The sequence below is a fragment of the Sminthopsis crassicaudata genome, chromosome 1, assembly GCF_048593235.1.
Source record: "Sminthopsis crassicaudata isolate SCR6 chromosome 1, ASM4859323v1, whole genome shotgun sequence".
In the NCBI taxonomy this organism is placed as follows: domain Eukaryota; kingdom Metazoa; phylum Chordata; class Mammalia; order Dasyuromorphia; family Dasyuridae; genus Sminthopsis; species Sminthopsis crassicaudata.
In genome coordinates, this window is record NC_133617.1 from 115979596 (window position 1) to 116123774 (window position 144179).

Sequence of the window (144179 nt, forward strand, 5' to 3'; positions counted from 1 at the left end):
CATACTTGTAATAAGTTTTGTTTGTTTGTTTGTTCTGGTGAGGCAATTGGAGTTGTGACTTGCCCAAGGTCACATATTTAGAACTTGTTAAATATCTGAGGCTGGATCTGAACAGGTCCTCCCAACTCCAGAGCTGGTGCTCTATCCACGATTCCATCTAGTTGCCCCATTTCTATTAAGTTTTGACATCATAAAACTATCCACATAGAAGAGGATTGAACTTTTGACATTAAAAAAGTGCTCTTTTTTAAACAAAAGTATTTTTAAAAAAAATACTGAACAACACCTTGTGGCACCAGAACTGGAATATCCTTTAAGGTAATGGTGTCAAACCCATATGGAAATGTATCCCTGTGGACAATATATTGACTTAGAAAATCATAAATTAACATTATTTATGTTGCATTGTATTTTTATATATTTTCTTAAACATTGCCAATTATACTATAACCTGCTTCCTGCCTATACTAAGGAGTTTTGCAAGACATTTGGGTATTGTGGGCCCCAAGTTTAACACCTTTGTTTTAAGGTCACCTTGGTACAAGGAGGTACCAGATGGGAAGATAACTTTTCTCAATATAAAATAATTCCCAGATCTCTGAATGTTCTCAATGAATCATAAAATTTAAGAACTGGAAGGAGATCAAGCCACTTAATACAACTTAGACCTCACTGAAAATCTATAAATACAACATACTTAACATGGTGTCATTTAATCTTTTCTGACTGAATAGTTGTTTGTTTGTTTTTTTTTTTCTGTGCCAAGCGTTGGGCTACATTATTATTGACTTTGAATTTTTAAAAAGTCTACCACACAAAGACAGAAAAAAGGCAGAAAAGATGAGTGTCCAAGCAGTGGATATCGCATTAGAGAGTCTGGATTTGTCACTGCACCCTGGGATGGCCACATACCATGTGAGCAAACAGATCTATCCTGGGTAAGTCACTTAATTGCTCTAGGCTTTAGCTTACTCATCTGTAAAATTAAGGGTTAGACTAAATGACCTCAGAAGTCAGTTCTGCTTCTAAGTCTATGATCTTTTAATCCCAATGAAAGGATAGGAGAGACATGGCTATACAATGTTTCATGTGAATACACTTAGATGTTTTAATGGACTCTAAACTTAATGAGTCATCTCCTGCATGCTATATCTTCATGCAGTAGGATAAAGCACAAGATTTTAAGTCATAGGATACATTTGAATCCTAACTCTGTCACTTGCTATTAATTTCTCTGGATCTTTGTGTTGTCATCTCTAAAATGAAGGGTTTGGACTAAATGATCTCTAAGGTTCTTCCCAGCTGAAACCCCCCAAGCAAAAGATTAGAAATGTAGGCATTGTGGTCTATTGAGAAATGCATCAGCTTTAGCATCAGCAAGACTGAATTCCATTCAGTCTTAGTCACCTGATGCTGGACAAGTCCCTCTACTTCATAGGGCCCCATTTCTCCCTTTTGTAAAATGAATTTGAACTAAATGGTGTCTGTGGATCATTAACACTCTGAAATACTATGAAATTTTTGGCCTGCCTATCTAGGCAATCTCAATCCCCGTACTCCAGGAATTTTAATATAAGCTATTTTTTCCCCTCTCAAAGCTTCCAGGTGATAGCTACTTAAAATATCCTAGGAATGTTAACTTAGCTGTATAATTGTTATTAAAAAGCACCAACTGGGATAAAGATACAGAACCCAGCTTCAAGACAAAATAAATTTGAAACAACCATAATAACTGACAAGATTAATACCCCCAAACAAGGGATTCTTTTTATTCCTCAGAATCATCACAGAGTCATCTCCTCTATTATAGTCTGTTTTCTCTTTTTCAGATTTCCTATATAAAGTTACCAGAAGTAAATATTAAGTACAAAGCTTTTCAGACACTTCATGTGTGCAGCAGGCTTTAAGGATGCTTTTCTTTTCTCTGGTGGCCAGAATCTATTTTATTTAATATAATTGAACTCTTATACTTAGGATCTTTGCTTCCCAAATGCACAGGCTTCCCTTTTTCCTGTTACCTCTGGCAAACAACCTCACCCAGTCAGGTACAGAATGTACACATCTACACTGCTGGGGAAGAACAATGGGAACCAGTCTTTGAGACTTTTACACCCTTGTTTGGGTGCTGTGTCAGCAGCAGAGAGAAAACAAACTATATAACTGAGATGATAAAATTACTCCCATGGACATTTTTGAGACCTGACTATGAGAGGCAACATTGATATAGTGGAAGTTTCAGAACAACCTCAGTTAAAACTTGCTTCACATACTTATCAGCAGTGTGACCCTTGCCAAATCAACCTTAATTTCCTTATCTGTAAAATGGGAGAGATGAATAACTTCAGTCTCAACATTTTACAAATGAGGAAGCTTGACTCCAAAGAGGTCAAAACATCTTGATCAAGACATTGAAATAGCAAACATTATGAGGAGAATATGAAAATGAGTCCCTGGTTCTAGGTCAGATTCTGTGTGACCTAGGACAAACAATTAACTTTTCTCTGGGTCCACGTTCCTCATTTGTAAAATGAGAAGTTCAATTAGATGAGGGATTTTTAACTTGAACCTTTTCTGAAGTCTGGCGAATCCTATTGAGTTCTTTTCAGAATATTGTTGAATGAACAAAATAAAATACACGGGATAACAAAGTTATCAGTTTGTCCACTTTTCATCAGTTTAATTCATTACCCCAAGGTTATAATTACATATACTTTTCACTGTATCCGGCTGACGCCTGGCACCTCGGTTTCCTTATCTGTAAAAGTAGAAATGTTGGACTAGATCATCTCTTAAATCCGTTCTAGCTCTGAGTCTATGAACTGTAGCATGAAGTAAACTGAAAAAGTGATGGGGGGGGGGGTGTAAAAGCGGGGTGGGGAGAGAACTTTCCCGTCCACAGTTCCCATCTAGGACTTTTCGACTGACCAAGTGAGCAAGGAGTTCAGCGTTCTATCAGCGCGCCGCGTCTTCATTGAATTCCCGGGCCTCAGAGGTAGAAATTAAATCTAGAGGGGATTGGAGGAACCCAAAGCAAATCGCGAGGTGGGTGGGATCTCTGTGAAGCGCATGCAATAGGAAAACACTCTGGGCGCGCCCGCCTTTAAGTCCAGCTGCCAGACTTGCTCCGGAAAAGGACTGGGATGGCTCAGCCTGTCCCCAGACAGCTGCCGCCCCATGTGCACAGCCCAGGCAGTGGCTTTATTTCTTTTTCTTTTTCTTTTTTTCCCCCCCTTTCTCCCCCCTGACCCCTGCCCCTGTGCAGGCTTTCTTTCCACCTCCTTCTCCACCCTTCTGGGTCACTCTCTGAGCCTTGGCATTGAAAGAGTTAACCACTTCCCCCTTCCCCCAAACTTTCCTTTCCCCTCCCCCTCCCCCCAGGTTCCTAAAAAAAGAAAGGCTCAAAGTTTGGTCACGGGCAGGGAGAGATCAAAGCCGAGGCAATACTTCCTGTTGTAGGAGGCTCTGTATATAAGTGCCTGGGTAATGTTGGGGGGATGTCAGCCCAGTCTAGGAGACGCTAGCGAGCTAGCGCTCCCTCCCTCCTCTGTCTGCCTTCCCAGCTCCCGGGGTTTCCCTAGAGACCACAATGAACAAGTTCCTCTGCTGCACGCTTGTGGTAAGTCCGTTAAGTGAGGGAGATCCAGGCTTTAGCAGCCTGCTATTCAGGAGACTGCGTGTCCCCTTCCCTGCACTAGCCTTTCCGGACCTTTGGGCAGAGGGGCTTGGGTCAGTCTTGTACATTGAATTTGCAGGTTCACAGAGCCAGAATCATGGGATCGTCGATTTCCTTTCTCATATTCTCCATGACACCGAACTTTGGGAAATATATAAAATGAAAAAGTTGCTTCCCCAGGGATCTTTAATCTGGGAGCTCATAAATTTGTTTTTTAATAGTTTGATAATTTCATTTCAATATATTGGTTTCCCATGTAATCTTACATATTTTATTTTATGCATTTAAAATCTTGATTCTGAGAAATCCACGGGTGTCATCAGATTGTCATGACACAAAACAGGTTAAGAACCCTGGTAAGAGGACAAAAGAAAGACATCAAAGACTTTTAAAGTAATTTTCACATATTAGTTTTTTTTTTTAAACTCCAAATCATCTTTTCCCTTGTCTTTCTTTTTTTTTGGCAGTCAGATTCTTATGGACTTCTTTTGTTACAGTCGTACCTATGCCTTTCCCCTCAAGGATATGATTAATAAGGACTTGAGTATCTTCTATTAATCTTTACCTACACCTGCTATAGCTTTTTTTGTGCCATGGTAAGGTTCAAGAGAGGTAGCAAGAAGTTGAAGGTAAGATTTTGTAATGGAAAACTGGCTGCTCTGAAGCCTTGAAAACTGCCTTTGAATCACATCTTATGTAAGGCACTTCATCTTAATTTTCCTATCTGTGTAATGAGGACATCAAACTTGTGTTATCTAACCTGCTGAGTTTTCTAAGCAATTAAAAAATATACAAATGCACTCCATAAAGGTCTGTATTAGAACAATTATTTTTAGAGCTTATTATTAGACAATAGCTTGAATGTTTGCGTCAATAAATGTAACTTTCCATCCATTTCATTCAAACTGGAATTGGTTTGTTTTGCATATTGCACCACAGGGAAGATTGTGCAAATAGAATGATATACAGTGGGGGAGCTGTTAAGTCTTAACTCTGCCTTACCACTTTTGGATTCTGGGGGCAAATATCTCTGGTCCTCAATTTCCTTAGCTATAAAATAATGGGGTTGGAGTAGGTGATTCATAGTTATCTTTTCAACTTGAAATCTATGAGCTTGTGATGATAAGATACTTAATAACTGAAATTGATCTAATAATGGAAACTTTCATTTAAAAAAAAAGAAAAAAATTTAGCCATAATATATTGAGGAAAGTATTTCATTGCTTTAAGTACACTTTGATCTATTTATTGTTAAGTGCTATATAATATTGTACAGGATTCGATGTTCACTTCTAGCATGAATCCTTCTGTAGCTTTTAATAAATTTTTCCAAATAATGATAACAGCCCTCATTAATAGGGAATTATACAAGCACTGGCTTGGTCTTATGCTTCCCTGAAGTTTAACATCCACCTAGATATGAAGTAGACCTTCCCTACTACTACATAAAGCTGCAAAAACAAATATTTAAACCACAGGAGGGTTTTGGACTTGTTGGGATGGCTACATAAATTACAACCTCTAGCCCACAAAGAGTGAATGGCTGCTTATGTAGGATTCCAGGAAGTTTCTGGGATATGAAAACATAAATAAATAATAAACTTATGAAAGTCAAATTGGTCATCAGACTGTAAATAATTATTTAATACTTATCTAGTGCCAGTTGAGTGTTATTTCTATGTATCTCAAACTAATATAAATACTCTGGTAGTAAAGTCCTGTCTCTTAACTCATATTAAAGTAATAGACTTTTAGGTATATAACACTGAGCTAATAGGCACTATAGTAATGGGGGTTAGGTATAGACACAGTTATAAACATCCATACATGGTATATTATTTTAAATGATAAATTGGATAATCAAGATAAAAGAAATTATATCATGCTGAATGTAGATAGCATTCCAGATTGGAACATTTTTCATTTCCCTTTTATTTTTCTGAAGTTCAATTTATCATTTTGTTGAAAATAAAAACAGCAATATCTACTTTATGCTTACACATCTCTTTTTATCCATTCCTGGGTGTAACAAATAATTGTTACGTGCTCATTATGAGAAAAGCACTAGAAGGTGATGTGAGAAGCGATACAAAGCCATATAAAATAACATTCATTCTATTAAAAACTATATAGACTAACAGAATTGACTGGCATTTGTAGGTAAAGTGATTTGCTTAATTAGGATAGTTATTGGACTTGAAGCTTGGAAGTTCAGGATTCAAATCATGACTCATATTACTTGCCAACTATGACATTGGGTAAGCCACAACTTCTCTTGGCCCTAATTTCCTCATCTATAAAATGGGGATACTAACAGTATATGCCTCATATGCCTTTAGGGTTATAACTACTAAAGAATTAATTTGTAGAGAATTACTGGCCAGTTAAGTTGCACAGTGGATGGAGTGCTGGGAATGAAGTCAGGAAAAGTCATCTTCCTGAGTTCAAATCTGGCCTCAGATACTTACTAGCTGCATAACCCGAGGCAAGTCACTTTACTCTGCCTTAGTTTCCTCATCTGAGCTGGAGAAGTAAATGGTAAATCACTCCTGTATCTTTACCAAGAAAACTCCAAATAGAGTCATGAAGAATTGGACAAAAACTGAACAACAAAAATGAAATTGAGCTTTTATACTATGGATTAATTGAGTCAGAGAGATTAATTTAAAAACAGTAAACATTTATTAAATGTCTACTATGTTCAAGGCACTTTGGGTGCAGAAAGAAATTGAACATAACATTTGAAAAATTTTGTAAGGCAACATTTTTTATTCTAATGCTGAAGATGCCTATCATGATACATATATGGAAACAGCAATCACCTGGTGAATTTCACAGAGGTGTGCAAGGTTGTCATTCAGATGGCACAGAAAAGGCATAAGGTATGCTCAGGGTAGAATTTAGGCAGCAGAGTTGGGGGAAGGGGCTTGGAAGGAATGGCAAGAGTAAAGGTAAGATGTGGAAAAGATACACATTTGAGATAGGGTGAGAAGACCTCAGAAGGCATTGCACACTACCCCTTCCCTCATTTTGCAGACAGGAAACAGAGGCTCCTAGTGATTTATCTGAGATCACATACATAATCGGTGTCAGAGATAGGATTCAAATCTAGTTCCTTTAAATCCCAATATAGATCTTATTCTACTGAACTCTTTTGACTTTAGTTCAAAATGCCCATAAAAAAGTGATGTCAAAGGGCTAATACGGCTTCCCTGCAGGGCTAATCATTAGTAAAGTTTGACTTCCCTGAACATATAACAAACAGTTCCACATGTTCTACCAACATGGTTGAATGTGAAATGGGTAGTTTAATTTGTAATATCCAATGCACGGTAAAAAAAAAAAAAAAAAAAAAAAAAAAAAACTGGACCTTAACTAGACACCAATAGCATCCATTGAATCCTCAGAATTAACCTTTGTGTTTGTCTCATAAATTTATGATCATAGGGTTTTTATTGTGTGCTGTTTTCTCTAGGTTGCCTTTCTAACATAGGTTGTAATGATGGTGCCACCCTTCGGGGATTTTTGGTTTATTTTTTATGGTTGGATTCATTTATTTGCTTATCTTTTTTTGAGAGAGAGAGAACATAGAAGTGTGTGGAGAATTGTACACAAAGTACATGTAAAAATAGATTATGTACCTGCCTAGCAACCTTCTAGGCATTTTTTCATTGTAGTACAGACTTTAAATTCACTAGTTCAGCTAAAACCATAGCAGCCAAATATCATTAGCTGAAGAATTAAACTTTCTTGCCAAGATGTTCAACCCAGTTAGTGCTAGCAAGCAGTTATACCAAAGACATCAGCTAATATTCTGGAAGTTGTACAGCTATTTAGCCTGCTTGGTTTTGCTTTCAGCTACTCTTAACCCCCTGCCTGCTTTCCTCCCTTGCTGAAAGCATTCTAAGGAATACATTAATTTTTTTAGCATCTCATTATCCGATAGCAATTTATCAAATCACAGAATCTCTGTTTTTGGAAGTATAGCAGAGGTCATCAAAGTCTCTTTTTTGCATTCAAAATAACCTTATATAGATAATGAGCATAATGGTATATCAGGAACTTCCCTATCACTGGAAGTGTTCAAATAGAAACTGAACAAAGAGCTAACATGTATACAGTGCTTTTAAGGTTTTCAAGGAAGAAAAAAAAAAAAATATATATATATATATATATACTTTTTCATTTGATGCTCACAACAGTTCTGAGGAACTATGATGCTATTATTGCTATGATGTTATTATAATCATTCTCTTTTTACATATGGGTAAACTGAGGCTAGCTTAGATTTGGCCAGGACACACAAACACACAATCATTGGGAATCAAATTCACATCTCCTTGCTCAAAGACAAGCCCTCTCCACTATCCCAAATTGCCTATCAATACCCAAAGGTAAGGGAAAGATCCATTGAATTAGGAATAGGTATTGATCCCAATATCAGAACTCATCATTATACTGTACTTTTCCTCAGCTAGCTAGTCAATATTTAAATAGAAAGGAAAGTGTATGTATATATGTATACGACACAAACATATGCAAGCATGCATACATATATACATAGATACACATGTACCTACAATATCCATGTATATGTGTGTATATAATTATATATTATGACATTATATGGTTATTAATATGGGTATGTATTATATCATTGAAGCATGTGTTTAAATTTAGGTTAATCTAGGTTTCACTTGGTCTTACTGGACAATACCTTATACCTTTTCCATGCAGCCTAAATGACAAGCCTCCAAACTTGTGTGAAATTTCTTCTGTTTCCATATACACATCAGCATGATAAGCTTCTTCGGCATTGTCAAAGTGAAAATTGTGCTCTAGGCCATATCTTTCAAATGTTAAGCTCAGTCTCTCTCTCTCTCTCTCTTTTTTTTTTTTTTTTTGTATCTGAAGTGTCTTCCACATAATATATACTTAATAATGTTTACTGTTTTTAATTTAACCTCCCTGACCCTCCAGCCTATACTATAATGTTCTATATTATAATTCCCATTGTATAAAAAAGACCTAAAAAAGAACCAGGCAGTGAATCAGGTTCCTACATTCCATTAATGCATTTATCAAACATTGTCAAGGCACATACTTACTTCAGAATCAGTGAAGGGAATATAGGTCTCTAGCTGGACTTGCGGTTTAGCTATGATTAGATGATCCTGAGGAAAAAACTCATTGAATTTTTCTATGAGTTACAAAAAAGTGAGAATTTGCATTAATAGAGGAAATTTTGTTAGTGGAGCTTCCTACATGTATGAAATCAAAAGTCTGATGGGAAAGAAATTTGTGCAGAGCTCTAGAGAAGATAAAGCAAAATAAGGCAAGCTCTTTAAATAGTGTTGAGGAAGTCCTGGAAACAACTGGAGAGCAGTGGCTTAGTTGCCTCATCATAAAAAAAATAAATCATAACTTCCACAATATGATGTGAAGACATTTTCTTTTAAATGAGAAAATAGAGAAGTGACTTATTTCAGGTCTCATAATGAATCTTTGGCATACTTCAAAAGAAATGATTACTAATTAACTGTGCATCTGTGAGCAAGTCACATTCCTTCCTCTCTGGGTCTCAATTTCCTCATTTGCAAAATCAGGGGGTTGGACCTAATGACCTATAAGGCCCCCCCTTTTTTTTTTTAAGCTCTAACATCCTTCAGTTCCCTACCTCAAACACCATCTCTTAGGTCTTTCTTGTCAAAAGATAGCACCAGTGATACTGGTGACTTCTGACTTCACTCCTACTGTCAATCTAGTCCTGTTTTTAATTACCTTCCCTTTGGAAGGTCAGTTGAGAGAGGCTTCCAGGGTCACCATCTGGTCTAAGTAATGCTATTTCTTTCCTCCAGGGAATAGTTCCATATGAGAAATGTCAATCTTATAGAATTAATAAAGTAAGAAATGGATTCAATATATAGTACCTGGAGACTCAATTATGGAATTCTGTGGTGCCCTTAGGTTGTGGCACTGCCAATTACAGAGTCCTTGTGTTGACAGGTCAGTCAGAAAAAAATAGTTTCATTCCTGAAAAGTTGCCTGTTTAGGTACAGACCCAAATACTGAACTCTATTTTCCCACTGACTTTCATTTTTAAAAAATTAGAGACGTCTTCCTAAAAGAGAAGTTATAATTTAACATAAGCATTGTTTTAACTCAAACATCATTGACAATGTTTTACTTCATTGGCAACTTTTCAAGAATCATTCTTGTCACATATAGAGAGATATATAGACTTTTTCACTATAAATTTATAGCTAAAGAGAGGATGGTCCTTAATAAAAATAACAATGATAATGTGTGATGATGGTAAAGTTTATATTATATTACATTATATAGTGCTTTCTTCACACCAACTTTGTAAGGGAACTTTAAAACTCACATTTATGTAATTAGTCATTTAAAATTTACCCAGGGTGCTTATAATAACTCTGTGAGGTAGGATGGTAAAAGTAATGCTTTCCTCATTTAATGAATGAAGAGTTTTAGGTTCTTAAAACTTGTGACTCACTAAGCAGTCCACAAGCATTATTTATACACCTACTATGTGTCAGACTTTATGTTAAGCGCTGAAGATACAGAGAAGGAGATCTCTTCCCTCAAGGAGTTCACATTTTAGTGGGGAAAACCTATGTAAAGTTATATAGTTAATCCTCTATCCAGGAGTCAAATCTTTGATACTATAAGACTAGGGCTCATTCCTCTGTCCCACACTAGCTATTTTAATATCCAGATTAATGGATTATCAATGAGGAAACCAATATCTTATCCCCATTTCCTCTAGTAAGTATATACATTCAAACAAAATCAGCATATATGTATTATAATATATGGGTGTTAATGAATGTGTGTATAAACATCTATACACACTTATACATGCATATACATATACAGATGTATAGAGTTAAACTAGATAATCTGTAATACATCTTCTAGACATAAACCTTTATCCTATGATATAAACCCCATTCTTCAAAGTTGCCCCTCTGGAAAGAAGATAAAGACAATGGAAGCCTATATCTGAACAATACACATGATTACACCAAACCACTCTCCTCTCTAATCCCTTGGTTTTCATCAAGAAAGGAGGGATAGAGCTAATGTATTGCTGTTGCTGTTGCTGCACAATGATGTTGTAAGGATCCATTAAGGCCTTGGAAATGGCTTTCAAGGCAATACAAACTCCAACGTCAGTTAGATTGCGTTAAAACATAATAGCCCACAACTGTAAAAGCTAGTTTCACTGACAGTACCAGCAACATCTGTGAACTATCTATGAAAAAAATTAAGCTAGATATGGTAAACTTGAAATAGATATGACTATGGTATTTTTACATGACCTGCAATTAATTTTTGCAACTGGCTAACAATATTTTGGGGGCAAGAAGCATCAAAAACCTAAAAAAGGAGTTAGACATTTTTATGACAATAATTTCTGTACAAAGCATTAGTAAACCATATGCACTAATGAGCTCCTTTATCTCATGCTTGAACTCTGAGGATTTATGCTTTAGAGTGTTAACGTGAACAAACATGCTCAAGTATTTTATTTTTTTTAATATAACATTTTGCAAGATTACATAACTGGTGGACTGTAGCTTCCTTCTTCCATCCTAACCCAATCAAACTCTTAGAAGCTCCTGAATTACCTGGATTATAAGTGTGTATATATAATACTAAAGGAAATGAGCCCATTATCAGAGTAAGGATATTGTCATTCTTCTAAAAAACCTCATATGCTACAGTGATAAACTTATCAAGTTTCTTTTAAAGAAGTTACTTGAAATTAATTTTTCCAAAAATAATAATTCTCATGACTTTTAATGAGTTTCAAGTATCATTCAAATGATCTTATTTTTAAAATAAAATAAATGTTATTTTAAATTTAAATTTTTATTTTAAAAGTAAAGAAACAATTTCATTTGGATTCACATTGTACAATGGTAACATTTTCTGTAAGATCTTCTCAAATATTGACATGGTGAAATTTGCATAAGATTTCCAAAGTAGGAAAACAGATGACAAGATACATTTAAAAATTAAAAACAGACACTGGTGCAGCCATTTTTCCCCTTTTGCTGTCTTAATAAAGTCAATTTTGTTCTCTGGATTCTGATTCAAAACCTCAAAATCTTTGCCATAAAATATTACTTTCTTGCTCAGAAAATGCTTTCTTTTATTCTCAGAAAGTCCTAGAATAACACATTCTTGAAAGAATTTTAAATTTTTTTATTCAATAAGAAAAGGGTTATGGAAGACTTGGATTTTAGTTCTAGTTTTGCTACCAACTAGCCATGGGAACTTGGATGATAAGTCACTTGTTCAGTTTTCTCTTTTGTAAAAGAAATGGATTAGAATAAATGCTTCTAATGTCAAAACAACATTTAAGATTCAGTAATCTGAATTTTAAAAGGTAAAGGTATATATTATGTTTACTATGAAACTTGGTAAAAGACCAAAGTGATGAATGAGATTTGTTTTTCTTTTAACAATTCTCTACTAAGAGCAAAGAAAATGAAATAGGTTTTGTTTCAGTTGGCATTATTTCTGCCAACTGTGGAAGTCAGAGTAACAAATTCTGATGCAATTCTTGGTGGAAAATGTTTGAAATTTTGGTCATACTTGGTACTACCCAGCATGGTTTATTATTATCAAATTTTATTTGCTAAGAATCTAAAATTTATTATTCTGAATTAAGGCCATTATTTTATGTTTTACAATAATACATTACAGAATAATACATGTCTTAGTGGATAAGAGTACTAGATCTGAAGTCAGGAAGATCCTACTTCAGACTTAAGATTTGTGTGATGCTGGGTAAGTCATTTGAACTCTATCTGCCTCAGTTTCCTCATCACTAAAATAGGGATTATAATAGCATTTACCTCCTAAAGTTGTTGTGAGGATAAAAAGAGATAACATTTGTAATGCTTTACATATTTTAAAGTTCTGCTTCCATAATTGCTGTTATCATGGGCCTAAATTTAAATTTGGAAGAGGTTCTTGATATTAGTTCTTGCTTAAGGTCACATAAGTAGCAAATTTAATCAGGATTTGAATCAGTTTTTTGACTTTAAATCCAACATCCTTTATGGTGGAATGCATTTTTTGTTGTTTTAATCTTTTTGTAGTATTGAGTTGAGATTTTAACCAGTAAGGAACTCAAAATGTCAAAAGACTTCACTAATGAAGTTCTCCAATTCCTAGACAGTGGAGCCTCATAGAGGTTCAACTGAGACAATAAGATAAGAGAGTTGACCATATTCCCACAGATAGTATCTATCAATCAGCCCATTTATTAAGTACCTTCTATGTGCCTGACACTGACCTAAGTGCTGAGATACAAAAGGAAGCAAAAGAATTCTGGCATTTCTGTCTTTAAAGCAAATCCTTTATTTACCCTGGCACACTGGCAATATGATAATATAATTATATATATTTATACACATATATATATGTATATATATTATATATATACACATATATACACACATACAATGTGATATATAATGTTCATATAAACATATACATATGCACATATGTAAATATAACTATTCGAACACAAGCATGTGTATATGTATGTCTATACAGACATGTTTGCACACATCTATAAAACATGTGTTTTCATATCCATATACAGGGTAAATATGTACAATTTTTATATTGTACTCTTAGTGGACAAATTTCAAAGCATTTCTCTAAGTACTTACTTCCTTACAGTATATAATTATGGTCATTAGCAGTCCTTTCTTGAGTGCATATATATTGAAAGTATATATATACTTGAACAACTTCACTTTGCTTTTTAGGAGTTATCATTAAATGTTCAGATAAGCAAGAGTTAGGACAAGTGAGCATATTGATTAGATAGTCTTCAAAGGTATGTGTGATCCTGGATCAGCTCCTTTTTCTTTGTTTTCTATAAGAGAAAAAAAAATTCAACCAACAAAACTAAGAGGAAAATATGGTTACTGATAATTCTTGATAAATGATCTATGATGGGTGTCAGAGTTTACAAATTAAATAAGTAATATAAACCTGCAATTTAGGTACATAAAATTAGCTTTAATATCCTTTCCCATGAAGTATATTACCAGAGCTCATAACAAAAAATTGTGCTTCTACCCTCCTCTATTATTTACTCTCTTAGTGAGCAATGAAAAATTCCAAATCCTGAAATCAATCCAATTTGGCAAGCATCAAGTGAGAATCTATTATTTATTATGCAATGTGCTAGGAACTGAGTTATGTAACCCAAGTCCCAAAGCCTATGGGAATCTCTCCTCATTGGAAGAGATCAATGCCCTGAACCAGCATGAAGGGCAGAATGAAGTTAAGAACTAGAGGCAAGAGAAAGTGTCAGTTTCTTTGAATTTCTTCAATTTTGTGGAATCTTTTGAGACATTTGGAGCTTTGTCAGTCCTTTTTGTGCTTTTGAATTTCACTTTCTAGAGGCAGCATAATAGAGACTATAATTTTTCTAGTGTTGACTTCTTCCCCACTTACTGTTCTTAAAGGGACTGGAGGGTAGGGGACCTATACAAAGATAGGAAAATACAAACTATTTGCAAAATCCATGCAAAATAATTATTACAAAATTCTAATGGGTTGCTACATGGTGCAGTGAATAGAATATCTTCTTGAATTAAAATCTGGTATCAGACACTTACTAGCTGTGTGACCCCAGAGAAATCACTTAGCCCTGTTTGCCTCAGTTTCCTTATCTGTAAAATGAGTTGGAGAAGGAAGTGGCAAACCCTCTTAAAATCTTTGTTAAGAAAAAAACCAAATGGAGTCACAAAGACTTGGACATAGCTGAAATAACTGGAAAATAAGAAACTGCTAATAATAACAGGGTGGGGAAACCTTCTTTTAGGAGATAATCCTTAAAATGAGCCTTGAATGGTTCTACAGATTGTATGAGACAGCAGTGAAGAGGCATCACAGACATGAGAATAGTTAATGCACATAGAATATTAAGCCAATTTTGCTGAAATTATGAGGACATATGACTTGAAATAAGTCTAGAAAATTAATTTGGAGCAATGTTGTAAAAGGTCTTAGGCAGGGCTTCTCAAACTACGGCCCATGGGCCAGATGCGGCCCGCTGAGAACATTTATGCGGCCTGCCTGGTTATGGCAAATGGGCTGAGGGGCAAAAACAGTGTGAGTTTTTGTTTTTATCATAGTCCAGCTCTCCAACAGTCTGAGGGACAGTGAACTGGCCCCCTATTTAAAAAGTTTGAGGATCACTGGACTTTTAAGTGTCAGAGGCAGATAGGTGACATAATAGATTGAATCCTGGACTTTGAGTCAAGAACTTGAATTCAAATCCAGCATCAGAAATGTCCTGTATAAACCTGGATGCATCACTTAAAACTTCAGTTTACTATTAGAGTGAGTAATGACACATATTTCCCAGAGCTGTTATGAGGATAAAGTTATAAGGATAAAAAGTAAATAATATTTGTATTGTACTTTCAAGCTCTTAAAATATACATTGTTATTTTTATTCTAACAGCCATAAGAAGCCATTGAAGCTTCTTCACGTGCTCCACCTTGTGTTTTAATAATTATGAATTTGGGATTGCCTGTGTGATAAAATAGAATAGAGTAGAATGATAGCATGTGAGAAGTTGTGAGGGCCAAACACAAGATGGTAGCTATGGAAGTTGAGATAAGGAGACAGATGCAAGGAATGTTGGGGAAAATCTAATCAACAAGACTTAACAAGTGATTGGCTATGAGTGGTATAGGAGCAGGAAATATCTAGGATACTTCTGTGAACCTAGATTATTGGAAAGGCTTTTGATAGAAAAAGGAGTCAAAAAAGAAAATTGGGGGGGGGAGGGAAAGATAATTAGTACCTTTGGAGGGATAGTTTAAGTTTGAAGTTTCTATGGTATATGTAGGCATTTTGTAGTATGGAACTGAAGTTCCAGAGAAATATTAGGAATGAATAGGTAGATTTGGAAGTATTTCAGATAGAGATAGTAGTTGAATATGTGATATCTGATGAGATCATCAAGAAACCATAAGAGAACCATGGGATATGCCTATGCAAGACATGAGAGAACTGGATGATACTCTATTAACTGAAAGGAAAACAGAGAATTGTAAAAGCTACAAGTTTAACACATTATCTGCTGAATAAATCCGAATGTATAGAATTATAGCTAGTATGCATATAGCATGTAATAGTTTACAAAGACTTTATATATTATCTCATGCCACATTGGGAGGTAGATGCTGTTATTATTTCCATTTAACTGAAAGATTCATCAAACATTCTAAAACTCAATCAATGAATAAAAAAAGCATTCATTAATCACCTAGTATATGCTAGACACTATGCTAAGCACAGAGAATACAAAGATAAAAATAAACAGCCTCTTCCCTCCTATAGTATATAGAGCACGGAAACTGGAGTTAACAAGAACTGGATTCCAATCCATCCTCAGACACTTACTAGCTGTGACCCTGGGCAAATCACTTAACCCTATTTGCCTCAATTTTCCTATCTGGAAAATGAGCTGGAGAAGGGAAATAGCAAACCATTTGGTATCTCTGACAAGAAAACTCTAAAAGGGCTCATGAAGAGTTGGACATAACTAAAATAACAACTCCTTCAAGGAGCTTACCTTCTATCAGGGGAGACTACAAAGACAGGCTCTTTTTCTCTGAGTGACCTTGTGGACTAGATGTTTACACTAAGCCCAGAGGTGGAAGCCACAGGAGAGGCAAAGCAGCAAATGGATGAGAGCTACTATTCATCTTTACTGTCTTGTCTCCCCTCATCAATGTGAGTTTCCAACCACAATGTGAGGATTCCAGATGGAGGTAGTAATTTTCTGGCCACAGGGTCTTTAAAATAGGAACTTCACTGTTTTCCAAAAATCCACTCATGATGAGCATTCTCATGGCTTCTAGTGGCCTTATTGATTAATAAGCAACCTTTGCTTTCTCCTATAATCCCCTTTCCTTATTTATTTTTAACGTGATATAATAGAAAGAGAATTTCATTTGAAGCTAGAAAACCAAATTTCATCTCTTTGCTCTGCTCTTTATGGTCTTTGTGAGAATCACTTGGGTAAGTCATCTCCCTTCTGTAAGCTTCAGTTTCCTCATCTGTAAAATGAATAAAGTGGACATCTCATTTGAAGTGCTGCAGGAATAGCTCTTTGTATTCCCTGGTTGGTTCTCATGCCTAACCTGTTTCGAATTTCTGATTTATTTTAAGATTGCTTAAATGACACTTGCCTTCTACATTAGCCTTTCTTGGTCTCTGCTAACTGCTAGGACCTTCCCTATCAAAGTTTGTATAGTGATTGGAGTAGATGGCAGCTAAAGTTCCTAACAATTCTCTAATTCACTTGTTATTTGATGGAAGTCTGCTCCTATTTTCTCTCTCTCTCTCTCTCTCTCTCTCTCTCTCTCTCTCTCTCTCTCTCTCTCTCTCTCTCTCTCTGTGTGTGTGTGTGTGTGTGTGTGTGTGTGTCCTCTCACTCTATAGCTTTCTCTCTCTTTTTAGATATAGATAGATTGATGTACATATATCTATATCTGTCATCTATCTATGTATCTATATATCTATGTATCTGTGTATCCATCTATGTATCTATCTATCTGAATGTATGTATCTGTTGTCTCAGAATGTTCCTTAAAAAAAAAAAAAAGGACTATTTCACTTTCTGGAATCTTAGGCACTTAGGAAATGTTAGTGGGTTAATAGATCACCCTTGACAGTCCAGAAGTCATTTTGATAATTTCTGTTTGTTCTTACCAACCTGGTTACATGAACAGATATTCTTTTGTCCAATTCCTTCTTCACTGGAGCTAACATGTCCAGTGTTGGGATCCATTGAGTAAAAGAAAGTTCACTGATTTTTTGTCAAATTTCTCCTTTTATTTTCATCAGCTAGAAATGGAAAATGAGAACTATAGCTATTCTTCTGACTCAGTAGATCAATATCAACTGTTATTTGTACTTTCAGTTGTTACTGATGGCATGGTCATCCAAGACTTATAAATCCCACTGTATTTGTATGAAAATATCAAAGGTCTATACCATTTTATCTACATGACTAAGGATCATTTCCCAAATGGTAAAGTGTTAAGGTTAATATGACAAAGCTTCTTTTAGGCTTATTTTAAATACAGTGACCAGTTCTATTTATGAGTCCTTCATAGTATAAATTCTTACTATATATTTCCATCCCTCTTTACTCAGTCCCAAACGCATTCCACTTATCTTCTTTCATCTGGCATACAATGCTTATATCTTTGGGAAGAAACTTAAAAACTTTGATGTTCAAACCTAATTCACCTAGCCTGATAAATGAAGTATTACAGAACAGCTAAAGGTAGGTGAAGCTATATTTCCTCCAAGATGTTCTAAGGCTGAAGCAGGCAGCAGTTAAATGAAGGAAACACTCTTGCAGCATTATATTAGGATATGAGAGATTATCATCCTGGCCTGATATCCTTATCCCTATTCTTGACAATCCTAGAAAAGCTGAACAAGTTGGGCCATTAATAAAATAAAAAAAGAAGAGGAAGAGGAGGAGAAGGAAAAAAGGCGAAGAGGAAAAAGAAGCTATGCTTTACAGCTACAAAGGTTTTTTTTCATAACAATCCCATGAAATGAATAGCTCATATATTTTATAATAATTTTATAAACGAGGAAATTAAGAATTACAGGGTTTAATTGATGCACCACCAATAAATGGCAAAGAGAACACTCAGAATCACAAAATATCTGGGTAGGGAAGAACCATATATGTAATTTAGTATAACATATATTGGAATAGATATTCCCCTTTATAGTATCCCTGAAAAGTAATCATCCAATTTTCTCTTGAAAACTTCCACTGATGAAGACCTAGCTTCATTCTACTTTTGCATAGATCTATCTGGTAGGCTTTTATATGAATCCTAAATTTATTTCACCATGATTTTTACCCATTCCTCCTAGTTAAATGCCCAGGGATCAAGGAAAACATGTCTTATCCTTCTTCTACGCAAAGCCTTTTTAATACTTGTATATAGCCATTATCCTCCATACCTACCTTGAATCCTCTTTTCTTAAAGATTAGACATTCCTTAGGGCCATCATTTAACAGTCATTTATTAAATGCTTAAAATGTCCCCAGCATCATGCAAGAGATTCCCTATCCTCAAGGAGCTTACATACTCACCTCCTTCATGACTCAAATTCCAGTATATTTTCTTCTACCATTTAGAATGCTGCTGGGCCTGTATCTATGATTATTCCTTCCTTTTATTCAGTTCAATGAAATAGGAATTTATTGTGTACCAGGTACTGAAGATACAACTTAGTGCTCAGAATGCTAGACTTAGAGTTAAGAAAACCTGCATTTAAATCTCTCCCAGACACTTACTAGCTGTGTGACTCTGGGCAAGTCACCTGATCTCTTTCTGCCTCAGATTCCTCATCTAAAATGGAAAAAAAATAGGAGATATAAAAATTATAGAAGATAACCTTATTGCCCAGAATAATTTTAAAAGAATTAAAAGAATTTAATTGCCCAGAGATAATATTCAAAAAACATTAAAGTGCCAAATATCATATCATTAACATCATTAATAGAATTAATATTATATTGCAGTCAATGGGTGGAACTAAGGAATGGCAATAATAATAAATTTGAGAGACAACAGAGAGAGGCAGAATTGGTATCAGAATTTATAGCTTCAGTTTCTTGTTATATTTTTAACCAGACCTCTCCCTCCCTTATTCTCTTTATTGTCATCTGCTTTTTTAAGGAAAAATGGTTAATCAAGTAAAGTCTAATCAGTGAAGTTGCTAAAGAAGATAGCAAATGGAGCTATATAATGCTAAAGCCATGGGGACCAAGGCAAAGTTTTCCAATGGATTTGCTCAAAATGAACTATAATTACCAAAACTGTATTGAGGCTAACTCATGAGCTCCATATACATAGCTTTGGAAATCTGCACTATATTCTGTGGACCAGCAAAAATTGATAAGGAGACATATCAGGAAACAAGAGCTAGAATAATAAGTGATGGTTTCAAGTTGGGCCCTTTGATAAGCTGGGGCTTTCTTATTGAATAAGAAACTTGTGTGTGTGTGTGTGTGTGTGTGTGTGTGTGTGTGTGTGTGCACGCATAGAAACAAAAGTATGTATATATATGCAGATACAAAATGTATACACATGTCTATGTATACATATGCACATATATGCATATTTATATTGGTCATTTAGAAATATACTTATTCCCTTAGTCCCTGTTCGGGCGCCAAAATGCAAAGGTCCGGTCTAGCTCCTCTGAAGGGCTCAGAATAAGTCCTTAAATGCAAAGATCTGGGCTAGCTCCTCTGAAGGGCTCAGAAGAAGTCCTTGTCAGGATAAGCAAAAGTCCTTGCCCCACATTGTGGGCACCAATATGTAATGTTCTGTTGTCTCCAGAAACTGCCTATCGCTCTCTGGGAGGAGATCTGCTCTCTCAACTGCCGCCAACTCAGACCTAGAGTAGACTTCTCCCTCCCTTGCTCAATGTCGCTTCTTTTATCCTCCCAGAGAATGGGCATGGAATAACCCAGGGGCTTCTGGGAAAAAATACTTTAACCGATGAACTTGCTCCTCTTAAACATGCAAGCTCCTCCCCAGAAGTTCAAAGAGGTAAAACTCCCCCCAAAGGCCAGAACTAGAGAATTGTTAAGTACCTACTTAGCACCTAGTAAGAACCTAATATCTCATTATCTCATTAGCACTTAGTAAGAACCCAACAGATACATAGATACATAGATACATAGATACACACACACAGACAGATACAAACATATGTAAGGACAGCTAGGTAGCATAGTGAATAAAGTAGGTCCTGGAGTCAGTGAAATTCTTTTTTTTTTTTTTTTGAGTTCTAATCTGTATGACACTGAGCAAGTCATTTAACCCTGTTTGCCTCAGTTTTCCCATAATGTAAAGTGAGCTAGAGAAAGAAATGGCAAACTACTTCATTACCTTTGCCAAGAAAACTCCAAATGAGATCCAAAGAGTTATAAATGGGCAACAACAACAATAGTAGCTAACAGCTCTCTGTATGAATATATATGTAAAAACATACACATAGATGTTTATATATATGCATATGTATCAGTATATATATACATATATATATATAAACACAGACACACATGTGTACATACACACACTTATTTGCAATGTTTCCAAGTGCTATTTCCCATTCTATCATTCCTAATTCATACACACACCCACATATACTATTCCAAAACTTTTAGTGTTTAAATCATAAAATGGTGCTAACGCATTTAGAACACTTTGTATTTTCACAGATAAATATTCACAATATGAATATGCTTATGTGTATTCTTACATATAAAATATTTCTAAGTGATTTTTCTTTAATATTTACAAAATTTATAAAAATTATCTGAAATAATACATCCAGAGATTTGTATATACACTATCAGTTTTGATTACCAAAAACATTAATTGGAAAAGCTATGTATTAATGGAAAAAACTTCTGAAAGGAAGAACACACATTCAGAACATCTTTTATTTTTTTAACTTTGAGGCTATTTCTCAGCCTCACTGCAACTTTATGTGTACAAAATAGGGCAGTAATTCACATAATAAATCATAGTGCTTGCATTTCTTTCCCCCTATTGACCTTGTGAAAACTGTTTCCATGAGAACAGTTCTTTTATAGATGAACAGATTTAATTTATTTGCCCCTCCATTATCACTTAATGCTCTGGGGTTGGTGGAGGGGGAGTGTAGAATAGTGCTGATTTGTTTTGAAAAATGATTAAGAAGGAGGAACTAAAGAGTGATTATAGAATTGACAGAAATTAATAACAATATTATTTAATAATTCCCATTTACATCTGAGTGGCCATGTGGGGCAATGGGCAGCAAGCCAGCTTCAGAAAGAAGAACCTGGGTTCACTCTTAGTTTTAATAAATGCTACCTATATAAAGGAAACCAGGTGAGTCAGCCTCTCTAGGCTAAAATTGATTACAAGTTGCACAAAAAGTACTAATCTACTTTGGTAGAGGGAGTTATTTTAGCTAGGAATTCCCCAAATCAATTAAATCACCAGTCCATTCCCTATCTCCTATTTATATTTAGGGTTTTTGTTTTTCGTAGTAGCTTTATAAGATAGATAACATAAATAGTATTTTACAAAGGAGGAAATTGAGGTGCAATGTTTTGGCCATGATCATATACTTTTAATCATTGAGTTAGGATTGAAAAGGGACTTGGATGCCATATGATCCAACTATGCCTGAATGAGAATCCCCATGTACAGTAGTACCCCCAACAAATAGTATCCAGCCTTTGCTTAAAAATCTCTAGTGAAGGGAAACAGGGAAGCAACAAAGAGGTCTTGACAGTAACAATACTAACCGCATATCAAGGTGTGTTAAGAACTTTAGAATTATGTTCTCATTTAATCCTCACATCCACCCTGGTGGTGGGTATTATTTTATCCCCATTTTACAGATGAGGAAACTGAAGCAAAAAGATGATAAATGACTCACCGCAAATCATACAGCTACGATGTGCATGAGGCCAGATTTAATCCAAGTCCTCTTGACCCCAAGCCCTGTTCTCTGTCCACTGTGCTACCAACCTGCTCCATGGAGTTAGTGATATATAATGCCTAACAGGACAAATTGCTTATATCTAATTCATAAGACAAACAAACTTTTTATACATCTTTAATAGTTCAAAAAATTGAAAGTGATTTGGTTTTAGTGCCTTGGGAAGTTTTCATACATTTTGTAGCCATTACAATTCACCTGTACCTATGGCAGGCATTTTTAAAAATTAAATTATTACAACAATGAAAATGGTTTTCATAGTACACATAATAAAATAAGACCCAAAGCCAGATTAGAGACTCCCTTGCTTGGAGACAATTAAAAAGCCAGTCAATCATGGGTGGAGTTATCTTTTAGATATATTTCTTTTTAAAGGAAAGGGACCTTTAGAGAATTCTTCCAGGGTTATTCATTTGCCTTGGAGCACAAAAATTGGGTTTTTTGTTTGTTTGTTTGTTTGTTTCTGACTCTGTGTCACATACTGTAGGGACTTACTAAATGTTCATCAAACAGAACTGAAGTGAATTGTTCCCCAAGTCTGTCTCCTACCCCTTAAAATAATAACATGTAACAATACATCTATCTCTGGAAAATTTCATGCTTTAACAAGTGCTTTCACATATATAATCTCATTTGATCCTGTAAAGTAGGGAGGATATTGAGTATGATTACCATTTTGGACCATATTGAGAATTGAAGATGGGGAGGAATCATGAACTCATGATTTCATTTGTGTGGGAAACTTCTACTATGGTAACTCTCTACTCCAATGTAGGTCAACTTATCTTATGCCAGAGGTTCTTGAACTGAGGTATAGACTTGTTTTTTAAAAAATATTTTGTTGACTATATTTCAATATAACTAATTTCCTTTGTCATTCTATATATTTTGTTTTATGCATTTAAAGACATTCTGAGAAAGCATCTATAGACTTCACTGGACTGACAAAGAGTTCATGGAAAAAATTTCAGGAATTTACCCGAGTTAACTGGAAGAACTGAGAGGTTTGGTGATTTTTCCAGAACTCAAATAGAATATCAAAGGGAAGAGCTTGAGTCTGGATCTTCTTGATGCCTAAGAGTTTGGAGATGGATGGAAAAAAAAAAAAAAAGCTAACTAGTGTAGTCCTCTTGTTGTAGTGGAGGAAATAGGGGTCCAGTGAGATTAAGTAGCTAATACAAGGGCATAGAGTGAGTGGCAGTGATAAGATTTGAATCTGCATTCTTGGACTCCAGAGCTAGTTTCTTTCCATTGTACCATGTTGATTATAAAGCTGTACCTCTAAATATTCTGCCACCATGCTGCCTCTGAACACCATTTTACAGATGGGAAAACTGGGAGGGGGAGCAACTTAAAATTCTCCAAGGTTCTTTTTTGTTTTTAAATTGTTAGTTCTTTGGCTATCTTTTTAATTTAGTTTTTTCAATTAATAAAATTGTATTTTCTCTTCCTCATACCTCCACCACCACACTCCACTGGAAGAAAAAGAAAGAAAAGCAAAATCCTTGCAACAAATTCACTCAACAAAAACTTTTTAAAAATCTTGCATTAGACAAATCCCAAAATGAGTGCTTCATTCATCCTCCCCAGTGCATCATTTCTCTCTCTGGAGATAAAAGGAATGGTTGGCCTTTTCAAGGGTCAGAGTTGGTAAGTCTTTCAAAGGAGAAACTTTTCCATTGTCACAGGCAAAACACATGCTTGATAAATGGAACTTTAAGCAATACAACACAGTGAATAGCCTTAGTATAGTCTGTTTTGGCTTCAATGAGTTTCAGCTATACATATCCTCACAGACTGACCAGAAACATAGTTAACTCTGGATCATCCTCAAGAATTTCCCTGTGGCAGAGATCATGACGAAGGAACACCAAAGGAACTCCCAAACATAGTAGTTATTTCAGGAGTTTGTGTGGGCTTCTTTTAATGAACTTTCTAAAAGTAGAAACCCACTAGCCCATTCATGACTTCATATCCTGGAGTAAAAGCCCTACAGCAGAGGACTTGTATTTCCTAAGACAAAAACATTCTCAATGGAAGGTGATATTTCTTTTTCTTGTTCTTTAGGACAAAATTCCATTTCTTCAGGAGAAGCCACCCTATGTTTTTTTATCTTCCTATTTGCTAGAAGACTATTATCTTGAGAACATTTAACAGAAATTGTTGTCTGAAAGTAGATAAAAATATTTTGACCACTGTTTCTTACCGTTTAGAGATTTAGAAAAGTTTCTGACGTATTTTGGGGGATCTTGACAATACCCTAAAGGACACTCCTGTCCCTCAGTAGTTACAGTAAACTTGATGTGATTTAAACTCCCTACTACTAAGGGGCAGAGGTTGGTAGCTCCTTGGAAACCAGAGGAGGAGACAAGCACCAAATAGGTAAAAATAATTTGTTATGTGCTTTCAATATCTGCTTATATGGCAAGCATTATCAAAATACTAGAGATGCAAATATAAGCAAAAAGAAAGGCAATTCCAGTCCTTAGGGAATTTATATTCTAATGGAGATTATGACATATAAATGAATGAAAAAAAAGTCCAGAGGAATTAGAGAAACTGCACTCAATGAGGCTTGAATTAAAGGCCAGAGAGTCAGAAGTATAGCTGGAAAGGGAAGGAAGCATGGTTTGAGTCTATCTTGAAAATGGAGGTCAACAAAAGGAAATTGTCAATGGGAAGGGAGAGTGTTTGTCTCAGGTCAAAGGCAGAAAAATGTTCTAATAAACTTTCATGTTCATCAGTATTGGGATAGCTCCATGTATGGCCTTTGCATTTTCATCCTAGGTGAAATAGAATTTATCCAATATTTACAATAAGTAAATGAAGTAAAGGAAAGATGATGATAGATAAATGGAAATTTTAAAAAAGAAGTTGCAATAAAATTTCTAGTGTATGTTTGGTGATAATTCCAATGTAAAGTGCTTTGAAATGTTTCCCGAGGATTTGAGTCCTAATAGCATGTTTACCTAATGCCATGACAATTTTTCTAAGCTGCTTTCACAATCTCATTTTATCTTCAAAGTGTCTTATAAGATAGTTAATGCAGGTCTCAATAAAATCTTTTACAGAGATATTAACTATGTTCATATAATAAATGAATATCCAAACTATAGCTGCAACCCAGACCCTTTAACACTCTTAGTGACTTTTTCATTGTACCATGTAGATTGGTAAAAATATAGCCTAGTATTTAGCCCTACTACTTGAGTATTGTCAGAAGTCAACTAACATCTGAAAGATCCACTATGACTTTACCCAAAAGCCTTTTTTCCTATGAGCTTCGGAATAAGCCTTTGCACTAAAATTTGGAAATGGTACCAAAACTTTGTGCTATAATCTGGGACACCCCTGTTCTCTCACTGGGATAAAGTAGCCTTATTAATATGTCCTGATATTATAGATTTAAAGCTTGATTGCTCACTCATTTCAGTTGTGCTCAATTCTTTATGACCCTATTTGGAGTTTTCTTGGCAAAGACAATGGAATGGTTTGCTATGTCTTTTTTCAGTACATTTTACATGTGAATAAACTGAGGCAAATAGGCTTAAGTGAGTTGCCCACATCTATAGATACAGAATTCTTTCCCCTTTTCTCTGCATAAAATGGATCCCTTTGGCAATCTGGTAAAACCTATGAACTTCTTCTCAGACTAATATTTTAAATGCATAAAATACATAGGATTGCTAAGAAAACTAATTATATTGAAATATAGATATTAAAAAAGTTCATGGACCTCAGGATAAAAGTCCCTAAACTTAAATGGTCACTAAGGTCCTTTCCAGTTCTTACTCTATGATTTTTTGATTGAGTGATCAATCATTGTCCACTCAATCAGCAAATACCTTAAGGATTTAAAATAATTCATCAATAAATAAATGTCAGGGAGACCAAATGGCGGGACATTGCAATAATTCAAGCATTTGAAATGAACACTATCACCAGGATGGTAACTGTGTCAAGGGGAAAGAAAGACATATATTTGAGAGAAGTTATGAAGATAAAATAGACAAAACCTGGCAACACATTATATATATGGGGACGAGGTAAATGAAAATGAGGACTGGAAGAGGAGCGCTAGTTGCAAGCCTGGGTTACTGGGAGCATGGTGATGCCTTTGATAAGAAGACAGGGGATTTGGGAAAACTTAATGACTTCAGTTTTGAACTTTTTGAATTTAAGATGCCTACAGGATATCCAGTTGAGATCTTACCCATCCTTTTAACTAAGAACAAATATAGCCTTCAGTTAAATTCAACAAGCAAGGAACTGTTCTAGGTGTGAGAATAAAGAGAAGGAAATTAATCCCTGTCCTCAAGGAGCTTACATTCTACTATATAAAAAGTCAGAAGATAAGTACAAAACATATACAAGCTATGTGTACTCAAGGCAATTTTAGAGTATAAGAGTATTAACATTTGGGAGGAAGGGTATTAGCAAATGCCATGTATAGCAGATAGCCCCTGAACCAAGTCTTGAAGGGAACAGCTATTTTGAAAGGAAAAGTGAAGAGTTAGACCATTCCAGTCATGGAAGGCCACTAGACCACCTTGACTGAAACATGGGCCTCTGTGAGGGAGAATGATATTAAAAACATCTGGGGGAAAAGAGTAGAAGCCATATTTTGAAGGGTTTTAAATGCCAATTAGAGGGGTTTGGTTTATTTTGGGGGATTTTGTCTTTTGGTTTGCTTTGGTTTGGTTTTGCTGTGGGCTGTAGAGAGTTGCTGAAATTTATTGAATTGAAGAAGGACAATGTCCATTCTGCACTTTTAGATTTAAAAAGAAAAAGAATTAGTAATGACAAAATAAGGTAAAGAGTTAGAAATAATGAAAAAGCAGAAAAGATAGAGGTTGTGAGTGTCCTAGGTATTCAGAGGTTATTCCTTTTAATTTGACAAACAATAATCAAGTATATGCTAAATATAAAATATTCGTGTTACACAGTAGGGCTGGGGTAGGAGGTACCATTTCTGGTACCTACTGTCTGTGTTCCTTGGGGGTATGTCAATAAAATTCCCTCAACCTCAATTTTCTCAACTGCAAATTGAGGTAGATCTGACTACATAGTCTCTTAAGTCCCTTCCATTATTGGTATTATGGTCCTATGATCTCATCTAATTAGGAGGATTTCTGGGAACATATTTGATACTAATATTTTCATTTAAGCCTCAAATCTGGCTTTAAAAGCAATGTATAAATGAAAAGTACACAGATTATCTGTTTCATAGCATCATTTTAATTGCATTTCTAGGGAAGCCATTAAATCATCTTGTGTCAATTTCCAATGTATAATTGTATTAGAACAAAAGTGACTTCAGTGTTTGAGCTTAGTGCTTCTGTGAAGAGAAAGAGAAAAATCCTGGAAAGGACTTGAAAGAGAGCAACAGAAAATTGAGATAAAAGGCTGTATTAATCTTTTTTCCATCATGTTTTAGACTCTCACTGGTTCTATTCATCAGAAATTTTGTGTGGTTATCTCAGCTAACCAGAGATAGAGACTCAAATGTGTAATTCAACCACACAGTGTTCTGTATTTTTACTAAAGTGGAAATTTTTAAAATCAAGAACAGAAACTCAATTTATAATATATCCAACACTAACTGATATTTTTAAAACACGTAGGTGTATCCTGACCAACAACATTAATTGGTGACAAATAAATGTTAGGTAGGTTGAATTGGGCCTGTGAAAACATGCCATTAAATGCAGAAAAGGAATACAGGGGGCAGTTCATTTCATTCAGGTAGTTAAAATATTTTATATTATCTGTGCCCAATTCTTTCTTAATGTTGCACTATGATGGTACATTGAAATGTGGAAGTAGCCATGGATGTTCAAAAGCTAGACTAGCACCATATGAGCAATGTGTGTGTATGTGTATATATGCATATATGTATATATGTATATATGTGTATGTCTCACAGGTGTATCTATATCCATCTACCTATTCATCTATCTATCCATCCTTTTATCCACCTTTTATCCATCTATCATCTGCTTTTTATCACTAGATCTATAATTATAATGACCTCAGCTCCATGCAGATCCACTTACAATTCTGCAGCAATGATAGCAGGGTAGAAGAAAAAAAGGAGATACCTTCCTTTTTTATATCATGTCATTAAAACACAGGGGAGCAATGAACAACAAAAAGCTTGAAGTTTGAAGATTTATCAGCAAGAAAACTAACCAAGCAAAGTCATCCAGAGAACATTTAAAGATTAAACTAGAATGACAATACAGAAATGAAAAAAGATAGAAATGATCTGCAAATATTTTTATAATAAAATTTTTAAAATCTATTCATGATTAAGAACAGTGGAACCATCACATTTGGACTCTAGCAATATAATCCTGTATGTGCTTATTGAAAAGATAGAAATGAAATTGAAATGAACAAAGAAAGGAAAAACAGCTGATACACAGAAGAGGCCTGTGCCAAATGTGATATAATTTCTGGGGCATATTGAGGAATGACTTTTAAAGATAGATAAAGGGAATGAAGATATCAAAGATGATAAGTTTGGGGGCTTATCACTATCTACTTCCCTGCTAAAAGAGCAATTGAAAAAACATCACCAATCAGAAATCTCTGTACTTTTCCAATATGTATAATTTTTAGTAGAATAAGCTACATATGCATCAAAAACATTTCCAACAAGAATATTAGAAGAGAAAACAAGATTCTTCACTTATGTAAGGCAGCCTAAGTCTTTCACATTTCAACATTGTACTCCTAATTAGAAAATATAAAAAATATAAGATGTTATTGTGCTCACTGTTTGTTGACTTTGTAAGCAACCTGAAGCAGTCCAGCCTTGACAAACTATTTTACTATAAATTATAAACTGATTAAATACATGGAAGAGATCCAAGTAGTCTGATAAATAACTTCAATTAGGAACAATTTCATAATGAAAATTCCAATGATCTGGGTATTGAAGATGAATGAAAATGTCAACTGTTGAAGACGGTTTAATAGAAGGGATCAGAACTTAGGGGAGAACCTACCTATGGAGATATAAATTTGGGAGTCATCTGAATGGAACTTGTAATTGAAGTCATGGGAATGGATGAGTGGATGAGCTTCCCAAGGCAAAGAGAGAGAAAAAAAAAAGATAGTATAGAACAAGAGTCCATACTTAGAGAAGAAAGGGAAACTAATAAAAGAGAACAAAAAGAATCAGTCAAGACAAGGAAATGAAGATAGAAGTTTACCAAGGAAGGCAAAAGAAGAAAGCATCAAGAAGGGAGACCTGGTCGTTAGTCTTAAAGAATATTAAATGCAAAAAGACCAAGGAAATTTTGTCTGAAAAGAGGCCAATAGACTTGGTAAATAAATCCTTATTCCCTTAGAGATAGAAGTTATAATTGAGTAGAGCATGAAAACAAAATCAAAAGAGAGTAGGTAAGAAGTGGGTAGTGAGAAATGGAAGAAATGAGTAAAGACTGTTTTTTTTCTAAGAGCTTAACAGTGAATGGTGAAGAGATAAATGTCATTTTATGCTGAGCAAATTAACAAATAGTAAGTGGGATTGTGGTACTTTGGTATATTATAGTACAATTTGGATAGAATATATTAATGGCAAGTTTGTAAAGTGATATCAGCCAGTGGAGTAATTTGCAGATTATCCTTTATAGGTAATTACATGTAACTGTCTTAAAAAACTCTTCTCTGATATGATTACGAACTAACAAAGTTATAATCATTTAATATACTTAGACTATAATCATGGAGTTTTCTCAACTTTTCAGTAGAAGAGGTTGATTGACACCTAACTTCCCCAATATGGTTTCAGGAGTAACCAGTCCTTAACAATGTTGAATTACATAGGATAAATCCTTGTAATAACAAGTTTTATAGAACCTACAGTCAATGACAGATTGTACTTAAATAGTACCATATGGTGAAGACCACGGAGATATCCAGCAGTATCTGGTAATTGTTAGGAAGGGTAAGGACAGCAAAAAAGAATGCCCCATCTGCTTTCAACTCCTCCTTCTTTAAAGGAAACAAACAGGGAGAAAGTATAGCTTCTAACTACTTTCAGCTTCCAGTATACTAGAAAGGCAACAGGATAAAAAGTACTCTGTATTCATTTTGTGTTTTGAGACTTCCTTAGTTCTTTCAATGTAGTCAAAGTAAGTTATTTCAGAGAAGTGGAAGTGAAGTGTTAGGAAGAAGCAGTGAGAATTCTGGTTTGGTCAAAAACTAATAACGAATTCTAAACTTTGGGGAGGCCTTATAATTGTCTCCATTATTACTTTGTTTTTATACTCTGATGGACTGCCTTAAACTCAGAATACCACTTAGAGAGCCAGCTAAGTCGTCCCATGGTACACAGAGCACTGGGCCTGGAGTCAGAAAGACCTGAGCTCAAATTTTGTCTCAAATACTTAACTTTCTGACACTTGGCAAATCATTTAAATTCTCCCTGTCTCAGTTTTCTCAACTGTAAAGGGGGACAGCATCGCCTGCTATCTAGGATTGTGGTGAGAATCAAATGAGATAACTATAAAGTGCTTAGTATGGTGCCCGCACGTGGTAAGCACTTAATTAAGTGCTCCTTCCTTCCCTCTGTATTCAGCTGCAAGTTTTTAAGTTGCAACTAGAATTGACCGATTTTGGCACTCTTGTGTCTAGATTGCCTTTTTAAAAGGCTTAGAATCTATTTAAAAGTCACAAAAGGGCACTAAAATGTCTAATACATATCTAATTGGTCAATTATCAAATTGCTATTTGTATGTCCAGTACTCAATCATTTTGCTAAACAAGGGACCCTTAAACTTTTTTTAAACTGATCTCAATTGTGATCACTGGATCATTTATAAAAGAATCTTTGAGAGTAGCAGAGAAAAAGAGGGCACAGCCCTCTATTCCCATGTGGGTTAGGGCAGTATGGGAGAGAAGGAAAGTAGGCAGCTGGTGAAGAATGGATCCTATTTTACAGAAGATACCTGCTACAGAGTATTTTAGAATTATAAAGTAGCTTCAAGGAACTCTAGATTTAAAATAGAATAATTTAATTTAATAAAATAGAATAATTTAAAATACAATAAAAATAGAATAAATTTTTTGACTTTCCCAACTTCATTGAGCCCAAAAGAACTACTCTGAGTAATAGCGGCCCTTAGAATCAAAGAGGGTAATTGTGAATATCCTCATAAAGTCTTTCCAAAGATTATAATTGGTTCTAAGAGATCCTGACCAAGTTAGAATTTTAGTTGTTTCTTCTCCCCTTCACTTTTAATGCCCTGATATCTTCTCCTGTGTTAATTGAAAAGTCTAAGGCAATCCCAGAACTCTTCTTCCTTCTACCCTTTCTCTCCTCCTTCTTCCTTCCTCCTTTCTTCCCTTGCTCCCTTTTTCTCTTCCTTCTTCCTTTCCTTTTTGTATTCCTTCCTCTCCTTCTCTTTTCCTCCTTTCTTCCTCTTTTCTTCCTTCCTTCCTTCCTTCCTTCCTTCCTTCCTTCCTTCCTTCCTTCCTTTCTTTCTTTCTTTCTTTCTTTCTTTCTTTCTTTCTTTCTTTCTTTCTTTCTTTCTTTCTTTCTTTCTTTCTTTTCTTTCTTTCTTTCTTTCTTTCTTTCTTCCTTTCTTTCTTCCTTTCTTTCTTTCTTTCTTTCTTTCTTTCTTTCTTTCTTTCTTTCTTTCTTTCTTTCTTTCTTTCTTTCTTTCTTTCTTTCTTTCTTTCTTTCTTTCTTTCTTTCTTTCTTTCTTTCTTTCTTTCTTTCTTCTTTCTTTTTCTTTCTTTCTTTCTTTTCTTTCTCTTCCTCCCTTTTCTCCCTCCTTTCCTTCCTTCCTTCCTTCCTTCCTTCCTTCCTTCCTTCCTTCCTTCCTTCCTTCCTTCCTTCCTTCCTTCCTTCCTTCCTTCCTTTCTTCCTTCTTTCCTGTATTGCTTTCTTCTTTTTACTTGCTAGCCTTTAAATTAGATAGAAAATCCATTTTGGAAAAAAAAAATCAAAAACAGAAAAAATGTAAGCCAATCCAATTGTGTTTTACCAACTACATGCCACATTCCCCTAATCATACCTCACTTTCACATTGATACATAGTGTTTAGGGTTGGGTAGGGATTATGTTACAGTGACACTTTGACATGGTGCTTTTTCCCCTTTTCCCTAGTTTAACAACTTAAACAAGGTTCAATTGTGATTTATAAATTGCTCCACAGAAATGAGAATTATTATTTTCTTTTGCTTCTTTGCTAAAATTTTAACTTACCCCAAAATCAATTAGAACTGGGAATGTTGGGGTAGCTAGGTGGCGCAATGGATAGAGCATCAGCCTTGAATTCAGGAGGACCAGAGTTCAAATTTGGTCTCAGACACTTAACACTTCCTAGCTATGTGACCCTGGGGGCAAGTCACTTAACTCCAGCCTCAAGGAAAAAAAAAAAAGAAGGAGAAGAACTGGGAATGTCAGTCTTTCAAACCTAATTTTAGTACTCTGACCCAAGTTAGAGAGTATAGATAATTCTTTATATAATACTATTCCTTAATGAAATGGCAATAGTTTTTCAAACGTGAATTCTCTAATGGCCAAGGTTATCTATGTTGAAGAAAAGAGAATGCAATTAAGATACAAAAGGAAATTATGTTCTATCAGAGGTCATGTCACAAGATTTAAGTAATGCCTGAGGGATAATTAAGTCCTTTTTAGTCCAGTCCCCTGTTTTATCAATTAGTTTATGTTGTCCTTTCCCCAACTTTCAATATTCAAATAATATAGATCATAACTTCCCAGACTTAGTGATTGATAGTCACTATATCAACAAGCATTTGTTAAGGACCTACTATATAACAATGACTATAAAAAAGGCCTAGTCACAAGGAACTTACATAATAAAGATGTTACATAAGAAATGTCAACAGGTAAGCACAATGTCACAAAACTTATGGGAAAGCAGGGAGAAATGGACATCATATGGAACCAAAAGACTTCACAATTCACACTGAAGTTTGCATTTTTATGATAGCAGGCCAAAGGAAGGAAGAGATACCAGGAAGGAGTGTGACATGGGAGGGGACAGGTGCAGTAAAGAAAAGGACAAAAATTCTTCCAGAGGGGAGGAACAAGGAGGACATTCTTTTTTTTCTCTTGGGAAGAGTTAAGTTATGAAGATAGAATGGTCTGCTTATCTGCAAAAGACCCCAGATGCAACACCATTATTCCAGCCTGGCACAGCCTGGCTGGTGCCTGTCCTACCTCCCAAGAAGACACAAGGAATCCAGCTTGGAGTGCAAACTACAAATTATGTCAGCTTGGGAGTAGGGAAGGGCTTTGTCCTTGACAAATTCAAGGCTGCTTATATGCTCTGCATCTGGTATTTCTGGAAAATATAGCAACTCAAAAATGCAAATTCAGGGCGCTCCTTAACAATACAAATGTCTACACATACACACACTCACACACACACACACACACACAAAATATAAAGTACATTTCACCCCTTTTTAGAACTTAGAGTAACCTCAACACCTTAAGGTAGGAGGAACAGAGGAAAAGAAGGAGGGAGGGTGAGACTGTTAAACATTTACAAGTTTACTATATATCAAGCACTTTGCTGTGAGGATACAAATAGAGGCAAGCAAGAAAATGCCTGTCTGAAGAAGCTTACATTCAAATGTGGGAAGGAAACTCATAGAGAAAAACTGGAAATGGATGAGAATAATAATATGTGTGGTAAGGGGGCAGCTAGGTGGTACAGTGGATAGAGCACCAGCCATGAAGTCAGGAGGACCTGAGTTCAAATCTGGTCTCAGAACTTAACACTTCCTAGCTGTGTGACCCAGGGCAAGTCACTTAACCCCAGCCTCAGGAAAAATAAATAAATAAATAAATAATATGTGTGGTAGGATGACATAGAAATAGACTAAAAGTGTGATGAAGGAAAAATCTAGACAAGAAGGGGCAGAGTCCAAGGTTCTGATGTGAAAGTGGTCGTGACGTTCATTGATGATACAGAATTCTATGAAGATGTCAAACTAAAGAAAAATTAGGTAAATTGTCAGGCATCTGATAGCAGACCCTTTCCAAATAATGGCAACCTTTCTTTTTTGGAATTTTGGAATTTGTGGTCTTCTAGTAAGAAAAGAATGAAGTTACTCAGTTGGAAGCATCTGCATGTTTATGAGCATGCTTATAATTTCGTCCCATACTATCTTTTTGGATAGATGTCACATTGTAATGTCAGTGAGATTTTGAGATTCAGCAGACTAGTATATGAGGTTGGAAAAATAATGATATATTTTAGCATTTTGCTTCCCTGAACTTTAAAAACAGTTAATATCTGTATCCTTTAACCAAAATGCACATCTTCTATCATTTAAATAAATAACAATGCCAGTGCTTCCTGGAAGATCTTTTTAAATTTATTAAGGGAAAAAAATGTTGTCTGATTTCAAACCTGGGTCTTTAGTTTATTTTCTTATATACATTGTCATAACCATAAGGCTGACTGATTTGAATTGTAGTTGTTATTCACAGGAAGTTTCACGGAACCTATCATCAACTTCCTCCCACCCCACCCCGTCCAACTTCTGTCACACAGTCTCCATCTCCTAAGCAAACTCATTCTCTCCCAGCTCAACAGTTTCCATTACAGTCGTCATTAAATTATGCACTGCTACTAACTTGCAGTCATTAGACTGTGAGCTCCTTGAGAAAAGTAACTGTGTTTTGTTTTTCTTGGGAGCACCAGCCTTTAGCTCATTCTCTGGAACATAGCAGGTGCTTAATAAATACTTGTTGACTTGAATCAGTTATGAGATATTCCATCTCTCACCTCCATGTCTTTGTAAATGGTCACTCCTCTACCACTGACTCTTAAAATTCCTACCTTCTGTCAAACAATTCAGGACTAACTTTTATAGCAAACCTTTGCCAGTCCACCAGTTGTTAATGCTTTCTCTTCTTGAAATTACTTTATATATGCTTGAAATGTACTTATCTGTACAGACATTATTCTTTCTCTGTCTCTGTCTCCATATCCTTGTCTCTACCTTTCTTTCTTTGTCCCTCTCTGTCTCTCTGTCTCTCTCTGTTTCTCTGTCTCTATCTGTCTGTCTCTCTCTCTATGTTGGTCTGTTTCTTTGTATCTCTCTATTACCTCTCCATCATCTCCTTCTCTCCCAATTCTCTCCACCCTGGTAGAAAGTAGAAAGTAAGCCTCATGAGATCAGAACTCGTTTTTTGTCTTTATATCGCCATTGTCTAGTATGTGTAGTGTACATAGTTGGCTCTTAACAAATATCTTTTGATTGTTGTAGATTCTCATCTCCTCCTCCCCATCATTGGAGATGATGATTTTGTGCATGGTTCTGACTGCAGAAACATACACTTTTTGCCTGACTCTAACTTTCTTCCTCGACTCTAACTTTCTTCCCCATTCCTAAATTCAACTGTCCCATTGTTTGTACAAATTGCAAATGCTAATTTACTTATTTGCAATCATAGAGCTGTTGTCAGTAGGAATTAGAAGGAGCCTTAAACAATCATCTAAGTCAAACCCCTTATTTTGTAGAGGAGAAAATGAAGAACTAAAGGAACAATTAACCTGTCCAAGGCAAGTCCAGACTAGAAGCAAGCTTCCATCATAATGCTCTAAATTTTGCTGTTGTCTCCATGTTCATTATATGTTGGGAAAATCAGTGTTTGGCATGCTACATGATAATCCCTTGAGGCAGGAATTCTTGACCATTTTTGTGTCATAGTCCTCTTTGGAAGCTTGCTGAAACCTTTGCACTCCTCAAAATAATGTTTTTAAATACATAAAACAAAATGCATGGAGATTAACAAGCATCTACATTTAAATACTATACCATATGTGTGTGTTGCATATCAAGCACTTTAAGATTTGTAATATGCTCTGTAATTGTTAAATTGCCTTATCTTCATAATAACTCTATGAGGTAAATGTTGTTACTAAATCCATTTTATGGATGAAAAAATTGATGCCGAGGAAAGTTAAATGACTTTTCCAAGACTGCATAGATAGTGTTCAAAGCAGAATTTAAACAAAAATTTCTGATTTCCTAGTCCAGTATGCTGTTCCTTATGTTACCTAGTTACCTCATCATGCTGTGGAGGTGATCTTTGGTTATCAAAAATGCTAGTTTAGTAAAAGGCCTTGGAAGATCCTCCTCAGCTTCATGAGTTCTAAGTACAAGCCTAGCAATAAAATAAATAATATCTCTTGTTGGAGACCAAACATCCCACTTTGGAAAAGCCCATCAACAAATGATTGGCCACCAAGTAATCAAATTGTAAAGGCACAGAAACTCATAGAGACCATCAAGTAAGGAAATGCAACGTTATAGTCATGAAGATGTAATGTGTGGTATGGGGAAAACCAACTTAGGTTAAATTTATTAATCTTATTTTGTGTGAGTCACTTAATCCCTATGGGCCTTTGATATATAAAAAGTTAAAGAGATATAGTTTCTGAGTAAATAATTATATTATTAATCATGCTAGTATATAATTAACAAAAGGGTCAGTGACATTCTTGAGTATCAAAGACCCCTCATAGAACTCACTCAGAACTTTAATGCCCTTGGAAAAGCTTTCTCCTAAAATTAGCAATCAGCTCTGATTGGTTAGAAAGTTACAAGAGTATGAATATTATAAGAGATGAGCTTATTCTAGAGGGTCTGGGTAATGTGTTTCTGATTACTCACTCTTGGTCAAAGAGATTTATTGATATCCAAATCACTCCATGTAGGGTAGTCTAGACAAAAAGGGGAATATGCTTCTACCCATACCTGTGTGAATAAAACACAATAGGGAAGAATCCATTAATTCACCTAAACTAAAATTTCTTTACCTTTTCAATAGATCTGAGTTCATCTCATTATGAACCCTGTACTTTAAAGACCGCCTTAATAATCTACAGGGACTGGTTTCTATATGAGGAAAGGAAGGGAAAAAAATTTTCATCATAATTCAATAATTGACTTAATATAGGAGAGAAATGATCATTTTTTAAACCTCACTTTCCTTATCTGAAAAATGAAGGGATTGTCTTCTGAACTCCCTATTCATACATCTAGGTCATATTCATACACATGTATAACCTTAAGGAGATTTCAGCCCCTTGAGGTATGGAACTAAGCACTAGGCTGAGGTGGGGAAATTTGATCCAAAGTGGTACTGACACAGAAGAAAAATCAAACTTTGATGCTTAACTACATTCATTTCCTTCCCTCATTCTAGTTCTTGGACATCTCAGTTAAGTGGACCACCCAGGAAACCTTTCCTCCAAAATACCTTCATTATGACCCTGAAACATCTCGTCAGCTGTTGTGTGACCAATGTCCCCCAGGCACTTACCTGAAACAGCATTGTACAACAAGGAGAAAGACCCAGTGTGAACCCTGCCCCCATCACTACTATACCAATAGCTGGCATTTTAACGAGGAGTGTCTATACTGCAGTGGAATGTGCAAAGAGCTGCAATATGTGAAACAGGAGTGCAACAGCACTCACAACCGTGTATGTGAATGTGTGGAAGGACGGTATCTGGAACTGGAGTTTTGTCTACGACATACCAGCTGTCCCCCAGGATTTGGTGTAGTACAAGCAGGTAGGTGGCTGATTTCCATCCTCAGCAAAATTAATTAATGTTGTACATAGTATGGGAGTATCACCAGAGTGAAAGATAAAGAAACAAACTTGTTCTGATGACATTACAGGATAGCAAACTGCAAAGACAATGGATGGCAGAAGCTTTTTGGGCTATACCTCTGCCATGGACTGTTGCCAAAAGAGCAGTTCTCTAAGGAATCCTGTGGTACTAAAATGCAATTTAGTGACAAGTCTCAAATGTAGCAAATTGCCCTCTAATGAGAAACATGATGAATTGCCCTTTTTTCAAAGGATCCCACTCTGGGTTACACTGTTTATACCTGATAAATACTTCGTTTTTTATTTGAAAGCTGGCTGCTTCAAGCTACAGTGCTTTTTGACAAACATCAGAAATGTTAATTGATACCAAGAGAGTAATTATACCAATATTAATGAGGCACTAGAGCTGTAACAATGCACAGTTATAATAAATTATGTCAAAAAATGAGAGCCGTTTGGGAGTGCATATTTTTATTATTAAAAAGAAAGCCGGTTCTTCCTTTGGCAGGGAATTCAAACATGTAGTGTGTGTCTGAAAAGGATAAAGGCTAGAGCAATGTATCTTCAATAGTTTTATTCTTCTTTTTAGATGAAACAATTTGTTAAACTCAAGCATAAATGCTTATCTATAAACAAAGTGTTTCTTTGAAAAATCAAATCAATCTGAATAACAGTGTGGTATAATGGTTAGAGAAGTGCCCTTGCAGACAGAGCTAGATTCATCTGACACACATTGGCTAGGTTCCCCAGGCAAGTTATGGAACTTTTCAGTGCTCTAGGCCAGTAGCATCAACCTCAAGTAGAAATGGAGACCACTAAATTGTATGTAAGGATCCTTGCAGGCCACATAATTGACTTAGAAAGCCACATATTAACATTATCCCTGTTTTATCATATCTTAATTTATTTTGTTATTTTATCTACCCCTTCACACATCCCTCCCACCTCTGTTCTCCACTTACACATACTTAGGAGTGTTGCTGATGGCATGGCCTACTGAACAATGTTTGATACCTCTGCAAGACTGAAAATTACAAAAATATCCACTTGTATTGGTAGAGGGAATTTCCTCACCTTGGAATTTCCTACATTAATTAAACCACAGGTTCTAACCCTATTTCTTTTATCCTATATTTCGAGAACATCTGTTTGAATCAAATATTATGGAATCCTTCAACAAGTTAATTTTTTGCTTACTACATTTATGAAATTCCAACATAGCTCATACATATTAGAAAATTTGGAATATTTCAGAAAATCATAGTATTTTAGAATTATGTTTAACCTTCAGAAATTATCTAGTCCAACTAAGATCAATAAAATTTAATGGAGATATGTCTAAGATCACATCACTATTAAGTAAAAATGAGAGATAGATGATATTCAGCCAATGCTGGACCTGGAGTCAGTAAGCTTTTAGTTGTTTTTTTTTAGTCATACCTGACTCTCTGTGACCCCTTTTGGGGTTTCCTTGGCAGAGACTGAAGTGGTTTGTCATTTCCTTCTCCAGTTTATTATACTCATGAGAAAACTGAGGCAAACAGGATTAAGTAACTTGCCTAGGGTCAGACAGCTAGTAAATAAATATCTGAAGCTAAATCTGAACTCATGATGAGTCTTCCTAACTGTAGGCTTGGTACTCTATCCATAAGGAAGACCTGAGTTCAAATTCAGCCTAGAGGTAGGTGTTATTATTATTCCTATTTTGTAGATGATTAAACTGAGTTCTCCTTGATTCTAGCACCCTATCCACTACACTATTTATTGGTCTATGCTACTTCTGTCCCTGTAGAATCAGTATACCACAATCACATAATTTTTTTTGGACAGTGTTATTCTTTTTCTCAATAGTTATTTTATTTTTGCAAATTAATGTAAAGATATTTTTCAACATTCATTCTTGTGAAATTTTGAGTTCCAGATTTTTTCTTCCTCCCTTCCTTTCCTTTCCTATACTTCTGTATATAGCTTATACATGTACAATCATTTTTAAGTATTTCTATATTTGTCATGTTGTGAAAGAAAACTGAGAAAAAAGGAAAAAAAAACATGAAAAAGAAAAAGCAAATTTTTAAAAAGTGAAAATAGTATACTTCAATCCTCATTATGTCTCCATAATTCTCTCTCTGGATATGGATTGCATTTTCCATCCTAAGTCTATTGAAATTGTCTTGGATCATTGTATTGCTGAGAAGAGCCAATTTTATCATAGTTGACCATCATGTAATCTTGCTGTTGCTGTGTAAATGTTTTCCAGGTCCTGCTCACTTCACTCAACATCAGTTCCTGCAAGTCTTTCCAGGCTTTTGTGAAATCAGCTTACTCATAATTTCTGATAGCACAATAACATTTCATTATATTCATACACCCTAATTATTCAGCCATTCCCCAATTGATGGGGAATTCCTTGCTATCACAAAAATAGCTGCTAAAAACATTTTATTTTATCTTAGTTTTTACAGCATTTTATTTTCAAAATGTATGCACGAATAATTTTTCAACATTAATCCTTGCAAAACCTTGTGCTCCAATTCCCCCACCCCTCCCCTAGATGGAAAGTATTATGTTAAACATGGAGAAATATATGTTAAATTCAATATGTGCATACTTTTTATACAGTTATCTTGCTACACAAAAAAATCAAATCAAATAGGAAAAAATGAGAAAGAGAATAAAATCCAAGCAAATAATAACAAAAAGTGAAAATGCTGTGATATGAACCACACTCAGATCCCACAGTCTTCTCTCTGGGTGTAAATGCTACAAACATTTTTGCATATGTGAGTCCTTTCCCCTCTTTTATGATCTTTTTTTGGGATAGGGATCCTATGACACTATTAGATTAAAAGATATCACAGTTTTATAAATTGCTTTCCAGAATGACTGGATCAGGTCATAACTCCACCAACAATGCATCAGTGTCCCAGTTTTTTCACATCCCCTTCAACATTTAGCATTATATTTTCCTGCCATCTTGATTGTTGTGAGATGGTACTTCAGAGTTATTTTAATTTGGATTTCTGTGATCAATAGTGATTTAGAAATTTTTTTCATATGATTATAAATGGCTTTAATTACCTTATCTGAAAATTGTCAGTTCATATATTTTGATCATTTGTCAATTGGGGAATGACTTGCATAGAATCACAGAATTTCAAAGGTGGAAGGTACCACCTCATTCATTACATAGTTCAACTCATCCCTGAAAAAGAATCTTCTTTTTTTCAACATTCATGTTATTACTTCATCACCATCGTCATTATCATCATCTCTCCCTTTCCCTTCATCCCTCTCAGTCTCTCTATCTGTCTCTCTGTTATTCCCCCCCCCTCTCTCTCTCTCTCTTTCTCTCTCTCTCTCTCTCTCTCTCTCTCTCTCTCTCTCTTTCTCGCTCTCTCTCTCTCTCTCGCTCTCTCTCTTGCGCTCTCTTTCTCTTTCTATCTCTCTGTCACTTTCTCTGATTATATCTTTTGTTTTCTGTCTCTATTTCTGTGTTTCTGCTTCTCTCTCTCTCTAATGAGAGCTCTAAAATGAGTTTTTTTTGGGACCACTTGATGGAGGAATTGTACTGACCCAATTTTCTCCATCTTGTTTTGAACATAGAATTATTACAAATAACTTCATCTAGATTGCAGCAGAAATGAACATTTTAAATTTCAATGAAGAAATATACAGAATAATGAAGTTTGTGCACTTGAAAGAAGCATGAAACCATGTTTGCAAAGAGAAATGTCAGGTCAGAATTCTCAGAACAAAGGTAGCCATTCTACTCGGTCCCGCTACAGAAGGCCTCATTTACTTCTGTCTCCCTCTCCATCCCTCCCCTTTTTCCTGAACACACAGGCTATCCTCTCAACTGGAAAATGTTTTCCAAGATAAGCAGAAGGAAGGATATGGGATGCCAGTTTCCAAAACATCAATTCCCCCCAACTCCTACCCCCCTTTTAATGAAATGCTTTTGCACCTTGTTTTCTTCTCCTGACCCTACTACACTTCAAGCCACATGGAATTTCTTATACCAGAATTGTGGTCTCCTCCAAATGTATTGCAGGCCTATTTCTGCACATTCTGGTGATGTTAGGATTACTAAGTGAGAACTGAGGTTGTCTGGATAGTGACAAGGTGAATAGCCACAGGTAGCCCTAGGGAACTTCTAAATTTAGTTCTCTATACCATTAATTTTCTAATTTTTGACAAAGATGCACTGGCTCCAGCAGACAGGTTTTATAACCCACCAGAAGGGCAGTGTCCAGTGAGAGCATCTCCACTGTCCTTAGATAATCGCCAGGTGATGTGGAGAGATCCAGAAAGTGGTGAATGGAAGGGACCAGATAGGTTAGCTGCCTGGGGGAGAGGGTTTGCTTGTATTTCTTCAGCAGGAGAAGGAATCAGATGGGTGCCAACGAGTCGTATTCACCTTGTCACTATCCAGACAACCTCAGTTCTCACTTAGTAATCCTAACATGGTGATGCTAAGAATTATGCTTTTTATTTCTTACAGGAGGTAGGAAAGAGTGTCAATTACTTAGATTTATTCACAGATAGTATAAAAATGATGTAATTCCTCTGTGGAAGCTCTTTCTACCACACTAATCCCACCAATGACTCTGAACTAACAATCTATAACCCAGTAGTTTATTCCTAGAGAGTTATCTGAGGAACACAGATAACTTAAGTCACTTTCCCAAAAATCACAAAGCTGATAGGTATCACTGCCAATATTGGAACCCAGCTCTTCCAGACACTTCTGTCATCTCTCTATACAGTGTCATCTAGCTGTCTCTAACTGGGAAGACAATCACACAATTCTCCCCATTCACATATTTCTAGAAGTTATTATTGTATCGCATGTTGCTATTGATGTATTTCAATGATCTCTTATTGCAAAATATAGTTTATATACTGCTAATCCACACTAGATGGAGATATTTTCATATTCAAATATATTGTGCAATGTGTAACATATCCATGCATAAAAGAGAGTATTGACATTATTTATTTTAATAGCATCTTTATTTGTTGGTTGTTTCAAGTTCTTCCTATTAATATTTTCTCCAAACATATCAAATCTTCCTACAGTGCAGTGAAATGCTCATATAATCATACTTCCTCTAAGTTATAATGACTGTTGTCATGAACACAACAGCTAAAGCAAAATAGGATATCATTGAACATCTATTATATTGTTCAATGGCAGGTTTGCATTTTGGAGGAAACTCCATTTCCCTTCCTTTGCTCATCACTTTAATGTAGTGTAAATTTTTACTTCCTGAGGTTAGCACATTTATTAGCCAGTGTATATGCTGATGTTCCAGGCAAAAGAAAACATAACTAGGGTCTGGGAAGAATTTAAAGACATGACATTTAGATTACACTAATTCTTAGGAATGGTGAAACATGTCCATGATTTTTCAAGAACAATTGTTTAAAGGATTCAGTTGACATCTATTCTTTCCTGACCAGTTTGTGGTATAAGTGAACATAGAAAGTCAATCTAAAGGATAATGTGGTATATAGCAGTGGGAAGGATTTACCAGAGGACTTTTTAGGGGTTTTTCAAAACTGTACTAATGCCATGCCTGCTGTGAGAGTCTTTGATTTTGAAGTGCTAAAATGGCTGTTATCTTTCCTGAAGGAACCCCAGAGCGAAATACCATTTGCAAAAGGTGCCCAGATGGATTTTTCTCAAATGAGACTTCCTCTAAAGCAGCATGCAGGAAACACACAAATTGCAGTGCCCTTGGTCTCCAAATGGCATCAAAAGGAAATGCAACTCATGACAATCTCTGTATTGGAAACACAGAAGCGACTCCAAAATGTGGAATAGGTAATTATGTTCCAAAAACCTTTTCTGGTAGAATGACAGTATCTTGCATGATAAGGTTTGCCCTAAAATCTCTTCCTATTGAGTCATTTGTCTTCATCTACTATGATTTTCCATGACTCATTCAATATCATTTAGAACCTCCCTAACTCAGGTTATTCAATAGCCATTCCTCAATATTGTTTCTATGGTTCTGATCTTTTATGTCCACATCTCCAATTTAAGAAGAAAATTTTAAAAATTACTATTATCTCATGCATTCCTATGGCCTAATTGACACATTCGTTTCCACCTTCATTTGCTCCTATGCGATCTTCTTTTCCATTTGTGCCTTATAATCAGGTATCATTCATTTGATGGTAGGGAGGGAAGGAAATATGTTGGGAAGCAAGGAAGTAAGAAAGATATAGAATGGGCAGTTCAAAAAAGGAAAAAAAATTAAACAATGGAATATTTTTAAAGATAGATGATATCACATTCAATTAATATGCATATTATTGATAAATTAGATGATAACAGATGAAATGAGGTCAGCTAATGAAAAAATTATAATTCATAATAGTTTGTCATAGCCTAAAGAGGCTCATATATCCTTAATACTTAAATCCCAAAATCTTCAATTTTTTCCAAATATTTTACTCAATCGAAATCAGATAGACTTCAATTTTTGATGGTTATGTTATCTCATTCATGATGGGAGGGGCAGACCATGATGCATCCACACTTTCTCATTCTGTTCAAATCATGTTCATGTAGCCCCCAAAATTCTGCATGACAGTCTATTCTGTATGCTGGGAGACTTGTTCTTCATCCCTTAACATTGAATATCAATAGAATAAATGGGTAATTGGTTATTCCTTGATCTTACTCCATATATGAATTAATTTTGAATCTGTGAGTTTTATGTTCCTACTTGACTTTTAACGTGTTCTCACATAATTTTTTTCCCCAAGGATTACCTCAGACTTTTGGCACCACATTTAGTAAGACCATAACCACAATCTGTCAGATGTTGTCACATGTTCCCTCTAAAACTCAGCTCTTTCAAAAAACTGAAAATGAGTAGTTTACAGAGAAATAGAATGTAGGATCCTATTCAGTCCTTCTACTTGTCCTCTAAATGACATGTATTTCTGCATATAGATCATGTAGTATATTGATATGCTTGTTCTAAGTCACATTGTAACTGTGTATGTATTTTTTGCCCTGTGGATACTAGATAAGCATTAATTGAATTTAGTTATTTAAATCAAATTAGAGAAATAGTTTGAGGCAAAGATTTAGTCATGTTGATATTATCATTATTCTTTGAAATTCTTCGAAATTAACTAAGAAAAATATGAAGTGCCTTAGAAAACTTGGAAATTTAATTTACCTTACCAAACAATTAAGTGCCCACTCAGTTTAAGGACACAAGTGAAACAGAATGTTCTGTCAAGGAGCTTTTATGTTCTACTACTTCTACTGGTTCTTCTAACCAATGTAACATTAAATAAGGAATTTCAGCTAAAATAATGGTTGTGTACAATTGAATTTTGATACAATCTGTCATAGGAAACTAAAGTTTCTAGAATTCAGTTGTTTCTCAAGAACCAAAGAGTCTAAAATAATTGTTACACTAATTTTCTTCTTTTATTCACTTAGATGTCACCCTATGTGAAGAGGCATTCTTCAGGTTTGCTGTTCCTACAAAGTTTACCCCTAATTGGCTCAGTGTCCTGGTGGACAGTTTGCCTGGTACCAAGGTAAATGCAGAAACCATAGAAAGGATAAAACGACGACACAGCTCTCAAGAGCAAACCTTCCAGCTGCTCAAATTATGGAAACATCAAAATAAAGATCAAGATATGGTCAAGAAAATTATTCAAGGTATGATAATTCCAAATCAATACCCAGGCATGTATCCAAGATAATTTTCATTGAGAAATGAGAAATAATCATCTTCCCTGTTGAGTAGTAAAGAAATAATATTCCTTCATCTAAAATCCTTTCTCAATTCCAAATAATGTGGTTAATATGTAATATTGTAATAATGTAATATAAGATACTATTTCTCCCAAAAGTAAGCAGATCAACTCTTTTTCCTTTTGTTTCTTTTAGAAGCCAAATACAATATACAAAAAAGCCATATCCAACTCTCAAAGTCTGGTAAGGTCCAAATAGATTGCAGGGCCTACCTCTCAAACTCTGGAATGTGACTTATTACTAGCTTTTTAATTTGAATAGCAAAGAAAAGTCATGTAATCACTATGAGCCTCCATTTCCACTTTACTCAAGGACAAATGTTAAATGTATTTGTTAAAATACTTCACATTTATCAAGCAAAGTTTACAAGAATAGTCTCAGTAATCCTCATAATGAAATCTGTTTTTCAAGACATAATTTTAAGAATTTATGTTGTAAGAATTAATGGGACAACATCTGAAATTATGATTCTATTATCTGGCACTCATAGCCTAGTACCATGGTTGGAATTTGTTGGAATTGAAAGCAAGAACTGTTGGAGACAATATGATATAGTGGATATATGGTAGAGATATTACATAAAGACTGCTTAGGTTGAAGTCCCTTGTCATATACAAAGTATCTGTATGATCCTAGGCAAGTCACTTAGTATCTCTGGGCTTCAATTTTTTTTATCTGTAAAATGAATGGATATAATTGATGATTCTTTTTGTTGTTATTGTTGCTGAAGAGTTTGCTTTATTTATTTATTTTCTGGTCATACATGTACATTCATTTAAAAATATATATATTTCTTATGAATCATGTTGTTAAAGAAAAAGCAGAACAAAAGGGGAAAACCACAAGGGAAAAAAGAAAAAGAAAAAAGTGAACATTGCATGTGCTGATTTATATTCAGTCTCCGTAGTTTTCTCTCTGAATGCAGATGGCATTTTCCATCCAAGGTTTATTGGGATTGCCTTGCATAACTGAACAGCTGAGAAGAACAAAGTCTTTGATATTTGATCATGGCACAATTTTGCTATTATTATGTACAACATATTCCTGGTTCTGCTTGTTTTACTTAGCATCAGTTCATGTAAATCTTTCTAGGCCTTTCTAAAATCAAATTTTCATCATTTTTTATAGAACAATAATATTCCATTACTTTCATATATCATGACTTATTCAATCATTCTTCAACTGATAGGCATCTATTCATTTTCCAGTTCTTTGCTACCTCAAAAAAAACTGCTACAAATATTTTTGCACATGTAGATCCTTTTCCCTCTTTTATGATTTCCTTGAGATATAGACCCAATAGAATCATTCCTAAATCAAAGGATTTGTACAGTTTGATAGCTCTTTGGTTTTATTATAAATTGCACTCTAAAATGGATGGGTCATTTCACAACTCTACCAACTTTGCATCATTGTCTCAGTTTTCCCACATCCCCTCCAACATTTATCATTATCTTTTCCTATCATCTTAGCCAATCAGAGTGGTGTGAGGTGGTACTTCAAAGTTGTTATTTGCATTTTTCAAATCAATATTTAGATTTAGATTTAGATTTTGATTTAGATAATTTTTTCATGTGATTATAGATGGCTTCAATTTTTTCATTTGAAAATTGTTCATATTCTTTGACTATCAATTGACAATTCTATGATGTTCTTTTGAAATTAGATATTCATGAACAGCATAAGGGATTTAAAAATAGTTATAGAGAAATTTTTTCCCTTTGCTCATGCTAGGAAAACCCCAAAACAATCCCCCAATCTTTTTTTAAAATAGAGAAGTCAAATTGCATCCAAAGTGAATTCTAGGACTTGGTAAATATAGATAAAAAAGGAGCTCAGAGGTTCTGGGCCAGCAGATATTGGGCATCCATTCTGAAATTACCTTTTATTTTTGCTGAGGCTATTGGGGTTAAGTGACTTGCCTAGGTTTAGAAAATGTTAAGTATCTGAGTCCAGATTTTAATTCAGTTCCTCCTGATTTCAGGGCTGGTGCTGGAACTCTTGTCTTCCCAGAAATCAGCCGGAGTCAGGATCACTAAACGTCTTTATTCTTGATCTTTTACAGTAAATCTAGCAATCTCTCCACACACCTTCCTCCCTCAAATGCCAGGAGAAACTGCCCCCAATGTCTGCGTCTCAATTCCTCTTCCTCCTCCTACTCCTCCCACACACACGTCACTTCCTCCTCTTTGTCCCACCAATCAAACCAGCACAGAACAGCTGGGGAGGGTCAGCCTTCAAACAAGTTAATAGGGAACTGTCCAATTGGCAATTAGTCTCATGTGCTTCATTATCCAAGTGCATTGCTCAGTTCTAGCCCTTTACATCTCCCACTTTCTTTTGTTTTAGACCACAAGTGGTCGCTCCATCCTTGACTTTTCAGGGAGGTGAGAACCCCAAAAAGGAGGTGATCACACCCCTCCTGACTTCTCAGGAGGGGAGATGAAAAGCACCAAATAGAAGTGGGGATTGCTAGCGGGTTTCTGGGTTGAAGGGCCTTATTAGAGACAAGTATGGACAAACCCATCAGCATGGGAGTTATTACACAAGCATATAACAATAACTCAGAGGCTATTAGTGATGACTCTCCCCACCGTCAGTGCAGACTCATTGTGGTGTCACAAACAGGAATTGTACATGCAAGTAGTGATATAACAAACAATATAAATCAACACGGTTTTGTAAAAGATTTCCATAAGTCCATAAGGATATGCAAATATCAGTCGCGCATACGCCTTCTTCAGCAACCAAGAGGTAGTCCAAAACCAATCTATTGTCCATTGCTTCACATGCTATGGAATCCAATGATCCCCACAAGTTTTTGAAGTCCCACATCAGTCTTTTTATATGTTAGGGAATCCAATGATCCCTATAGGTTTTGAAGTCCCACAATAGTCTTATGATGCCTCAGAGAATCCAATGATTCCTGAGGACTTTAAAGTCCTCCAATAAGTTATCAAGAAGACTAGAAAAGTGTTACTTGACTACTCTTGAGCATTACACTACTCACTGATCAATATTGTCATTGTTTTTTGCCTTGGCTAAATCCATCAAATTTATACCCGGTGATGATGTCACTCCTGCCTTTGGGTCCTATTGGTTTTCAGAACTGTTTTGTTTTTCATAATTGTGTTCTATAGATTGTGATATTATTAAATCATTGATGATGTTATAGAAATAATATAACTCTCTCCTTCCCACCTCCTACCCTAAACACCAAACATTCAAATAATCTTAAATAATATAAGTAACTATTGTTTTGACTATCAGACAATTCCACTGTTCTTTTCAGACTAAAGTACTGACTTCTCTCAATTACTATTATTTTTGTATTAATATTTATATTTCATATTTGAATCATTTCATTATTTAATTTTTTATCTGTTATTTATTAATTACAACTATTATACATTATTTGTATATTATTTTAAATTTTTATACTTTATATTACATTAGTGTAATATAAATGATAATTAATATAGCATAATATATTATTATTTTTATAATATTGTATTTTATCCACTTATGACAAGAAGAGAAGGGTTATCCTTAGAACAAAACCATCACATATTGGCTTAAGAAATGAATAAGAGAATGTAAATCATAATAGCATCTCTTTTTTATTTCTAATTTCTAATTCACAGACATTGACCTCTGTGAAAACAGTGTGGTGAAACATATTGGGCACTGGAACCTCACCTTGGAGCATCTCCGTAGTCTGGTGGAAAGCTTACCAGGGAAGAAAGTGGCAATGGAAGATGTTGAAAAAACTATGAAGTTATGCAAATCGACTGATCAGATTCTAAAGTTGCTTAGTTTATGGAGAATAAAAAATGGTGATCAAGATACTCTGAAGGGTTTGGCACATGGACTGAAACACTTAAAAACGTACCATTTCCCCAAAGCAATCCTTCAGAGTCTAAGGAAGACAGTCAAGTTTCTGCATAGTTTTACAATGTACAGATTATACCAAAAGTTATTTCTAGAAATGATAGGGAACCAAGTCCAGTCAGGTAAAATAAGCTGCTTATAACCAGCCATGACCTTTGGGGTAGAGTTCATGTATACAATGAGATGATGGAATGTGTGAGTAAAACTTTTCCTCTTTCTCTTCAGTGAGGCACCTCTGGATGGGTGGTTGGGGATGCATTCTCTTGTGTTGAGCCAAGATGTGACCAACTGGTGAATAAATGACTAACCTGATAATGTGCAAGAGACAGAATACCCCCTAAGTTCAATGCACCCCAACTTACCAACTCTGTTTTCCCCTTTACTACTAGAAGTAACTCAACTGGAAACAATAAGACAGAAAGAAAATGTTTTTACTTCATCATGCCTTACTATGTGTGAGAATGTCTAACTGGGAGAACTTGGAGTTTTCAGCAGTCTTGGATGCTTTTATCCAAAGGCCATTATATATAAAAGATCCAAATGTGCTGATAACACTAATACAGTATTCGCTATTTATATTCATTCAGATAGGAGGTTTGTACATATTTATCATCTTAAATCGGAATTGTATAAGACTTAATTTTAGAAAGAGAAATTTATATTCTGTTTATTATTATGACAAATGAAAGTGATAAAGTATATATTTTTTTCAATGAAGACTATGTAGCATTTCCTAATAGGTCCTGCCATTCTCTCTCAATGGAGTGTTGTTTATAATGTAATTTTCACTGTATAAGCTATAATATCTATGTGTAGGAAAAATGTATAATTTAGCTGAGTTTTTAATGTGGGAAAAATGTGTGATATGTAAATTATCTGCTCTGAGAAAGTGAATGTATCTTATTTAAAAGATTTTATGATTTTTCTTTATAAATCTTGCATTAAATTTTTTTCAGTGGACTTTTCAATGTTTCACTTTTTTGTTTCTGCCTAAAAAGGACAATTTGGGATTTGTGCTCCCTCTACTTTCCCCATGCACCATATTTCATCTTCCACTGTTTAAGAGCCCAGGATCCAGATTGATCAAAGTACTTATAATAATCTGTAATTTCAGCAAATTATAGAAGATACAGCTATTTCAAGGGATCCACAAATATTGGGAAATAGCAAACAATTTTACTCACAAAAACAAGCAAAGATGAGATCGAAATTCTCAGAGCTTGGAAGGGCAGGAGTAGCAGATACATTAGTACTTGATATAGAAGCCAGGATAGAAATTAAATTTTGAGGTTCATGAGCCGATGGAGAAGATCTCAACTAGCAGTGTATTCTTTCCTTGCTTATTTTTCTGTTTCTTCTTTGAACTTTTATTACATCAAAGTAAATGACAAAATGATCAACCAGAAAGAACCTTAGAGAACATCAGATCAAAATTCCCTTTTTTCCCCATGCAAACCACACACACACACACACACACACACACACACACACACACAATGAAACTAAGTTTCCAAAAAGAAGTCCCTAAAGGTTGAATAACTAACAAATGATAAACTTACAAATCAAACCTATGTCCAATTACACAATGACTTTCTGACTGTATCATATTGCATTAGATTTACCATGCTCAATTAAATTGGAAAGGATTGTGTCAGTTCTCAATTTCTGGAGCTGATTAGCTAGTCTCTTTAATATTCCTTCTTGAGCAGCTCTATCAAAGGAAATAAGAGGACTGGAAAAATCAATCCAATAAACTTTTTTAAAAAATTATTCATTCAACAGCTCTAGCAAAAGATTTAGTTTCACCTGAGCAAATGTCCAAGTTCTACTCTTCCATCTCACTTATTTTATATTCCATTTGGTCAATAAGTGATTTTCCTAATATGAATGTACAATCATCTTGCTCTCTTATTCAATAAACTTCAGTGACTTCCTATTGCTTCCAAGAGCAAATACAAAATGCTCTATTTGGCATTTAAAGTCTTTTATAAACTAGGATCCTTTTACCTCTCTAGTTTTCTTACACCTTACTCTCTAATATATTCTAGTATTTCTGATCAATATCAGCTGAAAGAACCAAGAAAGGTTTTATGCAGAAGATAGAACTTAACTGAATCTTCAAGGAAACCACAGATTTCAAGAGATGGAAGTGAAGAAAGTTTGTAAAATTTTTAATAAAATATTTGACATTCATTATTTCTCCCTAATGAAAAAAACATAGTGATATCTCTATTTATATTAATTATACTTTGTCTTTCACTGAGACATTTAATTTCCATTTTCCAAGTTCTTAAAATGAACACTATTTTTCTTTCAGAAATTTCTGGTAAATATTTCCAATGTTTGTTGAAAAAAACAACCCTAAGAAGCAAACTAGAAGTGCCAGTAAAATGAAGTACTTTTCTTCTTCTTCAGTGATGCCTCAGTTCTCTATAGCCAAAAACATTGCTGACAGGTGAACTGCAAAGATTGAGTACCCCACTTGAAATCTCATAATTGCAGGAAGTAGAAATAAGGCTTCCACTTCATTTGGGAGGGTAGATCTTCTGTGGTCAATTTTGGAAAAAAACATGGAAGGGCAAACACGTATTAATTTCAGCGTGCATTACTGCATTACTCCCAAATTCAGGAGATCACAGATTCAATTAAATATTAGAGGAAAAAAAACTACTATAACACTGAGATTAGAGCTATAATTAGTTGTTGCCTCACTCTCCATTATCCTATTGGTTTCTCAGAATACATACATTTACAATGACTTGTATTCAGTATTTAAAGTCTGCATGTTTTTTTCCTATAATATTAGAGTAAAAAATTACTTTGGTCACATTCTCTAAATTTTACTTAGAACATGAATCTTCTCTATAATATTCCAGACAACTAGTCATCCCACCTCTGCTCCAAAGACACACAGAGAGCACAACCTTTCCTGCCAGCCAATTACATTTTGGACATCTTTAATTGTTACAAAGATTACTTCTCATATCAAGGTAATTTATTTTCCTCCTGTAACACTTACCTTTTGGCTTTAGTTTGGGCTGCTGGAACAAATGATAACCAGACTATTCTTCCTTCATCTGATGATTTCTCCAATATATAGACATGACTATTGTATTCCTCCTAAACCAAATCTGTTAATTTTAGTTTTTACATTTTAACAAACATTTTAATAATTTTATTCCATCATATTTGGGGGTTTTTTTACTCCAATGCACTTTATTTTTTTCATTTAAAAGCATTGTTCTGAGGAGAACTCCATAGATTCACCAGAGTAAATCAAAGGAATCCATGATTCAGAAATGGTTAAGAATTCTTGTTCTAAACAGATACTCTCTTCCATAAGATAAGGAACTTTGGTACCTTCAAATAAACTCTCATCATCTTCTTTGTCATCTTGTAGAGGTGCTGCAGCTTCTCAATGTCCTTCCTTCAAATGTGATGCTCAGACTCAAAACTCTTTCTAGTTATCTAAATTGAACATTCAAAGAGTACTGTAGAGCTATCATTATCTCTCTAAAGTTAGGATAAAAAGACCAAACAATCCTTAATTTCGAGGTGCTTAGAATTTAAAGGAGGAGAAAACAATCTGGCCTCAGACACTTAGTAACTAGAAAGTGGAGCAAGTCACTTAATCCTGCTTGTCTCAGTTTCCTCATCTGTAAAATGAGCTAGAGAAAGAAATGGAAAATTACTACACTATCTTTGAAAAGAAAATCCTAAATAGGGCCATGAAGAATGAGACATAACTGAAATAACTAAACAAAAACATACAAACAAGATTCTTGCAGGATAAACTGGGTATAATCTCAGAAGAAAGGAACTAATGTTATGGAGGACCAGGAAAGCTTATTGCAGAATATTCACTTTTAGGTGACATTTAAAGAAAGCCAAGGAAATTTATGAGGAAAAAAAACATTTTAGTGTAACTTTGGTGTTTTTGTTTTGTTGTTTTAATTTTATTTTTATTGATATATCTTATTTTTATATAACAATCATTTTTAAATATAACAATAACTCTCATCTCCTGAAACTTTGTAAAAATATTTTGAAAGGGAAAAACAACTTTAAAAGTCACAGTACATAGTCTTGTTGATAAAAAAAAAAAAAAACATTAAAAGTCCCCTACAAAGTCAATTTTGACTGTCTTCTTAGCATGCTTCCAGAGTTATGGACTAACCACATGGAGATGATCTGAATAAACTATGGGCATACTCATTGATTCAGTGACACTCCTATCAGGTCTATTCCTAAAAGAAACAATAAATAAATAAACAAACAAACAAAAATAACTATATAAATAAAAAGTTCTCTTTGTACATCTCTTTGTACATTGGCAATTAACTGAAAAGAAAGAAGATGCCCATCTATTAGGGAATGGCTGTGTAAACTATGATATATGACTGAAAAGGAACATTTTTGTGTTATAAGAAAGTATCAAAGAGAGACAAATCTGGTAAGATTTATACAAACTGATGCAGGATGAAAATTTTATACGTTAAAAAACTACAGCTAGATGGCACAATGCTGGACCAGGAGTTAGGAAGAGCTGAGTTTTAATATTGCCTCAAATACTCAGATAGCTGTGTGACCATGAGCAAGTCACTTAACCTTTGTCTCAGTTTTCCCACATAGGGATAATAATAGCATCTGTCTTCCAGGGTTGCTGTGAGGAAAAAGTACCTGGAAAGTATTTTATACATGTTATTTTTAAAAATTACTTTAAAACTCTGCTCAATACAATGACTAATTATATTTGCAGAAGACCAGTGATTAAGAATTTCACCTCATTTTAGTTCCAAAAAGTGCTGATGGACTAAATACATCAAATGAGACCTACATTTAGCAAATGAGACATACATTTACTTGATGTGCTCATTTGTAAAATTCATCTGGAGCAGCAAAAGGTCAAGAATATCAAGAGAATAGGTTTTTTTGTAAAATAGAAAGAACATTTTGGTACATTTGCTACATAAACATTGCTACAATGCTCTTTTGTCTTTCTTTTTTTCATGGAGGGAGGAAAAAAAGGTTTGGTAATTGCAAAAATATTTTTTAAAAGTTAAAAATCATCAAAATTAAGAATAAGTGATACCAAAGATTGACAATCTAATTTATGAATTTATTTTTATTATTTCTACTCATTGAATTTAGAAAATAGTTTGTTTAGTGATTATGATGTTCAAGGCCATGTAATTCTCCAAACTCAACAAAGGATAAAACTGTGAACAGCAGCCACATTCAACTCAGGACCTAACAATTTGTGCTAAAGTTTCACAGTCAATTGTTGTCAGAAGGTGCTAACACTTTATCTTGGGTCATTTTTCTCGTGGGTTGACTTCATAGTTTAGCTCTTATTGGCAGTTTATCCATCTGGAATGTGATACAAAAGATCACAGGAAGAAACATTTTAGGATCCAATAATTAAAGAAAATTGAATCACTTACATTCGTATTTCTGATGAGATCACAAAAGAAAAATGTTAAGCCTGGGAAAATTAATGTCCCTGCATTATATGCAGTCATAATACATTCAGTGCCCCACCTAGGGACTGTACACATGGGCATTTATCAAGAAATAAGAAGGCTGGAAATATTAGTCATTATACAGAACAGGGGAAACTGTTGAGTAATTTTAATTGTGAGATGTTTTTCCTGTGGCTGAGTGACTATTATCTGTGTTATAAGTAGAGACTGATTTTTGTCCAACAAAAAGTTGAAGGAATCAAATAATTGCTCTTCATAATCCACGTTGTTAGGAAGGATAAAGACTTCCTAAAGGAAAAAGGAGAAAAAAAAGCAGAAATCTGAGATAAAGAAGAAGAAATGATCTCTGTGTGGATAGTGAGCAAGAAAAAAAATTTACATGGAGAAGAAAAGCAAGAAAAAGCAGATATATACAATTAGAGTTTTAAGGAAATTTAAAACTTTTTTGTAAATAAAGTGACAATCTTTTTTATTATATATTTTTATATACAAGATATATACATGGGTAATTTTTCAGCATTGACTATTGCAAAACCTTTTTTTCCAACTTTTCCCCTTCTTCCCCCCAGCCCTTCAGCCAAATGGCAGGTTGACCAATACATGTTAAAAATGTATATAATGTATATAAAATGTAATATAATATAAATATAATAATGTAATATAATAAATATAAAATATAATATAAATATAAATATAAAATAATATAAATATAATATAAAATATATAAAATATAAATATAAATATAAAAATGTAATATAATATAAAATGTATATAATGTATATAAGTTAAATATAATATATGTATACATGTCCAAACAGTTATTTTGCTATACAAAAATAATCAGATTTTGAAATAAAAAATGCAGGCAGATAAAAATAGAAGGATTGGGAATTCTATGTAGTGATTCATAGTCATCTCCCAGAGTTTTTCACTGGGTGTAGCTGGTTCAATTCATTACTGCTCTATTGGAACTGATTTTGTTCATCTCATTGTTGAAGAAGGCCACGTCCATCAGAATTGATCATTATATAGTATTGTTGTTGAAGTATATAATTATCTCTTAGTCCTGCTCATTTCATTCAGCATCAGTTCATGTAAGTATCTCCAGGCTTTTCTGAAATCATTCTGTTGGTCATTTCTTACAGAACAATAATGTTCTCATATACCACAATTTATTCAGCCATTCTCCAACTAATGGGCATCCACTAAGTTTCCAGTTTCTGGTTACCACAAAGAGGACTGCCACAAACATTTTTGCACATACAGGTCCCTTTCCCTTCCTTAAAATCTCTTTGGGATATAAGCCCAATAGTAACACTGCTGGATCAAAGGGTATGCACAGTTTGATAACTCTTTGAGCATAATTCCAAATTGCTCTCCAGAATGGCTGGATGTATTCACAATTTCACCAACAATGTATCAGTGTCCCAATTTTCCCACATCCCCTCTAACATTCTGCATTATCTTTCCCTGTCATTCTAGCCAATCTGATGGGTATGTAGTAGTATCTCAGAGTTGTCTTAATTTGCATTTCTTTGATTAATAATGACTTGGAGCATCTTTTCATATAGCTAGAAATAGTTTCAATTTCTTCATCTGAGAATTGTCTGTTCATGTCCTTTGACCATTTATCAATTGGAGAATGGCTTAATTTCTTAGAGTCAATTCATTATGTATTTTGGAAATGAGGCCTTTATCAGAACTTCAACTGTAAAAATGTTTTCCCAGTTTATTACTTCCCTTCTAATCTTGTCTGCATTAGTTTTGTTTGTACAAAAACTTTTCAATTTGATATAATCAAAATTTTATATTTTGTGATCAATAATGATCTCTAGTTCTTCTTTGGTCATAAATTCCTTCCTCTTCCACAGGTCTGAGAGGTAAACTATCCTATGTTCTTCTAATTTATTTATAATCTCATTATTTATTCCTAGGTCATGAACCCATTTTGACTTTATCTTGGTGTATGGTGTTAAGTGTGGGTCAATGTCTAGTTTCTGCCGTACTAATTTCCAATTTTCCCAGCAATTTTTGTCAAACAGTGAGTTCTTATTCCAAAAGCTGAGGTCTTTGGGTTTCCACTAGATTATTAAAGTTATTGACTGTTTTCTTCTTTGAACCTAACCTATCCCACTGATCAACTAATCTATTTCTTAGCCAATACCAAATGGTTTTGGTAACTGCTGCTTTATAATATAATTTTAGATCTGGTACATCTAGTCCACCTTCATTTGATTTTTTTATTAATTCCCTTGAAATTCTTGACCTTTTGTTTTTCCATATAACTTTGTTGTTTTTTTTCTATGTCATTAAAATAGTTTTTTGGGAGTCTGATTGGTATAACACTAAATAAATAGATTAATTCAAGTAATATTGTCATCTTTATTATATTTGCTCACCCTATCCAAGAGCATTTAACATTTTTCCAATTGGTTAGATCTGATTTTATTTGTGTGGAAAATATTTCATTGTTCTGCTCATATAGTTTCTCATTTTCCCTTGGCAGATAGATTCCTAAATATTTTATACTATCAGAAGTTACTTCAAATAGAATTTCTCTTGTAACTCTAACTGTTGGATTTTGTTAATGATATATAAGAATGCTGATGACTTATGTGGGCTACTGTTGAAGGTCTGCCTGCACTCTCACCTGTTCCCATTCAATGAAAAACTGATTCACCAGTGTGGGTAGATAAAGCCCTTTTCAAGTAAAAAAAATTCAGGCCTTATTAAATATAGTACAGGAACAACTTGACCAAGGGAACTTACAACCTTCTCTAAGTCCTTGGAATTCACCTGTATTTGTTGTGAAAAAGAAATCTGGAAAATGGAGGATATTGACTGATTTGAGAAAAGTAAATGAAAAGATAGAAACTATGGGAACTCTTCAGCCTGGACTTCCATCTCCTACTCAATTGCCTAGAGAATGACCTCTTTGGGTTATAGACATTAAGGATTGTTCCTATTCTATCCCTCTAGATAAGGAGGATATGAAAAGATTTGCCTTTTCAGTACAGCATTAATTTAGCTGAGCCTTATAAAAGACATGAATGGACAGTTTTTGCCTCAGGGAATGAAAAACAGCCCCACTATGTGTGCAATGTATGTTACTGCTGCTCTTACTCCAGTAAGAAAAGCATTTCCAAAAGTTTTATGTTATTACATTACATGGATGATATCTTGGGGTGTAACACCTGAAATTCAGAGAAGTCAAAACCAAAGCAATATTAGTAAAACCCAGGACCTCAAGTGTCAGTATATAACTATTCAAAATTTAGCCAAGAAAAAAGAGGAACAAAAGATTTTGTCACATAGGGATGGGATGTGAGAAGAAATTTTACTTCATAGATATTACTGAAAATTGGTAGGGTAGAACAGATGATTAGACCATGGCTTTTGATGGATATATCTTGTTCAAAATAAACAGGACAGGTAAATGATGGTGGTGATGAGGTGGAAGAATATTCATGGAATATTAACAAGGTATAATTATATGAGGTAATCTAGGAAACAAGAGTGGAGAAAGCATGATGAAGAATATTTGTGTGAAGGTCAAAAAGAAGCTTTGAACTCCTGAAGCAAACCTTTTATAATTTATAGGTTTTCTATATCTAGATGGCCTAGTCAGTTAAAAAAAAAAAAAGCATTTATTAGTCATCTATTATGTTCTAAGTGGTGGAGATACAAAGAAAGGCAAAAATATAGTTCTTGTCCTGAAGAAGTCCATATTCTATTGTGGAGAGACAACATGCAAATAACTATGAATATGCAAAATATAGTTCGTGTAAATGGGAGGTAACCTCAGAAGAAAGGCATTGGAAAAACAGGGACCAAGAAACAAAGCTAAAAAGTAGAATTATTATATGTAGGAGGAACAACTAATCATATAGATGGAGGTTTCAAGTAGCATTGGGAAGTCCAGCTTAACTGGATAATGGAGAGGATAAAGTGTAAAAAGGCTGGATAGCTAGGAAAGAACTCATTTGGGAAGGGATTTAAATGGCAAAGGGTTTTTATTTGATCCTGGAGGCAATAGGGAGCCAGTAGAATTTAAAGAGTGTGTTGTTGATATGGTCAGATCTGAAATTTCCAAAGCCACTTTGGAAGCTAAGTGGATGGATTAGAATGAAAAGAGACAATTGCAATGATAACAATCCTTCAATACAACTACTTAGTCTTAGTATTCCTTTTTAAATAAAATGCTAGTTACTTAGCCAAGGAAAGTACATATTTTCCCTTTACCAGGAGCTATTAAATGAAAGCATATTTTCCACTTAAATGCCTATTTCTGGCCTTCTCTGACCTGGCATAATCCTGGCTATTGTGGAAGATGGAATTTTTCCTATTTTTCAAGAGCCTCTGTGAAACACAATTGAGTTTGTTTCCCTCTTTCCAGGAGTAGGGGTACAAGAAAGGGCCCAGATTTTTCCAGCAGTCATAAGAGAGACTCTTCATTCAAAAGAAGACCCCTTCAAATAGGTAAATCTATGACTATATCATGTATAAAATGCTTCAGGAAGCCAATGGTTTTCCCTCTAATGCCATCTTTTTCCCCCCAATTTTCCTTCAATTCTGATTACACCAAAGACAGAAATGACTCTCAGTGGAAAACTTTACCTGCTACTTGTGGGGCCTGTATAAGGCCTTCCTCTAATCAAGAGGAAATCAGTTCTGTCATGCCCAATAAAGCTTGATATTGCTTTGCCATTAGGCATGCCCAACCCAGAGAGAGGCCAGTAACTTGTAGGACTTAATGTAGACCACAAATGAAGCAAATTTAGCTAAAGCTAGCAGCATGTATTTCTTCCTAAAACCCCCGTTTTGCATCTGAGGCCAGGGATAGGAAAGTGAAGTCATTTGAAACTGAGAAGAAGAGGGTGTGACAGACCACTATATTCTTTCTCAATATGTGGAAAATATTCTGTGATGACCAAGCCCACATTTTTGGAGGTGGAAATGTCATTCTGCAGAAAATGAAAGCTGACATATCCAGGAAAGAACGAGGAGAGAAAGAAAGAAGAATCACTCTGGAAACACATTCTGGGGTATTATACATATTCCAATGTTTGCAAGTCTTTTTTTGGAAGATCCCACAGGCTAACATGGAAGAGAGTCAAAGAAAGATCAGACAAAAATACAAATATGCAATGAAATTGCATTGGTGAAGATGTGAAGATAATGGCCTATATTTCTCACTTCAGATTTAATTAAGTATAGTACAACTGTATTTCATGTGCAACATGTGAGTATTCTCAGAGAGCAGATGGCATACACTTTCTCAGGTATATTTTCATCATCTAAGGTAAATATTTGATTCAATGCCATAGCTTCTGCTTTCTCAAAAGATGACCTGTTGTGAAAGCAGAGACTATGTTAGCTCCCTGGAGAAGCCAAGAGAAAATTGGTGGAGCTAGCAGAGTGAATTTTGTTCCTGGCTCAGCTTTTAATTTTCTGTCACCTTTGGCAAGTCTAAGTCACTCAACCTTACTATAAGCTGGAGATCCCATTCAAGGAAAATAGTAAATGCATATGTGTGTGTAACAGCTCACTTGAAAGCTCATCACTGAGCAAGGGAGAAGATTTAAACAGGTTGTCATTTCAAAAGTTGATAGAAATAGCTGCAAAAGTTTTATTAGTAAGAAAATAATGATACTTCTCTCTCCAATGAGTCAACTCCAAGTAAGCCTTTGAACATGTATAAGTAGAGGAGGAAAAACTGAATGTAATACTGGAAAATTATTATTTTTTCATCTCTTGAGAATATAGATTTTATCATGTCATCCCCCTGCTCAAAAGGCTTTGATGGCTCCCTAATGTCTCCAACATCAAGTTTCTTGCCTGGCTTATAAAGCATTCAATAAACTGTTATCACCCCTACCTATCCTCCACTATCCTCTATATATCCTTTGAAATAATCAGTGCAGTCTCTGTCCTTTCTTGTGCCTCTCCCCACAAACTTTCCCACCCTCATTCTACTTGTATTTATGTTCTACCCTAGACATCAACATATCTTTTCTATAATAATTTTTATGAATCCCCATCAACAATAGCCTCTTCCTTTTCTTACTTCTTTCACAATTATTTTCTTATACTTTATGATTACATATTTATTATATGATCTTATTTTCTCGTAAGGAATACCAATTAATGACACTCTACTTCAATCCTTGGGATAGCAAAATAATTCTAGGAAAACCCATAGCACATTGGGTTAATGATTTGTTATTAATTTATAGGGGGGGGGTAATACCAAAAAAGTCAAATAGAATGGACAGTTATAGTTCAGTATCGATATACATCCTTGAAGGAAATATCACCATAGATTGATATTAGTCCACTGCATGTTATAATATTGCTAGTTTAATATACATTTCCTACTTATTAAAAGTGGGTGTTTCTCAAGGTTCTATCCTGGACTCCTTTCCTTCCTTAATCTCTCCCTTCTTCTTTGGTGATGTTATCCACTTCTATTTTCATCTCTATGTAGACAAACTAAAAAGTTTATATGTATATGAAGCTCTAATCTCTTCTCTGAATTCCAGTTCTGTCTTTCTAATTTCTGGTTGGATATCTCTACTTAACTATTTTATTAACATATCAAAAATAAAATCATTCTTTCGCTGAACACCTTCTCCTCCAAACAAGGATATATTCCAGTCATTAGATTTGTAATCTGAGTCAATTTGTACATCCTCCTCTTTCATGTATGGCCTTTAGTCTAGTAAAAATGCATGCTCCTATAAATGGGGATTGAGTATTCTATTTCACTTTTAACTCTTCTATTGTGTATCTACCATAGTCAGGGATATACAAAAAGGCTTTGTTCTCTCATAAAAGACTTCTGTGTTGGCCGACTGATTAATCCAAGGAGGAGTAGATGAAAGAGGAATGGGGAAAAAGGAAGTAGCACAAATATGAGTTCAATAAGATTATTTAGGGGGAAAAAAAGTGTATTTCTGTGTTTTTAAGACCTACATTTCAGTCCTAGCCCTTTCTGCTAGAGAGGCTTCATCTAACTTGTAGAATCACAGAATGTCAGAGGTACAAAACATTTCAGAGACCATCTAGTCCAAATCCTGCATGATCAAGCATTTCCTTTAAAATACAACTGACAAGTGATTACTAAGACTTTGATTACAGATTTTTGTAAAAAAAGATCCCACTCTGTTGTGAGGAAAAGTTTATTTCTCCCCAGGCTGCATCTCCATAGGACTTTCTCTACTCTGCCATAGAAAATTCTTGATTTTGTAAGAAAGAAGTTAAACGGGAGGTAAATAGAACACTAAAAAAGTTAGATATGATAGATCTTTGGAGAAAATTGAATGGAAACAGAAAGGAGTACACTTTCTTTTCGACAATTCATGGAATCTAAAACAAAAATTGACCATATTTTAGGACATAAAGACCTCAAAATCAAATGCAGAAAGGCAGAAATAGTAAATGCATTTTTTTTTCAGATCACAATGCAATAATAATTACATTCAATAAAAGGCCAGGGGAAAATAGACCAAAAAGTAATTGAAACAGCAAATCATAGACATAATTAATAATTTCATCCAAGAGAATGACAATGAGACAACATATCAAAATTTGTAAGATGTAGCCAAAGAAGTAATCAGGAAATTTTATTTCTCTAGACGCTTACTTGGATAAAATAGAGAGAAGGTCAATGAATTGGGCTTGAAACTAAAAATGCTAGAAAAAGAACAAATTAAAAACCTCCAATCAAATACCAAACTTGAAATTCTAAAAATAAAAGGAGAGATTAATAACATTGAAAGTAAAAACATATTGAATTAATAAATAAAACTAAGAATTGGTTTTAAGAAAAAACCAACAAAATAGATAAATCTTAGTTAATTTTACTAGAAAAAGGGAAAAGAAAAATCAACTTGTTAGTCTCAAAAATGAAAAGGGATATCTTTCCACCAAAGAAGAGGAAACTAGAGCAATAATTAGGAGTTATTTTGCCCAACTATATGCCAATAAATTTGATAACTTAAGTAAAATGAAGGAATACCTCCAAAAATATAGATTGCCCAGATTAACAGAAGAGGAAATAAATTACTTAAATAGTCCCATTTTAGAAAAAGAACTAAAACAAACTATTAATCAACTCCCTAAGAAAAAAATCCCCAGGGCCAGATGGATTTATATATGAATGCTACCAAATATTTAAAGAACAATTAACTTCAATACTATATAAACTATTTGAAAAAATAGAAAAAGAAGAACTCCTATCAAATTCCTTTTATGACACAGACATGGAACTGATACCTAAACCAGATAGGATGAAAACAGAAAGAGAAAATTACAAACACACACACACACACACACACACAGAAAAAACATTTGATAAAACCCAGCGTCCATTCCTATTAAAAACACTTGGGAGTATAGGAATAAATGGACTTTTCCTTAAAATAATCACTACCATCTATTTAAAACCATCAGCAAGCATCATATATAATGAGGACAAACTGGAACCATTCCCAATAAAATCAAGAGTAAAACAAGATTGCCCACTATCATCATTACTATTCAATGTTGTATTAGAAATGCTAGCTTTGGCAATAAGAGAAGAAAAGGAGATTAGAAGAATTAGAATAGATAATGAGGAAATCAAATTATCACTCTTTGCAGAAGATATGATGATATACTTAACAAAATAAATCCACATAAATCATCAGCAATATTATACATCACTAACAAAACCCAACAGCAAGAGATATAGAAAGAGAAATTCCATTTAAAATAACTGTTGATAGGATAAAATATTTTGGAATCTATCTGCCAAGGGAAAGTCAAGAGTAATATGAGAAAAACTACAAAACATTTTACATACAAATAAAGTCAGATCTAAACAATTGGAAAAATATCAAGTGCTCTTGGATAGGTCTAGCAAATATAATAAAGATGGCAATACTATCTAAACTAATCTATTTATTTAATGCTATACTAATCAAATGCTATACTAATGCTATACTAAGAAACTATTTTATTGACCTGGAAAAAAATGACAAAATTAATCTGGAAGAACAAAAGGTCAAGAATTTCAGGGGATTAATGAAAAATAAAGCAAATGAAGGTGGCCTAGCTGTACCTAATCTAAAACTATATCATAAAGCAGTGCTCATCAAACTCATTTGGTACTGGCTAAGAAATAGACTAGTTGATCAGTGGAATAGTTGAGGTTCACAGGACAAAATAGTCAATGACTATAGTAATCTAGTGCTTGATAAACCCCAAGACCCCAGCTTTTGGGATAAGAATTCACTCTGACAGAAACTGCTGGGAAAATTAGAAATTAGTATGGCAGAAATTAGGCATTGACCCATACCTAACACCATATACTAAGATAAAGTTGAAATGGTTCATGATCTAGAGATAAAGAATGATAGAATAAGATAGTTTACCTCTTAGGCATGTGGAAGAAAAAGGAATTTGTGACCAAAGAAAAACTAGAGATCATTATTGATCACAAAATAGATAATTCTGATTATATTAAGTTAAAAAGTTTTTGTACAAACAAAACTAATGCACACAAAATTAGAAGGGAAGCAATAAACTGGGAAAACATTTTTACATTCAAAGGTTCTGATAAAGTCCTCATTTATAAAATATATAAACAATTAGCTCTAATTTATAAGAACTCAAGCCATTCTCCAATTGATAAATGGTCACAGGATATAAAGAGACAATTTTCAGATGAAGAAATTAGAACTATTTCTAGTCATGAAAAGGTGTTCCAAATCATTATTGATCAGAGAAATGCAAATTAATGAGATACCACTACACTCTCAGATTGGTTAAGACAATAGGAAAAGATAATGATAGATGTTGGAGGGGATGCGAGAAAACTGGGACACTGATACATTTTTGATGGAACTATGAATGGATCCAACCATTCTGGAGAGCAATTTGGAACTATGCTCAAAATGTTATATGCATACCCTTTGATCCAGCAGTGTTTGTACTGGGCTCATATCCCAAAGAGATCTTAAAGGAGAAAAAAACATGTGCAAAAATGTTTGTGGCAGCCTTTTTTGTAGTGGCTAGAAACCGAAACTGAGTAGTTGCCCATCAATTGGAGAATGGTTGACTAAGTTATGGTATATGAAAGTTATGGATACTATTGTTCTGTAAGAAAGACCAGCAGGTTGATTTCAAAGAGGCCTGGAGAAACTTACATGAACTGATGCTGAGTGAAATGAGCAGAACCAGGAAATCTTTATATATGGCAATATACAATGCTCAATTGTGATAAATGTGGCTCTCATCAACAATGAGGTGATTCAAATCAGTTCCAATTGTTCAGTGATGAAGAGAGTCATTTACACCCAGAGAGAAAACCATGGGAATTGAATGTAATTCACAACATAGCATTTTCACTCGTTTTGTTGTTGCTTGCTTGCATTTTCTTCTTGTCGTTATTGTTCTTTTTGTTCTTCTTCTGTTACTGATTTGATTTTTCTTGTGCAGCAAAATAATTGTATAAATATGTATGCATATAGTGGATTTAACATATATTTCTACCATACTTAACATATATTGAACTACTTACCACATGGGAAGGGCATGGGAGAAGAAAGAAATAATTGAAACACAAGGTTTTGCAAGGGCTAATGTTAAAGAATTGTCCATGCATATATTTTGAAAAATAAAAAGCTTTAATAAAAAAAAAGAAAATTCTTCATTTTGGAAGTTCATTCTACATATGGACTATTCCTATGGAAACTATATTACCTTTTTCATTTCTGCCTCTGTTTGGCTCATTCTTTCTAGAATCTCCAATTGAAGTAAACTGAGACCAAACGTCTTCATTCTTCTGGAGAATGCATTATTTGCTACCTCAACAGGACTTTCTTTACCATGATCCCATACAAGGTATCTTCCCCCAACCTACTTTTGCCCTCCTTCTATATACTGTTTCTCTCTTCCCACATCTTACATTAGAATATATGTTCCTTTAGATCAGGGAAAATATTTATTTCTGTTTCTATTTGGATTTTTAGCTACTCAGCTTTGGGACGGCTTTAATTATTAAATTTTTCCTTATTTCAATTTGAAATCTTGTTTGAAGTTTCTACTGCATATTTCTACTTCTGTTTTCTCTGAATAAGTAACACAAATCTTACAGTTTTCTACCTCACAGCCTTTCAACTATTGAGTCAATTGTAAGTATTCTCATCTCCATGTTTCCACTAAAAGGTTTAGATGCATAAATTAACAAGGAACTATATTTGATAATAAATATTCTCTTTCTCCTATCTTACAAATGCACGTTAAATACAAATAATTATAAACATGTATTATAGTTTCATATTAAAGCAATCATCTCACTATCTTTATGCCTTCTTTGCTTTATGGATATAAACATTTTTATGGCACCAATTGTCACAGTTGTTTCAAGGTTTTCTTAAATTTTGATTTGTTTAAAAAAATTTCGTTCAATCTAACCTTATACAAAGTCATCTTGATCACCTTTACCACATTGTTTGCCTTCCTCTATATGTTCTTTAATTTATCAGTGTCTTTCTCAAAACAGAGTACCTGGAACAACATGAGCTATTCCAGGTCAAATAATGGCCAATATCTATGTAGTACTTTGAGATTTGCAAAGCTTTAAATATAATTTTTTTCTTGGTTCTGACAACTCTGCAAGCTAAGTGCTATTAATGTTCCCATTTTATAGAGGGAAAAACTGAGGCTAAAAGACTTATCCAAAGTTATGTAGCTAGTAACACCTGAATCAAGATTTGAACTTAGATCTGCCTTCATTCTATCTACTGAACCAATGAATTGCCTCAGGTATGGTCTAACACTTATTCCATAATATATTTCACAGATAACCATTATAATAGAATATTTTAAAACAAACAACAAAAAACACCTAGGCCCTGAAGCTGAAACCTATTATTTATATATATATATATATATATATATATATATATATATATATATATATATATATATATATGTGTGTGTGTGTGTGTGTGTGTGTATATATGTATATATGTATATATATATACATATATACATATATATATACACACACATATATATACATATATATACACACATATATATATACATATATATATACACACACATATATATATATACACACATATATATATATATTTTAAACTCCCCAGAAAGGAAATCTCACCATCTTCTTCATAGTCTTTTCAGAACTTTATAGAGAGAAGAGTTAGAAAACAATTTAAAGGCATAGAGTCATGAGAAGCAATGACTATGGAAAATTGCACAATCTCTTCCCCTAACTGACCCAGAGAGGAACTAGTAAACCTCAATACTAAAATCAGACTTATTATTTTACCGAAAAAATTTTACAGTCAGTGGAGTAGAGGGGGAAGAAAACTGAATTTTCAGTCAGAAGATCTGAACTAAAACCCTAGCTCTGTGGTACATTAACTATGTGATCATGGGCAAGCCAGTTTATTCCTCAGTGCTAAATTCTCTTCATCTTTAAAATAGGCTTCTGTAATATTCTTCTCTAAAATGTAATCTTCTCTTGTTGAGGTTTCCTTGAGGTCCCTGGAGGCAGCCTTAGTTTCAGTTCAATAATCACCCCACATGCAGCTAGGTATTAAAGTCCAAATCCTTTATTGTCTCTTTCCAAGTCTTGTCTCCTTTCCTGGTTTTCTTAGAGGCCTATCTCTCTACTTAGTTCCAAGAGCTTGTCAGCCAGTCCTTTGCCTTCTCTGCTTCTGCCAATTTTTTGAGGTCTGCCTGAATGTGTCTTGGTTTCTGTTGGGGAGGCAGGATGATTTCTCTGGTCTTCCCTAGTTCTCATTCTGGTTGAGCTTGTCTGAGCGTATATCCTCTCTCATCATAGGTGTGAATCTTGTAGAACTATAATAAGTACTAAGTACATGTACTGAACTAGAGAACTGTTAAGCACCATGCTAAACAACCATTGTCTGACTTAGCACCTTGTTTCAAGTTCTGGCCCATAACAGGCTACCAACCTCATAGAGGCTACAATGAGGACTGTATTTTATGAAACAGAAAATACTATACAAAGACAAATAATTTGGCCAAATCCCCACTTGATTTTAGAGAGGGGAAAAGATCAATAGAAGCCATGTTGTCTAAAACTTCACTGTGCTTTGATGACTATTCCAAAGTGAAACAGCTAATAAATAATGGAAGTAAGACTCAAATCCTAGTCTTCTTATGTAAAGGTCGGGGCTAGCTCCTCTAAAGGGCTCAGAATAAGTCCTTCCCCCATGTTGGGCACCAAAATGTAAAGTCCTGTTATCTCTAGATTGTAGATTGTTCTCTGGGAGAAGGTTTTTTTTCTCTGTGAATCTTTTCCTCAGGGGCTTGTGGGAAATACTTCAACCAATGAACTTGCTCCTTTTAAAGGTGTAAACTCCTTTAAATATGTAAACTCCTTTTCAGAAGTCTAAAGGTGTAAACTCCTTTTAAAGGTTGAACTAAAGGTGTGAATTCTGAGCCAGAGAATTGTTTAGACAGCCTGAATTATCACCTTGTAATCCTAACATCCTTGCTCCAGAATCACATGGCTTATGGAGATGTGAGGCAGATCTCTAATCTGAAATTCCATCGGGCAGCATTAGATAGTGAATGGAACATTGGCTTTGTAGTCAGGAAGCTCTAGGGTCAAATCCTATCTCAGACACTTAGTACTTGTGCAAAGTTTGGGGAAATTGCTTAAATTCTCTGTGTTTCTGTTTCTTGATTTGTTAAATGAAGTTAGACTTAATGATTCAATGTTCTTAATCACTAAATTTCTGAAAAGCCTAGGGAAATGATGGCTTGTGTTCTGTATATGTCACTGGGGATATCAGTTAACGTGGGTATGAGTTTATGCCTTGAACTGAGATTATTTGTAACTTTTATTCTTTTGAAAGTTGTCTGGGGGAAGGGGTGAAGTTCAGAGGAAAAGAGATGTTACAAAGACAAAATTAACAGATTTTAGCAAGAGGTTGAAGAACATGGAGGGTTAAGAGATAGAGGAGTTCAGGATAATTACTGGGTTAGGAGGCAGAAGGATTGGGAGGATGGTATTGCTCTCTACAGTAATAGGAAAGATAGACATTACAGAGGATTTAGGGGAAAAGATCAATCCTGAGAAGTAGGTCTTGTTATTATTTCAATTTTACTGGTAAAGAAACAGGCAAATAGAAGATAAGGGACTTATCAGAGTCATAACATCAGAGTCTGATTTTGAACTCAAATCTTCCTGATTCCATATTCAGCATTCTATCCACTGTACTACCAAGTTGCCATTGAAAATTTCAGAAATGTACCTATTGTCACACAGCTCATATAGGCTGGGCTAGAACCCAGGTCTCCCTGACTTCCACTATATTGTGATTTCTAGGAGCATAGCATTAAAGAAAAAAAAAATCACAAGAAATGGAAATAAATTTTAATGTATATGATTTTATATATTCCTTTTGATGTATTATGCTTTCAAATCAAACTAGTAATAGAGACCAGCTTTCAATTGCCCTTGCCATATTGACTTTTATTTTTATTTATATAGGAATATATATAGTTACATTTTAACATGCATATGCATATATGTATATGTGTGTATGTGTGTAAGTATATGAATGTATATGTGTGTACACATATAGGAGAGGGAATATGAAGTAATTAAAATATGTGGAAAGAGAGCCAGGGTAGAATATTGGATAGGGAGCTTTTCTCAGAGTAGAAAGACCTAGATTTGTACTGTCTATGTGACTCTGAACAAGCCCCATCTTTAACTGTCCCAAGTCATGTTCTATGACTTCACATTGCAGAACAGATCATTTGTATTAATAGAGGGAATTAAGGTGTGCTTAATATGAATGAAATCACAGGTCTGGGCAGGGGAAAATAACCCATGGAAAGCTCATTTTTGCCAAGTAGATCATCTTTTATCTGATAACAAAATCCTATGGTATAAGAGATAGAGAGGAGCTGGAATTCTAGACATGTCCAGTGACAGAATTACAGCCACTGTGGAAAATGGCATCCAAAACACAAATAGATCTGAGATCTCCAGAGATCTCTGCTAGGCCTGGTGTTCTCATCCATGCAGCCAGCCCCACTATCTGTGAAGGTCAGTTTGACCACATGGCTAGCAAGTGAATGAGCCAGTGAAGGTCAGTGAGAAAAAGCTCACCCTATCCTCTTCAGTAAATGCCCAGGGTGGGGTACATTTCAACTTCCATCATTTTTCTGTCATCCTATTCCCAGTTGGGTAGCATGAGATTTGAAGTCTGTCATGTTTGTGTGTATCTTCAGAAAGATCTGAGAGAATAAGGATATTTGATTTCTCAAGTTCCCTTGTCCTAAGGAATTCAGATTGTTGTTTAAAAGGAACCACATGCTGAAAATCTTAAAGGAAGTTGCATTTTAGGCACAAAATAGTTGGTGAAAGCACATTACAGAGAGCATTATTATTCCTTCATTTAATTTCTTGATTAGAAAAGTTTGTCAGAGGTCTTAATAGCCAATTCACATTTCTTATAGCCTCCAAACCATGGTTTCTTGGCTCAGTAACTCATTGGATTGGAGAGAAAAAGGGGGACAGTGAGTCAATAAAAATTGATTAAGCAGCTATGAGGTACCAGACTATACTAAGGGAAACAGAAAGAAAGAAAGAAAGAAAGAAAGAAAGAAAGAAAGAAAGAAAGAAAGAAAGAAAGAAAGAAAGAAAGAAAGAAAGAAAGAAAGAAAGAAAGGAAGGAAGGAAGGAAGGAAGGAAGGAAGGAAGGAAGGAAGGAAGGAAGGAAGGAAGGAAGGAAGGAAGGAAGGAAGGAAGGAAGGAAGGAAGGAAGGAAGGAAGGAAGGAAGGAAGGAAGAAAGAAAGAAAGAAAGAAAGAAAGAAAGAAAGAAAGAAAGAAAGAAAGAAAGAAAGAAAGAAAGAAAGAAAGAAAGAAAGAAAGAAAGAAAGAAAGAAAGAAAGAAAGAAAGAAAGAAAGAAAGAAAGAAAGAAAGAAAGAAAGAAAAAGAAAGAAAGAAAGAAAGAAAGAAAGAAAGAAAGAAAGAAAGAAAGAAAGAAAGAAAGAAAGAAAGAAAGAAAGAAAGAAAGAAAGAAAGAAAGAAAGAAAGAAAGAAAGAAAGAAAGAAAGAAAGAAAGAAAGAAAGAAAGAAAAAGAAAGAAAGAAAGAAAATACAGGACGCTCTTAAGGAGCTCACAGTTTAATCAGGAAAAAACATGCAAACAACTATGTACAAACAAGCTGTATGTAAGGTAAACTTGAGATAATCAGTGAATATACTAAAATTAAGTAGAACTGATCTTGTAGAAAGTGAGTGTTTAGCTGGGACTTGAGGAAAGTCAGTGAAATCAGGAGGCAGAGATGAACAAGACATTCTGGAAACATAGGAGACAACCAATTAAAATGATGGAAGATGGAATATTTTGTTTGAGGAACAGTAAAGAGTCAGTTTAGGGTCACTGAATCACAAAGTACATGATGGTATTTAAGGAGTAAAAAGCCTGAAAAAGCATAGGAGTGGTGCAGACTGATTGAAAAAGACTTTGATCACCAAAGAAAGGATTTTCTATTTGATTCTGGAGGCAACAGGGAGCCACTGATGTTTGAGTAGTGAGAGACATAGTCAGACCTGTGCTTTAGAAAGATCATTTCAATAATGAACTGGAATGGAAAGAGGTTTGTGACCAGGAGAACACCCAGCAGGTTACTGCATTAATCTAGATATGAGGTGGTAAGGGACTGTGCCTGAGTCATAGCATGAACACAGGAGAGAAGAGGATCATATTCAAAGGCATATAAAAGGCAAAATCAACATATCTTATCCACAGATCAGATGAGAGAGAGTGAGGCATATGACATCTAAATTGAGAACCTGGGGTTGGTGATAACCTCAACAAAAACGGGAAAGTTGGAAGTATGGAGAATTTGTGGAGAAAGATACTGAAATATAGCTTGGGATATTATTGAGCTTAAGCTGTCCACAATCCATCTTCTTAAAATGTGAGTTATGATCTTCTATGAGGTCTTGTAACTGAATGTGAGGTTACAAAGTTAGGATTTATTATTAGTAAATATTTGATTTGTATACCTATTTCTATATGCCTATATAAAAAAAATTTGGATGAAAAGCGGTGGGTGGAAAAAAGTCAAGGTCTATGAGACATCCAATTTCAGAGATATGCAGTTAGAATTATGAAACTAGAGGTTTCTGGAAACTAGAATAGATCTGAAAATCATATATATTCATATTGTATAGAAATGGTAATTAAATCCAGGAAAGCTGCTAAGATCACTAAGTAAAATCATATAGAGGTAAAGTAAAAGAGGTCCTGGGACAGAACCTTGAACTAATGCCATGATTAGTGGATGTGATTTGGATGAAGATCCATCAAAAGAGACTAAGAAGAAGGAATCAGTTAGTTAAGAGGAGGACCAGGAGATTTAATGTCATGAAAACCTAGACAGAAAAGAGTATCAAGATGTTAATTGATAGTGTTAAAGGCTGCAGAGAGATAAAAGTTGATGATTGAGAAAAAGCCATTAGACCTGGCAATTGAGAGAGCTCTGATAACTCTGATAACTTTAGTTCACTGATGAAGTTGGAAACCAGATTGTAAAGCGTTGAAACAGAATGAGACTTAAAAGTAAGAAGAAGCATCTATTGTAAATGGTCTTCTCAAAGGAGTTTAAACTAGGGAAGGGTGATATAGAATATAGTTAGAGTGGATAGGTAGATCAGGTGATGGGTTTTATTTGTATATTTTTAAGGATGCGAATACATGGACAAGGCAATAAGGAAGCAGCTGATATAGACAAGGAGAGATTAAAGATGAATGACATGTTGGCAATATAGAAAAAGCAATCTGCTTTAGAAGGAAGGAAGGAATAAAAGAAGGGAGGGGAGTGAAGGAATAGAAGGGAGCAAGGGAAGGAGGGAGGGAGAGAAGGAAGGAAGGAAGGAAGGAAGGAAGGAAGGAAGGAAGGAAGGAAGGAAGGAAGGAAGGAAAGAAGGAAGGAAGGAAGGAAGGAAGGAAAGAAGGAAGGAAGGAAGGAAGGAAGGAAGGAAGGAAGGAAGGAAGGAAGGAAGGAAGGAAGGAAGGAGAGAGGGAGGGAGGGAAAGAAGGGGGGAGGGAGGAAGTAAAAAAGGTCCAACAATGACATTTTAAATATCTACATTTGTACAGGCATAAACCTATATGCAAATAGTAAATTATAATTATGGAACCATTGAAAGTTCTCTGAAAACGAAGATGAAAGTCATTAAGGTATAGTTTTGACTTTGCTATGAATTTGTTTTGTGACCTTGATCAAGTTACTTCCCCTCTATGAAAGGAAATGTGAAATGAGGTGATTGAATTAAATAATCTATAAGTCCCTTGACTAACTCTAAAATTTTATAATTTGTTGTTCCTCCCTTTATTATGAGATGACATAATTCTTAGGATGTAGAAAGTCTTGTCTGCAATTACTTTAGACTCTCCTATAATATCCACTAAGGATTGCTTGACAGTAAGCATTCAGTATATGATTGTGAAATGAAATATTTAAATATGATGGACTAGTCTCCTATAGAGAAGTGAAATTAATGTAATGATTCACTTCCCCCATTAACTTTGACAAGATGATACTTTGGTTCCAGGATCCTCTCTGTCCATCACAAAGCTCCCCTTCTTTTTCTTACCTCTATGATTTCTTCCCCACCATTTATCCTGTCTGTAACCTCTCTATATTCTTCATATGCTTTTGCATGTTCAACACCACATTGGACTTTGTGCTTCTTGAGAGCAGAGACTGGCTTCAAGTTTGGGGATTGTTCCTATTTTTCTTTCTTTGTCCCAGTACATATTACAGTGGCTATCAATCAGTGAGCACTTTATGAATACTTGTTGACCCTTCATTAAAGTTCAGCTCAAACATCTCTTTTATGCAACATTCACTGATCATCACAAGTCACTATTCAATTCATCTCAATTCAACAAATGCTAAGTTCTAGAGATTTAAAAAAATTATATGATATAGGCCTTGCCCTTGAGGAAACTTATATTTTATTGGGGGCTGGATGAGGGAAGGAGGAAATTCAGCTCATTCAAATTAAACTTCAACACAGAGAATTAAAATATATACAAAGTAAATACCCAGTTATTTGGTATTTGGAATTAACGAGAATAGTAACTACAAAGAAGGGAAGGTTTAGGAATGGCTTTCTCTAAGATATAGTACTTTTGGTGAGCCTTGCAGAGAGTTAGAGCCTCTAGGAGATAGATATGAGCAAAGAAAATCTTCCAGACCTAGAATAATATGCAAATATCTTTCTCCTCTAAATTCCCGATAACATGTATTATCTGTTCCTATTATTTAATGTCATATTGTTATTATATGCGTTATAAGAGTAAATCCCTATACTATTAGATATTATATTTCCAATTTCTATATTGGTTAAGAATTACAAAATTTTCTTCAGATACCTTCAGGATAGGATTATGGCAAGAGCAGTGACTGAACTGAATTCCTTCTCTGCCTCTGATACTTATATAACTAACAGCTGTTTCTGAGAAGGAAAAATTTGACTTAGGAAAGCTTTTCTTCCTTTCTTCTAGAAAGAGGAGGAGCTGAGTCTTCCCAGACTATCACGTCCCTATTCTGTCTCTCCTCTCCATGCATTGGAGGACATTAATCAGAATTCCCATGTTCTATATGACCTGACTTTTTCTGGGAACAATGACAGGTCTAAGGAAGAAGGAAAATTTGAGATTCAATTTTAAACTATGTTCCTGAAACTTTAAAAATTATATGTTATTAACAAAATTTTTCTGTTGCTTCTGGGTCTCCTGTTTGGTGAGATTCTTCACAATCTGCCTAAGGATGAGAACTCCAATCTATTTGATTTTGTATATTTTAAATTTACCACTGGGTTCCATCACCTTTACCCCCAACCTTCATACAAACATTGTGCAGATAATGCAATTCACAGTATTCATCACTGACCATGGTTTTTATGTGAAGCCAGATCAGGATAGAGAAACATTTTAAAGGAATAGCAAGGACAGATGGAGAGAGAGAGAGAGAGAGACAGAGAGAGAGAGAGAGACAGAGAGAGAGAGAGAGAGAGAGAGAGAGAGAGAGAGAGAGAGAGAGAGAGAGAGAGAGAGAGAGAGATAATAGAGAGATAAATCACATTATATACAATTCATAAAAATAAAGAGAAAAAAGTAGACAGGAAGTTAAAATATTTTAGTATTGTTTCACAGCATGTGCCTGTGTGTACATGTGTACACATTTGGATGAACAGACACACACTGCTTGAATTGTATTAGAAGCATAAAGAAACAGAAAATATGTTCCTTAAAGTTTAATTATTGGGGAGTATACTCTACTAGGAATATAAGCAAAGTATAAGCCCTTTGGTCATCTAACACCTAAGATATAGTCTTCAGATGCTATAATGAATAAAGCATTTGAGAAGAAGATCCTACTTCAAATATTTACTGTTTGACCCTGGCAAATCATTTAAGTTCACTCAGTTTCCTAATCTACAAAATGGAGATAATAATGACATCTTCACAGGGTTGTAAAAATCAAGTGAAATAATATAAGTAAAGTGTTATAAAATGCTCCAATTACTTAAAATGCCTTTGGGGAAGTTTCTTTTCAGTATGTAAGGTGGGAAAATGGGAGGGGAATGCTTGATTAAAAAAATAATAATAATAATAAAAGTTAAAGTTCTAATATGCTTAGGCTAGGCTTCCTAGACTACAAAGGGAACTTTTAAAGAAAGAAAGAATGAATGATCTAAGTTTATCCTGCTACTTTCTCCAAAACCTCTGTGCTTCAAAAGACACCAATCACTGGTGGGTCTTGTTAAAGAAATAGCTGACTATGGGTTTTGAAATTGAAATCTTGTCTCCCATTTTGTATTCTCCCTGGAATTCCCACACCCAATCACTTTCTCACTGTCACATTGAATTAAATTTCTACCTTTCTTTCATGTAGCCATTTCTGTCAGAAAGTTGTGCCTCTGCCCAGGAGGGAGATAGAAGATCCACAAAGAGAACCAACACTTGTTTATTTCAGTTCTGCCTGAGGGAACCCTGACAAGGTTCAGTTCACTGACCATTAAATCAGAGCCATCTGCCTTATGTATAACTTTTTCTTCCATTTACTACATGGTTGATCATTCCTAGGAAGCACCAAATGGAATTATTTTTGCAGACTCAAAACAATATCAAGCCAATTTCCACTCCTCATGAATATGATGATCTAGGACAGGGAGGCTTAGGTTGAGATGACAGAGAAAGCTAACTTCACATGAAAATGTTCTTGTAGAGCTGTCCCAACTATGACATAAATGAGCTGTAAAGGTCTCTGGAGAATGATCGCAATCCATAGCCATATAATCCCCAATTCAGCAACCAAAAATTATCTTTGTGGCACTAGAAACAGTTAAACACCAGAGATTTATTCATGTGGAGCAGAAAGAATCTCAAGATATCACATGGCTCAGTCCTCTTGCTTTTAAACAGATAAATATTTAAAATAAAGATTTCTTCCAGTTTGCATGTGTCATGGAGAATGTCTATTGCTGGACCATATTTAGAAGACCAACAACTATAAATATATAATGCATTTATGCATTAATGTGTGTGTATGTGTGAGTGTACACTCAGTTTTATTTGTGTGTAGAAACACTTTTGTACTAGTAAAGCATAGGTCAGAAAGCGGTGTCCATAAATTGAGCAAAACATGAATATATAGTGTCATATAAATATGATTAAATTTCTCTTTAATATAATATTATCAGATCAAAGAAACTCTGGAACACTTACAGGCTAAGTAGGTGCCATACTATATATGTAGCTGGAATTAAAGTTAAGATGTACATTCATATTCTGCCTCAGACATTTATTAATTATATAAGCTTGAGCAAGTCACTTAATTGCCATTTGCCTCTGTTTCCTAATCCATAAAATGGAGATAATAATAGTACCTACTTACCTCATAAAGTTGTTATGAAAATAAAATGAGGAAACATATGTAAAGTTCTTTGAAAACTTTAAAACACAACATAAATGTTGCTATTGTTATTGTTATCTGATGAAGAAAAATCTAATAGAATTCAGAAAATAAGTTACTTAGTGTTCATAATAAGATAAAGTCAAATCATATTAAAAGTCCTAAAATATATTTTAACCAAAGTGCAAAGTCAATAACAAAAACTTTAAAAAAAAAAACCTTTGATTATATAAAACTGGAAAAAACATAGATATGTATATATGTAAGTATATATAATTATATTAATTTACTTAAGATAAAATGGGAAGGAAATAGGAAAAAAATCTTTGTATTGATTATTTTCCTGATAAAAATTTGTTATTCAAAGTATATAATATACAAAAGCAATTCTATGAAATATAAATGGTCAAAGAATATGAAGAAACATGTCTCACAAAAATGATAAATTATAACTGATAACATGACAGAATGGTCCAAATTACTAATAATAAGATAAATTCAAATTTAATAAAACATTATTGTTTTTCCTCACACTCTACAAATTAGGAACTATGAAAAAGTATATTATGGTCAGTTTGGACGGACTATGGGAAAATAGTTTTTGTTAGTAGGACTGTGAATTAGTACTACTATATTGGCAAGCAAGTTGGAATTATCAAAATAAAGTTACTAAAATGTTGATAGTTTTTAACCCACAAATTTCACAGATTTATTCTCCAAGGTAATTGATCAGAAAAGTTCCCAAGTACATTAAAATATTTATAGTAGCACTTGTGATAGCAAAGAATTAGAAACAAAATAGATGACCATTTATTAAGTAATGCTTAAATAGTTACATGATAAAATATTACATTTTTACAATAAATGATGAATATGATAATGACTAAGAAGCATGGACAGAATTTTATATGATCTATATGAAACAAAACATTACAACAATGAAACAATGAAAATGGGGGCACAAGAGGAGTAAATGTTTCAAAATTGCAAAAAAAAAAAAAAAGAAAAGAAAAGAAAAAAAAAAGAAAAGAAAAGAAAAGAAAAGAAAAGAAGCTCCAAAGAAGAGCTACAAAAAGACATAGTTCTTTGGAAAAGTTGAAAGAACACAGGAGTGGCATATTGCATATTTCAGACCTTTTAGATATACTGATAAGTTTTGTAGATTTTTTTCCTCTTCATTTTTTAAAAATTTGCTATGTAGAGTGAATTTGTGAGGGAAAGAGAAAATAATGATGAGAATTTTGCTGATGTAAAAAATAAATTAATAAAAATTTATTTATTTTTCCATTTGCACTCATATTCTTTTTTTTTTTTTTAGTTTTTTATTAAAGCTTTTTGTTTTCAAATATTTTGCATGGACAATTTTCTACACTCATCCTTGCAAAATTTATAATTTGTCCTTCCTTTTTCCCCTTCCCTCCCATGGATGGCAAGTAATCCAATATAGGTTAAACATGTACAATTTTTCTATACATATTTCCACAATTATCATGCTACACAAGAAAAATCAGATCAAAAAGGGGAAAAATGAGAAAGAAAGCACAATGCAAGCAAACAACAATAAAAAGAATGAAAATACTGTGTTGTGATCACAGTTCCCGCTATGTCCTCAGTTCCCACATTTCTCACTCTGGGTGTACATGGTACTCTTCATCACAAGACTACTGGAACTGGCCTAAATCATCTCATTGTTGAAAAGATCCAAGTCTATCAAAATTGATCATGATATAATCTTGCTGCTGCAGTGTACAGTGTATTTCCTGGTTTTGTTCACTTCACTTTGCATCAATTCATGCAAGTCTCTTCAGGTCTCTCTGAAATCATCTTGCTGATTATTTCTTGTAGAAAAATAATATTCCATAATATTCATACACTATAACTTATTCAGCCATTTTTCAACTGATGGATATCCCTCAGTTTCCAGTTTCTTACCACTACAAAAAGCTGCTACAAACATTTTTGCACATGGTGGGGGGTCCCTTTCCTTCCTTTATGATGTTTTTGGAACACAAGCCCTGTAGAAGCACTGCTGGATCAAAGGGTATTCAGAGTGTAATAGCCCTTTGGGCATAGTTCCAAGTTTCTCTCCAGAATGGTTGAATAAACTCACAACTGTAACATGCCCTCCTGGCAGTTACTATTACCAGTCTGTCCTAGGCCCAACAGAGTACCTTTGACCATTGACCTTTGCAGTGTCAACTCTACCCGGCTCGCCTCCTCTGAGGCCTTCAAAGGTCTCTGGCCCATGATTTCTTGAATCTATAGCTTAATAACCGGTAGCACACTCAAGAACAGCCACGTGTAATCTTAAAAGCCTTTATTATACCTACTCACATAAGGCCCTGACTTAATGTCCTGACTTGTTTACTCCCTAGTGAACACCTGGTCTGAAGACCCACGTGTTCACTACCAAACTCCTTATCTCTCTTGGCTATCCATCAGCTTGGCTAGGCTACCCCAGGCTAGGGAGCCAGGTTAAAGAGAGCGACTTGCTGTCTGCAGTGGGCTTATAAAGGGCCTGTGAGGTCACACACACAGCCAATCAGCGAGAGAGTCACCCATTACGAAGCTATCTCAATATGGCCAAGATCCCACCCACAGGGCAGTCCTATATCCACAGAAATTACTTCTGGGCCACTCAATCTCCTGTTGCGCTGTGGCCGCCCATTTAAAGGACCCTTACACACAATTCCAACCACAATGTATTAGTGTCCCAGTTTTCTCACATCCTTTCCAACATTTGTCATTATCTTTTCCTGTCATTTTAGCCAGTCTGAGAAATGTGTAGTGGTACCTCAGAGATGTTTTAATTTGCATTTCTCTGAGCAGTAGTTATTTAGAGCACCTTTTCATATGACTAGAAATGGTTTCAATTTCTTCATCTAAAATTTTTCTGTTCATATCCTTTGACCATTTATTAATTGGAGAATGGTTTGAATTCTTATAAATTTGAGTTAATTCTCTGTATTTTCAGAAATGAGGAATTTATCAAAACCCTTAAATGTATAAATCTTCTTCCAATGTATTGCTTCCCTCCAATCTTGTCTGCATTGATTTATTTCTACAAAACCTTTTTAATTTAATGTAATCAAAATTATTTATTTTATAATCAATAATGTACTCCAGTTCTTGATTAGCTAGAAATTCCTTCCTTCTCCACAAATCTGAGAGGTAAACTATCCTTTGTTCTTCTAATTTGCTTATAATATTACTGTTTATGTTCAAATTATGAACCCATTTCAACCTTGTCTTGGCATATGGTATTATCTATGGACCAATGCCTAATTTCTGCCATACAAATTTCCAGTTTTTGTCAAATAGTGAGTTCTTATCCCAAAAGCTGTGGTTTGGGGTTAGTCAAACACTAGATTACTATAGTCATTGATTATTTTTCTCTGTGAACCTACCCTATTTCACTGATTGACTACTCTCTTTCTTAGCCAGTATCAAATGGTTTTGATGACCACTATTTTATAACATAGTTTTAAATTTGGTACAGCTAGGCCACCTTAATTTGTATTTTTAAAATTAATTCCCTTGAAATCCTTGATTTTTTGTTCTTCCAAATGAACTTTGTTATTATTTTTTCTAACTCTGTAAAATAATTTCTTGGGAGTTTGATTGCTTTGACAGGGAATAAGTAGTTTGATTTAGGTAATATTGCCATTTTTTTTATTGTATTCTATTGGTCTACCTATGAGCACATGATATCTTTCCAATTGACTAGATCTGACTTTATTTGTGGAAAGTGTTTTGTAATTGGGTTCATATAGGTCCTTGTTTTGCCTTGGCAAGTAGACTCCCAAATATTTTATATAATCTATTTATAGATATTAATTTGTTATTTTAAATGGAATTTCTATATCTGAGTTATAAAAGGAATTTGGTAGGATGCGTTCTTTCCCTATTTTTTCCAAATAATTTGCATGTATTGGAGTTAATTGTTAAATGTTTGGTGAAATTCACATGTAAATCCATCTGGCCCTAGAGATTTTTTCTTAGGAAGTTTATTAGTAGCTTGTTCAATTTTTTTTTTCTCAAATGGTACTATTTAAATAGTTCATTTCCTCTTCTGTTAATCTGGGGAATCTGTATTTTTGTAAGTATTAATCCATTTAATTTAGTTTATCATATTTACTGTAATATGTTGGGTAAAATACCTTGTAATTATTGCTCTAATTTTTCTTTATTGATGGAAAGTTCACCTTTTTCATTTTTGATACTAACAATTTTATTTTCTTTTTTCTTCTTTCTAATCAAATAAACTAAAGATTTATCCAGTTTGTTGGTTGTTTCATAAAATCAGCTCTTAGTTTTATTTATTGGTTCAACAGGCTTTTTTACTTTCAATTTTCTTAATCTCCCTTTTTATTTTTAGAATTTCAAATTTGGTGTTTAATTGGGAGGGTAATTTGTTCTTTTTCTGTCTTTTTTAGTTGCATTTCCAATTCATTGAACTTCTCTTTCTCTATTGTATGCAAGTAAGCATCTAGAGATATAAAATTTCCCCTAAGAACTACTTTAGCTACATTCCATAAATTTTGGTATTGTCATTCTCTTGATAAGATTATCAATTGTGTCTGTGTTTTGTTGTTTCACCCACTCCTTCTTTAGGATCAGATAAGTTGTTTCCAATTAGTTTTGGTCTATTTTTCCCTGGCCATATATATATGTGTGTGTATGTGTGTGTGTGTGTGTGTGTATACACATATGTATATATACATGTGTATATATACATATGTATATATGTATATGTGTATATATATATATGTATACATGTATGTGTATATATATGCAATAAAATTGCATATATATATTTATATGTAATTCTTATTGCATTGTGATCTGAAAAAGATGCTGTTACTATTTCAGCTTTTCTACATTTGATTTTGAGGTTTTTATGACCTAATACATGGTCAATGTTGTGTAGATTCCATGAACCACAGAGAAAAAATTATACTCCTTTCTGTCAACATTCAATTTTCTCCAAAAATCTATCATACCTAACTTTTCTAAAATTCTATTTACCTCCTTAACTTCTTTATTATTTATTTTGTAGTTTGATTTATCTAGTTCTGAAAGAGGAATGTTGAGATTCCCCACTAGAATAGTTTTGCTCTCAATTTCTTTTTACAGTCCTCTCAACTTCTCCTCTAGGAATTTAGATGCTATATCACTTGGTGCATAGATGGTTAGTATTGATATTACTTCATTATGGTCCCCTTTAGAAAGATAGTTTCCTTCCTTTTCTCTTTTAATTAGATCTATTTTTGCTTTTGCTTGATCTGAGATTGCCACCCCTGCTTTTTTTTTTTTTTTAATTCAGCTGAAGTATAAAAGATTTTGCTCCAGCCTTTTCCTTTTACTCTGTATGTATCACTCTGCTTTAAATGTGTTCCTTGTAAACAACATATTATAGGATTCTGGCTTTTAATCCAGTCTATTATCCATTTCCATTTTATTGGAGAATTCACCCCATTCATATTCACAGTTAAAAGGACTAATTCTGTATTTTCCACTATTTTATTTTCTCCAAGTTATACTTTTTATTTACTTTTCCACTTTCCCTTCTCCCCATTATTTTTCTTTTGACCAGCACCTCCCTCAAACAGCACTATGGTCAGAGTTCTTTTTGCTTGTTTGCTCATTTTTTAAAGGTTGAGCTCTACTCTTAAGGCAAAGAAGATATTGTCTCAAGTTTCCTCTACAGGCAACAGTGGCTGACCTAGGCTGATGCTTCTGACTTCCTTCCAGTGCTGGGTAGATGTGGCCAAGTCTAGAGTTATTCTGGGGTTCAGAGGCTCACTACCTACCCTTTATATTTGTGTTGGATGTCTCACAGCAAATCTGCTGATGCAGTGGCTTCCAAACCAGCGAAGTAGCTAACGCTGCTATATTTTGGCTAAAAGCCTCCAGGTAAATTCCCCCACTCTGTGGACACCACACTGCTCTGTATCCCTGTACCGCTGGGCCTGTGCTCCAGTGCCTCCCAGTGCCCAATTAAAACAGACCTTTTTTGAAGTTCTTCCAAAATATCTTCTTCTAGAAATTTGTTATTCTCCAAATATTTGTGGGCTCTATCAGTCCAAAATCAGTTCAGAAGCTTGATTTCATATTGATCTGATGTACACCAGGAGGAACTCAAATAAAGACAAGTCTACTCAATACCATTTTGGCTCCACCCCCCATAAAATTTTATTAAAAAAAAAAAAAAAAAAACAGAAAAAGCAGAAATATGTTCAATACAGTGACAATTACGATACTTTTTTGGTACAGTTAGATAATTTCTTACCTGTGAAATAAGAAATTGGATTTAATGGCCTTTTTAATTTCTTCCAGCTGTAGAGCTATAATTATATGGCTTTAGCCATGTGAGGTCAAGTTAGTACAGAACTTCCTCACTACAAATTTGGGGAATTCTTACTAAAAATTACTTACTGAAAATTGCCACTTATAGAGGCTCCATAGCTTTTTTAAATGGCTTATTTCTTCAATTAATTTCCTTGTATTAAGGAAGCATGAACATTTGTACATAGTTTTTGACCATTTTTGATCATATAGGAAGTGTCTAATGCAGGATGCTTAATAAGATTTGAGAATTCTTAAAGTGTAACTTAAGGTAAGAAGGCAAGGTCCAGGAGTTGAGAATTATAATAGTAGGGCAGATGATAAGTCCCAGTAGGCCTCGCGGTAGAAATGGCAAAGGAGATGGTAAGGAACAGTGTTTCATTGTCTTATCTGGATTGCAGATGATGACTGCCTATTCATCCAAATGATGTGAGCAGCCATGTATCCATCCTAAAATTATTGAAAAGATAGGAGAATGCTTGAGAACTAGAATGAAATGGAAACTATAGCTATTCTGAGGGGATCAGTGCTGAGAGAAGATTGGGCATCCAGTATCTAGTGGGAAATGAGCAATGAATAGGTAGAAGAGGATGAAAAAGGGGGGAAATTCCAGTTTCCTATGGTTCTTGGCCATGTTGGACTCCCCAATCATCATTTGGCATTTAAGCAGATTTGGCATTTAAGACAGGTGAGGAAGGGGAAAAGAAAATTCTAATTTCTTTTTCAAAAGGAAAAAAACACTGATTTAAATAGGAATTTTGTTGGTATAATCTTACCATAAGACCTCTGGCCAGGTAGTATCTGTTAAAAAAAATTTCTCCAGATTGATTACTTATTCATGAAGTACAGTAATTTTTCCATCCAGCTGTCAAAAATGCATTAGGCCCACAAAATTTCAGTCTAGCCAGCAAAATCTTCCTGTCACCCACATCATCCCTGGAAACATCACAGGGTGTTCCAATGACTGTCTATGACTCATTTTCCAGAGCCACTCCAATTTCAACAAACCATTTAGCTTCCATCACTCCAAACCATACCTCCCATGTGAGCCTGGATTGGCTCACAAAAAGAAGAAAGAGTGGAAATTCACAATAGATAAAAGGAGGTAGACAGAAGAAAATATTGAGAGGGAATGGAAAAAATGAGAAAAGAGGAATGATGATTTAAACTCTCCCTTTTTTGACTTTGTATGAACTTGGTGACAAATAGCTTCTATTTAGATAAATTTGATAGCTCAGGACCTGAACTGAATGACACAGAAAATGTTAATTGCTAAGTAAGCTTAAATGTGTATTCTCCTTATATTTTTAAAAGCTATTTTTTGAGACTACACTCTAGAAAGGCAGTGATGACCTACAATGTAAAAGGCAGTGAAATCATCTAGTCTTAATTCTTATTCCTTATATCCTGGCATCTAGCACAGTGCCTTGTACATAGTAGGGAATTAATTAAATGCATATTGAATGAATTGATTTGAGAATAAGGTCCTTGGGAGAAATATGGGGGAAGAGATATTGAGGAAGAAACTGAGAGGCCCCAATTGGGCAGCCAACTGGCAGAGAAGGGAATAGAGGAGGACTAACTAGGGTGAAGCTGATCTAGAATGCAGGACAGCCTTGAGATCCAATTCATAGTGTTCATGGACTTCACTTGTGTTTTATATTCAGACAAAGCACTTGTCAGACACAGTCACATTGTGGAAGGTATAGCCACCATTCAGAGAGTCTTACCTATATCTCTACAATGGAATCATTGATCCATGATATCCTCCTGACTCCAAAGAGAGGGGGATGAGATTGTAGTCAGGGAGTATGATGGGAAGGAAAGTGGCATTTGTCTGTCTTAACCAGAGCATATGGATAAGAACAATGCAAAGAATGATTCAATAGAGATGTCAGGACAGAGAACTACTGGACTGTCAAATGAAAAAATCAGTCCCCCTTTAAATTTAAGTACCCTGGGACAAAGACTCAATATCCCCTACCTAGTTATGGCTCTTTCTCACTTAATATTTACAAAGACTCTGTAAAATTATGTAGTTCAAGCAACATTATGCTTTATAAATAAAGAAATTGAGTCTTAGAAGGGTTAAGGTAGTTTTGTGGGTTAAAGTAGTTATAGAGATATTTGGTCCAGTATCTCCATATATCATTCTCTAGAGATCAAAACAAAGTCAAACAGTACAAGTGAGATAGGCCATGCTAGATTACATCTAACTTCAATTTTCATATCAGTTGCCTTGTTGTGTCTCCTAGTCCTCTTCATATTTATCTGACAACTCTTTCTCCTTTGGTGAATCCTCTTTCAGATTATGCTCTCCAATCATATTCATAGTTCCTGATCTCTATTATTTTCTCCCTCCATACTGCTTGGTTTGGTTATCTCATCAGCTCCCATGGATTTAATGACCATCTCTATGCTGATGATTCTCAAATTTATCTATTCTGCCTTAAATTATCTGCTGTTTTCTAATCTTGTATCTTCAATTACCTTTCAGACATCTCAAACTGGATACACAATGAATTTTTTGAACTCAATATGCCTAAAATAGAACTTATTCTCTTCCCCTCCTCTCCAATCTTTCCTTTTATTTTAAAGGGCAAACACCATCCTACCTAGTCCCTCAAGGCATCAAGCTAGGAGTTATCTTTCACAGTCTCTCACCATCACTACCCTCCATAACCCTATATCCAATCTGTTGCCAAAGCCTGTTGGTTTCATCCTTGCAACATCTCTTGAATACATCCTCTTCTCTACTCTGACACTGCTCCACTATAATGCAAGCCCTCAGCCCTCATTCCCAGCATTGTTATGAAGAACAAATGATATGTTTATAAATCAGTTAGTAAACTTTAAACCTGCATATTAAACCATATTACATAATTATCATTAGGTTTAAAACAAGCAAGTCTCCACCCCACTACAGCCCTTCAGTTAAGAAAACAACTCAAAATAATGGAGCAGCCTTTCTTGAGGGAGTGGATGTAATAACATGCCAGGTGACTTGGTTTATCATGTGTCTAAGGATCAAGTCTACATATCAAAATTCTAAAACTACTATTCAGACAATTAATGCAAAACTCAAAGTACAGGGTTATAGAAATAAGTCCTTTGGTCACAAAAGGTTAATAACTTAACAGAAAAGCATTTTAAGAGAAACTACTTTCAACCCTGTCATGCATAATGCAAAATCACAGAATCTCCAAGTCTGAAGGGACCTGAATATCCATTTATTCAAAATGGATATTCACACTTAATTCACATTTAAAAAACCCATCCCTTGAATAGCAAACTGACAAGTAGTCATCTAGCCTTTACTTTGTTAGTCTCCTTCAATGAGGGACACAATGTCTCCCAAGGTAGCCCATTCTATTCATTATGTTTTTGGATAATTCTTCATTTTCCTCAGCTCATCCTAAATTCCTCTTTTTGAACTTTCACCCATTGCTCCTATTTCTTCCTTCTGGAGCCAAATAAAATTCCAACAATAGAACATATGCTCCTTGAGGACAGGGATCAATTTTTTTGTCTTCTTATCACTTCTCTTCTTCTTATCTAATTTTACTAAAAGTAAAAATTTACTTACCTAGGTAAGTAAACACATAAATATCTTTTGAATTGATTAGATGGTAGTAGACAAACCTACAGATACTTGGAGAGAGCTACTACATTCCTTCTAAGTTCTCTATTCACCAGGAAAAATATATAATTACTTCTTTCCCCCTGCAATTCATACTCATAGCAGGATCATTATACCTTTTATCATCCTAGTCTTCTTCTCCTGGACACGTTCAAGTTCACATATATCTTTTTTTTTTTTTTTTTTTTTTGAAGTTGTTTCTCCTTATCTTGTCCCCTTTGGAAGTACACTGACCTGCACTCACAACTACGAGTCTAATTCCATTGCTGCTCAGCATGGGAAATTCGACCTCCTAGTATTTCTGATCCAGGGTGGTCCACCTTGTCTTAGACATCCTGGTGACATCCTAAGAGTTCATATTGGGGCCAAGCTTGGTACAAACATTTATTTGCTTACCACATAATAGCTCCAAACTCCTGAGTTCAAGTGATCCACCAGCTTGAGCCTCCCTAGAAGAAGGGATTACAAGAGTGTGCCACATGTGGCTTTGTATATCCTTCCCAAGAAGAAATTACAATATTCCAGAATTCTTTAAGTAACCTAGTCTGACTAGAGTTGAGTCAGAAGAATTATTACTTTTTTTGGCACAATGTCTTCCTTAATGCAGTCTAGTATTACTCTACTGTTGTTCAGTCATTCTTACTTCTTTGTGACCCCAGAAGGGGTTTTCTTGGCAAGGATATTGGGGTGATTTGCCATTTCCTTCTCCACTGGATTATAGCTAACAGTTTCACTTGGCCCAGGTCACATAGGTAGTGATTGTGTGACATCAAATTTGAACTCAAGTTGTCCTAACTTCAGCTACAACTCTCTAACCACTGAGCAACCTAGCTGACTCCTAACCATTTGCTAAAATCTGAAGATCTTTCCCAATCAAATTGTCATCTAGCCAACCTCCCCCCCAACTTGCAATTATAGAGACTTTTTTTTTATTTAAGTGTAAGATGCTTCATTTGTTTTTGTTGTTGTGGTTGTGGTTGTGGTTGTTATTTTTAAACTAAAAGACTTACAGATCTAGCACTGGAAGGGACCTCCAAAGTAGTTCTATCCAACTCTTATTTTACAGATCAGGAAACTAAGACCTTTTAAGGGTAGTGATTTGTCAAAGAATAGACAACTAGTCATTTCAACAAATCAGTTAAAAAGGAAAAGTCTTAAAATTCCCCCAATTAAGTAACTATGGGAATTTTAAGTCCAGATTCTGGTAAGCAATGAAAAAGATCCTCAAATCACAAAGAAACACTACAAAGAGGGAACTACAGTAAAATTTTTCTTCTCACCAGGGGCTAAAAACTACTGCCATGATTTATAATCTAGCCAATCTAAGAGTAGAGAAGTATAGCTATTCTTTTCACATCTTAGGGGTTAGGAGAACAGCATCCCCATGATCTAGAAATTCCACATAAAAAATTTTGGCCCTACCTTTGCATCTTATTTTTTTTCTTTTATACAACATTTACAGTACCTTATCATAGCATTAGTTAAAATATTTGGTCATAGGCTCTATATAGGTCAATGTTAAGTAAAAATATTTTTTCTGTGTTATCTGCTGGCCTTCGTGCATTATTGTCAACTTCCTCAAAACTCCCCCTAATTTCCCATTTAATTTCTTATCTGGGCCCACAATATTTTGAAACTCTGATGGGGAAAGATGTAATGTGGAAGGCATAACTGTACAGAGGGACTATAAGAAGAAACAGGAACATAGATAAGCCCTCAATTTCCTTATTACTGCAACCAGAGTATTGTCTCAAATTCTTACTAGCTGTGTAACCATGGGTAAATCACTTAATGTTTCTAAGTTATAAGATTCTCATCTGTAAAATGAGGGGAGAGGTAAATTTAATGACCTCTCAGGTCTTCTTGCTTTAAATTTGTGATTCTATAATTGAATTTATTTTAGATGCTCGCTTATTTATAATGTTCTTGTTATTCTTCATCTATTTGGGGGGAAATAGGGAATAGAAGTTTCAACTTCCAGTGAATAAAGTTTCAATTTACAAAATTTATGGTTCATATGTATATATCATATATGTACATACATACATGCATACATAAGCACACACACATACACACATAAAGACATACCTCAGATATAGAAAGGATTTGGTTCTAGACCACCACAATAAAGTAAATAAAGATCACATTAAAGTGAGTCACACTGTTTTTGATTTCCCATTATATATAAAAGTTATGTTTACGCTACATTGTAGTCTACTAATGTGCAATAGTAACATATCTTTTAAAAATGCATATACCTTGATTAAAAAGGCTTTATTGCTATTAAAAAAGTCCTCATCTGAGTCTTCATTCAAATAATGTTTTATTTTCTTTTTTAAAGTTGTTTTTTTTTTAATTTCAAAACATATGCACAAATAGTTTTCAACATTCACCCTTATAAAAACCTTGTGTTCCAAATGTTTTTTTCTCCCTCCTTTCCCACTACCCCTTCTCCTTAGATGGCAAGTAATCCAATATATCTTAAACATGTGCAATTCTTCTATACATATTTGCATAATTATCATGCTGCACAAGAAAAATCACATCAAAAAATAAAAAATTAGAAAAAAAAAACAGAATGCAAGCAAACAACAATAAAAAATTGAAAATACTCTGTTGTGATTCACACTAAATCCCCACAGTTCTTTCCCTGGGTGCAGATGGCTCTCTCCATCAGAAGATCATTGGAATTTACCTGAATCATCTGGCTGTTGAAAAGAGCCATATCCAGCAGAATTGATCACTGTATATTGTTGCTGTATATGATGTTCTCTTGGTTCTATTCACTTTACTTAGCATAAGTTCATGTAAGTTTTCTCCATGTTTTTCTGAAATCATCTTGCTTATGTTTCTTATACAACAATAATATTTCAAAACATTCATATACCTTAACTTATTCAGTCATTCTACAATTGATGCCACTAAAAAAAAAAGGTCTGCTACAAACATTTTTGCACAAGTAGGTCTTTTCCCTTGTTTATTATCTCTTTGAGATATAGGTCCAGTAGAGACACTGGTGGATCAAAAGGTATGAACAGTTTCATAGCCCTTAGAGCATAGTTCCATATTGCTCTCCAGAATGGTTGAATCAGTTCACAACTCCACCAATGATGTATTAGCATTACAGTTTTCCTACATCCTCTCCAATATTCATCATTATCTTTTCCTGTCATCTTAGCCAATCTGAGAGGTGTGTAGTGACATCACAGAGTTGTATTAATTTGCATTTCTCTGATCAATAGTGACAGATCATTTTTATATGACTAGAAATGATTTTAATTTCTTCATCTGAAAATTATCTATTCATATCCTTTGACCATTTATCAAGTGGAGCCTGGCCTGTATTCTTATAAAGTTGAGTTAATTCTCTATGTATTTTAGAAATGAAGCCATCATCAGAACCTTTGGATGTAATGTTTTTTTCCAGTTTACTGCTTCCTTTCTAATCTTGTCTGCATTGGTTTTGTTTGTACAAAAACTTTTTAACTTGGGGACAGCTAGATTGCACTGTGGATAGAGCACCAGCCCTGAAGTCAGAAGAACCTGAATTCAAATCTGGCCTCAGATACTTAATACTTCCTAGCTGTGTGACCCTGGGCAAGTCACTTAACCCCAATTGCTTCAGCAAAAAGAACAAAAAACAAACAAAAAAAAAACTTTTTAACTTAATATAATCAAAATTATCTATTTTGCATTCCATAATATATTCTAGTTCTTCTTTGGCCACAAATTCCTTCCTTCTACACAGATCTGAGAGGTAGACTATCCTTTTTTTTTCTTGGTATAGATGTGGGTCAATGCTTAATTTCTGTCATACTATTTTTTTAATTTTCCCAATAAATTTTTTTTTCAAATAGCAAGTTCTTATCCCCAAAGATGGGGTTTTGTCAAATAGTGAATTCTTATCCCAGAAGCTGGGGTCATTGGCTGTTGTGTCTTGTGAACCTAACCTATTCCACTGATTGACTATTTCTTAGCTATTATTAAATGGTTTTATAATATTTTTTAGGTCTGGTACAGCTAGGTCACCTCCATTTGCATTTTTTCATTAATTCCCTTGAAATTCTTGACCTTTTGTCCTTCTGTATGAACTTTGTTATTATTTTTTTCTAGCTCTGTAAAATACTTTCTTGGGAGTTTGATTGATATGGCACTGAATAACTAGATTAATTTGTGTAGAATTGTCATTTTTGACCTATCCATGAGCACTTAATATCAAATAATGTTTTTGCTCAAGGAAGAGCTTGTCTCAATATTAATGGCTACTAACTGAGCCAGTGGGGGTTGCTGAAGACTGGAGTACCTGTGGCATTTTCTTAAAATAAACAACAATGAAATTTGCTGCATTGATTGATTTTTCCTTTCACAAAAGATTCATTTGTAGCATGTGATGCTGTTTGATAACATTTTACCCACAGTAGAACTTCTTCCAAAATTAGTCAATCCTCTCAAACCATACAAGTACTTTACCAGCTAAGTTTATGTGACATTTGTCGATACTGTTGTGTCTTAAGGAATAGGGAGGAAAGGCAGAGAGCCAGGGGAACAGCTAGTCAGTAGAGCTGTCAGAATACACACAACATTTATGAATTGTTTACTGTCTTATATGGGTATAGTTCATGGAGACCCAAAATAACTACAATAATAATATCACTGATTACAAATCACCATGTCATTTAAAATAATAAAGAAAAAGTTTAAAATAGTGTGAGAATTACCAAAATGAGATATAGAGACATGATGTGAATACATGCTGATGGAAAAAAGGCATCACTAGACTTGTTTGACAAAGGGTTGCCATAATCCTTCAATTTGTAAAAGCAAAATAAAACAAAGCAAAAATCCTGCTATGTCTGCGAAGTATAATAAAGTAAAGCATCATAAAATGAGGTATACCTCTATCTATCTATCAGTTAATAATAAAATAGCTAGCATTTATATAGATCTTTAAGGTTTTTATCCTCATAACAACCCCAGGAGATAGGTGTTATTATCTGCATTTTCCATATGAGAAAATTGAGGCAGACAGAGATTAAATGACTTGCCCAAGATCATACAACTAACAAATATCTGAGATCATGTTTTAACTCATCTTACTACTCCAGTTCCAGGGTTCTGTCTATTGTGATACCTAGCTGGAAAAGAGTAGGGAGAGTTTCTTTAGTGTTGTCCCACTGTACCTAAATCAGTACCCACAGTGTACAGAATGTCTCCATTTGAAAGAGGTTCATTGCAACAAGACAATAAGCTAGTTCATTAATGATGACGCCATAGTAAACATCTTGTTAGCAATCAGCCCCTGCCAGCAAATGAAATGATTATGAAACTGAAAGAAGTTTCCAAAGATTAGTTAAAAAAGAGATGTGTTTGACTGTAAGCATGTCATAACTGTTCATTTCTAGGGACATTGTAGAGGTGATTCCTTCACTGGATCATAAGTTGTACTAGGCAACATCTAAGACCCCATTCTAGTTCTGAGGTTCTAAGATGTGTTATTTTATAATAACCTAGTTTCATAATTTGGTTCTCATTTTCTCTCACCCTGACAAACTGAAAATGTATGTTGGAATTTATAAGATTACTCAACTTTAGAAAGTGTGGCAACATGGGAAGATCAGGAAGCCTAAATTCATATCTGATCTATAGCTATGGGACCTTTGATGGATCAATGATAATTTCTGGGTTTCAGTTTCTTCATCTGTGAAATGAAGGGTTTGGATTCAATTGGATTCAATGACCTGAGGCAAAAAAATATACTGAAAATAACTCAAACAAGTTTCCATGAGTCAAGTTTAAATGAATCAGTTTTTAAAATTTGAAATCATATGCTACAAATCAAGCCTTGATTTGGTATTTTGACAATTTCTAGACTTATCAAAGTGATGGATAAAATATTGATGATGCAAATTAAACTTTAAAATATGTCATATTTTTATTTTCTTTTGAAGAGTTAGCTGTTAAACATTTTCTAGCATAATCCTGCTTTGAAGTCTCTTCCAGGTCAAAATCTATGATCTTTCAAAATTTTACTATGTAATTTTAGTAGTAGAATTTATATATACATAATAGAATGAGAGATAATCTCTTCACCTCTACTTATTGAGTTGCAAATCTAAATCCCTTTACTCACAAATAATTAAATGCTGATTCCTAGTTGCTAGCAATTGAAAGCTATCATATGTCGTGGAAAGATGAAGCTGCTTCTGAAGCAAAACCAATTCCTCATCTTCCCATCCTTTCTTCTTTTTACTCCATCTCTGAAAATCCACTGATACCTCCCACCCTTTTGTTTGCCTGATGAATGAACTATGTTGGCTAATACCATTTTTCAAAAGATGTAAGAAATCAATGTCCCAGTTACCAGGAAATACAACTTTTGAAGAAGAAAAAAATCTCAACTTTCTTTCTTGCTTTAAAAAAAAAAAAAATGAGCTTAAAAGTGGGATGGGGTGAAGAGGAATATCACTGTACAGTCCTTCAATTCTTGATGTTCTATATCCTTATATTGTCCTGTCTGCTGTCTAATATAAGCACCAGCAGTATAAAACTGAAGCAGAGATTAATCTCATACCTGGGATTATTCCCAATTTATTTGCTAATGGATACATATCATGATTTTTCCTTGAAATTTGTTTTTCTCAAGCTCATAATAAAATAAATGTATGTTCTCTCATTAATGTATTATATCTTTTCAATTATACAGGGGAGGGATGTTATCTATCACAAATTGTAACCTTTTGTGGTTGAATAAGTGATCTGGAGCTTCTTGGCTAGCTTTAATACCTCCAGCCCCAATCTCTACTCTTGTACATATGCAAACCTTTGATGAATCCTGCCTCAAAAGAAGAGCTCTATCAGCCTGGTTTAGACTTATATGAGGTCCTGAGGTAATCCTGGTGCACAAAAAAGGAGTGATTGATTTTGAGTGACTGCTGACTTAGCAGATACCATCTTTAAGATGTCTTCACAGATACCCCTATTCTCTCACCTAACTCTTAATGAATGGATGAATTAATGAATGAAAAACACAGATTAAACATTTAATTTTGCCAGGTGCTAAATTCAAAAGATAAAGCAAAAATAATCTACAGTATGGAAACAATCAGTAAATATAACAGGCTTTCAGGACAGATAAGGGAAAAGGTCATGTATTGGAGCCCATGTCCAGGAGCAGAGTCTACGTTCTGATGAGAAGGGTTGAGAGAGTGGCTGGAATATGTAGGTGGTAAAGTTTGGAAATGGCTGAGAAAAATACAGCTATTAGTTGTAAGGCATTGCTTTAAATCCATATACACTCCAGAAAATCCCCACTCACCATACAAATACAATAATAGAAGTGATGACTTGAAATGTACTCATGACTCCTATAGCTTGGGAAGTACAGTTATCTCTGCTACATCATGACTTTATCACAATTTTACTTTATCATGGGTTGGTCTAAGAAATTAAACTGGAATCTTGGGGGAATTTTTTAGAAGCCACAGGCATTACATGAAGTCTAGCAGATGACACCGAAAACATTTACAACTCAGAAATGAATAAAATATGTGTAGGGCATTATATAATATGTGTATACATAATATATAACTATTTGTTTTTAATAGTATAATAATTCGGACTTCTCTAGTGCAGAGGAAGGGCCAAAAAATTTTATATGGATTTTCCAGATTGTGAGAGTGCCTTCACCCTGAATCCTAGTGATAGGGAAGGGATAATTACTCTTTAGAAGCAACATTTGGGAATCCCCACTATGGGGAATTCATTCCCCCAAAGTTTTGACAACCTGTCCATGACTTAGTAGATAAACTTCTTCATACTCATTTTTAAAAATATCTTCCCTAAATCTGTGATCTTATCAGTTGCCTAAGGCACATGGAGACTAAGTGATTTTCCTATGCTTTTAAGAGACAGTCTATTTTGAGAAAAAGTACTGAACTAGAGTCAATAGGACCTGACTTTCACATTTACCTGGGATGTGATCTTGGAACAGCTACTAAAATCACTCTGTGCTTTGACTTCCTCATCTATATAAGGGGATAATAAAAGTACCCACATCAGGATTGCTGGGAGGATCAAATGAGATAATATATGTAAAATGCTTTATAAACTTTTCAGTGCTATATAAATGATAGTTATTAATATCATAATTGTCAAAAGGCAGAAAATGACCGAGACCTTCCTGACTCTAGGCTACTATGCTTGAATAATAGATAAGTTTCTATGGTATCTCCTCACCTATGTGAGTACTTATGTGAGTACTTATGCTACAAATCATAAATGTTTACTGACTTCTCAAAAAAATTAAATAAAAGATAACATAAACCAATAACAGTATGCCAGTGCATGTGTAAAAAGAAGAGTAGAATTCCCTTAACATGTAGGGTTAGAACTCCAAAGAATCTTAGAGATCACATAGAACAACCCCCTAATCTGACAGAAGAAGAAATAATCCCCTAGAGAACAGTGATATGGCCCAAGTCACAGAATCAAAGAAGTAAGATTTGGCAAGACCCACTCTATGTACTCTGTCCATCAGAATAGTTTTGTTCATCAGGTTAGTTTGTGATTGTGGTTTGATTTGTTTGTCTATAATACTTGGGAACTCTGAAAATATTGTTCATCAGAATAGTTTGGAATTGTAGGTTGATTTGTTTGTCTATAATTCTTAGGAACCTTGAACAGTTAAAATATTACAAAATATTAGACATTTAAACAAAAGTCTTCATGACACAAAGATATTCTAGCTAACAACAAACATTCCCAAATTCTGATTGAGGGAGCTTTGGCAGGAAATAAACAGATCCATGTGTACTTCACAAAGCCCATTCAGAACGTGAATATGTAATCATAAAAACAGTGACTTGGGATAAACTTTTTTCATCTATAGAAGCCATTTATCCTATCCTTTAAGAACAGGGTATCAGAAGCATTTCTGTATAAGTCATCTGTAAAACAGGGACAATAATATAATTGTAGTACTTAGCTCCCAGGGCTATTGTAAGCAACAAATGAGATAACATATAAATTAGCAAATCTTAAAGGGCTGCATAAATTCAATTGTTGTTGTTGTTCATCCTTTGTTTTTGAAGAGGATCAATGACATCCTGGATAATATCTTGATTTGCATATGAATTGGATTTGAGATCTGCATAGAGTTATCACCCTCACTCTCTCTTTTTTTGGAGTCATTAAAGTCCAGTGAGATCTCTAGTAACTCAGACTAGCTGTGTGACTATATTGCTCAACTTCTTATTACTTAAATTAATTCTTCAAGACTAATAATGGTTATTAATTTGCACTACATGGAAGGAGTCTCAACCCAGAGAACTCATTTCAACAATAAAGTCACAGGTAGAAAATCCCTCCTGTTTGGTGTGTGGGGTCCCCCTCTTAAAAGAGCCTGTTGTATAAATTTACTCCCTTTTTTCTGGGCTAACCCACCTGTATTTGGACCATGCGCAAATATATTCTTTGTACTAATAGGAGAAAGTGTATTTCTGCGTAGAGGCCCTCTTACTCTGTGCCTGTGTGGGGGATAGAAGTAGGACATAGAAACAAAATTGGCTTTATTATTAGGAAGATTTAATTGATTGTCTGATTAGAACTGGTCCCTAATCAAATTCCCCAAGTTCCTGTACTCTTGACTCTTGAGCTCCCCCTATCTCTAACCATTAAGAATAACACCCAGAGAAGAAATAATACTTAACCTCTCAAAGAGAATTGTCTTGAGCTTTCACATTGAGTGGAAATAGTCCATAGAGCAAATAATCTAACCATAATATTCTAATATATAATTAACCTGGAGGACCTTAACATGGATATATTTTTGGTAATACTCATTAAGTTAATCCCTCTGAAATTCCATCTTTCATTTGTCTTTTGTTTTAAACCAAAAATAAGAGAAAAGGAAAGTGGCTAAATTAAAACAATCATCACTAGTTTGCACTAAAATTTCATTAAGCAAAAAAGAAATCAAGTCAGAGAAACATAGCTTTGTCCCTAAAATCACAGAAGTAGCATCTTCACAGCCAAAGCAAAGGAAGCATAAATAACTATCCAAGTCATTGAATCAATGTATAAGACAGGGGAAAAGCAAAAAGCTATGACACCTTTAAGTTTTCTTTTGTGTTACTAATTACTCAGATAAAGAATTACTTTAAATTGTTGACTTTTCCTGTACAGTCTTTTTTACTTTAAATGAGCAATGGCAAAAAGAAAGAAAAGAAAAGGAAATGTAATAATAGCTAATAGTAATAGCTAACATTTATATAGATGGTGCTTTGAAGTATGCAAAGTATTTGATAACTATCTCATTTGATCCTTACAACAATTCTGATAAGAAGATATTTTTGTTTTCTCCCATTTTACATATGAGCAAGCTGAGGCAGAGAATGGGTAAGTGACTTCACCAGTGTGACTTAGCTAACATCTGAGATGGAATTAAACTGAATTATTCCTATTTCTAGGACCAGTATTATGTCCACTGTGCCACCAACAATTGGAGCTATTCAAAAGTGGAATGAGCTTCTGTTGCCTTAAAAGAGAACTGGGCTTCTTATCCCCAAAAGTCCTCCAGCATAAACTAGAGATACACTTGTCAGGGTTGTCAGAGAGGGCATTCTTATTTGGAAATTGGTTATTCTTGATGACTTCAGATTTTCCTTCCAATGCTGAGTTTTAATAGAAGTCAGTCCCCAGTGAAGATGATCTGCTAATACTCTTGGGAACTTACAAAAATAAAAGAGTAGATATTTCTATAACTGTCTGCCCTTATTATATATAAACAATGTTTTCTGTTTTCTTTTGCCTGGAGGAAAGTATGTTCAAAAATGAAGTAAAGTAATAGCAAAAGATTAAGCTCCATTATTCTTGAAGGCACAGTTTGATACAGCATTGTACTGGCCCAAAATAAGCCAGCCTTGGGCTGTTCAGAAGGTCTGCTCTCACTACTGTTCTAGATATTATGTAACTCAGTCTATGGCAGCCATGGAATTATTTATATCCTTATGTATTTTTTCCCTGTACCTTTCCTTTATCAGTCCAAAGTCCATATTGTGCAGGAATCCTTTCCCATCCAGCTACTATCTCTTTCACATTGCCCTTCATCTACTATATATACTATATGTGTTATTCACATGTAGTCTCCTTTATTAGAATGTGAATTCTCTGTAGTCAAAAGCTATATTTTTACCTTTGTATCCCCAATACTTTGTAGCATAGGACTTAACACACAGGAACAATTTAATAGATGCTTATTGACTGGTTGAAAAGAGATTTTTTTTTCTCTCCTATAGCCATATACCCAGACATCAAATTCACATTCCATGGATACAGACAATATGATTTTGTTTCTCGAATGGAATGCCAACAATAACAGATGAATAAATGAAAGTTCAAAACCTTTTTTATATGCAAAGAAAAAATAAGCAACTTCAGAAATCACACACAGGAATATTTTTCTGTTTAGAAAGTATGTTTTCATATTTGAAGGTAAAATGAAACAAAATCCTGGAAAAATACAGATTGTTTTGGTGGGAAACACTCAAGCAATAAATAATGAATACTGTTAAATAGAATCTCAGTCAGTTTCTCAACATCAAAGACAAGAGAACCATCCTATTATTAAAAATGAATAGCAAAGACCTTAAAATCTGCCTCACAGCTTGACATACTAAGAAATGAGGTTTCTTTCTATTGTATTAGTATAGCATGGAAGCTTAAGAGTCTGAAACAGATCTGATAGGGCCCTAAAAAATAACTTTCACATATTATCATTGGAATTGAGTTAGTTTGAGAAGAGTCCATGACAAGAAATGAGATCCTGGATTTAATTAGAGAATTTCCCAGTAACCAGGTTCTGAGCTAGGAGGGGCATCCCAGGAGGTTTTGTAAACATGTAGCAAACATCATTTCAAATCTAGACCAAGACAAATACAACAGTGAGCTCTGAGAATATCATTAGATGGGGAAACTTATTAAATAAAAATATTTTAAGAAAACACACCCTGATTGATGGATCTTGACTGGCCAAACCCATCATTAAAGACAAATGGATCTCTGCTTCTTCCTGAAAAATCTTGGATCATCCTGACATTTTTTCCTCATGCTTCCAAGATTAAACTGTCATCCAGGGATTTGTCCTGGCCAACCTTTCATCATTGGGTTATGAGTGACCTGTTCCCCCTAAAGTCTAATTTCATTTGAGATTAATAGAATGAGCCAAGATATTGAGATGGATTGCTAAAGGCAAAAAGATGGGGTCAAACAGGGGGATAGACTAGAAAGTCCTTGCAAAAAATTCCCATAGGGACTAAGCTTTGTGCCAGGGATCAAATTCTTTATATTTCTACCTCTCCTGTCATAATTTCCAGGGATTTAGAAATGTAATTATATTTATCTCTTTCTTAAAGCTTAAACTGAACAGAGAAGTTCTAGGAAGAGCAGAGGTCTATCATTATTTTCTGACCTTTTCTAGGTCTACATATACCTAAATTGTGAGTAGCAATTAAGTAAATTAGTGGTATAATAAAAGGAGAGAAATTCACTGTTTGTCTATTCCCCCAAAAATTCACTTAATTAAACAATGGCACCTCATCAATTTAATGGAATCATTAACAATGGTTAATGGCTATACACCAAAAGAGAAAATTCAAACTAATTACCTATTTCATTTACCTCCAGCAAATTTCCCAACTTTCCATTACAACTTACTCCAATATCAAATTAGTTTTAATTTAACAAACATCAAACCAATAGAAGAAAACAAAGATGGTCTTTTTCTTCAGTCACAAAACAGTATGTTATCAGTGATTAAAATAGATGTCTAGCAATGACTTCTATTGTATATCTTGCAAACAATGCTATTTCTCCCAAGAAAGCAAGATAGATCAAATTCACTGAATGAATTAACAAGTTCATCTAGAAGGACAAGACCCTCACAGCAATCAAAAATATGTGGATATGCCTAAATTAAATGGAAGATATGCAATACTTAGCATCACACATTCTTCTTTGGCCTCTGTATCTCAAACTACTGTTTTGCAATGAATTGAAAATTGAACGAAGCTATTACTTTTCTAGGGCCTTACAATTATTGCCAACTAATCATCTCAGAATTTGGTCAAAAAAGTATAAAAATAATTGAATTCTCATAAAAACACTTTTCTTTGGGAAAGAGCCTTCTTAGGAAAAAAGATTCATTAGCCTCATGTTATTCCAATTTGTGTAGAAGAGCCAAAATTTACCTAATGACAAAATCCAAGTCAGAACGCCAAAATCTTTGTTATATATATATATGTATATGTGTGTGTGCATGTATAATATTTTCTGCAATTACAGTTAAAAACAATTTTTAGTATTTTAAAAAATGTTTCAAGTTCAAAATTCTATCCTTCCTTTTCTTACTCCCCTACCTCCTCCCTGAGATAGCAAGTATTCAGAAATAGGTTATATGTGCAAAATCATGTAAAACATTTCCATATTAGTTGTTTTGTACAAAAATACCAGAATTTAAAAAAGGATGAAAGAAAGTAAAAAATAGCATGCTTCAATTTATAGTCAGACAATATCAGATCTTTCTCTGGAGGTATGCTTCATCATTATTCTTTTGGGATTGTCTCAGATTTTTGTAAAGCTGAAAATAGCTAAGTCATTCACAGTTCTTCATTGTAAAATATTGTTTTTACTGTGTACAACATTCTCATGGTTCTAATCATTTCACTTTGTATTAGTTCATGTAAGTATTTCTAGGTTTTTCTGAAATTTTCCTGCTTGTCATATCTTTTAGCACAATAATTCCATTTTACAATCATATACCACAACTTGGTTAGCCATTCCCCAATTGATGCAGATTCCTTTGATTTCCAATTCTTAGACACTGCAAAAAAGTTGCTATAAATATTTTTATATCAATAGGTTTTTTCAACAGATTTAAATATTTACTAGAATGTAAGTTTTCTGAGACAGAGACAATAGTCATTTTTACACCTGTATCTCCAGGACCTACGCCAGTTTCTAGCATATAGTAATTACTTAAGAAATGATCACTGCAATGATGGACAGAAATAACTATACCCAGAGAAGGAACACTGGGAAGCGAATGTAAATTGTTAGCACTAATATCTGTCTGCCCAGGTTGCATGTACCTTCGGATTCTAATGTTTATTGTGCAACAAGAAAATGATATTCACACACATGTATTGTACTTAGACTATATTGTAACACATGTAAAATGTATGGTATTGCCTGTCGTCGGGGGGAGGGAATAGAGGGAGGGGGGGCAATTTGGAAAAATGAATACAAGGGATAATATTATAAAATATATATATAATAAAAAAAAAAAAAAAAAAAAAGAAATGATCACTGAATTGTATTAAATAGCATTTCTTTTTGGTCAATTCATCTAGAAAGCATCTACTCTCAGGAATTAATAATTACATAACTTTCTAATGAAGTAAATCAAATTGGCAAGGATTTGTAAATTGACAAATTTATGGCTAGCATCCTGAATAGAGTTTGTGTAACCCAAAAAATGGAAATAAAAAAAGGAAGCATATGTTTCTTCCTGAAAAGAAAAGGTTCAACTTTTCTTAGTCTTTTGTCCTTGCCTCATCTATCACCATATTCAATTTTATCATTCAGATGAAAATAAGTAGATTATAAGCTTTTTAAGACTAGAGGCTTTTTCTGTATTTATGTATATCCCTGGGGATTAGCACAATCTCTTATGTTTAGTAAGTATCTGATAAATATTTGAAATACTGAATTGAATTTGAAATATAGTCCTAGTTATTATCTAACATTGGGTAAGAGATATGAACTGAGGAGCAGGCAGATGGCTAAACCATTTTGGGGGTAACCAATAGACCTCAAATCCATTAGTGAATTAGGAAGCTATCTATCCCAAATATTTGAAGACTTTCCCCAGAAGAACACAAGGATGAGAAGGCAGCTGAAGCCAATGCTATGGAACCCTTAGAGCTTCGTCAGACACTGAAGATGCCAAGGTCATCTACTGTATCCTAAGTCATTACCTTCCTTACTTTTGTCTTGCTGTTATATTTCAATGACTCTGGAAGAGAGAATGAGATTGATAATTTTGTGCAACTCTGCCTCACTGGAATGCAATTTAAGAGCAAGTCAAGACATCACATTAGGATGTATGTCATTGGTCCTCTTTGGAAAAACAAAAACAAAAATAACCAAACAAAGAATAAACAACAATTTCTTTGAGAAAAGAGATTGGATCTGCTTTTTCCTTTGTGTTTTCCAATGTCTAATACATAATATTAATAACTGATTGACTAATTGAAACTATAGCAGACTCCAAATGACCATAACTAATCAATTATGCTCAATGTGAGTAGATGGCTACTCAGCTTATATGGGCAAAAAAAGTAAGTTATTTCCATATAAAAAGGACCACAAAGACTTTGGAATGGACCACATAGACATAAAGAAGAGACAGATGGAGATCCTTCTATGAAAACCAATAACCTGTGACAAGACTACAAGGGAATAAGTGCAAGGTGGAAATAGTAAATGAAGTCTCCATTGTAAGGTTGCTGTGTCTACATTGCCCCCTGGAGGAAAGGATCCATGAAGAGAAAATGCACCAAAGGAAGGAATATATAACCGTGGTACTAACACATGGAAAAGAGACTACAACTATGAAGTAATAATAGCTTGAATACCTAGTTCTTTAGAGAGTCTCAATTTTTAAGAGTTTAAGGAGATCCTAAAAACAAAAAGTTTGACTACCACTGGGCTAGAAGAAATATATGGAAAGTTCAATAGCCCCAATCTCCTCAGATTTGCCTTGTGGTGAGGAAACAAGGGGATAGAAGACTTAAGGAATGATTATCTGTGTTTTAGGTCTTTTTAGTACCAGGTGGTCATTCTATATCTCAACCTTTGCCTTCCTGAATCAATATCCAGCTGCCTTCGGTGAGAGTCTAAGACTTGCCAGAGACACAAGAGAGATCTCGCTATTTTCCATCATACTACCATTTCCAGAGATGCCTGCTTCTTCTACATCTCTCTACTCCCACCAGATCTCCATGGGCGGCCATTGTATCTGCTAGCTCCTGTCATCACCATAATGAGAACTATAAATGACAATTTTTGCAAACTCTCTTGATATTGCTGGCAATCCTAAATCTTACATCTAGAAAATGACAGTGTCTCTAGCTGTAGTAATCAATGGACCAATGATTATAGGGTTGTATAAATCATAGATTTAGAGTGGGAGGAACATAAGGGATCATCAGGCCTAATTCTTTTATTTTCTACATAAGAAAATTGAGGTCCAGAGAATTCATAAGATCATATATCTAGAACTATTGTATAAGCTATTTAGGAAGGACTAGCATCTCTGGTATAAGGTTTATTGAGCATTTTTCAGGGTTGCTTATCCACCTTTGGTGTCCATTTAACCTTCAACTCTCACCTGTGTTTCCAAGAAGCTGTAACATGCAAAGCAGCCACACTTCCATAAAACTATCTCTGTAGACAGGATAAACAAGATTGAAGATAACCATAAGCTTCAAACCCATAGGTGAGTCACAGAGATGTCTACCTCAAGGATGTGAACAGATGAGAACAATTTGTTCCAGTGCCAACAAAGGCAACAAAACCAGATTTTGTGGGGCTCTTAGAGATTGCTCAGACATCACAAACATCAGCTTAGTCTGCTGCATCCCATACCATTGCCTGTTGTCTTGCGTTTTTTTTGGACATTGGAAGAGAGAATGAGGTTGAGTATTATACAATTCTACCTCACTTAAATCCAACTCAAGAGCAAGTTAAGACATCACCCTCACAATGTCATTGATCTTCCTTGAAAATGAATTATGACATTTTTTAGAACTAAAATCCATCTAATTTAACCCCATTTATTCTACATAGGAGGAATCTGAGAAGGTCCAAAGTCTTGTCCAAAGTCACCTATGTAGTTAGTGTCAGGACTAGGATATGACTGTGAATCCTATGGCTTCAAAGTCTCATTGAATCATATTCAATATCTTAAATTTCCATTATGGGTTGAGAATTCATGATTTCATTCTTTCCTCCAACTAGGTCATAACTTGTTGTTATGCTTTGATCCCATGACATAACTTTTGCTCATCATCTTTATGTGACTTAAGCAAATCCCTTCTCCTCTAGGCCTCAGTCTTCTTCCTTAACAGATGGGAATTTTGAAGCACACAATCTTAAAGTTCCCTTCCAGCCATCCTATAATTCTATATTTCCTGACCCTTCCTTCTAGCAAGTAGGTGGGAAATAAGCCAGTGGTTTGCAAGGCTGACAAAGTACTTTGTGGTTTTCATATGAAAGTCATTGTTTAAAAGAAAGACTTATTACATTTATATTAAAAACACACAGATGGGGAAATTATAGCTAATGGCATGACTTTCCACATTCCCCATGAAAGTTAAACCAAGGCTAATTGCTTTCCCTGTAGATGGTAAATTCACTTACAAATATCCAGCATACCTTGTTAATCCATTACAGGTTTCCAGTGTAATACAAAGCTGTCTACAATTTGCAAAACAAAAGGGTTGGCTGCAAAGAAAATGAAGGAAAAACAAGGGACTACATTTCATTATTACATGGAAAAAACCCATTAAGCCCAAGCTCAATTTAAACAAGCTACTGCTGGACAGTGTGGTTTGTGTGTGATTATAAGTTCTGGGAATCCATAATGAGATAAATAAAAGGAAAATTAAACATTATACTGGAAAATGGAGTCAGGGAATTAAATTCATTTGTCAACTGAAAGGGAAATGTATTCCAAAGACATTTAAAGATATGTGGTTTGTGTGCATGTGGGTTATAGAGTAGCTGTTTTCTAGGTAAAGAAGTCAGTAGTTTGCAACTATAGCTTCAGGGTGATGATTATAAATAGATATATGTTAAATAACACTATAGCTCAGGATAGCTGTTAGTATGTATTTCTTTGTTATGTTGAGACAGAATTCAATGGAGTATAAATAGGAGTACATTTCTAGGGGAAATATAGCAGTAATCCTGAGGGCCCCTGACTTTAGGAGTGCTATTGTTCTAATATGTCTATCAATAATCCTAAAGTCTCAGGCCCTTAGAAATACTAGGGTATAGTCCTACAAATATTTCTGGCTGCCAGATAACAATCTGTTGGTCAGTGATGAGTTTGTGAAACAAATGGTGAAGTGCATACCAGATTACTCCTCAATTCTACCTCTAAACCATAAAATTAGCATATCAGTGACATAAAGAACCAGATCTCTCTGTGTTTTCCTATAAATTTATCTTCTTGTTCCTGGTTTTTTGCTAGAACTGTAGAACTTAACCTGCTTTAATTGGCATTGCAATTATAACTTTGTACCCTGACTTGGAGATGGGTTCAAGCCAATTTTTTGAGACATCGTGCAACACTAGATTGTAATCCTAATCTTTTGGGGTCTCCTTTGAATCTTAACACTATCATTCTGGAAATGTTTTATCAATAGACTGACAATGTACAACGAAACTTCCAAGACCAAAACACTTTTCCCAAGATAGTTGTTCCTTAGGTGTTTTCTCCCTTTGTAAGAATATAAATTTCCTGATGGGGAGATTATCTCTATTTTGTATTTGTAGCTCCAGAATGTAGCATGGTATTTGGTTTAAAGACCCCTGAATACCACCCTTGAATGATATGGAAAGATAGATAGATCATAGAGATAGAAATAAACACATAATATGCACATATACATGTATATGTGGTATCCAGATTTTCCATCCTCTGAGTTTCCTAATCAATATCTTTCCTAGTTTACAATTTGCTTCCCCCTCTTCTTGTTTTTTTTTTTTTTCTTTTTCTACTACTCTTCTAGGTTCCAGTCTTGATACAACAGACTTCTCATTTTTTTCATTGCCATTCTCAGCCTGGAAGATCTCTCTGCCCTTGATCCCCTTGTTCTGATTAGTCACTTCCTCCTAGAATCTCCATTTTAAAGGAGAGACACATGCAAGAAATGTTTTCTCTTTCATTCCTCTCTGAGCTCTGAGTTCTCTCACCTAGAAAATCTCTACCCCTACAGTTCCTTCTTCTAATTGATCAGCTCTCCTAGGAACCTCTATTTTAAATTAAATGCCCAAATCAGTCTTTTCAGCTTTGTTTTATGTGTTGTCTTCCCTCCTTGGAATGGTAGCTTCTTGAGAGCAGAATCTTTCTTTGTGCTTATATTTGGATCTCCAGTATTTAGTAGAGTTCTTACAATACAGTCAATAATTAACAAGTACTCCTTTACCAGAATCTGAACATAAAGTTCCCATTTGTATAATAAGAAATTTGGCTTTAGGTAGTAACTTTTTCATCATGAAAGTGGGCGGGCAAGAGGCTCAGGAACTTTCTTCATTCATCTTTTTTGTCCTGAATAGTTGTAGCAGTAAACTGACAATGTGATCTGAATTGGTCACAATCACTATGGAAACTGTCTGCAATGACTTGGGACCTCAAGCTTGATTTATTTATTAATTAAAAGAGCCTTCTGTCTCATTTCCTTCCTTTATAGGCTTTGATGAAGAAAAAGACAACATATATATATATATATATATATATATATATATATATATATATGTGTGTGTATGTGTGTGTGTGTGTGTGTGCATGTGTGTGTGTGCATGTGTGTGCGTGTGTGTGTATAAATATATACATATATATACATATATATATATATTAGACAAGGGAACAATTTTTAAAAGACAAGTAAAAGAGACAAATTAGACTAAGTTTTAGTTGCTCAGACGAAAAGTATTGTCTTTATAAGGACTGACTTCTATCATTATAAAAGTCTCACTAACTTTCAGGGAAGCAACTGTTTCTTTTGTTGATAAAGTTAAATTTAATTTTAGAAATAAAACCACAGAGTTAGAGCTGGAAGGATATTTAGAGGTCCTTTTGTCCAAACCCTTCATTTTATGGGCAAGACATTGAGATGCAAAGGAGATGTGACTTGCCCAAGATCTCACAAGTATTAATGACAAAGCCTGGATTGGAATCCCAGGAATTTTGACTTCAATGAATAATAATGGCTGCTGTTTACATAATGTTTTAAGACTTACAAAGAGTTGTACATATTGAAAACATGAATTTTTTGATCCCCATAATTATTTGGTTTTGATTATAAGGGATAAAATTTGAAGCATAGCAAAGGAAGTTGTATGTCAGCTGAAGGTGCTCATCATTGTTATGGAGAATTCCATGTACAAAATCCAAATGGAGAGTTTTAGTGAAGTAATTTTTTCTGTCATGTCTGACTCTTCATTACCCTATTTGGGATTTTCCTGGCAAAGATTTTGGAATGGTGTGTCATTCCCTTCTCCAACTCATTTTAAAGATGAGGAAACTAAGGCAAACAGGGTTATATGACTTGTCCAGAATTATATAGCTAGCATATATTTACCATACTGTAGTATATAGCTACTAAATGTATACTGTACTGTATTTATCAAAGGATAGATTTGAACTCAGGTACTACTGTGTTCACAGGACCAATGTGTGAACCAATTGGTTCTGGGCCAGGAGTCAGGAAGATCCAAATTTAAGTCTGACATCAAATACTAGTTATGTAACCCTGGTCATTTAACTTTTATTTATCTCAGTTTCCTCAACTATAAAATGGAGAGCATAAAAGCATATAATTCACAGAATTGTGAGGAACAAATTAAACAATATTTGCAAAGCACTTGGTGCTGTGCCTAGCCCTTTGTGATTGCTTAATAAATCCTTGTTCCTTTTTCTTGATCCATTTTTTTTATTTCTTCCTAACTCTAAAATATAAAAACAATGAATATTTATATTGGTTGTTGTTGTCATTTTTTTATTCATGTCCAATTTTTAATGATCTTATTTGAAGTTTTCTTGACAGATATTGAAATGGTTTGCCGTTTCCTCCTCCACCTCGTTTTACTTATGAGGAATGAGGGAAACAGGTTTGATTGATTTGCCCAATATCACAAAACTAGTATCCGAGGCCAGATTTGAACTCAGGAAGACAAAATTTTCCTGATTTCAGGGCCAGCATTCTATCCACTAACTGCCCCATATTTATCTAGTAGTGCTTATAATTATAATTATAATTACAATGTGGTTTGCTGTTGTGGCTGTTGGTTTGCTTTTTGCAACAAGTCAGGGACAGATGTAGAATAAATGTTTTTGTTTCTATTTTACAGATGAGACCTAGGGGAGAAGTAACTTAGCTCTATTGAATGAGATTGAGGAGCTCAGTAGGTTGGAATAAAAAGCAGTCGATCCATGTTCATAAGAACAACATGATAAGGAAGCTGCATCAAATGAAAGAATAACATAAAGTAGCATGAAAGTAACTTTGAACTGGGAATAAACTGTTATTGATAGCAAACAATAAATAATATATTGGGGGCATTTAAAAAGTGTTCACATTTTCTGCAGGGGGGAAAAACTTCAAAAGGAGATAGAGAACAAAGGCAATATTCTGGATCTCAAAACTTCCATACACCATTTAATTCTTCCCTAGAAAGAAAGTCCGTTATTTAGGTGTGGGAAAGGAAGGGAATCCCCAACAAATACCCAGAAATATCATATCAACAATTTCCTCTTTAATATATTGACTTGGTCATTTCCAGAAAAGCAAGATAGTGAGAGGTAGATTTTTACCTGAAATCCCCTTAATTATCCAGTACTTTTGGTCACCTCTTCCTCAAAGTTCTTCCTGCTGCTTATCAGCAATTATCAACAATACCCACATAGCCTACACTAAACATGGAAATACTAAGCTTGTGACAAGAGAATTATTTCCCTTAGTTATAGAGATTAAAAGGGTTAGAGTACATTAAAATTTGTTCAAAAAGTAATGAGATTATATGCTAGCAATGCTACTTTAGATGAGAATAAAATTTTAGAGTGGACAGCTAGATGGCACATGGAATACCATATATGGCTTTGAGTTATGAAGATATAAGTTCAAATTCTGCTTTTGATACTTTATAGTTATGGCCACTTTGACCTCTTAGCTTTAGTTTTCTCAAGAATAAAATGGTGATAATATCTTTACATGTAATAAGGATTAAGTGAGATAACAAATAATTGTATATACCTTCAAATGCTATATAATTACAGTTATTCTATCTATACATATATGTATGTATATATGTATTTATAGACATGACATGATGGATAGAGTTGACATTATAATTAGAAAGATTTATTCAAGATCTGTCTCTGGCATATTCTGATTCTATGGCTTCGAGCAAATTATTTAATCCCTGAGTATCCTGGGAAACTGTATAAGATAAATAATCAGAAAATACTGATCTGATTTGTTAGAGGGGATTTTGTTACCTAGAGTAACCTATACAAATGAAATTATGGTAAAAAATAAACATATACAATCATACTGTATACATGCGCAAAAATGAAAATAGTCCCCTATCTAAAAGAACATAATTTTTTTGGAGAGATACATAACCTTATAAATACCCACAAATAAGCATTTATATTTGTACAGACATCGCAGAGGTGTGTACAGATACAATGTATATGTATTGTATATGCTTTGGATGTACATACATTCACATTCATGTACATATGCACAATGTAATTTATTTCTGCTACTGTCTGGTTACTGTGCCCCACATATCTATACTTGGCCTTTTTTAAAAAAATTTAAAAATGATTAAAGGCATATATAGAATGCTCATCAAATTTGAGGGTGATATGAAACGGGGAGAAATAGCTAATATTTTGGAAAGCAATTGGAATTCAAAAACATCTTGACAAACTAGCATCTTGTGCTAAATCTAGTAAAATGAAATTCAAATAAATTTAAATGTAAAGTCTTACATTTGAAGTGAAAAAAAATGTGCTTCAAAGGACAAGAAGCCATTTTGCTAGTAAACTTTTTTCTACAGAAACAGTATGAGGACATAGTGTAATATAGCAATAAAAAGGCTGATCCAGTTCTAAGCTGCATTAAGTAATAGGTGCATAATGTATAGACCTAGGGACTTGGTATTATGACTGTGTCCACCGTGACCAGACCACATCTGGAGCATAATATTTTCAGAAAGATATAATGTAAGCTGGAGAATAACCAGAACAGCACAAATAGGATTAATAGAGGATTTTAAGATCATACCATATGCATATCAATTGAAGGAAAGAGATCTATAAATAGTCAATCTCTCTCTCTCTCTCCATACACACACACACACACACACACACACACACACACACACACACACACACACACCACACACGTATAACTATATCCTTGCTTAACTATAGCCTGCTTGGGGAAAGTGGGGAGGGGGATACAAAAGGGGGGGAAATAAAGGAAAAAGAGTACAGCAGAGAACAAAAGAACAACCTACAAAGAAGTAATGAAAAGATAGACACACATGGATATAATTTCTTCTACTATTATATATCCTTTCTTGAACTGATAATTTATTGTTATATATTGTGAACCTTCCTTGATGTTATGCTAGGTACATGACAATGTTCTATTCTGTTTTGTTTTCCTTTTCTGTTTTCCTTTTTTATTTTTTTTTAAATAAAATAAATGTTTTAAGTGAAAATAGTTCCTTATCTAAAGGAGCATAGATTCTATTTGGAGAGATATATACACATTTAAATATCTACCAAATAAATATATGACACATCAAAATAAATGGAATCAGTCAGTACTTTATAATGTGGCTACTATATTTATGATACTGTGCTAGATAATAGAGACTTAAAGACAAAAATAGAATTGAAACCTCAACTTTTGGGTCCCGTAATTGAAAAATAGAGAACTACACATTTTCTCTAGTCTTCACACATGGACAATCCCTAAGCCATTCGCTCACCACCTTACTGGCTCATCTTTTGTCAGGGTTAACAATTCTATCCAACAGCTTGTTCTTTGGGATGCATTTCTTGCTGAAATTGGAATTTTCTTGCAGCTACAATCTCTATTGAAAAACCTTTATCTTTCCATTTACCCCACCATTATGTGATAACAACTCAGCCCACCCACTTCTAGAAAAGGAAGAGATATAGGAAAGTATATAGCATTTTACCTGGGACAATAGTGTGCTGCATTGATGTGCAGATAGAGTATAAAAGAAAAAAAGAGAATTAGGCAGGGTACCAGTCTATATGGGAAGGCAGACTGTGCTAGATCTGAAAAAAAGGGGACTAATATATAGCTAGTGTGTCCCCCACTCCAGAAGAGGATAGAGACTGAAACTGATTTTAAAGGTTTTTCAATAGAGATAAAAAGTATTCCTCAAAGTAGGAAGAGGCTGAGACAGATTTGAAATCAAACTCCAGAGTAAAGGAGCAGGAAAATGAGTAACCTAAGAAAAAGGACTGAAAACTATCAAAAGTAAACTAAAAATTGAGAACATAAGCAATTAAACCAACAAAGAAGATTGTAAAATAGAAAGGAAGATGGTCACCAAGACATCTCAAAGATTTCCAACATTTCTGATTGTCACAAGAGTAAAGAACCATAATAGAATGTTTCCAGATAATTCCAGAAAAAAGTAAGGGTCTTTCTGAAAGAGAACAAGAGACAAATTTATGATAGGCATACAATAAATAAATAGTAAAATAAAAAAAAAACTTGAATCCACACTGGCAAATATTTTCATAGAAGTGAAAGAGAGAGTTGATTAAAAATTCAAATATACTGCAAAGAATAACAAGAGGAAGAAGAGAAGCAAAATGCAATGGCATTAAAACACATATAATCCCTATACAATGAAAATACATTAATCTTGAAGACAGGATGCATGGATACAAGTTAAAGTTTATAGACCCCTAGAAGAACACTTCTTAATAAAAAAATCTGATGCAGGAAATAATATAAGAAATATATAATAACATTATGTTAACATAATTAACATTATATTAACATAATCTTTATTTTAAATTATTATAATATAATATAAATATATCTTAATCTATATTATAATAATATAACAAATAATATAAGAAAACTGTGCAAAACTTCTGGACAGAGAAAACAAAAGTCCTAATTAAAATAATCTACAGATTTCTTCTAGAAAAACAAAAACAAAATAGACAACCTTATATTTCAAATACCAAAACATGTAGTGAAGGGAATCATAAATAATGACTCAAGATAAATATTAATTTTATCCTCCAAGTGAATTAACATAAAAATCCATGATGGAAAAAATATTAGCTGAATTGTTATAAGACATACAGTGATACAATAATAGTCAAAGACTTTTGTCACTCAGTTTTGGACAATTTCAACATAAAGACAAAAAGGAACAATATAGAATTGGATAACATGCTGATGAAACTAAAGCTAAAAAAAAAATTTCATCTTCTAAATGAAACTACTGAAGAATATATTCATTTCTCAGCATCATATGGAATTTTCACAAAAACTGACCATATGTTAGGGGAACAAATATTGCAAACAAATGTACAAGGGCTGAAAGGATAAATATGGCCTTTACAGATTGTAATACAATAAAAATTTATGTTTCATCAGTTTAGAGGACACAAATAAAAAATACAATCAAATGGAGGCTTAATAATATCCTAAAGAGGAAATAAGTTAAAAAACAAATCACAAACCAATGATTATCTGAAAGACAATAATAATGATAAACCAATATATTAAAATTTTCTGGATGTAACTAAAGCAATACTCAGAGGAATATCATTTTCCTAAAAACATACATTAATAAAATAAAAAAGGATTAACAAAATTGAATATGTATTTTTTGTAATTTTAAAAGCCAATAGAAACGGTCTCTACCCTGAAAGAGTTGGTGGTGGTGGTGGTGAAAACATGAATGCATATAAATAGATATGCAGCCAAGTGAATTTGGAAAATGAATTTAAGTCTTGCCTCTAACATTGGGCAAGCTTAATCTATATGACAGCTTCTTGGTGTCCAAGATAATTCTGTAAGACACTGAGTTTAAAAGTAATTGTTTTTTCTGTTTTGCTAGTGGAAGACAATCACTAATAAAGTAATAAATCACAGATCTGGGCAAAAATGCATGCAATATATATATATTGCATGCATATAGGATACATACATGCACATGGAAAAGAGAGAGAAGGAAGGACAGAGGAAGGAGGAGACAGACAGACTGACAAAGATAATGTTCTTTGTCCTTTATTTTGCAATGGCATTGTAAGTTGATATCTTGACTCATGCATGAATTGGATTTAAGTGAAGAAAAGTTGCACAAAGTCATCAGCTTTGGTCTCTCTTCCAGAGTCATTGACAAAAAATGGCAAGGCAAAAGTCCAAATAATTGATGAGAGTCTGCGATAAAGAGGATGACATTGGTGTCTTCAATATCTGAACAAGTTTTAAACACTATAAAGAGCCTACTTCACCCACCTTCATGGCTATTGGAACAAATTGTTCTTATTCAGCCATTTCTACAGGGGAAGTCTTAGAGTGAAATCCCCCTACCTTAGCAATGGGTTTGGAGCGCATCTGTTACTCTCAGTTTTGTTTAGTCTATCCATTGACATGGTTGTACAAGGTGTGGCCACATTATATGCTCCCACTTCATGGAGCCACTGGTGAAAATGAGGGAACAAGTGGACACCAAAGATAAATAAACAGTCCTCAAAAAGACTCAGTAAGAACTTATACTAGAGGTGCTAGTCTCCCCAAACAGCTTAGATACCCCAGATATGTATAGATAGACATAGAAATAAAGGTATCTCTCTCTGTCAATCTTTCATCTATTTATTAATCTATAGATCTAGCTATATCTACTATGTGACTACTATATTTCATAGATTTGTGTTTGGTCCTGTGCTAATTGACCTTTTGATCAGTGACTTTGGAATCATTATAAAAGGCACAAAGAAGAGAGGTGTTGAAAAAAATCTCATATTAGATATCATGTTGAGTTGAGCTTTGAGAGAGACTAGAGATTCTAAGAGATGGAGGTCAGAATAAGCTTTCTATGCAAAGACTCAGAGATGAGAAATGAAATGTCATGTGCATGTAATGGACAGCAAGTTGTCCCTTTGACTGGACTATATAGTCCCCAGAGGAGAGCGCTTTGTAATATATTTGAAAAGGGAGAAAGGAGGTGGAAACCAGATTGTGAAGAGACTAAGTATTATTAAGTACAGAAAGAATTGTAGCATGTATTCCCCTTGATAAATTTAAAATCTATCATGAATATAAGACATGAGCATATGGTATCATATATAACTATACCAAAAAATGCCAAATGAATGGAAGAAGTAACAAGAATTTCACCACTAGATACCTATGTTCATAAAATAAATCGTATTTATCAAAATCCACTGCTCTCATTAAAACATTCAGAACTACTGATAGGATATGATAACCCTTCTTTGCCCTCCCTACTAACATTTTGGAATTGATACAAAATCATTTCATTTGTCTCAATTCCCATATGGCTAAAAATGTATCTAGCTCAAAACACAATTCCTGACCCCCTTTCTCTTTGATAGTTGAATAATATGATGTTCCACACTATACTCCTACATTGGCAGAGTCTCATAATTTTTCTCAGTTGTGGGCAGTTTAAGAGGGGATTCTGGTAATAAGAACCACATGTTCCAATCCCATAGACTCAGTGACACTTACCCAAAGTTCATAAAGTGCTTTCAGATCTTTGAATGAATAGGTCTGGGTATTGCATTAGCCTCTCAATTCCTCTCCACCACAACCCATAGTTCCCTTTAATTGGGCTGAAGAGAAATAATGATGGAATCCTATGATTACTGGACTTGACTGACCCTTTGAAATCGAGGAACTGGGCTAATTATAGAGCTGTAAAATTATAGGATCATAGAGAAGACTTGAAGGGAGCTTAAAGGTCATCTGGTCTAACTTCTTCATTTTATAGATAAGGAAACTGAGACCCAGAGAGGTCATAGGACCAGAATAGAATAGAAAAGACCTTAGAAAGACAAGCAGGAAGATTTCAGAAAGGCCTGGAGAGACTTACATGAACTAATGCTGGACCAGGACCAGGATATCATTATATACTTTAACCACAACCTTATATGAGGCTCAACTCTGATGGACGTGGCTCTCTTCAACAATGAGATGAACCAAATCAGTTCCATTTGTTCAATAATGAATAGAACCAGCTACACTCAGTGAAAGAACTCTAGGAAATGAGTGTGAATCACTATATAGCATTTCCAACCCCTCTATTTTTCTCTGCCTGCATTTTTTATTTCCTTCTTAGGTTAATTTTACATTATTTCAAACTCCGATTCTTCTTGTGCAGCAAAATAATTGTATGGATATGTATACATATATAGTATTTAACATATACTTTAACATATTTAACATGTATTGGTCTATCTGCCATCTGGGGGAGGCGATGGGGGGAAGGTGGGGAAAAGTTGGAACAGAAGATTTTGCAAGGGTCAATGCTGAAAAATTACCCATGAATATATCTTATAAATAAAAAGCTATAATAAAATTAAGAAAAAAAAAAGAAAAGAACTTAGAAAGCATCCAATACAATTCCTTCATTTTACAAATGAGAAAACTGAAGCACTAAGATAACGTGTCAAAGGTGACAAAGACACTGTAGGAGGTTATAAGGGGTAGAAATTAAACCCAAGTCTGGTGATTCCAAACCTAGTGCTTTCTCCATTATAACATGGCAAAGACCATATTGAAACTCATGTTCTATGATTTCAAAATGAACACTCATCCCACTACACCTTGCAACTCCTGGGCCAATTCTGTGGCCTTGGGATTCTTCTTCTGTCCACAGTATACCCCAGAAGCAAGAATAAAAAGAGTGATGAGTCCTAAATTTAGAGGCATTTAGTAAATAAACACTTATCAAGAATCTACTATGTATCAGGTACTATATCAGTCCTATCTCCTACTCCATCTACAATTTCTGCATTCTACAAATAGGGCTCAGTAGAGAAAGGAATAGATTCAGACTCAGGATGACCTGGGTCCATCAAGAGATCCTGAGCAAGTCATTTAACCTCTTGTTATCGCAAGCAACTTTCTACAAATTTAAGCCCCAGAAATATCGCAGATAATTAATAGAGGACACCATTGAAATCTTGGGAAATTAAGACCCCAATCCTGTATTCTTCACAAAAAAAAAGTTGTTTGTCCTTTGTTCTTGAAGTCGTGACATCAGGAAGGTGATGCCATGGCATGCAAATGAGTCGGATATAGGTGAGGGAGAGCTCTGCAAAGTTACCAGCCTCACTCTCTCCGACAGAGTCAACCGTGTCCAATGGCTAAATATAGATCAGGACAACTGGAGATAGCCCTGGATGCAATAGGCTTTAACAGGTCTCACTTTGATTGAGGCAATAGTCCATTCAGTGATTAAGGCTAGGTAAGAAATGAGCCTACTTACATTCTAAATGAAATAGCTTAAGGTCATTTCTTTTTGACAAATAATATATTGCTGTATATCATAGATCAAAAATGTCTCTCTATAAAGAAATCATTATTGAATCCCATTTTCTACAGAAAAATTCACTATTGATTCATTTTTTTTTCTTTGCCCTAAACAAAGTATTACAATGATTAAAAAAGTTATAATGAGGAATTGAAAAGGTAGGGAATTTTGGCATGGGCTCTCATAATATATAAAAAATCCCCAGGCATGTTCTTTTCCTTTTAGTCAATGGAGACAGAATTATTTTTGTAATCACTAATTTCTGTACTCCTAGAATAATTATCCACATAGAACATAGGACTTTGAAAGGTCCTTTGTTATATACATTAAAAGAATAATATGTCATTTTGCACTGTTTGACTCCATGGCTATCTAAGGACTTAGGAAAGAAAAAGAAAAATTGACAAAAACACAGAATTTCCTAGTCCAATCCATACCTAACAATTCCTCCTAAAACACCCTGAACAAATGGCCATGAGTTTTATTTTTTATTCCCCTGAAGATTTCCATTAAAGAGTTTCCTTATTATCTCTGTGAATTTAGCCCCCCCCCCCCAAATTAAGCTCCCTCAGTCTCAGTTTTCTCTACTTTAAAAAAGAAGCAATGAGATTAAGTGACTTTTGAGGTTCACGACTTTTGAGGTTTCCCTAGATCTGGGATCCACAATCCCATATGTTTCTAAGTAAAAGTTTAGTTATTGTTCTTATATGTCAAAGAGCAATATGGAGGTGTCCCTCAACATTATATGTCAGAGAGGTTAAATGAGAAAACTGAGGTCCAGCAAGGTTAATAGGTTTGGCTGAAGTTGCATGGATTGTTGGATAATGCTTCAGTAGTGATATTCAGGAAAATGAAACAAAACTTAATGATTGCCTGTGTTCCAAGGGAAAATTATGTAGGGCTGAACAACTAGTAAGTGTCAGAGGTGGAATCTGAATGGAGATCTTCCTGAAGCCATATATATTTTCCCCTGAGCTATGGTACCTCTATAGTTATTTTCCTAATTTAAATGAATTTATACTTTAGGACTTTGTGCAATTCTCACTTCAATCTCTCACCCTTCCTGTTTTCAGAAAAGGGAAAAGAAGTAGTAAATTTTTGTCTTTCTCTTTTTTTTTTTTTTTTTTTTTTTTTTAATTTTTTATTTTATTTTATAATTATAACATTTTTTGACAGTACATATGCATGGGTAATTTTTTTTACAACATTATCCCTTGCACTTACTTCTATTCAGATTTTTTCCCTTCCTCCCCCAACCCCCTCCCCCTGATGGCAAGCAGTCTTATATATGTTAAATATATTACAGTATAATTTAGATACAATATATGTGTGTAGAACCGAATTTTTTTGTTGCACAGGAAGAATTGGATTCAGAAGGTAAAAATAACAGTTTACATTCATTTCCCAGTCCTTTTCTGGATGTAGCTGGTTCTGTCCATCATTAATCAATTGGAATTGGATTAGCTCTTCTCTATGTTGAAGAAATCCACTTCCATCAGCATACATCCTCGTACAGTATCATTGTTGAAGTGTATAATGATCTTCTGGTTCTGCTTGTTTCACTCAGCATCAGTTGATGTAAGTCTCTCCAAGCCTCTCTGTATTTCTCCTGTTGGTCATTTCTTATAGAACAGTAATATTCCATAACATTCATATACCATAGTTTACCCAACCATTCTCCAATTGATGGACATCCATTCATCTTCCAGCTTCTAGCCACTATGAAAAGGGCTGCCACAAACATTTTGGCACATACAGGACCCTTTCCCTTCTCTAGTAGTTCCTTGGGGTATAAGCCCAGTAGTAGTATGGCTGGGTCAAAGGGTATGCACATTTTGATAACTTTTTGGGCATAATTCCAGATTGCTCTCCAGAATGGTTGGATTCTTTCACAACTCCACCAACAATGCATCAGTGTCCCAGTTTTCCCACAGCCCCTCCAACATTCATCGTTATTTGTTCCTGTCATTTTAGCCAATCTGACAGGTGTGTAATGATACCTCAGAGTTGTCTTAATTTGCATTTCTCTGATCAATAGTGATTTGGAACACTCTTTCATATGAGTGGAAATAGTTTTAATTTCATCATCTGAAAATTGTCTGTTCATATCCTTTGACCATTTATCAATTGGAGAATGGCTTGATTTCTTATAAATTAAAGTCAATTCTCTGTATATTTTGGAGATGAGGCCTTTATCAGAACCTTTAACTGTAAAAATTTTTTCCCAATTTGTTACTTCCCTTCTAATATTGTTTGCATTAGTTTTGTTTGTGCAGAAACTTTTTAATTTGGTGTAATCAAAATGTTCTATTTTGTGATCAATAATGGTCTCTAGTTCTCCCTTGGACACAAACTCCTTCCTCCTCCACAAGTCTGAGAGGTAAACCATCCCATGTTCCTCCAATTTATTTATGATTTCGTTCTTTATGCCTAAATCTTGGACCCATTTTGATCTAATCTTAGTATGTGGTGTTAAATGTGGGTCCATGCCTAGTTTCTGCCATACTAATTTCCAGTTTTCCCAGCAGTTTTTGTCAAATAATGAATTCTTATCCCAAAATTGGGGATCTTTGGGTTTGTCAAAGATTAGATTGCTATTTTTATTCACTATCTTGTCCTGTGAACCTAACCTATGCCACTGATCAACTAGTCTATTTCTTAGCCAATACCAAATGGTTTTGATGACTGTTGCTTTATAATATAGCTTTAAATCAGGTACACTTAGACCACCTTCCTCTGACTTTTTTTTCATTAGTTCCCTTGCAATTCTCGACCTTTTATTCTTCCATATGAATTTTGTTGTTATTTTTTCTAGGTCATTAAAATAGTTTCTTGGGAGTCTGATTGGTATAGCACTAAATAAATAGATTAGTTTGGGGAGTATTGTCATCTTTATTATATTCGCTCGGCCTATCCAAGAACATTGAATGTCTTTCCAATTATTTAAATCTGACTTTATTTTTGTGGCAAGTGTTTTGTAATTTTGCTCATATAATTCCTGACTCTCCTTTGGTAGATACATTCCCAAATATTTGATACTATCGACTGTTATTTTGAATGGAATTTCTCTTTGTATCTCTTGCTGTTGGATTGTGTTGGTAATGTATAAAAATCCTGAGGATTTATGTGGATTTATTTTGTATCCTGCGACTTTGCTAAAATTCTGTATTATTTCTGATAGCTTTTTAGCAGAGTCTTTGGGGTTCTCTAAGTATACCATCATGTCATCTGCGAAAAGTGACAATTTGATTTCTTCATTTCCTACTCTAATTCCTTGGATCTCTTTCTCGGCTCTTATTGCCAAGGCTAGAGTTTCTAGTACTATATTGAATAGTAATGGTGATAGTGGGCAACCTTGTTTCACTCCTGATCTTACAGGGAAAGGTTCTAGTTTATCACCATTACATATGATGTTTACTGAAGGTTTTAAATATATGCTCCTTATTATTTTAAGGAATAGTCCATTTATTCCTATACTCTCAAGCGTTTTTAGTAGGAATGGATGTTGGATTTTATCAAATGCCTTTTCTGCATCTATTGAGATGATCATATGGTTTTTATTAATTTGATTATTAATATGGTCAATTATACTAATAGTTTTCCTAATATTAAACCAGCCCTGCATTCCTGGTATAAATCCCACTTGGTCATAGTGTATTATCCTGGGGATGATTTTCTGAAGTCTATTTGCTAATATCTTATTTAAGATTTTAGCATCAATATTCATTAAGGAAATTGGTCTATAGTTTTCTTTCTCAGTTTTCGATCTACCTGGTTTAGGTATTAGTACCATGTCTGTGTCATAGAAGGAATTTGGTAGGACTCCTTCAATCCCTATTTTTTCAAATAGTTTACATAGCATTGGAGTTAGTTGTTCTTTAAATGTTTGGTAGAATTCACCTGTAAATCCATCTGGTCCTGGGGACTTTTTCTTAGGAAGTTGGTTAATAGCTTGGTCTATTTCTTTTTCTGAGATGGGACTATTTAAACTACTTACTTCTTCCTCTGTTAATCTGGGCAAGCTATATTTTTGAAGGTATTCTTCCATTTCATTTAAGTTATCGAATTTATCGGCATAAAGTTGAGCAAAGTAGCTCCTAACTATTGTTCTAATTTCCTCTTCATTAGTGGTGAGTTCACCCTTTTCATTTTCAAGACTATCAATTTGCTTTTTCTCTTTCCTTTTTTTAATCAGGTTTACTAAGGGTTTGTCTATTTTGTTGGTTTTTTCATAAAACCAACTCTTAGTTTTATTAATTAATTCAATAGTTTTTTTACTTTCAATTTTATTAATCTCACCTTTTATTTTTTGAATTTCAAGTTTTGTGTTTGTCTGGGGGTTTTTAATTTGTTCCTTTTCTAGCAATTTTAGTTGTAAACCCAATTCGTTGGCCCTCTCTTTCTCTATTTTATGCAGGTAGGCCTGTAGAGATATAAAACTTCCCCTAATTACTGCCTTGGCTGTATCCCACACATTTTGGTATGATGTCTCATTATTGTCATTTTCTTGGGTGAAGTTATTAATTATGTCTATGATTTGCTGTTTTACCCAATCATTTTTTAGTATAAGATTATTTAGTTTCCAATTATTTTTTGGTCTATTTTCCCCTGGCTTTTTATTAAATGTTATTTTGATTGCATTATGGTCTGAAAAGGATGCATTTACTATTTCTGCCTTACTGCATTTGATTTTGAGGTTTTTATGCCCTAGTATATGATCAATTTTTGTATAGGTTCCATGAACTGCTGAGAAGAAAGTATATTCCTTTCTGTCTCCATTTAGCTTTCGCCAAAGATCTATCATATCAAACTTTTCTAGTATTCTATTTACCTCTTTGACTTCTTTCTTATTTATTTTGTGGTTTGATTTATCTAATTCTGAGAGTGCAAGGTTGAGATCTCCCGCTATTATAGTTTTGCTATCTATTTCCTCTTGCAGCTCTCTTAATTTCTCTTTTAAGAATTTAGATGCTGCACCACTTGGTGCATACATGTTTAATATTGATACTGCTTCACTATTGATGCTTCCCTTTAGCAGGATATAATGCCCTTCCTTATCTCTTTTAATTAGATCAATTTTTGTTTTTGCTTGATCTGAGATGAGGATGGCTACTCCTGCTTTTTTGGTTTTGCCTGAAGCATAATAGATTCTGCTCCACCCTTTTACTTTTAGTTTGAATGTCTCATCCTGTTTCAGGTGTGTTTCCTGTAAACAACATATAGTAGGATTCTGACTTTTAATCCAGTCTGCTAACTGCTTCCTCTTTATGAGGCAGTTTGCCCCATTCACATTTATGGTTAGAAGGACTAATTCTATATTGCTTGCCATCCTATTAACCCCTGCTTATGCTTTTCCCCTTTCCTTCCCTTTTTCCCTCCTATCCAGTATTAAACTGGTAAACACCACTTGCTTTTTACAGCCCTCCCTTTTTAGGATCCCTCCCCCACCTTAAAGATCCTCCCCTTATTTTACCCCTTTTCCTCGAAATTACTGTATTCCCTTCCCCTTAGCTTACTCCTTCCCTTTCACTTTTCAATGAAGTGGAAGAAGTTTCACCATAAATCGAATATGTCTATTGATACACGCTATGTTCATCTCCCTCCTTTCTTTCTCTCAGATATAATAGGTTACCTTTGCCTCTTCATGAAATGTAGTACCACCACTTTGTACTTTTTTATGATATAATCTCCTTTCCACCTCTATTTTCTAAGACAAATTGTACATATGTTCTTTACATATTTTTTTGACAGAAGTATAGTTCTCAAGATTTCTTTTTACCTTTTTTAGAAGTCTCTTGAGTTCTGTATTTGAAGATCAAACCTCTTATGTAGGTCTGGTTTTTTCATCAAAAATAGATGGAATTCATTTATTTCGTTAAATGTCCATCTTCTTCCCTGGAAAACGATGCTCATTCTTGCTGGGTAAGTTATTCTTGGCTGCATACCAAGTTCCTTAGCCTTTCGGAATATCATGTTCCAGGCCCTGCGTTCTTTTAATGTGGACGCTGCTAGATCCTGTGTTATCCTTATTGTGGATCCTCCATATCTGAATTGTTTTTTTCTAGCAGCTTCCAATATCTTTTCCTTTGTCTGATGGTTCTTGAACTTGGCCACTATATTTCTTGGCGTTTTGATTTTAGGGTCCCTTTCAGTAGGTGATCGATGAATTTTCTCAATGTCTATTTTACCCTCTGTTTCCAAAACGTCTGGGCAGTTCTCTTTGATAATTTCCTCGAAAATGGTGTCCAAGCTCTTTTTTTCCTCCCATTTTTCAGGGAGTCCGATTATTCTCAAATTGTCTCTCCTGGATCTGTTTTCCAGGTCTGTTGTCTTTCTGGTAAGGTACTTGACAGTCTTTTCAATTGTTTCATTTCTCTGGTTTTGCTTGACTCCCTCTTGGTTTCTCCTTGAGTCATTCATTTCTACTTGTTCCAGTCTAATTTTCAATGATGTATTTTCTTCATTCACTTTTTTTATATCTCTTTGTAATTGTCCAATTGAGTTTTTATCTTCTATGGAATTTTTTTCCATTTTATCCATTTTATTTTTTAGAGAGCTGATTTCTTTTTCCAGCTCACTAATCCTGTTTTCCTTGGAGTTGTTTACCTTTTCCAGTTCACTAATCTTGTTTCTCAATGATTTGATTTCTTTATCCATTCTGTCTTTGAATGCATGGGATGACTTCTCCAGGCTCTCTTGCCAAGCTTCCCTTTCCTTTTCCCATTTCTCTTCCAGCTCTCTTGTGAGAGCCTTTTTTATTTCCTCTATGAGGTTCTTTTGTATTGAGGAGCAGCTTATATCCCTCCCAGGGGATACATCTGGGGACATTCTGTTCCTAGTCTCCTCAGCATTTGAAGTCTGCTCCCTCTCCACACAAAAGCTGTCAATGGTTAGAGCCCTTTTGAATTTTTTATTCATTTTGTCAGAATCAAAGAAAACAAATTGACAAGAGAAGCAATTGGTCTGTTTTGCGGGGGATAGGGCTGGATGTTATTAATGGGCTTCCTCTACAGACTGGGGATAGGGCAGCAGAGAGCCACTAACAGAACAGCAATGACTGTACTGAGTCTGCGCTCTGAGGCTCCGAGAACGCACCGAGTCAGTCCAGGTGGGGGTTGGGGGTGGCCGGGCTCTGAGAGACGCTGGCTTTCTGGGGTTTTAATCTTCACCTCCGGTGTTTACACCCTCTCCGTGGCTCCTGGCTTGCTGCCAAGACGGAGCATCCACACTGGGGCAAAAGCCCTTTCACAGAAACTGCAGAGATCACACCCCTCCCCCTCCGGTCTGAGCTGTGTGAGCTGCCTGTCTTGCTCTGGCTGTCTGCCCTCAGTCTGCGCCCAGTCTGATTGACCCTCCCCCGAACAAACACAGACCTTTTCTGGCGACTTTCAAGGATGTCTTCTCTTGGTGATAATTTGTGGATTTCTTTCTGGGTCAAGCATTAAGTCAGAGGCTTGTCATGAAGTAAGTTCTGAGAGAAAGCGAGGAGCTCAAGCAGCTGTCTGCCTCCACGCCGCCATCTTAGCCGGAAGTCCCTGTCTTTCTCAATATTTAATAAATATTTACTGACCATTACAAAAAGGAATTTTAACACCAGTAGGTAAGAGGATCTGTATTTCATAAGCTTTTAAAACAGAAATTCTTAACTTGGAGTTCATATACTAAAAAAATTAATTTAATGTATTTATTTTTTGTTTGTTTGTTTTTGAGGCTAGGGTTAAGTGACTTGCCCAGGGTCACACAGCTAGGAAGTGTTAAGTGTGTGAGACCAGATTTGAACTCTGGTCCTCCTGAATTCAAGCCTGGTGCTCTATCCACTGCGCCACCTAGCTGCCCCCTAATTTAATTTAAAAAGTCACCAACTTGGAGTTGTGAAATGATCCAACCATTCTGGAGAGCAATGTTTTAGAATAAAAAATAAATAAAATAGATGGAGTTTTTTCTCCTATTGTACTTATGGTCTTCTTTAATATGCATACAACTTAAAACATTTCCAAAGGCTATATTTTAATAATTTAGTATGATTTTGCATGGCTCTTTGTTCTGTCAGCCCTGTTTGGAATCAAATAATGGAAAAATCACAAGGAAGACATAAAGGGATTTAGCTATAGACAAACTATTCCAAGCTTCATTCACCATTCTTTCTTTTCATGCCAGGAATTATGATCATTTATAATGGGTGATTGTGATGAATTTGTTTAAACATGTTATCCACACTCATATAGTGCATATCAAAATACTTATAGAATTAAGGTTTGATAAAATTTTCTTTCATGCTCATCTCTAATTTGATTCAATTCAATAATCATTTATTAACTACTCACTATGTTTAAAATCTAATAATGTAGTAGAGCTCTAAAGAGAAATAATGATATAGACCTTACCTTTAAACAACTTATATCCTAATACTTTAGAATAAAATATTAAAAGGATTATATCTCCTTGAATGACTTATTATGAATATCCATCAAACATTATAAGGTTCAATGAATATATATGAAATCTCTTTTGGTTTGGCCTATAGCTTAGAGCACAGAGCTATGTAAAACAGATGATGGAAAAATAGGGATTAAATAGAGGCCTAAAGTTTCCTTATATATTTCCTTATATAAATAGTCTATTTAGGAATGTAACAGGAATTTACTATATTATCAGCCTATATAAGTTAATCACACAAGTCTTTCTGAATCCATTCTGTGCCTTGGGAACAGGATAGCATATGCAGAAGAATCAACCTGATGATACCTTTAGAAAATTAATTTGAAATTATAATAATAAATCACATTTGTTAGCATTTTATAGCTTACTAAATATTTCCTTTTCCTTTTTATTTTTTAATTAAAAATGTTTATTAAAAACAATATTGGCAACTATTACAATATTCTGATTTAGTATCTAGTACAAGATGGTATAAAATGTACAATATGACAGAGTCAAAAACATGAATTTGAGTCTTGGTTCTGCCACTTACCAGGCAGGTAAGTCCTTTAACCTTACTGGGTCTTTTATTTCTCCTAACAGAGGGGAAGAAAAAAGGGAAAGAGATCAGCTTAGATTACCTGAAGTGGCTTTCAACTCTAAATCTATAACCCTAATTGCTCAGCCTAGCTACAACTCCGTTGGACTAGTTAGTCTTAAATTCTATTAAAACCATAATAGCTTATGATTCTAAGTAGTTGAACTATTATTAGTGCAATATATTTTTGACCGATACTTTGCCCAGGATTTGCCAAACCAAAGTGGTTCTGGAAGACCTATTTCTGTTTATGTCATAATGTTACTGTTCTTATACCTTGAGATGGAGGAATTTAGCTCAGCTTGGAACAACAAATCAAACATAATTTACCAATACAACCCTCAAGCATAGTATTATATTCAAGGTTAATGATACTCAGTGTCATCATATGTTGTCTTCAAATATTTGAAGGACTGGTATGTGTCAGAAAAATTAGATTTGTTCCATTTGACCCCAAAGGGGGAAATTAAGAATAATGGGCAAAAGTTGCAAATGGGCAAATTTAGGCTTGATGTAAGAAAAAAAATAGAGCTAACTAAAATTTTAATTATTTTTACTGTTAATGGAGAGTATTCTTGAAATAGAGTGGATTGCTATAGGTATCTATTCAACACCCACTACATGCCATATCTCATTTGATCTGCACAACAACTCTGGAAGATGAGAACTGTTTTATTTCCATTTTTACAATTGAGGAAACTGAGACAGGTAACATTTCAGTGGCTTGCCAAGTATCATATACACCTAAGGAAATGTCCAGACTTAATTTGAACTCAGGTCTTCTTGACTTCAGGTCCTGAGCTCTATCTACTAAACCACTTAATTGCTTCATTAATGGTGCTCAAACAAACATGACAACTATTCATCAGGATGCCGTAGAGGAGATTTTCAATCTCCTTCACAAATTGGACAAGATGTTCAATAAAATCTCTTGTGACTTGAAAATTCTATGATTATATATAGTGACTGCAACTTGTATATAGAGAGATATAAGTAGAAATATTTAGGAGTAGAACAGTGCTAATCGTGCCTGGGGATAGTGGTACCAAATGCATTCTCTCTTTCTTTTCTTTTGAGGCCATTGGGTTAAGTGATTTGCATAGGGAAACATAGCAAAGAAGTGCTAACTGCCTGAAGTCTGATTTGAACTCAGGTTTTCCTAACTCCAGGACCATTGATCCATCTAGCTGGCCCTCCAAATGCAAGCTCAATCAAAATGAGAGCACAACCTCACCCATTAATTCATAGACACTTTGTAGTTTCATATCCTAACCAATTCTTCTAGCTCACTGAGTGCTAAGATCTCATTTAGTCCTTAAGGGCTACAAATTCATTCTACCACCTTCTGCATTAGAAACCATGGGATAAAGTTCCATTTGCCACTTGTACTTCCACCCAGTTATAGTTCTGCTGGCATATTATTCTGTCTTTCTATGACTTGTGGTAAGTCATTTAAGCCTCTATCACTTTATGTACGATAGGGGAAGTAATGCCTTCAGAGCTGATAAAAGTGGTTTTTATTAGCAACAAATGAGATTTCAAATGGAAACATGTTTTGTACTCTGGAAGAAAGATACTCTATCAACAAGTCAAGACGAATATTGTAATCATCTTCTATATGCTCATCCAACTGCTAGGAGACAGTGGGAACATAAAAGAGGTATATGGAATAGTTCCTGACCTTGAGGAACTTAATCAGATTTCTTTCTGCCCAGAGAATAATTTAAGGCTTTCCAAATCAAGTGATGTTATATGACATAAACAAATACTTCTATAAAGCAGAGTGGTAGAAAACTCTTATCAAGAATTGATCCTTTCCCCTTTAAATATTTAATTTTGGAGTCATATGGTAGAATGAACACAAGATTTCAAAATCAAAAGACTTGGGTTCAAATGATCATTTGGGCACTTTCTAAAAGTGTTTTCTTTGACATATTACTTTGTCACTTCCAGCCTCTGCTTCTTTGTAAAATGAAGATAATCATACCTTCTTCCCAAATCTGTGATATGAGGATCAAAAAAGATAAAGTGTAAACATACTTTGTATAAGGTATAAAGCCCCATATAATAACTCATATAAACTAGGATTTGGGATTTTTCTATCACTGAATCTTAAAGTAGGGTAGAGGGGACCATATTTTCTCTTTATCTTTTGAGGCAATCCATGTTTCTGTCTGTTTCCTCATCTGTAAAATGCAGATAATAATAGCATCTACCTCCTAGGATTGTCGTGAGAATAAAATATTTTTTTTAATTTTTTATTTTATTTTATAATTATAACATTTTTTGACTGTACATATGCATGGGTAATTTTTTACAACGTTATCCCTTGCACTTACTTCTATTCAGATTTTTTCCCTTCCTCCCCCAACCCCCTCCCCCAGATGGCAAGCAGTCTTATATATGTTAAATATATTACAGTATAATTTAGATACAATATATGTGTGTAGAACCGAATTTTTTGTTGCACAGGAAGAACTGGATTCAGAAGGTAAAAATAACAGTTTACATTCATTTCCCAGTGTTCCTTTTCTGGATGTAGCTGGTTCTGTCCATCATTAATCAATTGGAATTGGATTAGCTCTTCTCTATGTTGAAGAAATCCACTTCCATCAGCATACATCCTCGTACAGTATCATTGTTGAAGTGTATAATGATCTTCTGGTTCTGCTCATTTCACTCAGCATCAGTTGATGTAAGTCTCTCCAAGCCTCTCTGTATTTCTCCTGTTGGTCATTTCTTATAGAACAATAATATTCCATAACATTCATATACCATAGTTTACCCAACCATTCTCCAATTGATGGACATCCATTCATCTTCCAGCTTCTAGCCACTATGAAAAGGGCTGCCACAAACATTTTGGCACATACAAGACCCTTTCCCTTCTCTAGTAGTTCCTTGGGGTATAAGCCCAGGAGTAGTATGGCTGGGTCAAAGGGTATGCACATTTTGATAACTTTTTGGGCATAATTCCAGATTGCTCTCCAGAATGGTTGGATTTTTTCACAACTCCACCAACAATGCATCAGTGTCCCAGTTTTCCCACAGCCCCTCCAACATTCATCGTTATTTGTTCCTGTCATCTTAGCCAATCTGACAGGTGTGTAATGATACCTCAGAGTTGTCTTAATTTGCATTTCTCTGATCAATAGTGATTTGGAACACTCTTTCATATGAGTGGAAATAGTTTTAATTTCATCATCTGAAAATTGTCTGTTCATATCCTTTGACCATTTATCAATTGGAGAATGGTTTGATTTCTTATAAATTAAAGTCAATTCTCTGTATATTTTGGAGATGAGGCCTTTATCAGAACCTTTAACTGTAAAAATTTTTTCCCAATTTGTTACTTCCCTTCTAATCTTGTTTGCATTAGTTTTGTTTGTGCAGAAACTTTTTAATTTGGTGTAATCAAAATGTTCTATTTTGTGATCAATAATGGTCTCTAGTTCTCCCTTGGACACAAACTCCTTCCTCCTCCACAAGTCTGAGAGGTAAACCATCCCATGTTCCTCCAATTTATTTATGATTTCGTTCTTTATGCCTAAATCTTGGACCCATTTTGATCTAATCTTAGTATGTGGTGTTAAATGTGGGTCCATGCCTAGTTTCTGCCATACTAATTTCCAGTTTTCCCAACAGTTTTTGTCAAATAATGAATTCTTAACCCAAAATTTGGGATCTTTGGGTTTGTCAAAGATTAGATTGCTATTTTTATTCACTATCTTGCCCTGTGAATCTAACCTATGCCACTGATCAACTAGTCTATTTCTTAGCCAATACCAAATGGTTTTGGTGACTGTTGCTTTATAATATAGCTTTAAATCAGGTACACTTAGACCACCTTCCTCTGACTTTTTTTTCATTAGTTCCCTTGCAATTCTCGACCTTTTATTCTTCCATATGAATTTTGTTGTTATTTTTTCTAGGTCATTAAAATAATTTCTTGGGAGTCTGATTGGTATAGCACCAAATAAATAGATTAGTTTGGGGAGTATTGTCATCTTTATTATATTCGCTCGGCCTATCCAAGAACATTGAATGTCTTTCCAATTATTTAAATCTGACTTTATTTTTGTGGCAAGTGTTTTGTAATTTTGCTCATATAATTCCTGACTCTCCTTTGGTAGATATATTCCCAAATATTTGATACTATCGACTGTTATTTTGAATGGAATTTCTCTTTGTATCTCTTGCTGTTGGATTGTGTTGGTAATGTATAAAAATCCTGAGGATTTATGTGGATTTATTTTGTATCCTGCGACTTTGCTAAAATTCTGAATTATTTCTAATAGCTTTTTAGCAGAGTCTTTGGGGTTCTCTAAGTATACCATCATGTCATCTGCGAAAAGTGACAATTTGATTTCTTCATTTCCTACTCTAATTCCTTGGATCTCTTTCTCGGCTCTTATTGCCAAGGCTAGAGTTTCTAGTACTATATTGAATAGTAATGGTGATAGTGGGCAACCTTGTTTCACTCCTGATCTTACAGGGAAAGGTTCTAGTTTATCACCATTACAAATGATGTTTACTGAAGGTTTTAAATATATGCTCCTTATTATTTTAAGGAATAGTCCATTTATTCCTATACTTTCAAGCGTTTTTAGTAGGAATGGATGTTGGATTTTATCAAATGCCTTTTCTGCATCTATTGAGATGATCATATGGTTTTTATTAATTTGATTATTAATATGGTCAATTATACTAATAGTTTTCCTAATATTAAACCAGCCCTGCATTCCTGGTATAAATCCCACTTGGTCATGGTGTATTATCCTGGGGATGATTTTCTGAAGTCTATTTGCTAATATCTTATTTAAGATTTTAGCATCAATATTCATTAAGGAAATTGGTCTATAGTTTTCTTTCTCAGTTTTCGATCTACCTGGTTTAGGTATCAGTACCATGTCTGTGTCATAGAAGGAATTTGGTAGGACTCCTTCAATCCCTATTTTTTCAAATAGTTTACATAGCATTGGAGTTAGTTGTTCTTTAAATGTTTGATAGAATTCACCTGTAAATCCATCTGGTCCTGGGGACTTTTTCTTAGGAAGTTGGTTAATAGCTTGGTCTATTTCTTTTTCTGAGATGGGACTATTTAGACTACTTACTTCTTCCTCTGTTAATCTGGGAAAGCTATATTTTTGAAGGTATTCTTCCATTTCATTTAAGTTATCGAATTTATCGGCATAAAGTTGAGCAAAGTAGCTCCTAATTATTGTTCTAATTTCCTCTTCATTAGTGGTGAGTTCACCCTTTTCATTTTCAAGACTATCAATTTGCTTTTTCTCTTTCCTTTTTTTAATCAGGTTTACTAAGGGTTTGTCTATTTTGTTGGTTTTTTCATAAAACCAACTCTTAGTTTTATTAATTAATTCAATAGTTTTTTTACTTTCAATTTTATTAATCTCACCTTTTATTTTTTGAATTTCAAGTTTTGTGTTTGTCTGGGGGTTTTTAATTTGTTCCTTTTCTAGCAATTTTAGTTGTAAACCCAATTCGTTGGCCCTCTCTTTCTCTATTTTATGCAAGTAGGCCTGTAGAGATATAAAACTTCCCCTAATTACTGCTTTGGCTGTATCCCACACATTTTGGTATGATGTCTCATTATTGTCATTTTCTTGGGTGAAGTTATTAATTATGTCTATGATTTGCTGTTTTACCCAATCATTCTTTAGTATAAGATTATTTAGTTTCCAATTATTTTTTGGTCTATTTTCCCCTGGCTTTTTATTAAATGTTATTTTGATTGCATTATGGTCTGAAAAGGATGCATTTACTATTTCTGCCTTACTGCATTTGATTTTGAGGTTTTTATGCCCTAGTATATGATCAATTTTTGTATAGGTTCCATGAACTGCTGAGAAGAAAGTATATTCCTTTCTGTCTCCATTTAGCTTTCGCCAAAGATCTATCATATCAAACTTTTCTAGTATTCTATTTACCTCTTTGACTTCTTTCTTATTTATTTTGTGGTTTGATTTATCTAATTCTGAGAGTGCAAGGTTGAGATCTCCCGCTATTATAGTTTTGCTATCTATTTCCTCTTGCAGCTCTCTTAATTTCTCTTTTAAGAATTTAGATGCTGCACCACTTGGTGCATACATGTTTAATATTGATACTGCTTCACTATTGATGCTTCCCTTTAGCAGGATATAATGCCCTTCCTTATCTCTTTTAATTAGATCAATTTTTGTTTTTGCTTGATCTGAGATGAGGATGGCTACTCCTGCTTTTTTGGTTTTGCCTGAAGCATAATAGATTCTGCTCCACCCTTTTACTTTTAGTTTGAATGTCTCATCCTGTTTCAGGTGTGTTTCCTGTAAACAACATATAGTAGGATTCTGACTTTTAATCCAGTCTGCTAACTGCTTCCTCTTTATGAGGCAGTTTGCCCCATTCACATTTATGGTTAGAAGGACTAATTCTATATTGCTTGCCATCCTATTAACCCCTGCTTATGCTTTTCCCCTTTCCTTCCCTTTTTCCCTCCTATCCAGTATTAAACTGGTAAACACCACTTGCTTTTTACAGCCCTCCCTTTTTAGGATCCCTCCCCCACCTTAAAGATCCTCCCCTTATTTTACCCCTTTTCCTCGAAATTACTGTATTCCCTTCCCCTTAGCTTACTCCTTCCCTTTCACTTTTCAATGAAGTGGAAGAAGTTTCACCATAAATCGAATATGTCTATTGATACACGCTATGTTCATCTCCCTCCTTTCTTTCTCTCAGATATAATAGGTTACCTTTGCCTCTTCATGAAATGTAGTACCACCACTTTGTACTTTTTTATGATATAATCTCCTTTCCACCTCTATTTTCTAAGACAAATTGTACATATGTTCTTTACATATTTTTTTGACAGAAGTATAGTTCTCAAGATTTCTTTTTACCTTTTTTAGAAGTCTCTTGAGTTCTGTATTTGAAGATCAAACCTCTTATGTAGGTCTGGTTTTTTCATCAAAAATAGATGGAATTCATTTATTTCGTTAAATGTCCATCTTCTTCCCTGGAAAACGATGCTCATTCTTGCTGGGTAAGTTATTCTTGGCTGCATACCAAGTTCCTTAGCCTTTCGGAATATCATGTTCCAGGCCCTGCGTTCTTTTAATGTGGACGCTGCTAGATCCTGTGTTATCCTTATTGTGGATCCTCCATATCTGAATTGTTTTTTTCTAGCAGCTTCCAATATCTTTTCCTTTGTCTGATGGTTCTTGAACTTGGCCACTATATTTCTTGGCGTTTTGATTTTAGGGTCCCTTTCAGTAGGTGATCGATGAATTTTCTCAATGTCTATTTTACCCTCTGTTTCCAAAACGTCTGGGCAGTTCTCTTTGATAATTTCCTCGAAAATGGTGTCCAAGCTCTTTTTTTCCTCCCATTTTTCAGGGAGTCCGATTATTCTCAAATTGTCTCTCCTGGATCTGTTTTCCAGGTCTGTTGTCTTTCTGGTAAGGTACTTGACAGTCTTTTCAATTGTTTCATTTCTCTGGTTTTGCTTGACTCCCTCTTGGTTTCTCCTTGAGTCATTCATTTCTACTTGTTCCAGTCTAATTTTCAATGATGTATTTTCTTCACTCACTTTTTTTATATCTCTTTGTAATTGTCCAATTGAGTTTTTATCTTCTATGGAATTTTTTTCCATTTTATCCATTTTATTTTTTAGAGAGCTGATTTCTTTTTCCAGCTCTCTAATCCTGTTTTCCTTGGAGTTGTTTACCTTTTCCAGCTCACTAATCCTGTTTTCCTTGGAGTTGTTTACCTTTTCCAGCTCACTAATCTTGTTTCTCAATGATTTGATTTCTTTATCCATTCTGTCTTTGAATGCATGGGATGACTTCTCCAGGCTCTCTTGCCAAGCTTCCCTTTCCTTTTCCCATTTCTCTTCCAGCTCTCTTGTGAGAGCCTTTTTGATTTCCTCTATGAGGTTCTTTTGTATTGAGGAGCAGCTTATATCCCTCCCAGGGGATACATCTGGGGACAGTCTGTTCCTAGTCTCCTCAGCATTTGAAGTCTGCTCCCTCTCCACACAAAAGCTGTCAATGGTTAGAGCCCTTTTGAATTTTTTGTTCATTTTGTCAGAGTAGGAATCAAAGAAAACAAACTGACAAGAGAAACAATTGGTCTGTTTTGTGGGGGATGGGGCTGGATGGTATTAATGGGCTTCCTCTACAGACTGGGGGTAGGGCAGCAGAGAGCCACTAACAGGACAGCAATGACTGTACTGAGTCTGCGCTCTGAGGCTCTGAGAATGCACTGAGTCAGTCCAGGTGGGGGTTGGGGGTGGCCGGGCTCTGAGAGACGCTGGCTTTCTGGGGTTTTAATCTTCACCTCCAGTGTTTACACCCTCTCCACCGCTCCTGGCTTGATGCCAAGACGGAGCATCCACACTGGGGCAAAAGCCCTTTCACAGAAACGGCAGAGATCACACCCCTCCCCCTCCGGTCTGAGCTGTGTGAGCTGCCTGTCTTGCTCTGGCTGTCTGCCCTCAGTCTGCGCCCAGTCTGATTGACCCTCCCCCGAACAAACACAGACCTTTTCTGGCGACTTTCAAGGATGTCTTCTCTTGGTGATAATTTGTGGATTTCTTTCTGGGTCAAGCATTAAGTCAGAGGCTTGTCATGAAGTAAGTTCTGAGAGAAAACGAGGAGCTCAAGCAGCTGTCTGCCTCCACGCCGCCATCTTGGCCGGAAGTCCCGAGAATAAAATATTTGCCAAAAACTTTGCAAACCTTATTTTTATTGCATCATATGTTATACTACAATTATTTCATGATAGATATGAAGACTGAATGGTAATATCATAAAAGAAATTTAAGAAAAGGACCAGCTCAGAACCTGTTCTCAAATTATGGCTTTGGAAGGAACTTTAACTAAACAAGGAATAGATTACAAGCTCCTTGAGTACAGGGATTTTCCCCTTTTTGTTTCCATATATTTCCCAGCATTTAGCTGTATAAATTTTGGTTACAGACTTTTATTCTCAAAGAAAGTCAAAATGACATTACTCACGGAGGGTCACACAACTAATAAGTGTCTGAGACCAGATCTGAATTCAGAAAGATGAGTCTTCCTGACTCCAGGTCTGGTGTTTTATCCACTGTGCCACCTACCTCCCTGCTCCTGACCTATATTTCATGCAAAGTTCTATATCAGCAAATTGGTTCTAAGAGCACACAGATGACATATAAGTAACAGTCTGAAGTGCTGGCATGGAAGGGACTGTACATTCCCTCAGAGTCTGACAGATTGTCCACATCTAGGTTTTATGTAAATCTATCGGGTTGCAAATTTAAGTCAAACTGGCTCATCTGTTCCACAACTGTCTAGTTCAAAATAACCATAGTGAATGGAATGTGGAGGGATTTGTGGAAAGAACTAAAATTGCCCAAGTGCCCAAGGTTTGCACAACACAATCCTAGCATCCTGCCTAAAATTCAAGCAAGGCCAGTTTTGTGTCATTGCATCAAGACATAAAAAAGGGAACTTCGTTGGAGTTTTAAGTCCCAAATGCACATTAGAAGTACTCTAAATTACACTGTGAAAAAGTTTGAGTCTGGGTGGGTTTTAGAATCCCTGTTAAAAGCTTCCATCCAAGAATAAAAACTTAAAGGATCATTTTAAATTTGGAAATAAATTTATCCAATACAACGAGGATTTCTTAAGCACATATTGTAAATAAAACCATTTGCCAAGAATTGGATATACAAATAAAAAAAATCCTCAACAATAATTTGCTTTTATAGAGACTTTAAGGTTGGCGAAACAGTTAATACATATTATTTAATTTGGTCATTTGAATAATCATTCCTTCTCCCCACATTATAGTCTACTGGAATTTTAGGTAAGATAGCTTCATAATATAGCACTTTCAATCAATCAATAAACATGTATTATTATGCACCTGTCTGGTGCCAGGTACTGTGCTAAGCATTGGAGACACACACACCAAAAAGGTAAAAGACAGTCTCTTCCCTCAGGGAGACCACAATTAATGGAGATGGTAATGGTGAGGAATAACAAATATACACAAACAAGTAATATACAGAATAAATGGGAAGTAATTAGAATTAAGAGGGGTTGGAAAGACCTTTCAAGAAGCAAAGGAAAGCAAGGTATAAGAAAACTAAAAAAGTGTGAGGGGCAATGGCAAAGAGAGGGTTAAGTTATGAAAAGCTAAAAAGGGGATTTTGTGTGTTAGTCAAAAATAAGCACCTGGAGTTTTGTGTTGTTTTGTTTTCCAATAGAGGATCGACATGGTTGAATATGTACTTTGGAAAAAACCACTTTATCAACTGAAAGAATGATGACTTGGAGTAGGGAGACTCTTGAAGAAAGCAAATCTAATAGCAGTCTATTAAAATAATGAAAGCATGAGGTATTATAGAAAGATGTTGCAAAGATAAAATTGACAAACCTTGGGAACACATGGAATATAAGAGGTGAGAGGTACTGAAGACTTAAAAATGACCCTTAGGTTGTGATTTTGAGGAACTAAAAGGATGATGGTACCTTCCACAAAAATGGGAAATGTAAAAACAAAGGACAGTTTAGAAAAGCAATATGAGTTCTGTTTTGGACACATTGAGTCATTGAGTTGAAGATATCAACTGGACGTCCAGTGTGAGATATCTAAAAGACTGGTGTAGATGTGAGATTAGAGGTCAGTAGAGAAATTAGGGCAGAACAAGTAGCTTTGAAAATCATTAGCATAGAGATGGTAACTAAATCCATGTAAACTAATAAATGAACTAGTATAGAGGGACAAGACCCAGGAGAGAAATGTGTAACACAGACACTCATTAGACACATGTGATGTGGATGTGGATCCAGTCAGGCTGATTGAGAAGCAATAGATATGTAAGTAGGACAACAATTCTGAAAACTTAGAGAGAAAAGAGTATCAAGAAGACAAAGGTGATTACTGTTGCCAATGACTACAGAAAGGTCAAAGAGAATGAAAATTGCCCTTTAGATTTAGCCAATAAGAAATCAATGGTAACTTTAGAGAGAGCAATTTCAATGGAATGCTAATGCCAGAAGCTAGATTGTAAGAGATTAAGAATATAAAAGTAGAAAAATATGGAGGCACAAATTATAAAAATAATTTTCAAGGAGTTAAACTACAAAGGGCCAAATAAATATAGGCTAATAATAATGATAGAAGGATCAAATGAAGTTTGGTGGGGTTTTTTTCCAAAATAGGGGAGAGTTATGTAGATGTTTTAGGCAATAATAGGAAATGTACCAATAGACAAGGAGAACTTGAAAAGAAGTGATAAAATGGAAAAAAAAAAAAAAAGGTCAATAAATAAGATAAAAAGATGGCCTACTTGACAATGTTAATTACCCATGAATTTCCCATGTAAAACAGAAATGTAAATGTTCACAGAATAACAAAACTGGAAGGAATTTTAGAGATTATCACCCAATCCATTTATTTCTTTATATGTTTTACTCATGCTTTTTTGCTGCTTCTATCATAGCTATTTTCAGATATCCCCACTTTTTTTTTTTTTTTTTTTTTTGGCTAAGACAATTGGAGTTAAGTGACCTGCCCAGAGTCACATAGCTAAGAAGTGCTAAGGGTCAGAGGTCAGATTTGAACTCAGGTCCTCCTCAGGGCTAGTGCTCTATCCCCTATTCCACCTCACTAAATATCCCCAATTTCACCCTAATGATCCTTTTCGTATTTTAAAGAAAAATCTAATAGGCAAAAATCCAAATTGGCAAAACCAATCGACAAAGTGACCATAGCTCACAGCATATGAACCAACACACAACCATTTACCCCACCTTTTCAGTGAATGGATAAAAATGCATTTCTTCATGTCTTCATCAAGGCAAGATCAGTTATGATTATATAACATTCAGTGGTATTTTATTGTTCTTTTTGTTTACATTCTTCTAGTCATTGTGTAGATTATTTTCATAATTTGTTTCACTTTTTAATTTATATATTTCATTTTTTAAAACAATCTTCATATTGTCATTTCTCTTGACACAATAATACTCTATCATATTCATATATTCGTTCTCCCAACCCTCTCATTTTACAAATGAGAAAACTGGGAATCATAGATATAGAGCTGAAAGAGATTTCAGATGTTGGTGAGTTCAATTCTTCATTTTAGAAATAAGAAACCTGAGAACCACAGAGTTAAATGATTTGTCCAAAGTTACCCAGTGACAAAACCAATATACAAACCGAGATCCCTGATTCCAAATCTAGTGTTCTTTCTAGTAATCATGCTTTGATTAGGTTTTTCCTAGTCTCTTCCATATATTTACATGTCTCAGTGAATAAATCTTTCTTTTTCTTAAATGTCTATTAAAGAACAGCCTAGAAATGAGACTTCAATTGAGATTAGAATTCAGTTAAAAGTTAAAACCCAATATCTTTATAAAATCAGAAGCAAAACACTGCTCTTGATTTCTGAAACTGTTGAGTTGCTGAGGTGTCCAGACACATTTCCTCTTTTCAGTCTCTCCCACCTCAAAAAACAATACCAGACAAGTTTAGACATCAAAGGCAGCTGTGGAGCCAGGAGGAAGTAGCTGTTAAAACTGGGAGGGATCCATCCAGGTAAGTCCCTATTATAGAATATTTGTGATCAATGGGCCTTAGTCATAACCACTGTTCTAACACCTGCCAGTGACTCTGTCTGGCTTAAACACAACCCATGATTTTTCTAGAGACTAACAATGAAAAAGTCCATTTTGCAAAAATAAAGGCATGGGCAAGAAAAGACTTTCAAATCTAAAGCTTAGTTCTGGACTCCTTTCATATATTTAAGGAAGTCAAGCTGCCCTTATGAGTAAAAGAACAATTGAGCGTTTGGGGGCAGAGATCACTAGACTTGAAATAAGCATCATCCAACCTAAAAATACCTAGAGTTAGGTGCACTGTGGTTATAGTGCTGGGTATAATGACATTGTCAGGAAGACCTGAGTTCAAATCTAGCCTCATACTCTCTGACCCTAAATAGCTGAGTGAATCTGGACCACCCACTTAACTTTGTTTTTTCATCTGCAAAATGATCTGGAGAAGAAAATGTCCAACAGCATCTTTGTCAAGAATACCCCAAATTCATTCAGAAAAGTCTAATATGATTGAAATGACTGAACAATAAGCTAAAATTTCACTATTAAAATTTCATTTCTTTGAGGCTATCTACTTTATATTGTCTCATTTTTGATACGAATAGCCTTACAAAGGCCATTATTTTAAAGTAATTTAGGATTGAGATCTAGACAAAATCTTAGGGATCATCTTCTGACCTATCATCTTATAAAAATGGAGCCCAATTGTCACAGACGGTAACAGATTTGGGATTCACTTAAGGCTTCTGACTCCAAATAGTTTTGTACCCCAGTGGCATCAAACTCAAATAGAAATAGATCTTTACTTGGTGTGTATAGATTTAGAAAACCACAAATTAACATAATCTAGGTTGCATTTAAGTTAATTTGGTTAAACATTTCCCAGTACAGTGGGACATATGTACTGCATATTTGATATGTATGTATGTATAACTGAGATGTGATTCTATATTCTATATCCTCTTTGTCTACTCCTCGGCTAACATCTTCAGGGGATTCACAAAATCACATGTGACAGAACCACAGAATATCAGATTTCAGGGGCCTGCAGAACTCATCTAATCCAGAGCAAATCAAAACAAAAATTTATTCTAAAACATAGTTAAAAAGTCATCATCCAACCCCTTAGTGAAAATTTCCTGTGATGGAGAACTTAATACTTTTGTAATTATCTAATTCCACCTTTGATAATTCTGATTATTAGAAAAGTTTCACTTGACAAATTTGATTTTGGAGTATTTTGATAAATTCTGGGCATCCCAGTGGAAGGGCATAGAAAAAAAAGTGTTGAGAGAGACAATATGTTGGTGAAGGGTCTTGATTATCATAAGAATCTGCTAAATAAATAGGGAAAGTTTAACATGAAAAAAGAAAATATAGAGGTAACTTGACAATCATGTTCAGATATCTGAAAGAAAGTTATGTCAAAGATAAACCAGAATCCTTCTTCCTAACTTTAGAGGGAAGAATGGGTAGGGAAAGAAGAGAAGCTGCAAAAGGCAAATTTAAGCTTCATGAAAGGAAAAATTTGCAAACTATTTAGAGTAGTTAAAAAGTAGAAAGACCTGACTTTAGAGATAATGGTTTCTCTCTCACTTGTTTTCTAAGCAAAATACTTTTATAAGTCAACAAAGAAGAATTGGACTAGATACCTATTAAAAAAAAAAAAAAAAAGAAAAGAAAAGAAAAACATCGGAAGACAAAATAATCTATGATAGATTCATATACTTTAGAGGGAAAATACAGGTCATGGGGGGTGGAGGTAAGATGGTATATTGAAGAAAAGGGGTAGCTGGGTAGCCAAGGCCAGAGCTCCTGAGTGCTCACTTGTTTTGTGTAAGTTTCCAGCAAACATTTTATGATTTCATCAATCAGTCAAATAATCGATTGCATTAAATATTTCTCCAGTTACATGTAAAAGAAACATTCACTTTTTAAAATTTTGACTTGCAGGAAGTACTTTTTAAAGACTGTGGGGGTCTGTGTAGAGCCCACTAGAGTGTGTATTCAATGAGCTTTTTATGTTGGTTTGTCCCAATGGGTTCTGGAAAAGTAGGACATGTCCTAACACCATGCAAGTATAAAAGCATATATTACCTTGGATATCCACACTGGGTAAAATAAACTTCACAGTAGGTATATCTGCTACAGAACTGCAAAGCTGGCATAAGAGGTGTTCTTAACTACTCCATAGATAATCCTAAGTCATTACTGAATAAAAATTGGACAAATTAACCAGTGATGTTCCTTGGAACTTAAAAAGTCTATGATTTTCATTTAATCATTTCTTGACTGCCAATCCAAAGAAAGGTTTCCAGATACTGGAGAGGTGCTTAGGAGGTAGAAGGACAGATACCCAAGACAAGCTTTACCATTTTGCTAAAGGTCTGCCCTACTCAAATATACTGAAAGCAAACGTTAGAGATCATTCACACCAAAAGTTTTCTTTCTTTATAGAAAGAACAAAGTGAGCTACAAATAGATCAAGAGAAGAGAGACAGAGAAAGACAGAGAAACAGAGAGAGAGACAGAGACAGAGACAGAGAGAGAGAGAGAGAGAGAGAGAGAGAGAGAGAGAGAGAGAGAGAGAGAAATTTCACTAGACCTAAGCTTTGAATGAAACTTGGAATTTTAAGAGAGAGAGAGAAAAACATAGTGCATCCAGGAGTAAGGAATCCAACGAGCACAAATACCTGAGAGCTGTATAGAAGACAAGATCAATTCTGCTGGGTCGAGAATATATGAAAGGAATAATATGAAAGAGGGCTAGTAATTGTGTTGGCTTCTGATTATGAAGAGCTTTAAATGCTCAACAATGAATTTGATCCTCATGGTAAAAGGTAGCCTATTAGGATTCTTACAAGGTGCTAAGTCACTGGAATGTTAACAATTTACTAGTTCAGTAATGTATTTACTAGAATTCCATGAAATTCACACCTTTTAAGAGAGCATACTTTTAAGGAGCTCCCACAAGCCCAGGGAGTACCCACAAGCCCATTCTCTGGGAGGATATAAAAAGCCAGGATTCAGTCAAGGAGAGAACTTCAGGGAAGCTTGAGGAGATTTGGAGAGCCAGGATTTCAGTGGGGAGATTTGCAAGTCCAGGAGATTCACAAGTCTAAAGGAAAAGCCTATTCATGGACTTCCAGGAGATTCAGAACTAAGATTGACTTTTTGAAGATTCACAAGGCCCACACTCTCACACTCTTGGAGGCGGAGTCTGATTCTTTGCAAATTCCACTGTTGTGCTGGCTGGAGACACTGGGACAAGAACTCTTTGGAACCAAAGAAAGAGAGAGAGAGAGCCCTCTAAGAAAGCTAGCTGAGTCTCAAGTGAAGGAGACAAGGCTTGAAGGAGAAAATAATGGATCTGGAGATAAGATTTGGAAAGAGACAGTAAAGGACTTTAACTCCTGGCTGCATTTTGGGATTATTGAACTGAACTGAAACTAAGGCTTCTTGCAGAAGCTCTCCAAGAAATCTGCTCCCAGAGAATAATTACAATCTAGAGAAACAGAACACTACAGTAGCCACTGAAATTTGTTGACCAGGGGAATGGAACAAGTTAGATCTGTGCTTTAGGAATATTATTTGAGGATATATTGGAGAAGGAAGACATGTGAGGTCCAAATTAGCCCTTCCAGGTTCAGGTCAAATGTACCTATCAGATCTTTTTGACTTAGCCCTCTGAACTTTTTTTGTATATAAATTAATTTAGGTTTACTTAATTTTTTGTATATTGTTTTTCCTTGCATCACAGAAAAAGGAAAACTCCTTAAAAGCAAGTGCTTTCCTCCCTAACATTTGTGTTTCTTTTGCCTTTTTTTTTTCCTTTTTTCACTCAGATGAGATAAAATGACCATTCACAGATCCAATCCTATTGCTAATTGGGAAGCTTTGACCTTCTCTATTCTAACCTGGTCCCTCTTTATGGGATCTGTTGCATCCCCTGAGCTCAGGGACTCATAATATTAATGACAGAATTAGTTTAGATACCTAAACAACTTTAATACTGATGTTCAAGCAATATACCAGCATCAGCCTCTCCCAATAGCAGACTGGCACAATCACAATTGGTCACTTTTTATTTTCTCTTTGTATTCCTAGTGCCTAGCATGATGTCTGAAGTACAACAAATGCCTGAATTGAGATGAGTAGAGTGGAGTGGAATGACATGCACCTGAGTTGAAGTACAGATTCTGCTACTATCTTTGTGATTTTGGACAAGTGACTTTTCTGGGTCTCTGCTTCCTCATCTGTAAATGGAGAGTGTTGAGCTCTTAAAATTCCTTCTAGTTCCAATGTTTCCAATACTAATTTTTGAAAGGTATTGAGGGGTTTTGGGGAGGGAAGGAAGGAGAGAAATACATTGAAATCTCTTTAGTCAACCACAAAGAAATAAGGCTGGCCCAGGTAAGAAGCAAAAGCAAAACAAAGAGAAGGGAACTGGGATCTTGCCATGTAAACAGGAATCAGTAGCTCTAGCTAGGATAATATTTCCTCTGAAAAGAATTTACTAAACTTGCCCAGAGACCTGGAGAGCATTTTTTTTTGTAAAGAAAAGCATGGTAAGAATGTCAGATTTTTACAGATTCATTTCCATGTATACACAATATTAAAAAAAAATAAACAGTGAAGAAATATCCCCAGTGTTCTGAGCCTTCAAAGAATGTAATCTATAAGTGACTTACTTCCCCTTCTTAGCAAAAAGCTTTCAGTGTAAAGGATGACAAGCCATAAAATGAGATGTGGTCCTTTCTTAGCTTTGGTTAAAATGATTGTTTAATTTATCACAGAAGGGACCTTGGAGATCATCATAGCTAATCCTTCATTTTTCTTTTAACAGGTTAAAATTTTGTAATTAGAAAGAAAGTGACATTTCCAAGGTCATATGGGGGAAGATTATAGTCTTCTTACTCCAAACCCAAAGTTCTTTCCACTGCATTATTTTTTTTAATGTAATTAACTTTGCATGTGTAGATTGAAGGGTCATTGAGTACTTGTCATCCTTGACTTATCTGTAAACCAATTATGAAAGCAAGTAAAAGAAATTAGAATTTCAATCAATAAACATCACAGTTATCAAACATTTACTCAACTCACATTTTTTAATTTCTTCCCCCGCCCCAACATAAATGACTTGCCCAGATTCATACAGCTCGTGAGTATCTGAGGCTGTACTTAAATTCACATTCTTCTAAGTGCTAGTGCAGAGCCACTGCATTGTTTAAATGCCCCTCAACAAATATTAACCTCTTAATATGTGCCACATGCCATGCTAAGCACAGGTACAAAGAAAGGTTAAAAACAGTTCCTTTGCTCAAGGATCATGCATCTCATTTGCAGATGTAACATTTATATAAGCAGGCACATAAAAGATTCACATGGAGGAGATGGAAATTAAGGGTCCTGGCAAACTTTCCATGACTATAAATTTCAGAAAAACAGGATCAATCTACATTAATACAGCTAAGTTCCTCATCTGAGAATTTTCCAGGATATTGAAATCAAAGATCTAGCCCCACCTCCTATTAAAAACATGTGATGGAGAAGTTAACTGGGTCTTAACTGTTATAGAAAAGTGAAGTTGTAGTGAAGAATTCCCCATCTAAATCAGCACCTAGTCTTTGATTTCAGCTTCTATTCTTAGAGAGTGGTCTGGGACACAGAGAAGTTAAGGAAGTTGCCCCTTTATGTTATCTAAGATACTTAGGAATGGGAGTTAAACCCCAGTTTTCTTGATGCAGAAGTCAGCTCTACCCACTACACTAAGCTACCTTTTGTTTCTACCTCTCCTAGCGATGTATATGTCATATATGTGTATCTTATTTGTGTGTATATGTGTATGATGGTAAATAGGCATCCATATACATCAGTTTAGTTCAGTCGTGTTTCATTTATGTCTGTCTGTGTTCACATTTGGGTTTTTCTTGGCAAAGACACTGGAGTGGCTTGTCATTTCCTTCTTCAGCTCATTTTATATATGAGGAAGCTAAGGCAACCAGGATTAAGTGACTTCTCTAGGTCACACAACTAGAAAGTATCTGGGGGCATATCTA

The 144179-nt window shown here is 34.7% G+C and overlaps 1 protein-coding gene across 1 annotated transcript; it reads left to right on the top strand.

Moving 5' to 3' along the window:
- The first annotated feature begins 3461 nt into the window (after nucleotides 1–3461).
- Nucleotides 3462–50560, top strand: TNFRSF11B (TNF receptor superfamily member 11b). Its single transcript, XM_074266559.1, has 5 exons — nucleotides 3462–3616; nucleotides 37510–37879; nucleotides 43556–43747; nucleotides 45389–45613; nucleotides 49354–50560. The coding sequence occupies exons 1-5, from the start codon at nucleotides 3587–3589 to the stop codon at nucleotides 49740–49742; spliced, it is 1206 nt and encodes a 401-aa protein (XP_074122660.1). The 5' UTR covers nucleotides 3462–3586; the 3' UTR covers nucleotides 49743–50560.
- The last annotated feature ends 93619 nt before the right edge of the window (nucleotides 50561–144179 follow it).

Bases quoted from the DNA above. Each gene is read 5' to 3' on its own strand.
- TNFRSF11B (XM_074266559.1), top strand. From the start codon at position 3,587: ATGAACAAGTTCCTCTGCTGCACGCTTGTG. The intron at 3,617-37,509 runs GTAAGTCCGTTA...CCCTCATTCTAG, and splicing joins TCCTCTGCTGCACGCTTGTG to TTCTTGGACATCTCAGTTAA. The intron at 43,748-45,388 runs GTAATTATGTTC...TTATTCACTTAG, and splicing joins GACTCCAAAATGTGGAATAG to ATGTCACCCTATGTGAAGAG.